The sequence below is a fragment of the Molothrus ater genome, chromosome 1, assembly GCF_012460135.2.
Source record: "Molothrus ater isolate BHLD 08-10-18 breed brown headed cowbird chromosome 1, BPBGC_Mater_1.1, whole genome shotgun sequence".
Lineage (NCBI taxonomy): Eukaryota > Metazoa > Chordata > Aves > Passeriformes > Icteridae > Molothrus > Molothrus ater.
In genome coordinates this window covers 47,496,337-47,640,515 of record NC_050478.2, presented here as the reverse complement: position 1 = coordinate 47,640,515, position 144,179 = coordinate 47,496,337, and the positions used below count along the sequence as shown (strand labels likewise).

General features: G+C 40.8%; 1 protein-coding gene across 1 annotated transcript; it reads right to left on the bottom strand.

Moving 5' to 3' along the window:
• Positions 1–52,305: 52,305 nt before the first annotated feature.
• On the bottom strand, positions 52,306–116,433 carry SEPTIN7 (septin 7). The gene is made up of 15 exons (XM_054514424.1): positions 116,412–116,433; positions 116,093–116,133; positions 113,407–113,509; positions 79,143–79,249; positions 73,074–73,174; positions 72,338–72,472; positions 69,279–69,396; positions 67,521–67,613; positions 66,163–66,259; positions 64,086–64,137; positions 63,056–63,181; positions 58,988–59,008; positions 56,589–56,724; positions 53,845–53,984; positions 52,306–53,324 (listed from the first exon to the last, which is right to left on the bottom strand). Exons 1-15 carry the CDS (start codon positions 116,431–116,433, stop codon positions 53,285–53,287), a joined length of 1,332 nt encoding a protein of 443 aa, XP_054370399.1. The 3' UTR covers positions 52,306–53,284.
• Between the last annotated feature and the right edge of the window lie 27,746 nt (positions 116,434–144,179).

Below are 144,179 nucleotides of genomic sequence, written 5' to 3'. Positions count from 1 at the left end.
ACTTTTTCAAAGTTTGAAGAGACGTGAGAAAAAATAGCTGTCACCATGTTACACAAGCTTTTGCATTATGTCAGAGCACGAGCTCCCCACGCTCTGCAGGCCGCTCATTCCTGCTCACCTGGTGTGTGCTCACCACCATGACTCACCACAAAAACAACTCAGCACATCTTGGTTGGCCGTCATTTCCATGCAAACACTCTTCTGGGTATTGTGGGATGTCTGTTTTTCCTGTGGATGGATTCTCAGACTTTGCTGTGGTTTGGGAATGGCTCCAGCACCTCCTGCTTCAAAAGTAATCTCACCAGGTATCCTGAAATCAGGTTCTAATCCTTCTCCCAAGTGTCCCAAAGCATGCAGTTGATTAATTCTGATTTCACACCACATATAGCCATGTCACACACACGCATTCTTGCCAGCCAGTAAATGAGCCACATTCTTCCTGCGTTACTCATGGAGCATGTCTCCTTTAACCTGTGCACTTGCAACTATGGCATGTGGGGTGCTCCTCCCATGACTCAGGGGATGTTCTTGTCACCTGACACTGCAAGGTGCTGGGCATTCCTGTCCTGATACCTACCAAGTGACATCAGGGAATGCTGGTAACCCACCAGCATCACTCCTAAGACAGGACAGAAGGAAGACAGGACACTCAGTGGGGTCAAGCTCAGAGAAATGCTTGGATGAATGACTCACTTAAGCTGACTAAGGCCCATCCCAAAAGTGCATGTTGCTGACTCTGACTGTTTCTGACTGTGCGTGCACACATGCAAACTGTGGCAATCAAACACCTTTGGGAAGACAGCTGCTACTCCTTCAGTTTATGTACCATATTGCCATCCCAAACTGGATGAGAACTCACTCCACACTTAGGATTGACACTTAGGGCTGTCTGCAAGGTGGTGTTCCATGGGCTAGTATCTTGGGCTTCAGAGTGTCAGGTACCTAGTTTGGATGTGCCGGTTCCCTTGGTCAGCCTGACATCCAGCATTGCCTTGGCAAAGTCACGAGGCTGTCCACACACAGTTCACCACTTAGACCATTAGATTTGCCAGGTATGACTTACCTTAACCAAGCAAGCAATTGTTACATGCACTGTCACCTCCATACTGCACAGGGATGGGGAGACTAATTTTCACCAAACCAAGTCATCACTCCTACTATTTATTTTTTTCACCTGCAATTTTCTTTCATGGTGTTTCACTGCTTGCCATTGTTACTCCTACTAGTATAGGACAGAAGGGTTTTAGAAAGGTGGGTTAAAAGAGAACCAACAGGGGTCTCCATGTATTTAGAGAACTTCAATACAGTAATTATCCATCACACCAATTGGAGTTTGCAGGTTTCTAATGGCTGCTGGTGAAGCTCTGTGAGGTCTTTGGATCTGAGCCTGCCATTTCCACACTGTGCACGAGGATCTGCCATCTGCACTGCCCTTGTTGAGTCCAGCCCTCTCTAGTGTGATGGTGACTAGCTGGAGAGTGGGGGATTGCCCACTGTGAGAAAGGGTATCAGCATGTGGCCTTCACAGGGGCTGTTTGGGACAGGCAGCCATGCACACTAAGAGCTGGCAAGGACACTGAACTGCATTCGCATCAGTCAATCTTGACACCACCTGCTTCTGAAAGGGCTAATTCTTCCAAAGACAAACACTCGAGGCTTCTCACCACCTTTGCCATAGGTTGAAAAGAAATGGGGAAGGAGTTTTGCTCTGCCTGTATTCTCTTTTCTCGATACTTTTAGATAAGGTGACACAAACTTACAGATTCCCTTTCGATTCAAGCTAGTCATTGTTTAAGGCACAATGATAACTCTGTATCACAAGAAACAAGTCATGAAAGAAACATTGTCAGAGAAGAAATCCTTCGAGTCAGAAAGGCACTGTGTTTTGTCCTTCATTAAGCTCTGAATTTCATTTGGTTTTGCTGGGTGGAGGCTGTGGCAGGGACAGTGTTGGGTGCACTGCCCAGCAAAAACATTCCACCAACTCACTGCAGGATCATAAGTCGAAGTGGATACCAGAGACAAATTCTCTGCAGTGTTTGCAAGTCCCTCAGCAGTGGCAGGGACATTCTTCCCCTTGGATTTCAGGAAGGGTTAGAGATTCCCAAGAGATCAGGCCAGGCATGATGCAAGAAAACAAATAGGCAAGACAAGAATTTGTGTCAGCATAAACCAAATGGGGGAAAAACACAACAACAACAAAAAAAACCAAACAACAAACAAAAAACCCCACCCAAACAGAAAACTGTAAAAACCATCTGTTTATATAAAGGTCCAGACAGGTTTCTTTCACATGATTCAGGAATTTCACAGTGCTTCCTCTAACTCATATTTTTAAATGAAAATGTTCAAAACATTGCATCAAGAAGTTTCAAATTCCAGAGCTGAAACATGCAATAAATAGTCAACTATAATCTTGGTTTTAAATGTTAAAATAAGCTTTAAAACAAACAAACAAACAAGCAAACAAATTAGAAAATTGGAATATCCCAACAAAAATTCCGTTATTAGCATAATTGCTCTTGCTCCAAGTTTTGGATGTTTGTGATGTCAAACAATTGCTCTAAGCTCATTGTTAAAAACAGCCCCCAGACTTTTAAGGATTTTTTTTTTCAAAACAGCATGAAAAACCTGTAATATTTGACTGATTTACGTTGTTAAAGGAATCATCTGTAAGGGTCTTCATTCATTATAGTGTGTCACTTTGTATGGTCAGATATTTAATGCTGACATATTTTAATCTCTGGACAAAGTACAGAGACTGCTCACAGATAAGATATCCAACACTCTCCAGAATGTCTTCCCAGCTGCCTCTGACTTCATTTCACAGCTCCTTGACTCATATGGTGTCACCACAAGAGACTTATACTCAGGTCCATTTAATATCAAGGAACAAATTATCCAGGAGAAACCATTTGCTTTGCTTCCCACCTTCTGTGCCACCAACTCACCTTTCCCTTGGCATCCACCCCTGATCCTCAGAGTTATTTATGCCCTGGAGCTAGCAGTGGCAGAGGAGCAGCAGCAAAGCCTGAGCTGGATGAGGAAGCATGGGATGGCACAATGATTTCTCTGGGCACGCCAGCATGCTCCACTTTTATCTCCTCTTCACAGCTCTGCTCAAAGGCTGTGCCAGCTGACTGCTGTGGCGTTTTTTGCTCTCCCTGTCAGGGAAGAGACTCCTGCCTATGCCTCTGAAGCATTAAAGCTGTGTTGGGATTCAAATTCAGTGCTCAGATTGCTGAGATGGAGGAGAGTCCCTTATGCCTGGATGCAAGAGGAGAAAATCCATTACTGCTAACCATGACCTGGCTATTAAGAGTAATAGAATTAATTTTAACAGCATTAAACTCCTGAAATATCTTAAATTTCAGCAGAAAATTCTGAGTGATCTTTCCCCTGTACATATGCCCATAGCAGTGGTGCAGCCCAAGGGCAGGAGTCCAGAGAACCTGAGGAATCACCATTCTTGGAGATATCTGAAGCACAGCTCTTTGTGGTTTCCAGTAACTTTGACCACTAGGTCGACTAGATGATCTCCCTTTTGACCTAAATTATTCTGCAGCTTTGTAGAAAATGGTGGTCTTGGACTTGCTGGCATGATAAATAGGAGCTCGGGGAGGATTTGGTAAGCTGTAGAGAGCACAGATATTGAGAGAGAGAAAAGGGAATAGATCAGGGGTTGTATGGCATTGATAGTTTCATATCCATTCTTTGCAGATCCATGGGGATAATCATCCCATTTTAAACAATAAAGTGGCTTACAGCTGTATGGTTTGGGGTCTTTTTAGTTAAAGAAGATATGCGATCTAAGCTGGATCAAAAAAAAAAGAAACAAGCAGAAAATCCTCATCCATCTGTTCTCAAATAATTAAGATTTGTTTCTGATTCTGATTCTGCAGGAAGGGATATAGTGGTTTGTTAATACTGTAAGAATAAAATCCACACGTTCTGAACCAAAGCTCTGTTGAAATAGTCCAGAAGAGAGACTCCCTAGTCAAGGGAGTCACCTTCTGTGGGAGGAGAGGTACCTTCTCTGAAAAAGGAGAAACAAGGCAGCTTGCAACCAGCAACATCACAGAGCTCTTATTCTGCTCTCACTCTGCATGTTATATGGGGTTAATTTTAAGAGAGAGGAAAAAAAACTGCAGGGCTTCCTTAGCCAAACAGGGAGAAGTTCGATCTCTTCAGAACAATGGAAGCAAAGAGAACTCAAGGGAATTATTCATCTTGTAAATGGAATTTGATTTTCTAATGCGAAGAGCAGGCTTTAATTACAGCAAATTGAAACAATAGAACATTTCCTTACTAAAAAGTTGGAGGGCTTTTTGTTGCTATGATTACTATGTGAAGGGCGTGTTTGTGCTTAGAAGCCCCAGCAATTATAGAAAGGTTTAACTTCAGCCAACTACTTTGTAGAAGTTACCATAATTGACAATGGGAGTGTTTTCCCGTAACTTACTGCTCTTACAGACCAAACACCAATACCATGATGTGTGATGTACTACATTGGAACAGAAGGGGACAGATACCTCTGGGATTGGGAAAGAAACACTTTCTTCATTGGAGAGCATGGCCCCAAAGAGAAGCAACACAAAAGGAACTCCATCTGCTACAGCAAATGGAATTTCCCATCCCTCAGAAGAAATATATCAAACACTTAAGTCACATTATAGTTCTACCCAGTACTACATGAAACATCCTTGCTAGCTCATGGTCATTATACTTGTTAGCACCTAAAAAAGAAAAAAAATCTATTTTATTGTATTTTTATGACTAGTTGCATTACTAGGATAGCCCAGGGCTCAGTAGATATGATATGATAGACATGATATGATATGATATGATGATATGATATGATATGATATGATATGATATGATATGATATGATGATATATGATTGATACATAACACTCTGGTCAGGTGTTCAGGTTTAAAATGTTTATTTTAAAGTTTATTCCATAGCCACACTCCCATCATGTGCTGGGGCCACATGTACTGGTTGCTGGCATCACTTTTGGAAACAGAGGTTCCAAAACTTGAGGAAACTGAAGGAAAAGAAGAAATTCCCACACTACTGTGAGACTTTCTGAGTATGACAAAAATTCATGCTGTGTTTCTTAGAGGCTGCAGTCAAATTAGAGCTTAATTACATTAACATTTAATGCTTAAAAATGTCAGGAAAGGACTAGGGGGGAAAAATAAATCAGAACTCAGAGACAGATGAGATGCATACAAGTTTAAATACTGGATTTGGATTCTCAATGAGGAACTGTTACCATTATTTTTGCCTCATGCCAAACTGTAAACAAAAACTTAGTGCATTTAATCTTAAAATGCCCCCACCTACTCCTTGCTAAAGTAGTTGAAGCTAACCAAATTGAACTACCACTTCAAAATGATTTTGTTCCCTGAAATGTTGTTTCATAATGAAAATTGTGATGGGGATAAAACAGATCATGCTCTTCTGTGGTCTCAGGGCTATCAGCCACGCTCCATTTAGCCTTAGCAGTCATCTGAGCAGGAGCTTCAGTCTCTTTTACAGGGAGTAGATGTGCTCAGAGCTGACTTGGCAACTGATGCTGCGCCTGCATAACAAGGAGTGAGTCTAGAAGGCTGCTGCTCATGCTCAGCATCTTGTTTCTTGAGCCATGTAGCTCAGAACCTTGTGACTTTGGGAGACTGGTGCCTGTCAGGCTGAGGGGAGACTGAGCATACAGCCAGTGCATCCAGCTGAGAGAATACAGAATCTCTACATGGGGACAGTCCCTGCTAATGGAAGAGGATCTATGCTGCCATTCTTTTAGTCACGAGATTTCTCGTCACCATGGTATTTTCTGAAAAATCCTCTTTGCCCAGGATTTTCTCCTGGGAAGCTGAGAGGCCTCAGAAAAGAATGAAAACAATAATTATCTGATTGCTTGGGAATGTGGTCTGGAGATCATTTACCAACAGGTGCATCTTTGATTGGTTTCATGTAAATTTTTAAAATTAATTAATGACCAATCACCATCAGCTGTGTTGGACTCTGAGGAGTCAGTCACGAGCTTTCATGATCATTCTTGTTTAGCCTTCTGATGTATCCTTTCTCTTTCTTTAGTATAGTTTTAGTATATCATTTCTAGAATAGAATAGAATAGAATAGAATAGAATAGAATAGAATAGAATAGAATAGAATAGAATAATAAATCAGCCTTCTGAGAACATGGAGTCAAATTCTCATCTCTCATCTCATCCTGGGGATCTCACAACACCACAATTTCTCCTATCAGTAGCTGTACAGAAGACTGATCCTGGTTATCTACTTCATAAAAGCCAGATGGAGTATTTTTCAGGCTCTTATTGAGGAATAACTTGGGATTTTTTGTTTTTTGTTATTGTTTCAGTTTTTTAAATTATCATCCCCTCAAATATTAGTGAGGATTCCTACAAAGTATAAGTTGTGCAGTCCTAGAAAGTCCAGTAAAAGCCTGTGCTTTGTGTTATTTGCTGAATGATTCTCCAGTGGGATCACATTGCCAAGAACTTGGGATTTCATAGCAAAGTGAAATTACACATTAGAAGAAAATGCTCATAAAATATGTTAATTTTTAATGACATTTAAGACATTAAAATACCACTCAGAGCTTTGTCTCCTCACTTCTGTGCCCAGTCTAGTGCTACTGTAATGATCCCAAGGCTGGGAACCTGAAGAAGAGAGAGGCCTCAGTGTCTCTCTGTTAGTGAGATTTCAGGGTTTTGATCTCTTCATTTAAGAAATTACTTTACAGTAATGGATAATAATGAAAGTAAAGTGTCTGAAAGATTTGAGCATAAATGTTTTTGAGTGGGGCCAAGGACTGTATGGCTCATGAGCCTTCTCACCATACATAAAACACTAAGAAGGTTCTCTCTCAGACTGTGGCAAGCAGGGCAGTGGCCTGAGGTCTGAGGCAAACGAAGCAAAGGATCATGAACCTCTGAATATAGCCAGAGGGGTTGTAAAGCATCACACAGAGCATTTAATCTCTCCTCTCTTCTAACAGCAAGGTTCAGTCATAATATGTGGGTATCCTGTGTGTCCAGGATAGGACATGCAGGGAGAAACCCTTTAGGAAACTACCAGTGAAGGTATTTTCCTGGAGGTTTCTGATGATCTCAAGCCACATTAACAAACTGCTCAGAGGCACTTGCTCTGCCTGATCCAAAAGGAGCAGGTCTGAAAAATGAAAAACTAACCATATGGGATTGGAAATCATTTGCTGAGGTCCTTTCCCCAATCTTTCTAATCTACGTGCTTAAAGAACATCACAGAAATCTTTCCTCATAGCACCTTTGTCACAATGAAAGTGCCATTAAGCTCTTTTTACCACTGAAAAACTGGAGAATAAAATAAAATGCCTGAAGTCTCAGAGCTTGATCTGTCCCAGGCTTTCCCCTTGCCCCTGGAACAAATGCAACATACAGACAACACTGTGTAGTCAAGCTGGGAAGGATAGAAAATTGGAACAGCAATTTGTTTTGAGAAACACCATTCGGGCACTGCATTTATCCTGCATGAGTCAAAGCAAATATTTTCCTCCTTCAGTACCCTCTCCTGCCAGCTCACCAATTTTTCAAGACAATATCCATAGAAAGGTATTTCTGTATGCACATGAAAATTAAATGTCATTGTACTGTAATGGCTTGTGGCATGGACATATATTGCATTTAAATCCTTGCTCATGATGGTTTTATTTCTGGACTGTGAAATCTTGGCCACCTGACTCTTAGATTAATATATTAACAAGATAAAATTATATACCACAAGGCTTCTTAGATAAAAGCTTAGCTATGCAAGGGCTTCTTATCCCTTTTATCCTTTGCTGTGTCAGAATGAATTATAGCATCTAACTTCAGCTAAACCCCCTATTCAATACTTAATGCTCAACAGATAGGATAACATTTATTTTGTTTCGGAGTTTAACTAGATGAGGTGACATGTAACAGAATGGAGCACAGACACTGCAAAACAGTCTCCTGCAGTGTGACAAATTACAGAGTATAAAGGAGTAGTGCAGAGGCAATTAAAAATGGAATATACCCCTGGAAGCTGGCATGCTGCAAACCCATGATTAACCCATGATTAAAACTCAGCCAAGCTGAGTCTTCAGCAATGTTTGTGCTCACATCTAACCATACAGCAGGACGTGATGGGAAGTCCAAAGAAGGAGAACTTGGTCTGGTTCTGTGGCAGTGGTTATTTTTCTGTAGAAGAAAAAGGGTCACCCTATACATCACCCTTCCCTTCCTGTGTCATTATTCATGCAGTCATTCAAAATCATGCAGTGTAGCTGAGTAAGCTGGAAGATCTTGTTTGTGCTGAGACCTCCTTCTCCATGCAATAAAGTTTGCAAGCAGCTGCTCATTTTGCAGAGTATGCATAACCCCACTGGCTTTAGTGGCCTGATGGTCCTGCATGCATGCTTGTGTTTCTTTAGCTGGAAAAGGGCCTCTTCACATGTCCCATTTGCCTGGCTTCTAAGAGACTGCTTGACCTCAGGAACATGACCTACAGACTTGCAGGAGCTGGGATTGTCAGCAGTGTCCTTTAAGCCTAGCAATGCATTCAGCAGTTGGCCCTGTCCTCTGGAAAAGATGATCTATACTGCAGCTACAAAAGGCAGCTGGAGCAGTGGGACAGGTGGATTGAAATATATAAATTAAAACTTTAAAATGGACATGATAATAGAGCAGGAAAAATGTTATTCCTTCTCCTAGCTTAGACTGGAGGGTAGCAAAGACACTTGGCAAAGTCCACTTAAAAAACATGCTAAGACAAAGAGTTAAGATGGGCCTAACTCCGAGTTTCACATCTATTACCAAGGCATTGTATAGTCTTGTTCAGCAACTAAGTTATCACATCAAGGCACTGAAATTAGTGCACACAACAGAACACTGTAATTCACACTGTCAAGGCTATTTTTATTCACTTGGAGCTGTTTTTATAGACTGACATAATTGGACAACAGGTATGACAAGCCTTTACTGTGATCTTATCTTTACCAAGCCTATTTTGTTGTCTTCACCTTATCTTCACCAAAATTTCTATTTTATTGTAGGAGAGGTTGAAACACAGGGCTCTGACAAACAACCCAGCACAAAGGAAGTCTACCTACCTCATTCATGGAAATCAGGGGCCACATTTTTCTTTCTCTGAAGCTAACACCAGTCCCACCAGAGCTACCTTATTGTTAAGACAAGAACTGTAGTGATGTTTCATACTGGACTGAAAACCAGTTACAAACACAAGACATGAACAATAGGGAAGAAGAAAGAGGAGAAGAAAAAAAAAGAAGAGAAAAAAGAATACAATATCTTTTTTATCTAAATATTCACCTTTCTGCAAGCTCTTGACCCAGGCAGCTGGCTTTTGTTTCCACTTTCACCTTCAAAGTCCATCTGCAGACCTGACCACACACAGCCACAGATCTTTAGAGCACGTCATGTCAGCACAATAGGATTTGTTAATTTCTTAACCTTACCCCTTGCATGAGGTTGGCCAGAGAAGTTGTGGATGCCCCAACCCTGGCACTGTTCAAGGCCAGGTTGGATGGGATTTTTGAGCAACCTGGTCTAGTGAAAAGTGGCCCTGCCCTTAGCAAGGGACTGGAATTAGATGATCTTTTAGGTCCCTTCCAACCCAAACCATTCTCTGATTCTATGTTAGCCCACACAGCTCATCTTTACTGAGTCAAGCAATACCCCAAAAGAGCAGGAATTTGTCTGGACTTCATCATTAATAGTATGCTTAAATGGCAACTTTTTCACAGTGCTTCCCAACTTGCAGACAGATTGACTTCTCTCGTTGGCCTCATCATGGAAATCGTTAAGATTTAGCCTCATTTCACTCAATGAGCAATTCTAGCAGAGAAATTAAGTGAGAGTTCTGCAGCCACACAAGGCCACAAACACTGCTGCTTGGCACAATAGACTGTGCCTCAGCAAAGCTGCACCTACAGGGGCATAAAGTCACCAAAATGAAATGAAAGATTTACTGCCTCCTGATTTCAGCCTGGTCTGAAAAAGCAGAAAAGGAAACCTTTGCAAACCATTCCCAGATTTGCTCTGAGAGGTTCTGCTCAAAAGCAGCTGGCAGCCTGAGGCTTAAAACCCACATTGATTACAGCTGACCTGTGCTGCGTTAGAAAACCTGATGCTTAAAAAAGGCAGCAAGTAGCTGCATTCCATGTCATTAGGAGATGTTTTCTCTACAGAGCGCTAATGAGCTGGCGCAGCTTTGGCCTTCACTGGGAGCTCCTCGTCTTCCTGAGACTGCCTGACAAACTTCCCCAGGCACAGGCTACTTCTTTGTCATCCTTCCTACGGTGTTTAGCCCTGGCCAGGAATAATACAGGCTGCTAAAACATGAATAAGGAAAAAAGCATATCCCACTGTGCTGCTGACACCGGCAGAGCTCGCTGCCTTGTGGCGAACGAGGCGATAATAATTCTACCAGTCCTGATGGGGATCACCGAAATGTCAAGGCTGATAGCTGCCCTTTCCCTTCTGACATGATCATTAGGAAATAAATTACCGAGCCACTTAACACCTCATTAGGAGTTAAAACTATGTATTCAGCATCTCCAAGTCGAGTTTTAAAGCAGCTTGGGTGTTTAACAGCCAGCTGTTAAGTTAGCTCTGAAAGTATACAGCAGGGAAGCTTTTCCTTTAAATGTCTCCAAATCCCAGGCAAACTATGTTTTCCATTCTCCCGGCTTAACTGTACTGGTTTGGGATGTATAGTCTGTCTGTATTTATAAATAACCCACTTTGTTTACCAATTCTTTTAAGTATTTTCAGGAAAGGAAGGGAAGGAAGAAAGCTAGGAATATTGCAATTGCCAGTCTGCCCTCATTAACCCAGTAATTATTGCACTGTAATTCAATTATTTCTTGTACTCAGTTCCAGATAAGAAGACTGCAAAGGCAATAATAGCTTCAGAAGTTTCCTCTTCTCTTTTTGTTCTTTTTTGCTTTATTCTCTAAGGCTGTTTTTCTCTGCCTCTGCATCATTCCATGCTTCTCGTTATGATATACAGGGAGCTTGCTGCTGTGCATTGAATCAGAGCTAAAAATAATTATCTTCCTTTCCTTTTGTAGCTTTAGATTGTTTTAAAACCAAGATCTGTTGGCATTTGCATGGTGCATACACTCTGAAAGCTAAATAAGTTTTATCTTAATTTGTGCAAATTAATAAAATTGGCAAACATGTTGTGACCTATTACTGGCAACTATGATGCTTTAATACCCAAATCTGTGATGACTCAAGACAGTGTCAGAGCAAATGCTTTGAAGTATAAACCAGCTTTTGATGCTCTTTGCTGTAGCAATGGAGGTAGGGGGCACAAACACAGAGTTCCCATGTATGGAACTCTTCCTACCAGAAGTATGAATGGTGCAAAATGGTCAGGTAAGGATGGAGTTTCTAGGTGGGACCAGCTTCCTTCTGCCTGGGGCAAAAATCACCTGTCAGTCTGGGCTGCTCTGTGGAGGTGCAGTGTTTTGGGCTCAACATCACCTCTCATCTTCATGGGTTTGTTGTGACCAGAGGTGCAACCACAGCGGCATCTCTGAGGGTGAGGGCACAGAGCTCTTCCTCCCTGTGGTTTCACTGCAGTGTCACATTTTCCCTCTCCTGTAACCCCAAGGCTATGGCTTGGTTATGAAAACACAGCTGTCATCTACCACAGGGTGTTTTTCTGTCACCCACAGCATTCCCTGGCTCAAAAGTGTGTCATTTGTTCTCCATTCAGCTTCACATGCAAGTTGGATCATATCCAAAGGCTGCCACCCAATTCATTTGCTAAGGGGTCTTCTTTTGCTGACAGATCCGAGAACAGATTTGAGTTGAAGAAAAGTGACTCTAACCTGCTACTAGGAAGGGGGGTGAGGATGTGATGTTTAAGTACAGCTCCTCCTTTTTAAAAAAAGCAAGCCTCAGGCTTAACTTGGTTGATGTAATTTCCTCAGTCAGTGTATGTTGGACCAAACTGCTTTAGAATTGTATCTTGAGCCCAGCTGTAAAGCAAAAATTATTAATCCTTCCACTGCTTTACAGAGAACTGCATTTCAGAGCTTAAGAGCTTTCCTTACTTGAGTGGTATATTCCTCCTCCTGACACACACACTCCCACATAGCTCATCAGAGCCACTGAGGAGCTGCTGCACCAAAATCCTACTTTATAGACCAAATGGCAGCTACCATCCTTCCTCTGCTTGGTGTTCGAGTCTGTGTCCCTTAGATTTGGGAAGCTCCAGTGTGTGTGCCAGATACCACCACAACAGCCAGGTGCTGAGACTGGACCTGTGAAGGGCCATGCACCAGAGCAGATGAAGCATCATGCTCCACAGATCAGCTCCAAAAATGGGGAAAATATCTCTGGTTTCACCCAGAGGAGCTGCATGTAATCTCAATGCATTTATCTTGTTCATAAGCTGGCCTCTTCTCAGGGAAGCCAGGATGTTTTGGGACCTGCATGAGAAGGGGGAACTTCCTACCTGATCTCACTGATGTCTCTGTAATGGGAACAAAGTGCATTTGGATAGCGCAGCAGGGCTTTTTGGTCAGCCAAATGGCTACTGCCTTATCTCTTGTGAGCACTCCAGATCCAAATGGATGGAGGAAGAAGAAAATGAAGAAAAAGATTTTTTATTTTTTCCAAAAATAAGCCTGGGAGAACTCTCCAACTCCCAAGAGTGATTAAGAACTGGTTTATAACAACTGTTTTCAAAGCCAAATCTTCCATTAGCCTACCTCTCCCCAGAGGCTTTTCTGGGGGATTATTTTTGAGTCCCACCACAGCTACAAACGGATAACCCAAGTCCTTGCAAGCAGTGTTACCTGCCCCAGCAAGAGCATTTGGGGGAAGCATAACCCAGAAGAAGAAGAAGGGGTGGTAGATTCTGCTGGGCTTGACTTAAGTCAGGCTGAGTCACCAGAAGGGATGACAAAAAGCGGATGGAAATGTCTTCTTCAGAAAGTTTTTGGAAGCTACCAAGGTCTTCTGAGACAGCCTCAGGCCTAACTCTGTGTCTGAATTCAACATCAAAGTCTGTTTCAGGCAGTGCACATCTTTGGGTGCAATGTGAAGTTCTCCTCAGTGCCATGTTTTTTCTCAAGGGACACACAGGACCATGTTAGCATACTAATAAATGTCTTTTAGCATTGTGTTTCCAGAAGGTTTTAACACCCAGCATCAGGAATGGGAATGGCTTATCTTGCAAAGGAACAAGAGGGACGGATGCCTGCTGCTGTCCTTGGGGCGAGGGGGAGTCTGTTCCACTCCTTGCCTTCAGTCCTGCCTTGGCAACAGTGAAGGAAATTATTCTTCATGTTCTGAAACTGCAGACATTGACTTACTTTGCAGATTTTCCTTCATGCTTGGCAGCAAGCACCAAGGACTGGTGTGAAGAAGAGAAACTAGGTCTGGTGACAGCAGCCTGAGCCTTTTAAGTGGTGAGAGCTGCTTTTCCCAGAAAGTCACTGGTGACTTTCTAAATGACCTTGGCATGCAGTGGTGTGACAACCCAGCTGACTGGTTTGCTACAGCAATGTTATTTCCAGGTTTACTGCAAGGAAATCAGAGAAGTCCAACACCACATTCTTCCCAGAGAGGGGATGGCCAAACAGGACTCCTGCTGATTTTCCTGTGCATGGTGGACTGTCACCATTTAATACACCCCAGCTCTCTTATCAGTCCTGCAAGTGTGTCTGTAGCATTTGCAGTACATCCAGCAATGCTGTAGAGCAGCAGGATTATCCTGTAGGGATGGGTGAATTTCTCTGACCGCATTTCAGATCTCCTCAGGTATTATGGATTGGAAAGTTTGTCTTAGATTCATGCATTTCTAGGGGTGGAATTAAAAAACAGTAAACAGGAAGAAAATAATGCAGGGAGGGAATGGTAGCCAGCCTTTGAAGCCAGCAATATAAAAATTATTATGAAATTAGAAGCTGAGATGGGAAAGAGAAAGTTTAGTAAGTCCCTAGCAGGCTGTGCCTTGTAGAAAATACATTGGCTCTCGAAGGAAGAGGGAAGATTACTTCATCTTTGGATCATTATCTGCTCCCTAGCTAGAGCACACTTTCAGTCTAGATTAATGGATCACCCTAGAAACCTGAATGTAACATTTTGAAAGGTGGGTAGATTTGCAAACCTCTTCAAAAAGCAGAGCAGTTTGTAAAGCTCTGTGTTCCTCAATATCTACTCTCGGTACCAGAATTTTGGGAAACTGCAGCAAATGACACCAGGCTTTCACCATAGAAGACTCACTCCTTTTTTTCCTTTTATTAATGTTATTTTTAGAGTAGTTCTGAGACTATTGCTTATCAATATCTGCAGTCCTGGGCCAGCTTGCTCCCTCAAGGTGTGCTGACCCATGGCAGTGCTGCCTGCCTACTGCTCTAAAGTCACATGTACTTTCTGGGCACTCCTTCACCCTGACAGGGGAATGCAAAACTCAGGCAGATAGGTTTTTCAGGTGGAAAACTGAGTTGTGGGGAACTGAAACATCTTGCTTTAGGATATTCAGCTAGTCAGGGGCAGAAGTGGATGTCAAATCCCAGGCTTTTCAAGACCAGGTCAGTGTTTTCTGCTCCGAAATGGAACTTGCTTCAGGAGAGCCAGATGTACTCATTCCTCTGCTTGGGACCCTTCAGCAGCACAGCCCTTCCCATCTCACACCAATCCTGGGGCCACACAGGATGGAGAGGGACCTCAGACCTGCTTCTTTCTCCCAGTCTCTCCTCTGGTGAGTCCCTGGCCCAAAACCCTTCTCATCTACCAAAAAAAGAAAAATGCTATTTTATGTTCCTGGAAAGCAGGAAATGAGCATGCTGCCAAAATCACTGCTATGGTACAGCACCATCCCAGGAGGCAGCCAGCTCCTGTCAGGGGAAGTGCTCTGCAGACACAGAGGGATGTGCTGCCCAGGATTGCATGGTGGCTTTTGGCAAGGCTGCCAATGATGGGCTTTCCAAAATGATTTCCCAAAACTCCTCCTCCGAGGAGTGAACTGAGAAATAAACTCTCATTCTGTTCAAAGACATCCATTAAATTCCCATTTAAAAATGTTTTTGGATGTAATTCAGCATTAACTGTAAACATGGATTCTTGACTATGTGAATATTTTATTATTTCCATTAGTCATCTATATTTTTAGAAATAGAGGGCATAAAAGATTGAAGCAATTTTGCTTCAGTTCTTCCATGCCAGAGATATTTTTCTCCAAAATATATTTTGTTAGAGCCTTGTGTTTCTGATGAAAGAAATTGAAGTTAAAAGGGAGATCTGTGCTCTAACACCTGCCTGAAATATGGGCCTACCTGGGCAGATGGCAGTGTGTAAAGTTTCATTTAGGCAGGTAGGAAATTCTCCTCTCCAGATCTCTTCCCAGCACTGACTGTTTTAAATTCCTCCCTTATCACACAGTCATATCCCTAGGGCTTACCCCTTCCTAGATAAAAGCATACCTTTTAATTTTAAGCCACACAACATTTGTGCTCCACTATATTTAAAGACCTACGGTGTCTTTTCTAATGACCCATGGTGCTCTGATGGCTAAATCCTGCAGAAAGCCATATCCTTATGCAGGCCCAAGGGCTCCTGATGCTGCTTTAGCCCCAAGGATCCTAGTCAAATACCATTTATCATGTTATAAAATATTCTAATTTACAGACAGTTATAAAATTTGGTGCCTTTTTGCCATCAGTGATCTGCTCAGTGGGATTTTTAAATTCCTTTACCCCCCCACCCCAGAGCTATTCCCCTGTAACTAGGTTTTGGTAATGTATGACTGTACATTTTCAGTACATCCTGCTAATTTCCAGCTGGTCCCTGGGTTATAGATGAAATTTTGGAGCTGCTGTAATTCATACCATAGCTGTTCAAAAGCATGGTGCCACCACAGGCAGGCTGGAACCCATTAGGCCAGTTTTTTTCCCATATAATATTATTTCTCACAGCTGCTGGGGGAGCACACGTATTCTGACTTCTAAATATAGAGAGCTGGGTATCTTCCACCTCACTCCCATTTTTCCACAGCTTGTTTTATATCTTCCAGACATGCATTCTTCTTTAAGCTTTACATGAGTTTCTGAACTCAACTGAAAGAGCCAGCAGGTCCTTGATGGAAAGTCACCACTTCTTAAGCTCAGCATGTGCAAGGTAATGGAAGACTCAAACTATTGCCAGTTATTTCCCTGCAGTGCTCCTATTCTTTTTGTTTGGCACTGGTAGTCCAGTGAAAGTGGCTGAAAGGGAAAATGTTTAACATAGGGACAACAGGGAATTAAATCTTTGGAGGCAGATTCTCTCCTTTTTTAAGCTCTTTACAGCATACACTGTTTTAAAGAGAACCTGATCAACAAACTGTGGAATCACAGACCTTAACCTCAGGGTGCAGCATGAGGGGATGAAAGACAGCCCAGAGCTATTGCATTGGTCAAGATTTCCAACCATGTATTTCTCCCTCCTGCAACTCCAAGAACCAGACTCAGAAATGTGCCAAAAGGTGGAAACCTCTACACTGCTCATGTCCTTACAGCCCTTGTTTCTATGAAGCCACATCAAGTGACCTCTCAAGGCAGATATTGGTCCCTTTGTACTACTAGGAGCCAGACAAGAAAGGGGAAAGTTATTTGGTCATTAATGTCAACACTGTGGAACAGATACCGTGGGACCAATCTCACAGCCCTGGGTGCCTATTTCAACTCTCTTCCTGCTCTCTCCCATGCACATTTTTGTAGTCACAAGGGATACAGGACATGAAAGCTACTCTAATTTTTTTTAAATTTTATTTTTAATGTCCTGAGTACTTCCCCATGTATCTGTGAACTAGATTTTAAAAATTCCCTTACATCTGACTGAAACTACAAAAAAATATTCCAGTGCTTAATGAGATGCCTGAATGCTGCTTTGACATCAGAACTGAAAAGTACCTGCTGGCTTTGCTGCACTGAAGTTTACTCCCCTAACTGGTGCACAAAGTCTAGTTTCAAGCCATTTAGGTTAGCTGGTCAAAGTCACAGGGTCAGTTCTTACAGCCTTTGTCACTCCAAATCTCTGCCAAGAAAGGTCAGTTTGATAACAGGGTTTCTCCATGTTGTCCTTCTTTTCATCATTGTTTTGCTTTATCATGCTTCATGATGCTTGCATCATTTGTGACCCAAAACATGTCAGCTTTGAATTAGAAAGAAAACACCACCAAAAATATCACACACACCAAAACAAACAAAACTGAGGGGCAGCCTCAGGGAAGAATTACACTAAGGGCTCATCTGTCTGAGTAAGTTTTGGCACTTCTATTAAATATGCTTAAACTCAATGATAGACATTTTACTCCTATTCCTGTGAAAGAACACTTTATGTGTTTCAGAACAGCCCATTGTTTATGGGCTATCCCCTTTGGGCCAATGGAGTGATCCTTCTCCCCAGAAATTTTACTCCTTAAAACACTCTTCCTAAATTACTGGTGACCAAGTTAAAGGACCAAGCCTGTGACATGGCAAACTGCTGCTGTTGTGAGGCTGAAAACTCAAAGCTTTTTTCCTCCAAATCTGTTCATTGGAATATTTTTGTGTATGCTGGATATGTCCCATGCCCAGAGCCCCCATGTACTGCATGGGATCCTGTGTCCTATCTGGCATGAGGCTCAGGAGGGAGCAGTAAGCTCTGCAACATTTGGCCCAGGGTTGTATTTTCCAGGTGCAAGAGGTCCCTTATGTGCCTGTGGGACTGTCCTTAATCTTACCCTTTCTTTCAACGTCTCAGAAATCTGCACAATGGAAGCAAGAAGAACCCAACAGAGCTGTAGCTGCTTTGCTGGCCCCACTAAAATAATTCAGAGGATCCTGATCAAAATTCATTGCCTTGTTCTGCTTAAAAGGAGAAAGTATCAGGGAAAACACCTGTTCCCAATTCCTACGTCTGCTCCACGACCTTAGCAAAGGCATTTCAGCTTTTACTGCCTTAGTGTCCACATCTGTGAAGATAAATTGTGAAGAAACACATGGCATATGAGCAGGGAGAGCTGTAGGAAACTGAAATATCCCATATCCAAGCACTAGGGATATCAATCAGCAAATGAAGGCTGAACAAGAACTGACTGTCTCTGCAGACTGCTATATTTTGCAATCCTACTATGTTATTTTTCTTCTCTTTTCCCTGCATTTTCTCTCCCAGGCAGTTCCACTTCTACAAGGGAAGTTTGCAGCTCTCCCCTCTCCTCCCCTTCCCCAGAGAGAAATTACAGATCTCCTGCCCAGAGCTGCAATGGGCAGGATGCTCGTATTTCACTCTGTGCCTCTGTGACCTTTAAAAATATAACCTGCCAGTGATAAGAAAAAGGTAAAGCAGGAATGTGTCCAGCTTGAAGCACAGGTTTTCACAGCAGTACAGCCTTGTGGGGCACACCTGCATGGAGGGGCTACCAAGGCAAGTGATGAGAGCAGCTGTGCTGCGTGCCCAGAGCTGGAGAGACACCCTGGCACAGACTCTGCAGGTGCAGAGTGAAGAACCCTCACTGCATTCCCCACCCTGCAGCTCCCTGGCCACATCTGCTGTGACTGACAGCCCAGTACAAAAGAGGATCAGCAAAGGGTGGGGTGGCATTAGGCAGAAATTCCTGAGCGGGAACAGGGAACATTCAATCATGTACTGAAGTGGAGCCAGCCTGGGGACTGAGATTTACAGTTAATAACACCATATACTATTAATCCCCCGGTTGCATGGGACAGAAATCCACCATGCTGCAGGATTTTCATCCAATGCAGCCTTCTCTGTTTTCAGCAGCAGAGGATAAAAATAGGAAGGAGGTGTAAGAGATAATTAACACTGTTAACTTCAGCTAAAATCAATTAGGATGAGCAACAACTGCTTTATTCACTTGAAACAGTTTTTAGGAAAAGAACTCAAAGTCTGCCCAAGAAGGGAAAACAGAAGGAAAAGCAGATCACAATGCTTCTGATGTCCTCCAAGCCACACTCAGGGAATTGGAATAAACAGCCATGTGGCCCAATGCACAATTCCAGTGGTATCATCTATTTCAGTAAAAGAAGTTATAATACTTTTGAGAATCCCAGCAGCCACTGGGGTTTTTTGGTGATCCTCAAACCTCAGAGAAGCTGTCCTACAATCACAGGCTCCTGGTTTTCTATTGTCACCGTTGGGTGCCATAGGAATTAATTTGGGGAAGTATGTGCCTGGACAATGCTCAAGCTGCAAAGAGTAAGGCAGCTGGATTGGCAATTTTATCCCAATGCATCACAGGAGATAGATGTTAAAAAAAAATTAGTTCCATTTTGATCTGGCTCAGTATGTACCCATTTATACAGAAATGCTGGAGAAGTTTATTTCAAGAAGAGCAACGTTTTCCACATAACACAAAAATCCAATTTCACACTACAGGAAAAATTTTGGAAGAAAACTTAAAACAACTTGAGCATTTTCACAAATTATTTTGAGGGTTTTGATTTGAAAGGAGACATTTTTAAGAAGAAAGACATGTGTGAAAATTCAAATCGCCTGTAATTGAATCCAGCAGTGGACTGATATAAAACCCTGGAAAGAGCTTGCCAAATACATGTATCCCATTATTTCTTTCCAGTTTATTGCTAGCACATTTAAGAAATGGAAAGCAAGCAATTACAATGGTTGTATTTGACAAACAACACTTGTAAAATGTAAATTAACAATGCCTGTTTCTGGGATTCTGCCTCCTTCTCATGCCATTTTATAATGGAGGGGAAGTGCTGCTTGTGCAGTGCTGGCAATAAAATATTAAGATGCACCCAGCAGATAATCGACTTGGTTCATCTTTCAGCTTTGGCTTAGACTCTACCAAGAGAAGCTAATTTTCTCATCAGGGCCAGCCTGGAGAGCAAAACTTGGTCACTGACAGCAGAAGAAAGCATTGCTTTGAAACCTGTTGAGCCACAGGACCCTTGCAGCCCCTTTGCTACCTTTTACTTTTTGGATATTAAGTGAAGGTGGCAGGTTTAAAATGAAGAAAAAGAAGCAACCCTTTATGCAAAGCCTCATCAAGCTGTGTCACCTCATGGTACCAACCCCATCAGTTCACAAGGACTGCAAGGATGGCAAGATAGCCTAGAAGACAGAGTACCTGAGGGCCAGGAAGTACCCAGAAAACACCAGTGAGTACCCCATCCTTATACCTGTTGGCAGGCACTCACATGAGGGTAGGGCGGCACAAAAATGGGGACCACGCTGGTAGCCAGCCACTGGTTTGGGCACAAGGAGAGCAAGGCAAGCCCATCCCCAAAATGAACACAGCAAGGTGTAAAGAGTTAATCATATGCTGAAAACAATGTGCAGATCAGTTCTGAGCTTATCAGAGGACAAGGGCTGCCAGGCTGTTGTGGCTCCAGGGTCTGTCCGGGCCTCAGTGACACTGGCCGAAAAAACACTTGATTGAATTTTGCCTTGCTGACCTGATTACCTGGCTGCAGCCCAGCTTTTGACATCAGTCTTTCAAGCCAGAAGGGAAATGCTGACCCATGGCCAAAAAAAAAAAACCAAACCAAACAGGGGACAGATTGAGTTGGACAGGCATTAAAAACATTTTTTAGAAAATACATTAAAAGTCCTAAAGTACAGGATTAGAGAGACTAGGGTCTTTCATATTTATTTGAAACTCTTATATATTTTCTTGTGATAAACAGGCAGCTGCTGGGTCAGGAGTACCTTGTGATTTCCAGTCTAATTTCAATGTTTTACTGCTGCCTTCAGCTGGTAAAGAGATAAAGGCATCAGCCAAGCATTGGGCTCCTTTTCTATAGAAGTGGGCATTGAATCAGAACTCAAGTTGGTAAGAAAACAGAACAAAACAAAAGGTCTTCAATCTGAGTGTTTCTTTATAAAGAAAGAAAGCTGACAAAGCAAAAACAATGCATTTTTTTGTGCAAACCCCACTGCAAATGATACCTCTGCCTCCATACTGATTTCCCTCTCTGTAGGGGATCTTGATGTGGGGCATGCCCTGAGCCCCAGTTCTTGCTTCAGGCACTGCTGTGAAACCATTTGCCCAGAACCAAGAATCCACCAAGTCTCCAAGACACATAATTTCTACTCCAGAAAGCAGTACTTGAAGAAAACTTCGGGAAAAATTTTCCATTTCCTATAGCATTTACTCTGCACTCACTGGAATTAAACTTCTCAGGGCATTCATAGCTCTCTGCAGGTGACATTGCATATACCAATCAATTTTTATCCCCAGATAAGATCTTGATATAAGGTACAAGCCATCTTTCTTTTCTGCTTGCTGAGGGCCCTGGCACAGTTCCCACATCCTACTGTGACACATGCAATAAATAGTAAATCTTTGAATTTTTAAGGGGTAATTTAGTACTGGCTTGGGAGTTTCCTCAGATCCTATGAAAGGACTCAAATCCTACTGAATTGGCAGCTGTTTGATTATGAATGGATGTCAGCTGCAGTGTAGCATGCCCATCCCATGAGGGATGCCTTTGCCTCTACTATAGGGCTCTCTGCAAAGTGTTGGGGTGTTGGGGCTCCTTGTTTCACCTTTTTCTAACATAACTCCTTGTCAGCAAACACCAGAGAATATCTGAAAAGTGTGTTCAGCCTGGCTAGCACTTCCTTTTTTGCTATTTACCCCCTGCCCAATTATTTTAATTTCTCTAGTTCAAGGGTACTAGGGATGCTCAGGTGAACAAGGTGTGCTGCCAGAGAACAGACTTCAGCAGGGAAGACTAAAATAATGCCCAGCTAATGTCCCAACAGGTCCTTTCCTCACAAAGTGGTCATTGCAATTAGAAACCTCATAATGTCCAGAGTTAAAAAGAGTTGCAAGTGTCAAGTTTCCTCCAGCACATGCCCTGGAGGACACCATTTACCTCTCTTTCTATACAATTCACTTCACTTAACATACATTACATTTTGCCTCCTGATTTTTGCAGACCTTATGCAGACTCAAAATAAGAGTCTATTTAGAGAACAGTGGATCTGTTGTGCTGGGTTTGTAGATCAGTACTGATACGAGCAGTGAAGAGTACCAAATTCAGAAGTCAATTGTTCTTAGATGATGCACACACACACAGAGCTATATTTTGCTCAAATAATTTATAAACTCCTAAGAGACATTTTTATCTGTGTGCATCTGCAGGTGTGCCTATATGTAGTTCTGTGCATATATTTGTATACTTGGCACCTCTATTAGCCTCACCTTAGAAGCATGGTATGCAGCTCCATCTTCCCCATTTATTTTCTTTGTTTATCCTCCTACTCACATCTCCTTCCCTTTTACTTCACCTGCTTATCCTCATTCCCCAGTTTCTCTCATTCCTGTCCTCCCTGCCTAGACACCTCTCATACCCCTCTGAATACAACTCCCAGGGGTGCTATGTGTCCCAAAGCAGCTCTCTACACCTGTGGCACAGGCAGCAGCCACAAAAGAAAGGGAAAATAAAGATTTATCCTCCTGCCAGCTCACTGCAGCAGCTAACCCACTTCTCACTGCTAGGAGCAAAACACAGGCTCTTCCACCTGGTTCAGAACCCTTAGGGAAAACTACATTTTGTTATTATTTTTTCTCCCTATCTACAAAGCATGTATTCACAGGATGGCCAACAAAAGCAGACCAGGCAAGCAAGAAATTACTAAGCCAAGCCAAAAATACGGTTGAGCCAAATAAACTCCCAAATATAACAACAACAACATAAGGAACAGTTTTTTTTATTTTGTTTTTCAATCATTATAAGTTCGAAGTGCCTTCCATAAAGTTTTAATAAAAAACACAGATCAACCTGCGTGGGTGAAGTAAAGGGAAAGAACATGTCTATTATTGGCAGACAGTTTGACTTCAGCTATAGAAGAGCTTGTATCTTTTAACATCTCCCAAAAAAGTCACTGAGAGTACAGAGAAGGGGGGAGGGCAGTGAAACAGCTCTGGATTAACTTCCTCATGACTCACTTGCCACTGAATTTCCCCCCTCCCTCTCCTGCACCAGTGCTGTGGGGATACACGGTCTCCCCTTCTGCCATGGGTTCCCTGTGATCCTCTTGAGACACTCAAAAAGCCACAAGCCAGGAAGAAGCAGGCTGTGTAGGAGGACACCACAGCTTCAGCCTTTGCTTCTAAAACTAAAACTTGGCAACTAAAACTTTAAATGTAACAGGCCCTTGCTAGCAGAGAGCAGCCAGAGCCAGCTGTGTGCTAGGATGAAGTCCTGGCACTTGATGGTAACAGATACGGCTAAAACTTCTCAGCAGCTCGCTGGGAGGCCAGCATAGCTCAGCAGGCCAGGGGGAAAGGTCTGCCTCCTGGCTATAATTAGCAATCATTCAGCATGCTAGGAATGGATCAGTGGACCAAAGCAGCTGGCGCCCTTGCGCTATAAGCAGTTCAAAGGTTTTATTTCAGAGGGTCTGGTCCCCCCAACAGGGTCTCTGTCACAAGGTCTTGGAATTGGTCTGGGCCACCCCAGATGGAGCCAGACCAGTTTTGATGTGCACATGAAGGCAGCTTCTGGTTTGGCTTCCTTCCCAGGCACCTGGGTCAAATAAGCCAAAGTACCCTGCAGGTGCATGCAGCCCTCACATCCCAGCACACAACTGTTCCAGGTGAGTGGGAGGCCAGCAGGCACAGACTCAGACTCTCAGACTTGCATCTCTGTGCTGGAGGAAAAGGAGGGTTGAGTACAAAGACAGCCGGCCTGGCTCTGTACTGTTGCTAATATGCAGCTTGGGCAGATAATGGTTCCTGCAGGCTTGGATCTGTCCTCTCCCAGGAGCTGGTCCCTCAGTCCCATTATCTCCCAGTTAGAGTAGGGCTTGTTGGGATGGTTCTGCAGCTCCTTGCATTGCCTGAGACCAGCTGGTATCACTGGTATAGAGATGGGGGTTGCTACAGACCATCATATCTTTAAACAGAAATGGGAAAAGGAAAAAGGAAAAGCAAGCAAATTTCACATCATGCTACAAACTGAGGACTTGCTATTGACTTCTACCAGGGAAATGTCATAGCTTTGGATAGCCTCACACCCGAGGTGATAAATGGACACATTCATCACAGCTTGTGGCATTGCTTGACCTTTGGGGGAGGCTTCAAGGAATTTTCTTTCCTTTTTTTTCCTTCTTGCTTGGGAAGCAAGCTATCTGCATGAGAGGGTTTTAATTAGCTCAAAAATGTCATTAAGAAATAAAGCAGGCCAAGTTTGTGAAGGGAGTAAGTCTCATGAAGTCAGCCATATTGTACTCTAGGGGGTCAGTGTTCTTTCTGCATATTTTGTAACTGTGTTATGAAATATTCAAGGAAACAAATAGATCTTTTGACTGGAAATAGATTTCTCCAAAGAAGCATTTCCCCATTTTCACACGCATTTCACCTAGGACTAAGCCAGCAGCAGTTGGGGCTCCTCATCAGCTGCAGAGCAAATTCTGATAGCAGTTTGCATAGCTGAGGCCCCAGACGGCCACTGCCATCCGTGGGCTATTAATAAGGACTGTTTTGGAACAAATTATCATTTCACAAGCAACCAGTCTATTTATTAGCCTTATTATCATTACTGCCAGCTGCAAGGTGTTTCAACTCTGTCATGCGTTGCAGATGTGGCCTGACCAAAAGACACGATGGTGCCAGCACAGGTGACAAGCTGGCCTCTGTGTGCAGCTTTGGGACCTGTCTGCCTGCTTGGTTCTTTACAGTAATGATGTGCAGCAGCCAGTCCTTGTTGCTAGAAGCAAAAGAGATGGTGCTGTTCAAATTATCTGGGTTAGTCCCCTCAGGTATTGCTCCTTCCTGGCACACACTCTGCAAACAGAGCTTGATAACTCAGAGTGGCAGAGCTGCTCCCAGCTGAGTCAAGGCTCCAACTTACTTGTTGCTTTTTATAGACTGAGCTCTCCAAAATAATGTATTCTGCATGTTGAAGAATAAAACCACATGAAGCTATTAAAAAAGAAGGGAAAGCAGGAATGTATGATGAAGCAGCATCAGCCCAACACAGTACCTCAAGGGGATCCCTGCTTGGAACCCATCTTGAAACTTTTATTCTTTCAAATTCCTATCACATGAAAAGGCAGCAATGGATTGGGTGGGGGTTTTTGCTATATGATTTTGGTTAAATGCTAATGCTGTTTTTAACTTTTATTCCCCATTAAGTGTCTTCTACAAAAGGCTCTTTTGTCCCACCTGCCTCTCAATCCTCTTCACCAGCATTAGGAGGACAAAGGTAGGACAAAAAGGTTTGCTAGGACAAAGCCCAGTTTTCAGACAAGTGTTCCTGCCATCATGGTTCTGCACAGCGAGGGCTGTAATGTGGGACAGATAAAGCCCACCCTTCATTGCAGTGACAATAAACCCTTTCCAAGCCAAGGTGGCCAACAGCAGCTGGCACAACAGCATCCCCATTCCAGGGGGCACCAGGAAAGCACGCACCAGGGAGTGATGCTCCCAATACCTGGGCTGCTCCAGACACCCTCATTCAAAATTTTCTGGAGAAAGCAAAGCAACTCCCTTATATCTACCCCTTCATCCTAAAGGCTTCCTACCTATGGATTTTGTCTCCTTATATGAAGCCTTTCATAGTCTGGGGGAGAAGCCAGAAAGCAGACCTATAATAGAAACTCAACCGCAGCCTTTGGCATAGTTTGGCAGCTCTAATCCTGTAATAAACTCAAAGCACACGTGAGCCTGAAAAACAGCGTGGTGAATTCTCTATTCCTGTCCTCAGTATTTTTAGCAACCAGGGTAATTTTTAGCCTGTGCTTTTCTGTTGGTTTTTTTCCCCCTCCCTTTTGGTGTAAAGATGTTGTCAAAATACAGGCATTGCTCGCAGTGCAAGCTGCAGTCAGTTGATTCAGACAGACACGCCTGACATTTCAAAACACAAAATGCTCAGCAACCAAATTCCTGGCATGCTATGAAATGCAAAAATGTGAAACTGTTACCTATGGCAAACATTTCTCCATTTAATGTTTCACAGGACAGTGGTGAGGAAATCAATGGAGAAAAGAGAAAAAGTCAGAGTTTATGTTTTGCAGATAGCTTAAGGGAAAGGAATCCTAAATCTTGAGCAAATGTTTGGTTTTGCACTGTGGCAAAAATGTTTGTTTCCTTAACGTGGGGTGACTACAATGCAATCTGCATTTTTGTTTAAAAATACTTCTCCTGCTGTCTGGGCTGCAGTGTAAACAGGATGCACTGAAATGTCAGCCCATCTGTGGGCTCTGCTCTGGCAGACACACACAGAGATCCAGCACACTCTCACTCAAATCTGACCTGCTTCCCCAAAATAGATCTTCAACACCTTTACAGAGCCATCATTGTCTAATTACAGATCCCCAGGCATGGAAGAACATGGGGATGGGTAACTTGGTGGTTGTAGTTAGTGTGGCCTGAGGGAAAGGCTGGGGAATGAGGTAGGAGACACATCCATAGCCAAGCTGTGCAGGAGGGGCTCCTCAGCAAGGAGCCCAAACCTCACTGTCCATGCTACCTCCTCTCATCATGCCATTGGAATAAATCCATCCTGGCTGGCTACTAACAGTTGCCCACCCCTGCAGGGTTAGCTGATATGGGGCTGGATTTGCTCCTTGAACTCCCCACCACAAATGTCAGGAAGAGATCAAGATGTCTGACTGTTTTTCACATTGGTAGAAACTTAAGAAATATAAACTTGTTTGTAAATTAAAAAAAACAACAAAAAAAACCAAAGAAAGTAAGACATGGATCCTGCAAACCCCTCACAGGTCATGTCTTTGCCAGCCTCTAGGCAAAGCCAAGTTAAAGCACTAATAATTTGCTAGAATCGTGGACATTAAAATCTGTACAGAGAAATGCTGCTAATGCTGGAACCAGCCTTTCTATTCTGCTCTCTCCTCCACTGAAAGTTGCTCAAATCTAATCTTCTTTAAAAGACAGATATGTGAGATCAATAGGAAGCCTCAGCTAATAGACAAATCAATATAGAACAGACTGCCTGTGACAAGGTGGCACCAGTGCTTGGCCTGCAAGAAATAACTTGCCATAATCATGATTTTCATACAACACATATTTCTCAGTGAAAGCAGCTTCCCCACAACAGCTCCTGCAATGGTCTTCAGTGATAAAAATTTCCTTTGTGTTTTCCTGAGCCCTGATCCAAGGCTACAGTTCAACACAAGGCTACCTTTAAGAATGCCTCTGATTGAGAGACTGTAACCAAGAGGACTGCAAGTGGCCTCCCTGTGAAAGGGACTCTGGGTTTCCAAAGCTCCATAATCTGGTTTCTTAGAAATAAATGTTTCTTGGAGCCTGGACTCTAAACACAACCTTACATATCTTGACTAATAAGACTTGGGTCTATGAGTATGCTCAAGTGCTTCAGTACTCCAAGACCTTATTCAGTGCAGGAATTACACTCAGGTTGAAAAACCTCAAATATTTTCCTACATCTCAAAGTTCTGACAAGAATAGCAGTAGGTAGTTCTGATGGGTGCAACCATGTTAAACTGACTCTATCCCACAAGCTCAAGTCTGTAGAGATTCTTAAAACCACAATGACCAAACTTCTGGTCACCAGCAGTGGTGTCCAACCAAACTAAAGCTGGAAAAAAGGATTTGGAAAAACCCATTTCACTCAACTGCCATCTCTTCCCGAAACAAAATTCCCAGAAGACCAGCTGAGTTTTTATGGAAAAGCCACTTGCAATTTCCTTGACTGTGGAAAAATATTTGTCAGCATATCACAACTACAAGGGGTAAGGATGAAACTAATTGCTTAGAAAATTACTTCACAAAATTAAATAAAGGCATTTGTTTCAACTCAGTGAGCACAAACTGCCTCTTGAATGAACCATCTTCTGTTTTCTTCTTTCTGGTTAATGACTGACCAAATTAGGCTTGTTTTTCAGTATGCAGTCAACAGCTGTAATCATCATGGTCTCTTGAACCAAGTCTTTGCTCTCTGTATTTCAGCCCAGAAATCAATGACAAATGTAAGGCTATCACCTGATTTGCAGGTGGCTGCAAATCCTTTGACAAGAGATTTGTCACTGAGATATTCTTGGTCTCTCTCTAAAGCTGCCTTGGACTCTAATGGTACAAGGGTCTGCTCAACAGATTATTGTGTGCTGCTTGGTTCCATATGCAAAAGTGGTTTGTAACATGCAAATGCATCTGCTAAAATACAGCACACATTGAAGAAGGTGAAAAGATCCACACAGAAACAGTTATAACATCAAAGAAAGTTTTACAAGTGCAAGTGGGACACATTCCTTTTGGAAGCTGAGAGCCCTCCTGACTTGTCTTTGCTGGCAGGGAGTGGGAAGGGCTGATGACAGGCACTGTTAACAACCCTGTGCTGGGGTCACAAATTTGACCATCCACGTCTCTTCCAAATGGGGAGTGTTGCAATGCTAGACTGTTCCTGGAATTACCAAGAAACCCCTTTTCTCCCAGTGGCCAACATGGGTTTAGGGGTTTTTCCTAATAATTTTAAGGTGTGCACAGATGACCCATATAGACATAGACACCTTGTCATCAATAGAAAAAGACTTATCTGATCCAGTAAGCACTGTGTGAAGGTTGAGGAAAGCCGACTGGATGGCTAGGATGTTTTGGGTGGGCTGGCAAGTCAGGAAGTGCACTTGGACCTCTGCTGACAGATTTTGGCTGAGCTGACAGGTGTTAGCAACATAAGATGAGGAGGTGGCAGCAGTCAGGAACAGTTGATCAAGCAGTGTTTACTGCTTAGAAACAAAACACAATAGGGTAGGGTAGGCCTAAACACTTGAAAACCCAATCCTCTTCTCTTTAACTTTCGTTGAGAACAAAGACAAATTTTAATGTAAAAACAAACCCACAACCCAGTCAGAACTTGTGTTGGTGTTACTAACACGGAAGTGAGGCCACATTTCTCCCACTCAATCCCTGCTTGGAGTACATCTATACATGACAGGTGTTTTACCATGCCAGATTTTGAGTTGGGGTCATCCAAACCCAAAACATCCACACAAAGTGTGAGGGATCTGGACACTGATGGAATACATACTGCCTGAAATTTCTGCTGCCTCCACAGCTGACAGGCAGCATCCTAGCAGTGGCAGCTCAGTCCCCATGACTACTGTGGGAGGGCATCAGTTCTCACTCATCAGCCCTGCATTTCTGGCCCACCTGCTTGCAGAGCAGTGCTTGAAAACTTGCTCTTACCCTCTCCCCAAAAAGAGCCAGGCATTTAGTATCGCTTTCTTGCTGAGGAGGTGAGGATGTTTTTATGGAGTAACAACAACTCATAGTTTCAGGCAAAGGATGGGCTGCCTCACGACTTTGAACTCCGGGAGCTGGCAAGGTGGCGAGGGTGAGGAAGCTGGCAGCTAACTCTGAGAAATCAGGCTGCCTTTTTCCCTCCTCCCCTCCCACTCATTCCCTGCACCAGATGTCAACTGCTACATGCTGAAATGCTTGCCATCCTCCCAACTGCCTGCCTGCTGCCTTATGGCACAGCCTTCCCAGCTTCCCAGCACTACCTGCCAGCAGGTCTTCTCCAGAGACAGCACTCGGTGCATGCTGAAAAGGCATCTGTGCTCGTTCCTCTCCATCCTCCTCCTCTACCTGCCTGTTATATATTGCAGAGGTGACTTTCAGATGTGATAGCAGATATGCAAAGAGTGCATTAAAAACATGCTAAATGAAAATCCTGACAGGGAGGAAGAGCCCCAGAGGAGCTATAGCAACAAGGGACTATTAATCATTTCCAATTAAATAAAGCCAGTGAAAGCCCACCTTCCTTGCAAAGCAGCAGGGCTTCCCCTTTTCTCCTTCCTGCTTTAAACATTGCACAGTTGGGTGGCTTCCCTACCAATTGAAGTGCCATGCTCAAGGACACCTTCAAATCATCCCCAGCCCCATGAAGATGGGCATGTTCAGCAATTTTATAGAGCAACCCATGACAGCCTGATGTTAATTAAAAAGATTCCAGCCAAACAGCAAGTCTTCCATGCTCTTTTGGACACAGAGAGCCTCAGCAGCAGTTTTGGGCTTTCAGAGCCCATTCAGCCTCACCAGCCTTGCAGCATCCCAGCTGAGCTCATGCCATGCTTCATGGAGAGGAGCACATAACCCACCAGCCTCAAGCATTCCTGTACCATGGGGACCACAGGTTCCTCACTGCTCTTAGACTGGGAAGGCTTGAAGGATTTTCCATGATGAACAGAGATGCCCACAACTGAAACAGTTTTAAAGGAGTGGGATTTTTCCAAACTGCTGGGCACTGGCCTAGCACTGTCTCCAGAAATGTCGGCTGGAGTTAGACACCTGACTCTGGTGGAGCCTGCCGATGGTTTGTGCTTTCCAAACTCTTTCTCTGAGGTTAGAAACATGCTATCCTCCTGCCTTAACACTCCAAAAATGGGGAACTCTGCACAGCATGGCACTCAGAGGATGGGATTTATTCCCTCCCTCCAAGGCAGGGAGAAGTTTAACTGCTGAATTCCTCTGGGACCAAAGCCTAGATTGAAGCTTTGGCTTGTGAACCAGCCCAAACCAGTCTAGAAATACCAGCAAGGGAAAAGCTGAGTTTGACAGACACTATCCATGATCTGTGGCTGAGGAACTTCAGTTCCTTTGTCCTTTTGTCTTAAGGGAACAAGCCAGACTTAGTGCACAGCTCTGAAGGGACAAGGGAAGAAAGGAACCTGAGCATGCTTCATGACAGTGTTCTTCACACGGGGAGTGCAAAAAAAACCCCAGCAAGCAGAGCAGGGAGAGAAAGTCCATCTCTGATCTTACCTGTGATGGGGGTTCTGCTAAGGCACTTCTCAGCATTTTGTCTAGGTTTCCTACTCACTCTGAATTAAGTTGGAAGTCCAAGCCTGGATAGCAACACAGAATGAAGAAATAGCTTCCCCACCAGATGTCAGAGGGTGACAGAATTGCAGAGAAAGTCCAGCACTTTCTCTCCAGCTGTCATTACTTAAAAACAAAACTTCTCTGCACTCTACAAACAGCTTTCAAAGTTTACTGCCATAAAACCTGTATCTCCACCTACAGCTTCTTCAGCCTTTCTTGCCAAGCAGTTTTATACCAAGGCAATGATTTAATCATTCTTGTTAGAGATTGGTTTTAATCATTATATTTATTAAAGATTATAATTTCTGAAGAGGAAATAGACCAGATTGTGATTTTGAGCAGGAATCATGTTCAGTTTGAACATTTCTCCATCAGCTACTGAAGTCACCTCAGTATACCCTGTACCTGAAGGCAACCTGAGACAAAAACATTTGTCTGGAAAATGCTTGCACAGAATGAGGAGCAGCTCAATTCACTCACACATCTAAGGGGTCAAGATCTGCCAGCCACAAAACACCACCACAAGGAAAGAATATCATATGTACTGCTGGTTATCTAAATCCCTCACAAGGGGAAAATAACAGAGAGGGAGGGAGGGAGAAGGCCTCTCTGTGTTTTGCCATTCTGCCCAGAAAGAGGTAGCACAGCCTTGCTGGGGTTGCTTTTCCCCACAAACAGCAACCTAAGGGCTCTGCAGCACCTTGTGCCCAGCAAAAGCCCAGTTCTATCCATGCTGGGATAGGGTGCAGGGGTGTGGGACAGGGACATGAAGCATGGACAGAAAGGCCTTGCATTGCACAGCTCTTCCTTTTGCCAGGAGCAAATTGTCACTTCAGAGAGTCACTCTGAGCAAGGACAAAATATGAAATGGATCCCATCCAATTCTGCCTGCCTCCAGCCCATCCTGCAGAAGCTGCTGGAGAAGAGCAAGGAGAAAGTGGGAGAAGCAGAGGGGCTCTGGAGGAAGGCTGGTACTGGTTACTGTGCCTGCTGTCTCTGCCAACCACCACAGATTGGCCTTCATGTTTCAAAGCTGTGATTTAAGATGATGCCATTTTGAGGGGTGCCCAGCATAAACACTGCAAAAAGATCAAAGTTTCAGGGGGTTCTTAATGTTTTGAGAAAGCCTCCAGATGGCTGCCCAAATGAGAAACTGCAGTGTTTTCTCTTTTCTTACTTCATCTTCACTCCTGGCTACCCAGAAGATCATGCAAGGAACAGATGCACAGAAAAATGAAAAACAGTTGGGAAAACACATATAAAAATAGCAGCGGTGTCCATTTTGCAATGCAGAGGGCACAGCTATGTGAGGAATACGTTTTGATGCCAGCAAAGAAACTCAGACAATCCTCTTAATTAAGAAACATCAATACCCAACTCCATTCTCTTGCTCCCATGACAGGCAACAGCTGTTCTGGCTCTAGAGCAGCAGCCAGCAGAGGAGCCCACCCAGTGGAGCAGAGAGACACAGGAAAGATGAGTTTAGTGGCCCTTGAGCACCAGCACTGCTGCCTGCTTCAGCTTTCCCACCTGTGAGATGCTCCTCTGTGCTGCAGCACCTCTGAGCTCAGCTGCTGCACAGCTACACACAGCTAGTAACTCTGGAGGATCACTGTAGTAGCAGCAACCATACAGGCAGGTCTGGTGAGTTCCTAGCTTATTTCTGGGACAGCATACATTTTTTGAAATAAGGACTCCTGAAACACAATGTTGCTAAACCTTGCCACAGGCACCTGTCTCCTCTCACAGCTTTAAGTCAGCTCAGAAGGGCCTTTGCTTCCCTGCATCATGTTTGTAAATCCAGTATCTCACTGCTTCTGATCCAGTCTGTTGGGAAGCACAAGCTGTCCCAGCTCTGCCAGCTGTGCTCAGAAAGAAACCTCCTACAGGCAAAGCCAGCAGCTCTGCCTTTTGGGTCTTGCTGTCTCTGCACTTTTGGTAATGCCAGTCATGCACCACCTTGTGCAGGGCTGAGCTTCCCCTGCATAAATGGTAAATAATGCTCTGGCCAGTCACCAAATGGCACATTTATCTCCCTAACAGCTCATTCATCAGCTGCAGCTGAACACTGGCAATGCTCCAGACCAAGGAAAACAACCTCCCTGCAAGATGTACTGCAAGAGCACCAGTTCTCTGTAGGGTACCTCAAGTGTGGGTATGTAGGAGACAGGAAGCACATCCCTGGCAAGCCCTGGGATGCTCATGATGGCCTGAGCAACCATCTCCATGCTCCCTGCCTCAGCCATTGATGGGGAACAAGGCCCAACACCTGGAGAGAGGGGACAGCATAGGCTGGCTTTTGCTGCTGTCTCTGCAGGAGCCAGACTCCCCAGATGAATCATTGCACTTAACTTCTTTTATTATTCTCTTAAAATCATGCAAGTTTTTCCTCTCTGAAGCAGCACTTTGGGATGCTGTTCCCTTTCCTACTCTGCAGAAGTAGTAAACCACACCATGGTGCTGGCTGGACACGAGCAGCTCTGCTCATGAAGAGAGATTGGAATACTCCCTTGAGAAATGCCTCATTCCTCTTCCCAAATCACATCATAGCTTGGGTTTGCCATATCCTTACACACAGGAAAATGTGAAGGATGAAATAACAGTTCATTTCACCACCATAGCCAAGGAGCTGACAAGGGCAGCAGGTGAAAGCAGAAAAAGCAAGTTTTCCTCAGGACAGCAAGCCTGGTGATGGCTGCTACTAAACCCCACACAATCAAAGCAGCCTTGCTAACAGCCCTGCCAGAGCATTGCCCCACACTCCCTGCCAGGACTGCCTGGGGGGGTGGGCATGTCCCTGAGTGGGGCTGGAGGTAGACAGGTGCACTCCAGCTCCCTCTCTCCTTTCCTAGAAAGGTTTTTAGAAGCCCTCAAATTCAGTTTTTTCTGGAATGATTGAGGGTATGATGTAAGTCAACGTGAGTGAAACAAGTAAATGAGACTTGTCAAGGAAAAGACAAGCTGGGATAATAGGAACAAAGGTCTTGGTGGGAATAAAGAGAAAGCCTCAGATCAAGCAATAAATTGGTAAATGAGGCACAAAGGACAAGGGAGAACAACAACTAGCCTATTGCTGCTAATCCAGCCATAGTTTTCAAAGCAGGATCATGAGTCACCAGCCCCATCTAGGCTGGAACAGAAACCCCAGCTTACCACATGCAAGAGCAGAACATCCTTTCTTTGGCAAAGCCAAGGGTACCTCAAGTGTGGTCCTGTTCTTGGCATGTGGGAGGCTGAAGGTCTGGAGTCAAGTGCTGCAGGTACATGCATATGCTCTGGAGACAGCAGGAAGGCTGGCTGGACTAACTTGCATGGAGGGATGCTCTGGGGGATAGGGGCTCCCCTGTCAGTTCAGTGCTGGGCAATGTGCCAGGCTGGGGCTGTGCTATGCTTGTTAGGGTTTCAGTCTTGCTAGAAAAAAATCCGGGGCTTTTTCTGGGGTTTCAATGAGGTGAGTGTTCACGTCGCTTCCTTCTTGCCCCAGCAAGACCCAGCACAGCCTGAGCTCCCACCCAGCCAGTGGTTTGGACTCTTTCCACAGCCCCAAGTCATGCTGGAGGCTCTGATCCTGCCACTGGTGGCATGGGGAGATCTGTACCACCCCAGCTCTGTCAAGGCCAGCCCACGGGAGCCAGCAACACCTCCTAAATTCTTCTTTGCCCATCACAGGCATCTTACAGGTACTTCCAGGGACCAAAGGGAGTGCAGTTTCTACCCTGTTTTTACACATCCTTAAGGAAGTTTTGCCCCTGCTTTTGTGTTGCACCATGTGAAAAACCTAAAACCACATAGGCCATACCACTGCAGATGGTACAAAGAGGTGCCTGCAAAGATGTTGCCATTCCACTGCTTCATGAACCCAAAAGGAAGCTGTGAGCAGACTGTTGGCCAGGCAGGAGGGCTGTACAGGCTTTGGGTTTGTTTCTCCCCTGCTGTGCACTGCACATTTTGGGTGGGAGCAGGACAGGGGAGCAGTGCTACCTGGCACAGTGCAAAGCAGAAATTTCGGCTTGCTCCAACAAAAGCCAGAGGTCTGGCTCCAGGCCTCAAGATCTCAGGCTGCTAGGGTGCTCGCTGTTGCAGCAGATGCATTCGTGTGCACGTGGAAGTGTAGGCGTCTGAGAAAGCAGCCACCACAAGGAAATGAAACCTTAGAGATGCACTGAAGATAATTTTGGGAAGCCCAACATCTCTTGTCACGCGAATCAGTTGGGCAGCCTGGCAGTGGTCAGGGCAGGCAGTCTCTCACTTTTCAGCCATGGAGCACAACTCCCAATTTGGGCTCTGCAGTGTGGCTGGAGCGCACAGGGGCTGCCAACCTGGCAAACACCTCTTGTCAGCCACCAAGCTGTACTGCACCAGCAAAGCTGTGGGGATGGCTGCCCAGCAGAGCCTGCCAGTTTCAGGTGGATCTCTTTTATTTTAAGCCCAGAAGTCATCATCATCAGGGCTCTGCTGGTTAGAAACTGGAAGCAAAGAGAAGTCTTGACTATGTTCTCTGAGAGATGCCTTTGTGCTCTTTTTGGGGTGAAGCAGTAGGACACCTCACCAGTCCTAAAGCTGCCTGACCTCTAGGAAGTAGTAAGAGTTCTCAGCAACATTTTACATCTATAAAGAGTGAACACCCATGCGTTGGACATTTCCATTGCATGGATAAAGATGTTTCATTTGGTCTCTCACCCTGTGTCTCAGAAAAAGCCCTGACCTGAGTATCCCTACATACCTGGCAGACATTTTATTTCTGTCCTGGAAGATGGGATAAGAGATACTTCCTCCAGATTTTAAAGGCTGCTGAGTGAGACAAGGAGAGCCACAAGACCAAGAAGGAATCAGTCTCAGCTAGGGAACATGGAGAGAGATCCTCCAGTCGTGGTTCTGGCACAAGCCTCTCTGCCTGCAAGTTCCCAATGGTGCTGTTTGTCACAGCATCTCTAAAGCTTTATTTAGGATAAAAGCACCCAACTGTTACAGAGCCTCTGGAGACAGGGCACCACCACAAAACCATGTCCTTCCCTGGCACCCCAGGGCCAAACTCTGCCCTATTGCAGCAGGGCGTGCATGGAGGCACAGCTCCTGATGCCTGGGGAATGGGCAGGACAGAGAGACCAGCTTTCTTTTTAGAAGTCACCCCGTATGTCAGGAGAGATACAGGGTTCATTGACTCATTAAACAGGGTGAAGCTAAGCCCATCTTGCATCACCCACAGCTGGCCAATACCCTGTGGAGGCAAGAGTGGGGAGACTGGTGTTTATTCTCCAGCCCCGCAGCTATTCAGCTTGGAACAAATGACCCCTCTGAGCGACAAGGCAGTAAATTGCTTAAACAAATGCAAAGTTCAGATAGTTGCAAGGAACTCGTCCAGTTACCAAAAAAATTACAAAACACCAGTGTTTTCTGAAAAGCAAGGCTGTGCAGCTCGCTCGTGAGAGAGGCAACAAGATGCCAGGAGCCAGTGGGCAGGGTAGATGTGGAAGGACTCTGGTTCTTTCCCAGACAAGACCTTTTGGAGCGGGGGCTGATTTTGCTGTTATTGCTCCTAAGAACAGGTGCAAGGTCCCCTGGAGCTCTTCACGTGTTTGTAGGGAGCAGGGCAGCAGAAGTCCTGTGGGCATAGCAGGTGAGGCAATGTTTGATCAGAGTATTCCTGAGCGGATTTGAAGGCAGCTCATTTCATCACCCTCTCAAGTTAGGAAGTGACTCACCTCAGCACAGGGGTGAGGTGACTTTCAAAGTCCCTTATCCTCAAATCAGTAACGACTTTCCATACAGTGATCCCAAACCACTTGAAGGAAAGGGCCAGTAACCTGGCCAGCATCTCCAAACTATGAAACAACCTGTATGTGCCCTTGTTCCCCATGGGCAGGCACATGGGCATTGCCTACTGCAGCACCAAGCTTTGCCATGGCAATGTTTGAATAGAGAAACTGCTGCTCCCTTTTCTTTCCATGAAGACTGGACTTTTCCCCCCCTCTGCACAACACCTCAAGCAGCTGGTAGCTGTTGGTGCTCCAAAAGCAGCTTAAAACCATCACCCCAAGCCAGAGTCTAGGAGCTGTGCTGTGCACAAGCCTAGTAAGCAAAAACTTCAGTAGTCAGAGAGTCACAGCCATCAACTTCAGCACAACTGCTTGTATTCAAAGGCTCAAACCAGTAAGAGATTTGCACCCCAAAATCTCACCCACCCTTCACCATTCAAACTGTTATGCTGGAAGGTGTTCTTTTGCTGGTTTAAAGTGAGGAAAGAAACAAAGAAGGGAATAAGTCTCCAGAGGCCAGAAGGCCACCAAGAGTTTGCACAGCTGCAAACTGAATCAGCTGGGCCAGATTCAGGTGAAGTGGTGGCTTCCTGATTTCAGCTGCACAGAATTAAGAATCCAGGTGCACAGCTCTTACACACCCCTCACTCAGGGGTGCTGCACTCTTCAAGTGCTCCTCCAGTCAAACTGCATTCCTAGGGTTCCATAAGTCTCCCAAGGCTGTTTTCTGAAAAGTTATTTTCAGCCCCTTTTGCATGCAGAAAATTGTCACCCTTTACATCTTTCTGAAATGATTTCCAGGTGAGCCACAAAGCATCTCATCACATTATCCTGCACTCCCTCCCAGTATCTGCCCAGACAAACTGTTCTAAGCCATGTGCCAGCTCACCCACAGCAGAGGAGACTTAAAACCTCACTGCTTCATTTTTCCACCAGATTTCATAATCTTCTTCTTTTTGGGTTTCCACTGCAGCAATAACAACCCAAGGCATATTTAGAAGGTAAAGCATGCTGTGAGAGGAGTTCTAACACAACAGCTTACAGCCTAAATCTTTCACAAATAAGCACTTACAGTAAGAGCATGAGCACCTAAAATTTTAGGGTTTAATCTATAGGAAATAAAAATGGCAAACAACATGCTTTGTTTAAAACCTTACTTTTCTTTCTTCTCTGGAGCCTGACTTACCTGCCATCCCTGCTCTCAGAAGCTGAAATGGCTTCTGAGATCCCTGGTACAACAGCACGTGGAACAGACCAGAAACACATCCACAGCAACAAAAACAACCTCAAACTCCTTACCTGGGAAAGGGCTGTCAGGTCTCTATATAACTTGGCCCCATAACTGGCAGCTGAAGGATATCAGCAGTAACTCACTATTACTACTCCAGGAAGGGGCTGGGATCTCTGTGCCAGGAGAGGATGGATGCACTGAGCCAGAAGGCAGCAGGAGAACACCCTGGCCCCACCAGGATGGAATAGGGCTGGGTCTCTCTGTGCCCTAAGTCTGTCTATTCCCTCTGTAGTCCCCAGAGCAAAGCCCACCAGGAGGCAAGGTCAGCCTGTGATACCTGATCAGTAAAACCAGGTAGATGGTAAAAGGGCAAATCATGACTGACATCATATTCTGGAAGATCTGTGGGCTAGGCTGGGAGCCTGGCTGCCCTACTGCTGCTCTCATGGGATGAGAAGGGATTTGAATGTCCTGTAGTGCCAGGGATGGGTGTGCATGGGTTTTCTAAGCCCTGCCAGAAAGGGAGAGGGGACGCAGAAAGGGCTGGTAGGGGAGGAAGGCAAGGCTTGCTATTGCCTGGCAGTGTAGGGAAAGCAGGAACATCATCCTGCTGCCTGGTGTGCTCCCTGCCAGCTCTTGGGTGTAAAGGCTTTGTGGAGCCTAGAAAAGGTGATGTGCAAGGCTTGTGAATGCCATCCCTTTCCCACTGCTGAGCAGGTGGGCTAATTAAACAGGCTGTGCTGCTAAATGGTACTGAAGTTGCACAATCTGGATCAGCATGACAGACACCCAGCAGGGCCCAACACATCATAAAATTGTGATTGCTTTTCCACTTCTGCCTGGAAACAGCATCTTCATGGAGCATCCCCTGCAGCCACCTGCCACCACTGACTGAGGGCCAGCGCACGAGCAGCTCCTGCCACCAGCACTGCTTTGACCCACTCCCTCTTACAGGCAGGTGGGGATGGAGATTTGGGAACATTTACAGTTCCAGAGGGATGATTTGAACTCTCAGCAACATTTGACTTGAGGAAAGCATCACCAAGGATTAAGCTATTCAGGCTAAGCATGGGCACATAAAAGATGGAAGCATCCCACACCAGTAACCATGGCAGATCCCCTCATCCCACATCTCCCCACGGCCAGGAAGGGCTTGTTGATTGCTTTGCATCTGTTGTAGGTCACGCTGACTGAAGCTGTAACACCACTGAGAAGGAAATCAACAGGAACACAGAGGAAACACGAGGAAATTCCCGTAAACACCACTGATACTGCTGCTAAAAATAGATGGGAAGGGTGCTGGTTCCTGATTTACTATTCCTTCCTGTGACTTCTCATCCACCAGGCTCATTCCTGCACTGTGAGAGCTGGGATGGACAACTTTCCATAGCAGCTGTTCCAGGCCAGCAGCCAGCTGACATTGCACAGCCTGTAGATGGATGTTTTGAAAGCCATTTGGCTTCCCCTGTACATGCATGCTAGTTAGGATAACCAGGGTGAGCACTGCTGAGAAACTTCATATCTAAGTACAGAGCAAGGCTGTGGTGCTCTCAGCCATGATGGTATCTCAGCTGTCTCCACTGGGCAAAGAGACCTTTTTCCCTGCATGAGGAGCAGGAAGCTGGGCTCCCAACAAGGTGATGGAGAGTAAAAGCAGCACTGCTGGGAGCTGGACACTCTGCAGCAGTGTCCCCAGCTCACTGGAAGGGGAGCTGTGCACCTGCTGGGTGAGGATGAGCAGTGGAGAGCAGTTCTGGTACTCAGCCCAAAGCTGCATCTTGCTTCACCCGATGACTATCTAGCAACTGGTTTTCAAATACATTTTTCACAGGCTGTTTCCTCCCTGAGGTAGCAACTCAGCATTCAGAGTTGCCAAGAAAATGGCATTCACCACATTATTCCTTTGGCTGCAGCCCTGCTGGCTGGGGAGAGGGACACACTCCTCTTCCAGGAGTTGATGAGAAGCTGCCTACTAATAGCTCAACCTTCCAAGACTTCTCACTGCTCTGTGCTGCCTGTCAAGCCTGGGAAGTGACCACAGCAGGACTTCAACAGCCATCACTGGTGTGGGGCAGCACTGTCAAGAGGCACCTCTTGCCCATGTCCCAGCCACTGGGGTCTCAGCACAACCCAGCTTCTTCAGGGCTTATTTGGCTGCACACCTACCAAATCTGCTTGCATTTATACTGTGGGGAAGCCCAGCTGCAGGGCTCTGAGCAGCCACAGGCAGGGTCTGCAGGGCTGTGGAGAAAATCCCCAGCTTTTCCCCCATTATGTTATGTCCTTGAGAATTCCCTTTGCTACATGCATGGGGCAAATCTGTTCAGCCCATGTTTAACCATTGCAATGCCTTTTCTCCTATGATGTTCCAAACCAGTATGGGATGGTCCAGCCCTGCCTCTGTTCTGCTCCAGCTAGCCTTATGATTTCAGGGCATCAGTTTTTTGGCCATGGAAGTCTTCTGTCAGAGTGTATTAAGGCAAAAGAAAGTTGGGAAAAGGCTGCTCCACCCATGCATCCTCCAGCATGCAACCCCAGGGCAGCACTGCTTTCTCCAACCCTAATCCCCCACACCTCCATTTTGGTGCAAAGCCAGGAGGAAGACTAATTGCTGACTGCATTGCCAAGAAACCCAACATGTCCACAACCATTGTGCTGTTTTTAGCATCCTCCATCCAGGAATCTCGCAAGCATGTGACTGAGGAGGTATTTTTACCTTCCTCCCTCAGCATTCCAGGCAGGACAGCTGGTGCCTCTGCAGTGTGAGCCAGTCACTGGTGGCTGCTGTGAGCCACGACCAGCAGCTGGGCCCACTGCCAGGATTGCCATCTTCCAGCTCCCAGCAGCCTGGGACCCCACAGCTGAAACAACCACCCCATTTCCCCATGGGGTTTAGTCTTTGGGGTCAGAGGCACGGCAGAGTGCTTGAAATCCTCCCCCAGTGCTTCTGTAAACAACCCCAGAGAAGATTAGGAGGAATAGCAAATGTGAATTAAGGACAAAAACAGTGCAAAATCGTGTGGGGTTTTTTTTCAGATAAACAGCAGATGAAGGCTGGGCACAGCTCTCCTGCATGCAGAGCCCTTTCCCATACATGCCTGAGCTCCTGTACCCAGAGCTGGGCTCTTATGGACCCCTCCAGATGCAGAGCTGGCCAATAAAACAGCAAATGAGAGGTAGGGGGTCAGACCTCAACTGGCACTCAGCACCCCAAATCCTCCAAATCCAGCCTCCCTGTCCCCATGCTGCTGCTCTTGGTGTGACAGAGAAAGCCATGTATTACAAGGGTCCCTGCAAGGCTCATTCCTCACAGAAAAATAGAAATGGTGAGGCTGGCAGGACCAGGGCAGTGACCACGGCCTGTACTCGGCACCAGTGAGGCCTCACCTTGAGCGCTGTGTCCATGTCTGCGCCTTGCACTTTACAAAGGACATTGAGGGGCTGGAGAGTGTCCAGTGAGGGCAACAAGGCTCTGAAAGGTTTAGAAAACATGTCTGTAAGAAATAGCTGAGCCAGCTGGGCTTCTTTAGTCTCAAGAAGAGGAGGCTCAGGGGGCTCCTCATTGCTCTCTACAAGCGCCTGAAAGGAGGCTGTGGCCAGGTGGGGCCTGTCTCTTCTACCGGGTCTGCAGTGAGAGGGCGAGAGGAAAGGGGCTTAGGATGAGACAGTGGAGATTCAGACCAGAAAAAAAAAAAATCACTGTTGGGGTGGTCAGGCTTTTGACTACACCACCTCCCCCTGCCCAGGAAGGTGGTGGAGTCACCATCCCTGGGGTGTTTACAGGGCACCTGGATATGGCTCTAGGTGATGTGGGTTAGGTGTTACAATGGCAGTGCTGGGTGGACACCTGGACTGGATGATCTTAAAGGTCTCTACCAACCTTGAAGATGATTCTGTAATCATCATCATTCTGGGAGAGTCTCTCTGCACACCTATTCCTTGGTAGGTACTGCCCAGCCCACGCTAGTTCATTCAAACTGATAGGTGGGGGAAAAGAGGGGTGTAACTCATTGGCTTTCTTGAGAGGCATCAAAATTAAGCCAAGGTCTGTGAAAACCCCTGGGGTTTCAATCAGCCCAAACCCTTCTTTGACAAAGTGATGATCCAGAGGAAAAGGATGCAGTCTCCTGACTCTCATTTGGACAAAGCCAAAGGCCAGCAAGGAAGGACGGGCTTCTTTCTTTCCTTAAGGCAGGAAGGATGATGCTTGATGCAAGGGTGACTACATATTTTGCTGGAGAACAAGAACCTTTTCCCTCTTTGGGATATATTAATAAGGATATCTCTATTTTTAAGACATCACCGAGAGCCACTTGAAGCACTCAGCTTGAAGCAGCAGGGAGTTAATATCCCTGACAGAAATCCCTCCTCTGGGAAATCAGCCTTCAATGAAAACCCAGCACGCCATCCATCCTTTCACGGCGCGCAGCAAATCGGCTCAGGGCGCTGGAAACCACGGCGTGTGCCATCCTCCGGCGCTCCTCCGGGCCGGGCACGGCTGCCCGCGCAGCCGGGATGCTGCCGGCGGCACATACCAGGGCTCAACATTCCGGTGCCCCGGGACAAAGTGCCCTGCAGGGACCTGAACCTGCGGTGATTGCTCCTGCTCTGGCAGCTGCTGCTCCGGGAAGCTGGGAGATGTGGCAGGAAGGGCAGGCGCCAGCGCCCAGATGCCGAATTAGGTCAATGGAGTTGAAACATCTGGCCCCGTAGCTGCCTCTCTGCGGGGATTAGGCACAGGCGCCACGCAGGCACTGCGACATAAATACCCCGAGATGCAGCCGGCGGGGGTCTGACATCTGTGCTCTCCCTGTGGCCGAGGGGCTCGGGGCTCCCTCCCAGCAGGGACACTGCGTTCCCCTGTCCCATGGTGCTGTCCCAGCCAGGCTGCTCGGAAGAACTGCCCTCCCCCGGGCCGGCAGCTGGGTCAGTCACCTGTGAGCCACTGCAGCACCATGGGAGGAGTCGCAAACGTGAGCAAACATTCCCGGGAAACCGGGGAGAAACGGCCAGAAAAAAGGGATTGTCCAAAAGAGCTCCCCAGGAATTCAGGAAACCCGGCTTAGTCATGGGACAAGGCCATGGGCAGGGGGGACACCAGCTGCTGAGGGACATTCCCATTCACCATGCAAAACCAGGGCCAACTTTTTACATCCCGTATATAAACACAGTGTCTCTATATAAACTCACATAAATAAAGACATACAGGACATTGCCCTTGATTAGCATTTTAAGCAGCTCAAATTTCCTTGTTTCTCAGTCATGAGAAGGCAATTAGGTTTTCTGTGTGGTTTTGGGTTTTTTCTTTGGATTTTTTTTGTTTGTTTGTTTGGTTTTTTTGGTTTTTTTGTTTGTTTGGTTGTTTTTTGTTTGTTTTTTTGTTTGTTTGGGTTGTTTTTTTCTTGACTGCAGAGCAGCAGCAAGCAACACTGCCAGGTGGTCCCTTCTTGATATTCTGCAATGCTGTTGCCAGCTTGGGCTGCTCTGTGAGGCTGTGGATTTCAGGCCAGTTTAGTTCAGGCTTTTGCCTTTGCCACTTCCATTAGAGCAACCTGAGGGACACAGAGTAAGACAGGCTGAAGGATCATGATTGTATTTCAATGCCCTGCTCAAAGCTCAGAGCAGGGTACTCGGGATGCTCTATCCAGCGGGGCTGTAAAACCTCCAGGGATGGAGTCCTCCCAGCCTCCCAGCCCTCCTAACCTCCTGGGCACCTGCACAGCCACCGTGGGGCCTCCCTGAACTCGCTGCAGTTCATTAACATCCATCAGGTATCAGGAGGAATGTGAAATGTGGCATCCACATGTGGTCTAACAAAGGGCCAAGTGGAGGCAGAGAACCCCTTCCCTCGACCTACGGCCGCGTTTCTGCCCTCAGGGGTGGGACGTGCCGCTCTCCATCGCTGCCAGGGCACGCTGGGAGCTCACACTCAGCTCCTGTCCCACCCCCACGACTTTCCGCAGCGCTGCTCCCTGGCCAGTCCCACCCCCAGGTGTGCTCTCAGGAGCGAGTCCTTCCCCCTCGCTGCAAGTAGCAAAGGAGCAGGTTTAGCACTTGCTCCTGCCTTTTCTGAATGTGAAAATTAAATTTCTAAGTACACAAGACCACTTTTTTGGCATGCTTTCTCCATGCAACTGCATTTCTCTAGCTTCATGTGGCTAGGGATTGTTCCTGAAAATAGGACAGGAAGACACATAAACCTGGAATTTAGGAAGAACAATGGTTAGAGGAGGTTTCAAAAAGGAAAAGTTTAAGGCAAATGGAAAAGAGCAGTATGAATCACACACCAGAAATACAACCAAACAAGAACCGAAGGTGAAATAGAAAGTGGAAGCAGGTCTATTGCCAATGCCGATAGCAATCCTCACTGCTTACAGTCACTTTGAGACTTCATAAGCTGGCCTCCTCACCCAGATCAAATGAAATCCCCTGAGCTTCCAGGCATTTATTGTTGATCATCTGTCTTTACAGACAGAAATATTTTAGTATCTCTTAAATCAGTGTCATGTGTGTCTCTTCAGCAATTTCTAGGAATTTCTGGGCTGCCTTTACTGTCTACACAGTTACAGACATAATCTTTGTTGTACCACAATCTTCTGATCTGACATAATTTTCTGGCTGCTTCTTTTTCCATAATAGACTCACTTAATTTGTTAGCTCTTCTGTGTTTAAAACAATATATAACCTTACCTCTGGCCCTCAAGATTCTCGGTCAATGAGTTTGAGAGCAGAGACCAAGTATGCTTCATAAGAACACAGCTGTAGGATGAAGACAGCACATAGAAGAAATTACTGAAGTTGTCTTTGATTCATTAGAAATCATACAATTAAATCGCTTGGTCTGGACTCTGGGCCCTCCTACACCAGGAATATAATAATTTTAGGCTTCTTCAAGCAGCTTTCATTTAAAAATTAGCCTTTTCCATTTAAAGATAAACCCCAAATGTCTTCCCCCATCCCACCAGACTGAGCAAGGTGGTGAATAAAGCACACAGAAACAAACAGTGAATTGGGTCAGTGGGTCTACAGAAGCTTTTTTGAGAAGCTGAGGTTCAAAGATGCCTGAGTTAGGCTGTGGACTATTTACGAGTTGGTGGTTCCAAGGACTGCAATAAAGCCACCATATCTCAGGCCTAACCACTGTGATATCAGAGTGGTGCCAGGATATTTCAAGTTAAGGCTTGAATTCATATTTACAAGTGTTTTGTTTGTGGCCCACTATGGCCCACACAAGGCTTCAGGAGCATACTGAGATTTAGCAGTGGGGGCAGAAAGAATAGCAGCAGCAACACCCTTTAAACAAGAGACTTGATGCTTCATTAAAGGCAGTATGAACAAGGCACACAGAGTCATGCTTTAAAACATTATCCAGGATGGGTGCCCAGCTTGCAATCAGGTGCATCCCAAACACATGGGACTACAGCTCTGCTACCTCCCATCTCAGCTTCAGGACACCTCTCCCTACAGGCCAGAGCCAGCCTTGGGACAGCTGAGCAGTCCCTGTGCCCAGCAGCGAGAAAAAGAAGGTGGAGAGCTGGAGTGCATGAGGAGCTGTGAACAGGAGCACAGGAGGGCTGAGCGCTGCTTGCCCAGCACAGCAGTCCATTCCCAAGTGGCTTTCCCTCATTATCCCCTTGCTCACTGGAGCAACAAACCCCTCAGTACAAGGAGCTCTTGCAGGCACAGTGTGGAGAGGAAAGATGAGGTAATGGCAGGAGAGGGCAGTGGGGAGGTGGAGGAGAGGAGCAGGATGTGTGGGGAGGAGGCAGCTCAGTGGGGTCTTTTTCCACAGACACATCAGTCACTGTAGGAGCAGCAGAAGAAGAGGCTGGGGCAGGAGAATCAGGGCATGACCACAGGGAAGGCAGCAGGAGGCTGAGGAAACAAGGGCAGAATGAGGAAAGTCCGGGGGCTCATGAAGCTGCTCTGCAGGGAAAGGCTGGGAAAAGGAAAACAGATGTTTTTCTCAATAGCTGATTTGAGAAGCCACTAAAGCATACATCTGCTCACATCCTTGTATTTAGGGAATTTTTTTTTTTTTTTTGCATCTTTCCCAAACCAACCAACTAAAGCCAGCATGTAGGCAAAGCATTTGTCAGTACACATGGAGGCAGTCCTCTGTGCTCTTGCACGCATCACTGATTGACTGCAGGTTACGCTCAGTGAAGACCATTCAACCCACAGGGGAAGAAACACCCTCTCCAAACAGGAACTAGAGCACAAAAGTCGAGACACTTTCCTACTATGCTTCTGCAGACCTTTCTTTGGAGGTACTGGCAAGGTGCTCCCAAGAAAGGCAGAGGCTGCAAACAGCCTGAGGTTTCTCTTGTTCCAAAAGAAGGAAAAAGAAACCCTTCACAAAAACCTAAGATGAATTTCATCAGGCAGAGGATGTTGCCACCTGCTGCTTAAATAAGGACAGACTATTTAAGTTCCTTATGGTTTGGGTCATTCCTGGGATTTGAATTTTTGTGCATGAATTTTTGTGCAGGGACTAATGGGTTATTTCTTTTCTGCTCATAACACATGTGCTCACTGTACTGCTGGCAAACACAAGCAGACCACAAAACACACCTTTCTCTGCACTATTCACTGTAATCAGGTTTGCACATCAGGTGGGCTACCACAGCAAGCAAACATCTGAACCTGAAAAGCCTTCAGATGAGCCCAGCTGTTTACTTAGCTGCCACTTTTTCCCTAGTGTCAACCTAGCGTGAGGTGCACACCTTTGGAGAGAGCCAAATCTTGAGCACCCAAAAGCAAATTAAAGACAGAAGGGACTTAAAATTATTTTCAAAGAACTGTTAAAAAGTCTATGACCTACACACACTAGGAATAGGAGTGAAACCACTGCTATTTGCAATTCAAAGAATTAGGTTGCAACGTTGAGAATTAGAGCATACATTCTTTGTGCAGGATTAAATAAAAATGCTGATGTTTCTGTGAGACAGTAGCTTGGCAGACAATGAGAATTGAAATAAAATGAGCCTGGGCTGCTCTGCAGTCAGAGCTGATGAAACAGCAGCACTGAATTTCTATTCCCCCGGGGAAAATGCCTCTGGGGAAAAATCTATTAATCACAACCATCTGGAAGGGAGCCTCAGCTGCAGATGCAGATGGGATACTGGGAACAGTGGCTTTGGCCAGGAAGGAACAGCAGGGACTATGCTACACCATCTGTGGGGACAGGGGAGAAACCCCACCAGGGTCCGGTGCACAGGAAAGGAAATGCAAAGCCTTGGGAATCCCACTGATTTAATCTGAATTTAATTTCTGTAAGGTTTCCAGGCATGATGAAATTACTCTGCAACTGGTTCATTTTCTGGGGGCTCAACCAGTTCCATGCAGGGTCTAAAATCACCAACACAGCAGCAGAAAGGGAAGGGAGCTCATGCCATGCCAGGTGGCAGGACACTCATTCACTGGAGCTGGCCAAATTAGCTTCGTCTACTTTGCCAAGACCCACTGCCCTGCTTACATCTCCTGCAAGTAAAGAAAACTTTTCTTCTGCAGGGAGGCACAAATCTCTGTTTCCAGAGGGAAAACTGAGGAAAACAACAATTTTAGGTGACCTTTCAAAGTTCTCAGAGGCCATTACTAGTCATATGAAGGCCTGAATGCTGTCAACACAGTTCTCAGGCATGTCACATACAAAGCAAGCTTTCCTCTTCACCAGGAACCACAGAATGATTTGGGTTGGAAGAAAATTTAAAGCCCATCTAGCTGCACTCCCCTTCCACAAGAAGGGCCACCTTCCACTAGGCCAAGTTGCTCAGAGCCCCATCCAGCCTGGCCTTGAGCACTTCCAGAGATGCAGTACCAACTCAATTCTCTGAGCAACCTGTTCCAGTGCCTCACCACCCTCACAGCAAAGAATTTCTTCCTAAAACCTAATCTAAATTTACTCTCTGTCAGTTAAAAACCATTATTCTCCCTTCTCCTGTCACTCCATGCCCTTGTTAAAAGCCCCTCTCCATCTCTCTTGTAGGGCACATATGGGTGCTGGAAGGTGCTCTAAGATCTCCTTGGAACCTTCTCCAGGCTGAGCATCCCAAACTCCCTCAGCCTGTCTTGACAGGAGAGGTGCTCTATCTTTGTGGCATCCTCTGGACTTCCTCCAGCAGGTCCATTTCCTTCCTGTGCATCCCAGAGCTGGATGCAGCACTGCAGGTGGGGTCTCACCAGAGCAAAGGGTCAGAATCCTCTCCCTCTGCCTGCTGGCCACGCTGCTTTGGATGCAGTCCAGGAAACGTTTGTTTTCTGGATTGCAAAAGCACATTGCTGGATCACACCCAGCTTCTCACCCATCAGCACCCCCAAATCCTTCTCCTTAGGGCTGCTCCTCTGCCTAGCCCATATTTTGCTTGGGACTGCCACCACACATGCAGGACCTCAGATGAGTCAAGTCAGGGGAGAAGTAATTCAGCAGCTCCCCAAGGAGAGAAGGAAATTCTTAATGTTTCCACATGAGAAAGTCGTGAGAGCAGAAAAAGGATTCCTCTTTGCCTCTCTGTAATCTTGCTACACTACAAAAATCTGGTCACTGTGACATGACTGCTTTTTCCATTTCCCTTCATGGTGAAAGGCAGACTGGGGCAGGGGGTATCTGAGAAGCAGAGGAATTATATTCCCTTAGTAAAGCAAAAGCACAAGTTTTATCTCAACCTATGTGGTCGAGCTGTCCCAGGGCAAGCTGAAATATGATCGCCTTCATTAAAAAACTGCCCAGTCTGCACAAAGCAAACATCTTGGCTGCCTCATAAACCTCTCCAGATGACAGTGCAGAAGTGATATGTTACAGAACCAGAGCTGCTTTTTCAACCAGGAGGGGAATGGATAAAAATTTTGACTTGCTTTCCTGTCAGTCAGCAGTTCCTTATGATACTGCTCAAAAATCTGTTCCACTGGTCATCCCCTTTTAATAGTGCAAGGGAAGAGAACAGGGTGCAGCATGCAAGAATTATTTGCAGCTGCAGCCACCACAGCAGCACTGCCTGGCACCCCAGGCCACTTGCAGGTCCCCACCTGTAGTTTCAGATGCCCTCCTGCATCCCCTCCTGCTCCTGCAGAGACACCCCATGTAGCTGTGGGTACCCAGTGAACGGGTCAAACCCTCCAGGCTCACGGCTATATACTCCTGGGACCACAGCAAGGGAAGGCCTTCTGTTCATTGGGCTTCCCCACTGCTGCCGAGAGCCAAAGACAGCCAATAACCTTCATCAAGCCAATAGGATGGGAACAGTGTTTTTTTCCAGCACCAGCAGGCATTTAGATCTGGGTGTGGGGGAGGAATCCCACTGGCACCCCATGAAGGTGACCTGTGCCATTTTTACCAGGATGTAACACACACTTCTAACAAGGAACACTTGTGACTAGTTAGAAGCAAGGGAAGCTGCCAAGAAGAACAAGCTGAGTAGTTCCTGGGAGAAGTAACCATGTGGCAACAGGAAGGCAGACTGGGCAAACCCCCAGCATGGAGCAAAGCTCCAGAAGTGCTCCATTCCTGAAGGTGCTGGGAGGGCAGCCCATTTTCAGAAAGAGTAGCACAGCAGAACCTGGTATGAAGAGCAGGCTATCCTGATGGCTGGCCACCAAACCCACCAGGCACCCAGCAGAACAGGATACTCACCAGAATGTGGGATGAGGCAGGTGTGGCTTGTGGGGAAGAGAGCGACTGCCTTTGCTGAGCCTTGAACAGCTTAATGTCAGGAAACAGAGATGTTGGCAGTGGAGAAACATCAACTGCATTGAGAGAGGCTTGGAGACCCAAGAACTGTGTGCAAAAACAACCTCATCAGGTAGTCTGCAGGGAAAAGTACATCCTTTCCTTGGGCACTAACACAGCCTGCCCTCACCACCCACAGACAAATCGGCCTGACAATGCTGCACAGACAGGAAAATGAACCCTCCATGTATTGGCCTGCTCCACAACTTCAGCTACACTTTCTGCTTATTGTCAAAGCATGAACCAGTGATCAGCCCAACTCTTGACACCTATATTGATTTATCTGTATTGAAACCTTTGAAAGCATTATTTTAAGCCATTTATATTTAAATCACATTGAGGGGTTGCTTGAATTAATGAAGACAAAAGCAATCCTCTAACAATTAAGAATCTCTTATGCTTACTGTGGAAATTATGAAGGGGAAATGTAGATTTGCCTCATTCCCTGAGGTGCCCAATTGAGGAATGGTTTTGGCGGCCTGACCACAAGAGTACTCTGGTGTCACCTGAACCAAAGAGGTCCAACGTGGCCTTTCAAGGAGTCAGGGCATCAGCAGCTCACTGCCTATCAAATGGGAAAACTGCAGTGAAAGCCAAAAGAACTACATCATTCCCTCAAAACTTTGTACTTCATGCTGGAAGCAGCAATTTCAGCATCATGAGTATCAGGATGCTGAACCTCCTTTGCAGTCAACCAGATAAGGTACCCAATGTGGGAATGTATTTTATATCAGAAGAAAAATCCCAAATTTGCAGTCTTTACTCCCTTCTTCATATATAAAAATATAAATGCATATTCATACCTATATTTATGTAAAATGGAATATACCTACCCCCCATATTTAAGTGCAATTGCACATTCAACAGGGCTGTTTGCAGTGCCACATTTGGCAGGAGCAGGATTATTTTCTCTCCCCTCACTACCTCTTTCACAGAACATACACTAAGCTGAACAGAGATCTTCATTCTCACAAGAAAGCAGCAAAATTTCCAGCCCCACAACTACATGGGCCTGTGTTATTGGAGTAACTCCTGATACAGAAACGCCCAACAGATGCACAGAACTGCTCCTTAACAGCTCTTGTCCTGTGCCTCTGCAGAGCAGGGGGTGTTTCCTGCACACTTTAAAAGAAACAGGAGACAAGTCCAGTATTATCCAGTGGGCACCTGGATACAGCAGGTTTCTGGCTGATCCTCATACACACCACAAAACCTCTGCTGCATGTGCTCAGAGTTCCGACACTAATTCAGGGAAATTTTAGTACCCAAATATTAGCAAGTAAAATGAGTTTTGGCTTTGCAGAAATAACACATTTAAATTACATTTTATTCAGTAGAGGAAAAAAACCCCACAAACCTGGGCTGTCTCATGGTGCTGCTTTAGCTTACAAATTTTGTACTGGCCACACAGCTACTGTATTGCAGAGGTTCAGACATCATTCTCAGTTTTACTTTTTTAATACAAAAGCCCTAGTGCAGTGCCAAACTCACCATGAAAAGCTAAAGCATTTAAAAAAAAGCTGAGGTGACAGAAGTCTTCCCCAAAAGGGTAATGCTCTATTTCAGAAGAAACTCCAAACACATGCTCTGCATTTCCATTCAAATACAAATGCCATGTAACAGATTACATTGCCTAGAGAAGCTCTGGATGCTCCATTCCTGGCAGTGTTCAAGGCCAGGCTGGATGGGGCTTTGAGCAACATGGTATGGTGGAAAGTGTCCCTATCCATGATGTGGGAGCTGGAACTAAACTTACAGAACCTTTTGAACCCAAACCATTCATGATTCTATGATTAATACAGAAGATCCAATGAGCTTATACAAGTTTCTGATCACCATGAGTGAGTGTGAGAGGCTAGAGTGTAACAGTGAGGAGAATGAAGACAAGCATAATGAAACCAAGTTTCCTGATTAAAGACATCTCTACTTCAGAGCAAATGGGGATGCTAAAGATCCAGCGTATACCCACACAGAGTGCATCCTCAGTTTTGGTGAGTCCAAAAAGCAGTTCAGAATTCTGTCCTAGATGGTAACTGTTGTCTGGTTATTAAATTATTCCATTTACTGAATTAAAATGAAACTTGAGGGGCAGATGCAGGCAGTGTACATCCTCTGAGACTCATCACAGACTAGATTTTGGAATTCTATTTACTTTCAAGGGAAAGAAATGTCCACTTACTGATACTCAGTTGTCTTCTCTGAAAGAGATAGGCGGAATATCTGAAATGAGTTACAAGGAGGCCTTTATGCAGGCTACTGAAAATGCAATTTCTTTGAGAAGCTAGCTGAATAAATCATATTCCTGTAATCATAATTCATGTAAAAGAAAAATGAGAAACAGAGTGATAACAGAGATAATACAGGGAACATGTGCAAAAAAATGAGATATTCTATATTATTCAAATAGACATAAGAAATCCCCATTGATTTTTAACAACTTACAAATGTGTTGTTTCCCACCCATCCACCAGATCCTCCTAAAAGCTTGCAGAAGGCAGTAAGAGCAGCAGGAAAAGCAGGACTGCCAGAAGGGGAGCTGGTGGGACACAGCACAGGGCGTGCAGGCACTTGGTGCCCTCTCCTGGGCACGACAGAAAGATCCTTGTTTAGCCAACAGAGCATGGCCATGGAAAATGGGGTCTTCTACATCCTAAACTGATTCCTCAGGTGAAATAAAAGGCACAGGTCAATCAGAGAGAAAGTTCACACATTTCCAGAGACGTACTCAGCTGTTCAACTCCATTACAATTCCTGACACAGCAACGTGTTACATCACAACATTGTTTATTATGTAACTTTTTACAATACAAACAAAAATACAGAAATGCAGTATATGAATACAGCTAAATGCAAAATGGTGATGTTTTTCTCGAGGCCATATTCCCATTTCTAGTAAAATAAAGAAAGACTGCACACAGGTAGAAACAGGTTGGTAGTTAACTCCACAATTTTGCCTAGAAATGACCTATAAATGCGTTTTCCTGCTACTTACCATAAAATGTAAAAAGGGAGTTAAAGGAAAGTTTTACTCACTGGTTCCTACCATATGAAAGAAGCTATATTCTATTTAGGAGGGACAATATATGGAAAAATATCTAAATTAAATGTTATTACAAAAAATGAAGCAGTAATGAGATCCTTCTGGCTAAAGAAGTTACTAAATGAGAATAGCATATATTTAAAGAATCCAAAACATAAAAGGGTTGTTATAAAAAGCTTAGGTGCACTGTAAGCTTACAACTTTTGTTTTTCCATGTGTCCTTTTAAACAATGGAAGTGTCAAAAATAGGGTCAACTGTGTTAGACTAAATTACATTATTGTATATGCTGCACTGAATGGATTTTTTATTATAATAATAGAGAAGCATTGTTTGCATCATATTATGGCAATTTATCCTCACTAAAAACCGTCTAGAGTCCTGCATTTTTTGATATCCTGTAAACCGTTAAACCACCAGAACATGATTGTACAACAGTAAAATGTTTTCTTTTGCATTAAAATGACACCTGTTTTAAAAAAAAGACTGAACAAAGGTACTTAGAGCTGTTATTTTTCCAAGTACACAACACCCTAGACAATTCAAGGCATCTCATTCTCCATCAAAATTAACAAAAATTTGTCATGCTGTTAAATCCATTACTATGGATACGACTGGTGCAAAATTGGTCAAACGGATCCAACAAACACTGATGTCCAGGCTGGCATATTGGCAACTAATACATAACTGGTGGTCAAAATGATGCATTTAAAATATCTTCCCTTTCTTCTTATTCTTTTCCAAGGTTCTAAAATGACATTAAAAAAAAGGTTTGTTAAATAATGCATACATGTTCTGATTAAAAAAAATTATATATCTTTTAAAAACAGGCATTTTAATAAAGCTTTTACTGGTTACAACACAATGGATGAAACTGAGTACACAGTACTTGTACTGTGTGAATCAAGCAGTGCAGTTATCACCAGATTTCTACTCCCAAGGACTGGGGGAATTAAACATTTTAATTCTCAGAACTTTAATTCTTCATCCCTCAGAAGTCTTGTTGCAATCTATCAATATAAACTTTTTTTTTAACACAGATACATTTATGTGTGGTATCAGGTTTTTGCAGGCTAAAACCTGCTTTAGAAGCTAATAATTTTCCCACTATTGCTGAAATATGGTCATTTATAACTAAAAGCAGTTCAAGATTTTTCTTGGCTTTTAAGTGACATCTCCATAGTGGTCAACAACCATGGATGGACCATTACTGTCTCAGAAAGCTACAGAAGTTTTACCACGAACTGCAGAACAAGACTCCAATTTACCTGGAAGAGTTCTGTTGTTCCAAAATACGTTGTTGAGCCTCCCAGTTCGCTTTCTCATCCTCAAACTGACGACGCTTTTCCTCCAATTCTTTGTGTTGTGCCTCCAAATTCTTTTTCATTTGCTCATGGCGTCGCTGCAGCTGTAGAAGATTATGAACAGAGTCAGTAGGTGCAGAAAACACAGCAGCTTTTGGAACTGTACTAACAAACATCAGTAACTAAACTTACTAATGCAACAAAATTATGTGTTGTATTTTTCTTCAGAGAAAGTAGCTCAGACTAAAATCTCTAAGGTGATAAATACTGCCAGTATCAGAAACCAAAAGGTTATTCATCCCCCAGCTTCATTTTACAGTTAACAGAAAATGCCCCAAATGCTACCCAGTTTACAAACAGAATTTGTAAGCAGCTACGTTTGGCAAATAAAAGGAAATTAAAAAATACTTTGGTATTTGACACAAACACTAAGCAGCAAATTGCAGAGCATTTGAGTATCACTAATGCATAAAAGAGCAACATCTTTGACTTTCTGTGGGGGGGAAAAAAGCCCCAAAATATTGATTTCATCCTATAGCACTATAGGATGAAACTATAGTGCACTATAGGATATAACTATATTGTGGATCTATTTGGAAAAAATATAAATTGGATTAATTTATTCACTAATTAAATGAATTAGTAATATCGAGAAAGTGAATTGTCTACATTCCAAAAGAGAATAAGAATTCTCTCCTGCAAGTTGATGGGACAGACTGATAATCAAATGTGTTGTATGTAAGGATGGAAATACTTGTCAGGAGACATGATTCCTTTCATGTGGTATAGTGCTTTTTTGAATTGAGTTAAGTCATAGAATGGTTTGGGTTGGAAAGGACCTTAAAGATAATTTAATTCCATCCCTCCTGCCAAGGGGCAGAGACCTGGCTTGGTCCTATCCAGCCTAGCCTTGAACACGTCCAGGGTTGGGGTTCCCACAACTTCTCTGGACAACCTGTCCAGTACCTCATCATTCTTATAATAAAGAACTTTCTCCTAATATCTGATCTAAACCTACTTTCTTTCCATTTAGAGCCATTCCCCTTGTCCTGTCACTCCACACCCCTGCAAATAGTCCCTCTCCATCTTTCTTGTTGGGTCCCTTCAATACTGGAAGGCCACAATTAGGCCACCATGAAGCCTCCTCTTTTCCAGGCTGAACAATCTCAATTCTCTTGGCCTTCACTCATGCAAGAGCTGCTCCATCCCTCTAATTGTCTTGGTGGCCTCCTCTGCACTCACTTCAACAGTTCCATGTCCTTCCTGTGCTGGGACCCCAGAGCTGATGCAGCCCTGCAGGTGGGGTCTCCCCACAGCGAAGTAGAGTCCCCTCCCTCGACCTGATGTCTACACTTCAGAGAAAGTGATATAAAACTCCCTCTTTCCTTACTCTCTTGCATAACCCTGTTTTACACAGCTCTTGAAAATCTATTTCCTTTTACACATTTTTACATGGCACCGTCTGTTGCTTACTTTTCTACATTTACATAAATACAACAGAAGTTTACAAAGCCATGAATGGTGAAGAAAAAAGAAGAATGAATTGTAATGAACATAACAGACTGGTATCACAGGATACACTCAGTCAAAAAGTCATGAGATAGTACATGAAAACCAGAAGTATTTTTGTACTTCACATAACAAGGAAAATATGGACACCAGAAGTATTAAAGGGTTCAAAAAGATTCAAGACAGAAATTGAAAAAAGGATAAATCAAGTGGCTACAAAAACCATGATCCAGATAGAACATATAGCTTTAAAATCATCAAAATGCTGACTGGCATATCTTACTACTTACTATTCATATCCCTATCCAGTCAGTTCTCAAAAAAAAAAAAAATCTAGATTAATTTTTTTCCTTTGATCCAGTATGCCTTGGCACCTTACAGAGCCTAGGCTGCCCAGCATTTCAATTACCCTTCCAAGTTTCCTCATTTTTCCTCAAATTTGGAGACAAACTTTCTTAAGGAGCTTTGACAGTTCTGAACTTCTCTATTAGGCTTCTTGTGAGAAACTGCTTTCCCAAAACTTAAAAAATTACTTAATTTTTTACTTTTACTTCAGAAGTTCTAATAGATCATTTTCAGAGCCCCTTGAAGCCTGTAAAAAACTGGTTTCACTGTGAGGACTTCACCTGGAGATGACAGAAATTAGAGTTAGGTATCCATAAAATTTGTTCGAATGGTACCAGAACACTGACAAAAACAAATCCCTGACTCTTCCTTAGTCTAGTAATTCCCATTTAGGTGAGATCCCTAGAGGCATTGTCTCCAATTCCTGAAATGCTTTTTTAATAAACACAACAAATGATCATTATTGCATGAGCTTATGTAAGCCATAAAAGTCTTTTGAACTTTTATGTTCAAAAAGAGAACATAAAAGAAGAAGAACTTTTTAAATCACATGGAAGAATAAGCACAAAATATTCCAAAGAAAAGGGAGAAGAAGAGGGTAAGGAAGTTAAGGAGTATTTTAACATGCTATGACTGAAAATAAAAATAGAATGCATGTGAACATTAAATTCCATTTTAAGTTTAGATTTATACCATTTCAGCAAAGGCAACAAGCTGAGGAAGAACAAAGGTGTTGTCTTTACACATATAAACCAACTATGGAATCAATTATGTTGCAAAATCTTGGCAAAAAAGTCCCATCTCTACACTTGTTCAGCCTCAAGTTATATTGGTGTTTAAAACATTTTGGTTACCTCAGCTTCAGAGTCCTTCAGTTTCTGAACTTTTTCTTTGACTTTCATCTCAAACACCTGTTCCATTTCCATTTCCATTTTCTTCATTTTGGCTACATGCTCCCTCCTTTCCTCCTCCATCTGTGCCAACGGGCTCCTGCCATAAATCCAGAAGAAGCAGTTAGCTAGTAAGAACTTTTTTCCCTGTCTGTTACATTAGGACATCTGGAAAAAGCAAGATAAAAATGCTGAAGCAGTAACATAAACACACTGCTGTAGGCACTGCTAGCTTAAATTCAATTTACATCATTATATTAACTGTTTAGATAAGCTTTACTCAAAAAGATATTTTATACAATATCTTTTCCTCCTCCACAATTGATTTATACTACATTTAAGTTAACAGAAACTCTTGACTTTCTATATGTAGAACCACCTGGTCATGGGAAGAGAGGAAATGTTAAAACAAGAAAAAGAAAATTAGCATCTTCCAAGTGATCTTCAGCCATCTTTTTCTTCCCCATAATTCAAATATATAAAAAAATTAATGGACATAATAAGAAAATTAGGAGCACTACAGACTAAAGTTCTATTTTCTCTCTAAATCTTCATTGTCCCCAGGTGAGCCCAAGAGACAACACTGCAACTGTGTTGAATGCTCTGGCCATAGTTTTAAAGAGAGATCAGATTTGAAAAAAAGGTCTGGGCAACTGAACATCAATATTTCAAAGTGTTAGTTGGAAGGTTTTCCTTTAGAAAGCTATTAATAAATGTAATGTACAAAATTAATGTACATTATTTTTATTTTTTCCATATACTTTATGGTATACTTTCCTGGATTGTTCTGAATTTTTAAAGCTGTATAAGCCTGCTATCCATGTTATGGTGATATGGGTTTTAAATAGTAAGTTTCACTGAAAACATATAATAAAACAGGATGATTGAGATCTAGTGATGATTGCTACAGAGTTTTGTTAAGACTCTGCTGTTCCACAAAGAGCAATCAAACCAAATCACTGGCCTCTTATTTCAGTTTTGAGTATCTATGGCTTAAAAGGCCAAAATTTAAACTATTGCGTTGGAGAAAATGAACTGATTATATTTGGAATTGTTACAATCAGCAGATGACATCTAATCTATATATTAAACTGAATCTGAATTGATAGCTGCAATGCTTGGACTTGTGAGTAAAATACTGTATAATATACAGAACTGAAATTGATCTTCAGTTTAATTTTTACTTTAGTCCTTCAAAAGGCCAACTGCTAGCAATCTTTTACAAGGAAAAAATTAATGGTTAAACACAGGTGAGGTAAAATAATGCAGAAAATACTAAGGAAATTAAAGAAAAGGTGAGTAGCAGTACTTGTGGAAGCTAAGCAGCTGTCAAAACTATACTATTTTCTTCTAGAGATGTAAAGTTCTCAAATGCATCTGCTCTTCAAAAGTTTATCTACAAAGTAGAATAAATACTGAGGAATCATTGCTTCAGTTTTAACTTGAAAGGGGTGCAGAACTGTTCTTTGATTGAAAACTTAGTAAATCCAATGGGGATGCCATGCAAGCTGTATTTGAGAAAGTGATAAAAATCAGTCTGCACAGAAAATTTGATTAACTGACAAATGAGCATTTACAGCTGAGAGCTTTACAACATAGGTCACAACTGGTTTTATTAGGTCCTAAGTATGTGACATGGGTAAAAGCACATCACTCTGTATTTTAGGACAAAATGATACAAGGGATTTAAACAAAAACAAACAAACAAAAAATCAGACACAAACACACACACACAAAAAAAAAGAGCTGAAGGGAAAAAAACCCCACAAATCACTAAACAAAGATGTAAAACATTTAACTGATTTCAGAGGACATGTGGTCTAATAACAGTCCTCTAAGTTATTCTGCAAAAATTAAAAATTATTCTAGATATGTGCAAAGTAGAATCTCTGCAAGCAGGTAATGAGATAAAATCATGGTCAGAAATTATTAAAGTTACTAAATGCCCAATTCAATGAAGAATTGTAAATTTACAGGTAAGGATAAAAATTCGACTAATTCTTTATAAACATCTATATAAAGATGATTCAGCCATGGATAGAAACTGGGGGAATTCCATAATTTTGCACTTCTACTAATTTTTGAAATTTGACCAAATTTGACTTGAATCTTAGCCAAAAGGTTTCTAAAGAGGATTGGTTTTTACAGTGGTATTTGTCACTGTAAGCATTTCTAAATGCCTAAAATTTACAGTAGCACAGCTTTAGGAAAAAAAACCAAATGAACTGCTAGTGGAAAAAACAATGCCAAGAGCAGGATACCAGGAAACTGTTTTAAATTTGAAACATCAAACAGTGAAATCCTTTTTGTGTTTATAGAATTTTTGTCTTAAGTTTTTTGGAAAAATTTAAATCACCACTTACATGCCTTCAACTGTGTCAAATCTAAAAAACAAAAAATACAGAGGCTTAGCTTAGCATGCTTAAATAAAACCACAAAACCAAAAAGCAATAATTTAAAAAAGTAAATTCAATATTATTAGATTCCTAAAGCTAATTATGTGCTCCCCCAAAAGCAAATTTTTCATACTAAAAGGAAGAAATTGTTAGCTAAAGCTTGTTATATTTATTTCAAATTCAGTTAGTTGATCACTACATCATGTCAATATTAACGCAGGTTTGATGCGCAGATGCTTTCAGGAACAATTTTCCTACAACATCTATGCTTTTAAAAAGATTTAAAATATTTTAGTGACACCAACCACCACTTGCTCCATACAAGTTTTCGGAAACCAATGCCACCTGGAGGCTTATTCTCCTCGGTTAGAATTTGTCAGCTAGCAGAGAGCCGTGTATGGAACAGCCGGGAATGTTCTGATACTGTAGGAAGAGCACTTGGCTCCCATGGCCACCAGGGGTCTCAGCGGCTGCAGCGTCACCTCCCCCGGGCACCGGGATGCTGCAGCCAGCGCGCCCCGGCTCAGCGGAAAAGGGGCTGAAAACAGGCTCTGATCTCACCATCCTCTCACATGGGCTCCAGGGCATTGGGGCTGTTTCACAGAACCCGCCAAGAGTACAGGCAAGAGCAGTCACAGGGACTCGAGCACTGTGCATTTTGTTACCCTGGATAAGACCCATCTTTACAACGTACAATATGACTTGCAATAAAAATAAGATTTTACTTTTTAAATTCACTAAAGATAGCAGCTTCATACAGCAAACCAAAAAGATTTCCCTAATTACATCATTGAAATTTCAGAGCAAATTTTCCCACATGTCACATAGTACACATGTGAAACAATTACCACATGATTTAGAGATAAGTTATCTACATATCTGAAGACTACCTTGACATTTTTATTTTTTTAATGGTTAGGATGATATTGAAAATTTGACAAATCAGACTAAATCTAAAATACAAAAAAACCCCTCCATAACCATGGAAAATACTTGCTTTGGATTGCTCCTAAGTTAACAGGTTACTTACAGAACAGGCAAGTTTCACCAAATCAGAGTTACGATTATTAACTGGACAGAAAAATGCTTCAATTAATCTGCACAGTATTATTAAAACTTGTAGCACATACTTCTATTTGTTTTCACATGAGCATTTTTGTCTAAAGAAATATGTCAACAGCTGCATGAAAAACTGAGATCTGCTAGGATCATAAAAATACAGCTGTTTTAAAGCTACAAAAGGTCAGTCCAACAGCTCCAACAGCTGCCAGCAGGAGATACTTTTGGAAAAGTACAAGCACCACTGTATGTCTCCTGGTATGTCTGCCCCCCCAGTCTCTCAAAAACCAGCAGCTTAGGAGTTTCCAGAGCCAGGGGGTGTTTCTGTGTTTAACCATATGCTTTAATACCACCAGACAGCATCAGAGCATGTCTCCATTCTCACACAGATACAGGATCTGTCTCCCATGCAAGAATCAATATTGCCCCAATTTGAGACACAGACACTTCTTTCAAAAGGCCAGCAGGCAAGCATAAAATTCCTAAGGGGAGGCACAGATAAACTGTTAATATCTGTTCCTCCCCCTCAGTTTCCAGGAGGCACATGGTTATTAGGAAGATTCCTTCTATGCTGCTTCAACTATACTAGATTAAAAAACCAAAAGCTACAAAAATACACTGAAGTCAAAAATGCATGTTAAAGCATAAAAAAACACCCAAAAAACTGCAACTCAACATATGGTTAAGGTAAAAACAGAAAAACAGCATCAGCTGCTTCATAACCAGCACAGGCATTCAAGAATTTCATGTATTTACTTATTACGTCACCCTGTGTTCTGGGGAACAAACTCTTACAAAATGTTCAAAATAGTCTTTATAAGTTTGCAATAGACTTTGCCATCTTTCAGATGGCTAAATCGAACTGCAATTATTTACTCATTCTCTTGAATAAAAAGACCCTGATAGCAAAGAGCATCAATTGTATTTATTCATCTCTGAGCTGCAGTACTGCAGTGCTCCAAGCAACAGATTTCTAAAGGAGAAAATAGTTCCAGAAGGCACATTCACCTGGAAATAGTCTGGTGGGACAGCACAGTGATGTGAAGTGACAGGAGAGGCAAAGTGAGCGTGCTTCAGAAAGCAAAGTAACTCCAGACCCTGGTAGTGTATGTAGGTTCTGGCTCAAAAAGAAGTATCAGGAATGCTATCAGAAACTGAGTGGGGTGGAGGGGTGAATGAAGGTCACAATGCGTTTTGAAACCTACTCATAGATGTATTTTTGTATAAACTAACATCTTATTGTGTCTGCAATATGGGAACAAAAAATAATTTTAAATAGTGACTCTGTTGTTATTTTTAAGAATGCAGAATAACCAGTCTTCTTACATGGATGAGGTAACAGACTGAGTTTGTAGGTGGAGACTAACACAAATCTAAGCAGACACAAAACAAAAATGGTAAAAGTACTGTCACTAAAGTTCAGATTTTCCAAAATTTAAGAAAAACATACTAAGATTTTGAAAGGTATATAAGAAACCCCAGTATTTACCAACACACCCAGGAAAATGTTAACAGCTTCCTTTGATATCCCAAATAACAATGGGGGGGGGGAAAAAGTTTCACTTTTCAGTACAGTAATAGCAAATAATAATACAGTAAAAAGCACAGTAATAGCAAGTTAGAAGTCCTGGAGAAAATGCAGAATTTTCTCTTCTGCACTCTTATTACTACATGTTCATCTGACATACTTGCTATGTGCACTCAGAAGCCTTGAGCTACGAGTCAGGAATAACATGATGGCAGAAACATGACAGTGAGAAGAAACCACAGTGTGATGGACACATATATTTGAAAACTAGTATTTAAGACTTGACCTCATTAGAAACGCTACTTAAGTGCAAGTACACTTCTGAACAGTTGCTATAACTGACATAAACTATTACATTTTTTGTCAGTGCCATGCAGGGAAGTCTCATGTAGACTCACACTAGATGAAACTAAATCATGTCCACTTAAATCATTCCCTCACAATTTTTAAAGCATTAAGAGAGTGTAGAATAAACATTTCTTTAGTGAAAAATGGCTTTGTAGCTGTCATATGGATGCAAATAGCAGGTATTTCCAACTATTTTCAAGGATCTTTTTCAGGAAGAACAGCTGTAACTTTGCATACCATTAGCTGAAAAGAACAGTACCCTATATTTTGATTGAGAAATATGTACTTAAATATAGTACAAAATAAGAGCACCATTCATTAATAATTATTTCATCACTAATTACTGTTGATGCAGTTACTACACGCAGAGCAGAACATTTGAGTGTAGTTATTCTCAAATAGCAATTCAGTATACAGTAGAGCCTACTTTTAAATCTTTGACTAACTTCATCTGGTTGGCAAATAACTTCTTGTCAGAGGTAATAAAAATGAGTTTGAAAAAACAGCTACAAAAGCCCCCAAACACTGCATTGCAACTCCCTTCTCACAAAAGATAATGATGTTGCAATAATTCCCCTGCCATGATGAGCAGCCATATGAATTGCCAGAGCAGCATTTCAAAGATGACAGTAGCAGGTCTGCTTTTTCAGAGTTTCTAAATAAATATTAACCCATTCTTCTCAAAAACATCCCTGACACAATCGTATTGATCATTCACACAGAAGAACCAAAAATTCCACAAGTAACATATAAACCAAAATAGAAACTAATGCACAAGAACTTTGCAGTATCAGTGAAATAAAACTCTGAGTAAATGTAACAGTTCTCTTCAAAACTGAATCTACTATTTAGCATGTTCAGTGAAACTAGTGTCAATCTTAGTGAAAGAGGGAAAAAAACCCCAAATTACAAGTAAACAAGAGGCTGTCTCTTTTCAGACACACTAAAGAGAACTGACTGAAGGCTATATATACATACAAACCCACCAGCACCCCTCCCTAAGAAACCCAAAACACCACCACACATTCACAAAATCAGCCAACCAAAAAAAAAAGAAAGTAAAATGATTAAAGTGCAATTCAGCCTTAACAGGAACTTACTTTGTTAGCTGCCCTTTATTTTTGTTGTTGTCAACACCGTTGTATGTAACAGCTGCCAGTTTTCTGCTTCTGTAGTTCTCATAGTGTACATTGTTAGTAACATCCTTCAGGTCCTGCATATGAGTTCTGTCAATAAGTGTAATTTATCAGCTTAGTGCACAAATACAAAATACTATCTGAAAAATCAGTCCCTGTTCATTTTGCAGATTGACTTGAATTAAATTATACCCCTCCATTAATGTCCCATTTCCCACAAAGTTTTTGCTCTACCATTTAAATTGAAGCTCTCAAGACAGCAGAGGCACAGATATAGCAGCTTATTTTGCACCAAACTATCTGAAGCTTGCAATATCCCAAACACTAACTTACAGGACCAGTCTTTGGAAAGTTTGAGCTCTGTGGATAAACTTGCAGGTATTTGATAGGCAGATAAGAAAAGTGTATATTACTACTGCAGTAGGTGAGAAAAAGCATGTCAGGCAAGAAGCAACAAGCCAAAACTTCCTAGTTTCTATATTTTAATTCTGCAAAAGCTAAATGTTAAATTCAAGACTAAGCTCAAAGAATTCACTTCTTTTCATAATTTTCCATTGTCAGCCAGGAGAAAAGCAAAGCTTAGGAATCAGACTAACAGTTTTTACAGCAGATGTCACCTAGTGGACTGCTGGGAGCACAGGACTCAGCACCTAACCTAACAAAGCACAGGCTTTGTTTGTTGTAGGTTTTCAGTGCTAAGGTTTTTAGAAAATGCCTACAACTACATACACATCAGCACTAAGAGAAAACTCAGGCTCCTCTGGACTAGTAACAAGTAACAGAAAAAGTAATCACAAAAAATTCACTACCAACACCACTGCTTGCTAAGTATGTGGTTAAACAAGTTATCATAAAATGTACGGTAACTGTTTACAATTAAAAAAATATGAGAATTCATATGAACTCACAATCTCAAATTCCTTTTTCTCCCATATATGACTTTCCAATCTCACAGATATACCAGAAAACTTAATGTTACCTATCAGTTACTCACCTTATCAACATGTTCCTCAGAATTGTGAAGTCACAGTGTTCACCATTTTCAACTGCAAGAAGAAGTAAGCTTTTGTTGAGATGTCAGCCAAAATCTGTGCTTTACACAGAGGTAAAATGTCACTCGTCTACGTTCATTCCAACAACAAATTACTCCCACAGCCTTTCCTTACTCAAACAACATGTGTGTTAGCAGAAGGAAAGTATTAACATAACTATAATAATGTGTCTTACTAGCAGAGTTCCTATGCTCCCCTAAGCCTTACTGGCAAACTGTTCTGAGTCAGTGCAGCAGAATAAGCTACCACAACAGAAGCAGTTTTGCCAGTTTAACTGTTTCATCCTTTGGCTGCCTCACAGCACAGTTGTGTAAGGATCAGACACTAAGGGAAGACTTCAGTCTAGATCCAGCTATATCCAAAAACCTTTAAAAGACAGACTCAACCTGTTTGTCCCTGCCCAATAAGTTGCAGAAGTCTCCATTTTAATTTTAAGATGGATTTAGTTCTTCATTACTGAAGCAAAGGTTGTGTACTGAATTTGATGCACCAACCTACAGATCAAGAGTGAGCTGGCAGCTGTCATTATGATGTCATTACAGATGCCACCTATTCCACTGCGCCCATCACCCCACTGAAGTAGAAGAGGCTGGTGCTGTGAGTGGCATTTCCCTGAGAGATCATGAAATGACACTGGAGGAAAATGCACATTCCAGAACTCTCTGATGTGCAGACAGAGAAGGCAACAGACAAAGCTCTTAGCACACACAAAAGAAAGGCATAGGGCAGCTTCCAATGTGCCTCTGAAGTAAAGACAGACATTATCATGGCAAGGAGGGAAAAAACCAAGATGAAAGAATTAAAATAGCCCAAGTAAATTCAGTGAATCCTACAGAAAAATGCCGAACATTGCCACTTTCTGTGTTCATTCTTGCATCTGCACTCCTGCATTATTTTATTCCATGGTTTTACACAGACTGGTAAATTCTGCTCAGATGGTACATGAAGTCATACTCCCAAAAAAGCATCATCTCTGTCCTGACAGACTGAAAGCCACTCCAAGAGGCTCCTTTTAGTTAGGCTAGCTCTTCCTTTCCAAAAGTCATACCACTGCGAACATGAAACCTTTCAGAAATTAGTTTTAAAATAAAGAAAAGCAGCACAATTTTGCACATCTCCAAATGCCAACAGAAGAGCCTGAAATAAAGCTTGATCTTCTCTGATGCAGCTGGTTTTTACTTTCTGCCAAACCTCATTTCCTGCCAGACATGCACTTCAAAGTGCTGCAGCATTCCTTTTTAAATATTGGTCCATACACTGCTTGTTGGCTGGGGTTTTTTTGTCTGTTTTACACTGCATCCAATTTATAGTCCATTGCCCTTGGAAGGCAGAAATAATGAGAGAAAAAAAATTTCTCTTTATTCAATACATGCACACCAAAGGAAAAAACTCAATGATCATGGAAAAACAGTCTAATAGTGATTGCTTTACTACAAAGTGTGGTGCAAGTCATGCCATGTGGCATTTGAAATATATGAACAGCATTAAAGCACAAGAAATGGCTGCCAGAAGAACATGCAATTATCTTCAAGTCTCTATAGCAGTAGAAAGTAAGTTTCAAACAAACTTTAAAAAAAAAGTACTCTATTTATTACCAGGTAACTTCCTGTTGCTACACCCCAGTACTTAAGACTCAGATGTTTTGGGAAAAATTTTATTTATAGCAATTGAACTGATCAAATTAATATTTATAATGTGAATGCTCTAGAAAGAAGAATTTAATACACAGGTTTTAGATGAAGATAATTAAGGTAAAAAAGCTAGAAAACAACCATAATTTAAGTCACATCATCACCTGCAATAAATTACTACAGGTTTTACAATTTCTCACTGAGGCTTCAAGAGAAATCTGCTAGCAAAGTTACATGTTGTTGAAACCTTTACCTTGTTCCAATATTGTCAAAATAACAAAATGGTATATTCAAAAGATCATTGAAATTAAGCATTTCAAACATTTCAAATACAGACTCATGTCTAGTAAGTTTTAAATGGATTAAAAAAATCACAAGAAAGCCTTACCTTCTGCAACACCCCATGGGTACTGCCTTCCTCTAACTCTCTTGCCATTGACTTCAATGATCGTATTACTACCTACCACAGCAAGAGGTAAACGGTCCTACAAGATAAAGTATGACTTTAAAAATCAAAATCTGCTGCCAGAAGATACTGAAAGCATGCCCATGTATCAACTTAACATAAGCTAGGTCAGTGCTGTAACACTGCAATGCAGCTAACCCCAAAGTGAGAGAATAGTGATGTTTATTGACCTCTGCCCAGCTTAATGACTTATATATACACACACTCCTTCTGAATTCCCTATGCTGCTGCATTCTGTAAATCTAGTTAAGGAACAGACACTACTGTTACTTAGTAAGCTATGCAAGAGGCAAACCAATTCCTATTTTTTCAACTGCACAATTATTTACCAAGTCATATACCCACTGGCTACAAGGGCTGTTACTTTGACTGGATCTTGTACCCAGTTTTCAAAGGTTTGGCAAAGAACTACGTCAAGTTCTTGTTTTCAGCTGAACTGAGAATGCCTCCAGTGTAACAAGCAACAAAGGAGCCAAGAGCAGCTTCCAGGGGCAGAAAGGGACAGAGTACTAAGCTCAGTATTTTGCACTTTTGTCTTTGCTTTTATTCTGCTCTTCTCTAGGCTTAGTCCCAGAATATCTTCCATTTTTTGTCCTGTTTGTGTTTATCTATCCTAGGAGATTTCCCCAGTAACAAAAAAATTTAAAAGCTCTTACAAGCTGTTACAGCTACTGAACAAACAGAAGCAAGGCTCAAGAAACATACACAAGATGGACTCCAACATGAAAGAACAAACTGAAAACATGAGTAAACTAAGAAAAGGCCTTTCAACAGCCTGACAGTCCTTTTGATTTTCTTTAGTCATTTATCTCCATTAAAGTCTCAGTGTATCAATCAGCCAGAGAGCTATTAGCTGTAATGCACACACTTTATGCCACTGCACACCTCTGTCTGAAAGAAAACCCATGCCTCCTTCAAAGCTCAGAACCAAAAAAAAAGTGGAAAGCTGTGGAGGGTGGATAGAAGTCAAATAAGGATGAATTTTAAAAAGTGATCTTTAAGAGTTCATTATATCTATCACTATATCTATCTTTAAGAGTTCATTAATAAACATGCGATCTAGTGCTCTCATTCTGAATTTTAGCCATTGAAGGACTTAGATGACTTAATAATGTCATTCATTGCTTCTGATAAGGAACACTGACCCTTAGGACAGCTTTACATCTGATTTCTATATTCTAAACACGCTGGTGGGCTCTTCATTAATGACAGAATGCTTTTCAAACTCAGCTCCCCCCTTGCCCCTCCATAAGCACTTTTTCAAAAGAAAATTAGTTTACCTTTATCTTTTTAACAATCTTATTTTCTTCTTCATCATCTGTTTCTGGAAATTCATATATTTTAATTTTGTGTTCTTGGATTTCTTTCATTATCTAGAAACAAAATTATTATATGCTTGAGGATTTCATACTTTATAACAGCCTGATTCTCCTCCTTTTGTTAGATACATAAAATCCTTTAGATTACCCTGACTTAAATTACAACATCACTTGTACATTTAACACCCTCAGGTGACCTCAGGTTAATAGTGTGATCATCCCTCCTTAGCCAAGAGAAGACAATCAGAGCTAGAGCTCCCAGCTACCAGAATATTATCCACCAACACAAGACAGCAAAAATTAATACCAGTTTTCTATAACAGGACAAACAAGAGGTTTACTCTAAAGGAAATTCTACCTGCATAGAGTTAGGTGGAAAACCTAATACAACAAACTTTCAGACCAGTTTTGCAATTGGGTTCTTTAAAAACCAGATACTTGAATAGATAATTGCAGGCACACTTTATCCCTTTGAGTTCCCACAACAGCTACTGCTGTCACTCCTATTCTTTTCAGTTTTCATCATACCTGAGCAGCACTTGCTTGAAGCAGGATCACCTGCCTATTTTAATAGAGCTTGTGACTGATGGACTAACTCTAGCAGTTAGTACTGCTGAAAAACATTCACAAGCAATAATAAAGTGACTGTCCTGTTTTGATGCTATATTTGTCTGAAGGGTATTTTTAAAAACAAGCTGATTAGTTTTGCAGAATTTTAGGATGGAAAAATATTAGACCATTTAGCCGACAGCTGCACTGCAGAGCCCTGGGGAATATTTCTAGCTCATGGGTTTGCAGCCTTAGGAGAAGTTAAGTTTCCAAATCATGCAAGGACTTATTTTCAAAGTTTGGTTTAGGAAAGTCCCCCCTGTTTAACACCCACTCATTCATAAAGCTACTTATATATTTAGAAATATTCTGTGCTCTACCATTTTTTCCTTTCTGTCACCTAATTTTTAATCTTATCTATTTAAATCAAGAGTATTAAACACAACACCGCTTAATGCCACCTTCTTTTCAGAACTCTGCTTTCTTCTAAACTGGGACTGGACAGAGTTCAATAAAAAAAAACTTTATGTCTTGTCTTGTTCTGGGTCCTCCTTGTCCTCTTCATACAATACTACAAAGCTTAACTGTTCTACTCTGATAATGTAGCTGAAAATAAAACATAAACCACTTGTAGACACTCACAGCAAATACATTCTACAAATACAAAGACATTGTATCAGTTGTATCAATGCTAGAATTATCTCACCATCTTTAAAATGCATTACCACACCCAAGAGTAAACAAGTTTACTGATTCTTATATAATACCTGAGGTATCTTTAATAATTACAGTGCATCAACATAGAAGTGGATACCTCAATGCAATCAGTAAAACTAAGATACTGTTGAATACCTTATTTTTTTTAACACACTTCTGTTAGGCACCTAAATCCTGAAAGCTTCTTTCCTCCCTTACTGATTTTTATCTCAGCAGTGAATTATTTTACTTGCCAAGAAACATACTAGACTTGAAACCTCTTCCCCTGAGGACAGAAACAAGATTATTTCACTAAGAATTATAATTAAATCTAGAGATATAAATTACTTAGGTTTGCTGTCTCAAGTTATTGCTTCAGGGTTTAAACTCTGCTTGTAAGTTAAATCTCACCATTTCCATAGGGACCAACTTACTAAATTATCCTGTGTTGTAAATATTAATTTTTCAACTCACCTGTTTTTTAAATTGTTGGCATTCCTCGGGTGTAAGTGTGTCTGCTTTGGCAATAAGTGGAATAATATTCACTTTTTCATGCAGGCGCTTCATAAACTCTATATCCAAAGGCTTAAGTCTGAAATAGAGCATTAGAGCTTTGCAATTTATATCAATTAAACAAGACTGTACAAATGATGAGATTTGTCCTGACAACTACTCTTAAGACACTGATTTATGAGTGACAGATGACTGAAAATGAAAAGGTTACCTGCAATTATTAGAGCAAATCCCCTAACTTGTATAATACAAGAGGAATAAGTGGTAAGTTAATATTACTAGCAGTCATGAGTCTTCTGCTAGCTGAAAGTACACTCATTTAAGCAAGATGTAAGAACTCTATTAAGGTAGTAAAGTTTGTGTTATTAGCTGGAAGATAATCCCACTTAAAGCCTGACTGATAAGAGCTCACAGTTGTGAATTTTGCTCTGTTTACACATACAGCTGCAGGTTCTGAAAGTCTCAGTACGCTTCCTCTTGAGAGTGGGCTAGGAGACATTTTATTTTAAGACCTTAAGATTGCTGAAGATGGTAACCCCCGTAGCCTATGTACAAATGAATTAGACATATCTCACCTCTAAATTGGTATGTAAAACAAAAAGACATTTATGAAAGTGGATGACAGTGATAAAAACTAAACCATCATATGGGTATAGAGTGGCTGTGCGGTTGTATATTCACCGTCTATGTGGATCAAAGTGGCCAGTATTTCCTGTTTCCTGAAGTAAAACTAGAGAGGTTTTGATGCATTAATGACAGCAAGTTTAGTCAGGCTTAAAGGATTCACTTAGAGGATTTAACAAGATTATTTTTCATCCTAAAAAAATTAGTATTAGGAACATTAAAACCAGATTAATTTGGTACTGAAATTTCTGAAAACCATACATAAAAGAATGAAGAAAATGTTCAAGAACTCATATTTAACTTCATTTTAACATTTTCTACCTGTCACTGATTTCACCAGTTCTCAACATGTGCCCATTAAATAGCTAATATTAAAGCACATCTACATTATAAGCACTCTTTTGGTTATCCATTCACCTTAATATGCTCTCCCTCTGCTTGCTTCAAAAAGCTACCTAAGGCAGCAACACTGGGTTGAAGCGCAGCTGCCAAAGCAGAGTTGTCCAAAAGGTCTGCTCATCTAAGGACTTGAGTGTTTACAAAGGAGACTGAAGGAGGAAAGCTTTTATAGAAAGATTCCAAAGTTGCAGAAAGATTGCAAATTCCATCATCACCCCATTCACTTACCTGGAAAGCTCCTCCTGTCCCTCCACTCTCTCCCCCTGCTTCCACAGAAACCAATTCAATCATTTCAGGAGTTTATGGGAATACTAGCTAAAAACGGTGGGATGTATTAAATGGAAGGACTTTAACTGTTGTTTTTTTATAATATCTAAAGCAGGCTTTTACAGATGTATTAAAATGACAAGTAGAAGCAAGCTCACCCACAAATGCTTTAATTCAACGTAAATATAACCATGCATTAAGAGTAAAGAGGACACTACTTGGTGGGTTAGATGTGCTGCTGTCTGCAGAGGGAACAGGAGTAAAGACTGCATCACCACAAAAACCAGGTAGGAAGTGAGCTCTGTCCTTTCAGAGAGGGCAGCATCTTAAAAGAGGAAACGAATGCTAAAAGCAGCACCAATTTTCTTCATTAACTTCCTTACTGAGATGACAATTTTAAGCATTTATTCCAAGAATTGAAAAACAGTGTGAAAACGTAGCATAATTGTACACCTTTTTCTCCCCTAAAAATAATATGAAATACCTGTACAAGGAATATACTTTTATGGCTTTTAGCCTCACAAATTTAGTGACCAAATTTTAATCCATTGGAAACATTACTTTTCTTTTTCCTTAAGAACAACTTGTACCTCCCACTGATTTAGGAAGTTCTAACAGACATGGGGGTGTGCAGGGAAGACATGCTTTTTGAAAATTAGCTCAGAAATAACTGACTAACACAAGGAATCATCTTCCCATTATTTAAATTACATTTTGGATTTTGCACACTAGTAAATCAGCATGTCAAGAATTCAAGTGTTTGCATTTAAAACTGACATGCATGTTGAGCAAAACTGGCATTACAAACATGCCTGTTGAACAACAACAAAATGCTTAATAAAGGCAAGTCTGCATAAAAAAACCTCCACCCTCTGGCATTTCTTTCCATATTTGGAAGTATCTGTACAGTTCAAAATTATTAGACCCATTCCAATGTTAGCTACAGAAGCTAAGTATAATAGCTGTCAGTTTTTACTGCCTGAGGAATACTCTTTAAATTCTTTCATCACTCCCTTCAACAAGTTTTACTACTTTTGACCGACACAATAGAATAGGCGTAAACTTATCTTTGTCTCCTTCTGGTTTTGGAGGTATAACTTAAGAGTCTGACAAATTCAATCATGATACCATGATAAAAAGATACACAACCAGTTTCAGATAGTTAATCTGTACCTAATACACCTTGGAAATGCAGTTCTCCCTGTCTACCACTAGATAGGAGTCTGATCTAGTAAAAACTATGCAGGGGTGGAAGATCACATAATAACTGAAAAATAATCTGCAATGCCTATACTGGAATTGCCACTAGACAAAATACTACACACCAAGTGAATTACTGGTATGCTTACAAGGATGTATGAAACTTTCCATCTTCAATTTACACTAATGGGAGGGAGGAAGAATGGACAGGAAAAATCCTTTTGCTTTACATGAGAACCACTTTCTCCTAATGTGATCTAAGGACATACAGATCACAAACAGACCTGGCACCTGTGACCGTCTTTGTATTTTTCATTGCTAGAATTCTATCTCTCTTGTTATGCCATTAATATGCAATTGTATTTTCTGGTGTTTGGCTTGCTAATGTTTGACAAGCCAAAGTAAACTCATCTTTGAAATTAAGCATGATCTGCAGGCCATTGAGAAAATCCAATTTGGAACTCAGATTGACAAATTTAGATATTTATCTGAGATAAGAGAATGAAAACATAAAATACACTAATACAAACCCATGTCCTGAAGGAGCAATGAAGTATAAACAACACTGCACTCTATTATCTGGCATCTGGCGTCTGTTCACTCGAGATTCTGCATTCAGGTAGTCCTCAAATTTACTGTCAATGTAGTCAATAACTGGCTGCCAGCTGCAGAGATTACATGAATAAAAATCTGTAAGTTACATTATTTACATAAAGAAACCTCTTTTTGCTAAGAAATAGATGTTCGCAATTTCCCCATAGCTTGGGATGGGTATTTTTGCTTTTCATTTGCTTTTTTTTAATTAGGGTACTTCAACACTGCAACTGATCAACTCCTCAACCTAAAATTGAGTTACATAGTTCTGAAGATACAATGTGTGTGTCCACTTAAAAAAACCTTTCAAACACAATCACCTTCACTGTAGAAGCATTAAAGAGAACACTTAAGAACTGTAGCTAAAGTAATATGTTTCACTGATTGCATCTTGTGACAGCACAGAAGATAGTTCTGCACACTGCATGTGTGGATAAAGAGCCAAATGCACCATTCAGTTTAAGGGGAAAGGCTGACAGCACTTCAGTCAAGTTATAAAGACACTTGGAGTTACAGCAGTTAGAAGTTTTCAGCTAAATGAAAAGTTTAGAAGTGTTAATATTTTAACTGAATATTGAAGTCTGCATTTTACAATATGTCACAAGGTATTCTCACACACACACAACACACAGTGCAGAATTATCATGGGAGAACATACAAAGAATCTCTTACCAATTACTATTATCCACAGCATCTCCAAATCCTGGTGTGTCAACTATTGTAAGTAGTAACTGAACACCACCCTCTTTGATTAAAACTTTTGACTGCTCAACCTGTAAAACGAATACAATAAGATTAGATTTTTAGCAGTTTAGTCAACTATCTTAAACATTGGGAAAAGCATTCAATGAATAAGAAGCCTGACAAAGAATTGCTAACTTTTCTGCTTCAGAGGTACGCTGTGTCTGTGTTCTGCTTATAAAATCCCAATAATTTTACAATAATGATTTTTTTAAAAGAAAAATATCATTATTTAAATAAAGTCAGTGATAAAAGAACTCTCTAAGTATATGGGATATCTTAATATTTAAGTTCCTGATAAACGGGAAAAATCTTAACCAGGCATTAAACTTGATAAAACTTGCAAACTTGGTCACTTCAAGGAAAATGACACTTTTCAAAACTAATCCTCCCCACAAGCACCTTAGATACTTCTAGTCGTGTTCATGTATTTTTAAGAATACATTTATTTTTCAGCTAGCATAATGGCTGGGAACCATCTCAAAGTGATGGTTTCCTATTACAAACAGAATTATACTGGAAAGTAATACAATCTGTCTGCAATCTGCTGAGTTAGACCTCATGCGACTAATGGATTGGGTTCCTATTAGCTCAAGTCACTGATGGAAACCCGCCTCAGAAGGCAACTGTATCAGCACAAGGAATGATGCAAGACTGGGGCGTGGGAGTTCATGCCTCCAGTTGTGACCACCCATCTACAGCACAGCTCAGGCAGCTTGCACTGAACACGTCACCCTACAGATTAGGCATGTCATGACAGAGAAGAACTAGGCTAAGCAGCACATGAACTGCTACCCTCTTCTTCCTACTAATATTTCAGTAATCATTGATACTGCCAATGTCAGGCCCATCTGCCTGAGAAAGTGCTGTACGCCACTGTACTATCAGTGAGATGCACCGCAGTATGAAATGACAAACCCATGCTGGCTTCTTTCCAATTGCTCAGACATTTAATCATTGTTTTTTTTCCCCCCGATATTAAAACAATTCCTATTAAATCACGAGTTACACCATTTTCTAGATATGGATTCAAGAAATCAGCCATGTAAGCCATTTATCCAGAAGCACATGAGAGCCAGAAGACTCAAGGTAATGCCATCTTGTTGCTCATTGCTTAACATTCCTTAAGCTTCACAAACCCTAAGTGGGGAGAGAAAGTTCTATTTATAATAAACCATATCTGGATGGTCTCTTGACCAGTTCACGAGTTGAGAAATATCATACTAATGCTTCTTAAGTGCTTGCACATCTCTGATTGTTATGCAAGTGAAGCAGACTCTCACAGCCACACCTGAACATTGTTGCAAATGCTCTGCAATCACTGCTTATGTGATGCAGTATAAGCCCACAAGATAAACTAACACTGCAGGAAGTCGAACTAAATCCCTCTTGCATGAGCATAACACTGATTCCAATTCAGAAGAGAATATCCAGAATCACAGAAAACCATAACTACCTACAAAGAAAGCTTCATATTTAAATCTCTGAGTATGCAGGATTTTATCTACTCATCAGTAGGGATCCTACCCAAGTTGGATCAGTCCCTTTCACTGCTAGTTCTCAAACAGTTAACGACTACCAGGATACTGGTTACAGAAGTATCCAGGTTGCGCTGGACTTCAAGACCACCCAATTCAAACTCCAACATGAACAGGCCTTACTGCAAGGTTAGGAAGGTGTAAAAAAACAACAGGAATTAAAACCAACCAAACAAAACTACATGCACCAGCCTAAGCCACCACCAAGTTACTCTTTGACAAACTATACAGCTCTTGTCCTTCCAAAAGCATGTAGCTGAAAGCCATGAGAACCGAGGAATACATGCACTGCTTTAGAAACACACATTTTAATTATGGCGAGTCTATTTCCCCCATCCTCTAGAGTTCTATCAAGAAATTTTATTGTACACAATTGATACCAGAACTCAAGACAGTAATCCCCTGACACAGTCAACTCAGCCAAGAGTTTACTACTCTCAAGCTTTAGCACACAAGAGATTAACTTCTGATTCCTTGCATTCTTTTGCCTATCTTACATATAGTAACCACACAGCCTTCCTATTACCAAGCTCTCTGCAAGTATACAAAACCCACAACACTTGCAAAATACTAGAGATGATAATGTTAAGAGATGTACTCTTGCCAAGAGCTACAAGGTATCAGTGTTATTCTCCAGCACAAAAATTCCCAGCAAGAACCATTAAATTATTATGGGCTCACAGTGGAATGCCTTTACAAAGAAGCAATTAATAAAACATTATCTTGAACATATGTTTATAACAAAGGAAAAGAAAGGTCAGGAGATCTCAGAAATGTCACGCCAAGCATTTTCCCTGATTGTGCATGCTTGTAAAATCTAAGTGTGACTGAATTTGTGGCTGAAGTCACCTTCTGACAAATGGTCTGCAGCGACTTAATCTCTGCAGACAGTGCTAATACATTACTGGGTTGTGAGGATTTAAATTTTTTTCTTACTTTTCATAAATTCATGTAGGTATCTCGCTATCAGAGTGGGATTTTCATAAACCTACAGAACAAGAGATATTAGCTGATGAATTAAAAGTCCTATGCTTGTGCTATGGACAATCAGACCACATTTAGGATATATGGTAAGCAGTGGATTCTACAGGTAGGAAACAGAAGACAAAGACCCTGCCACAAAGCCTCCACAAAGTTGTATTTTTCTAACCTAAATGGATGTCTCCATACATGGTCAAAGTCACAGAAAGTAGCAACATCTGGAAAAGATCCAGAAAATCACTCTAAACTAGTGTCATTCACAGTTAAGCATCCAACTGCATCCCATCATCTGATTTACAAGTATTCCCAAGGGATTCATGGAAAGCATTAGTTCAAGTCTTGGAATTTAAGACTTTTTAAGAAAAGTCTCCTCCAAAGAGCCATTTTCCCATGCACTCCAGTCAGCTGGGTCACACAGGTCTCCTTGGCAGTAACTACACAGCGTTCATCACTTGGTGCTTGTTACAGCTTGACTGCTTTTTATTGGATGAAACATGCCTTTGCCATCCTGCATCTAAGGCAGTCAGATAATGATCAGAGAAAACACATTTAATATCCTCTCATTTCTCAGTGTCTTTCCTTTGAATTCATCTGACACCAAATCACTTACTCTTAAATGTTTTTCTGCATTTTCTATGAGATTAATGCCAAGGAGCTGCCAACAACTCCAAACTGCAATGGTTTTCAAGCCCAAACCACAGTTTGTGTTTATCTATGTGACAGCCTCATACACAATTCCTGATCAGTAAGTTGTTCCCACCATATAAGAACAGGTGATTGTTACAACCAAGATCTGAGGATGCTCAAGTGAGGTGGTTTCTCTCATCCCTACCCTGCAAAACCCTTTTATCAATCCTCAACTTACAAAGGTTTTCACTGGCAGAGTACAAATCCAGTGGATCCAAACAGCAACTCCCACTGCTTATTCTTTAATATTTGACAGGAAACACCTCCACATCATACACATTGCTACCACACACGATTTTCAAGCTTGTAGGGGGAAACAATTTTATCCTCACTTACACTGACAATGAAATAAGATAGTTTCAGTTTCTTTCTTATAATGCTACACTGACTTTTCATTCATCCCAAGAAACTGAAAGAAAAGCTGCATTGTAAGTATATTTAAAAAAAAAAATACTTTATTAGATAAAGTCAAAATTAGTTTCTGGAGGGGAAGACTGTCTTTAAATCTATTTCATTCCCACCATATTATTTTTTAAGTCATGTCAGACTCCAATTCACTATTGAAAATAACTTGGGCAAGCTCTTGCCCTCAAGCTTTAGCCCACATAGTGGAAGTAAGAAGAAAATGCAATGACTTTTCAGCCTGAGCTCTGCTCAAACCTTTTTCTTCCCCTCTCCAGCTTTACATACATACAAAAAAAAATCATTAAGTTAGGCTTTATGGAAAGTATGTGTCTTTTACTTAAACCAGTAAATCAATACAAATCAAACCACCCTGATGGTCAGAATGAACAACAGATCACCTAATCTTGCCCCCTAACAGATGAAAGTACTTAACTCAAATTCCAGAAATTCCACACAGATTGTCATATTTTTTTCTTACACTGATGCACATTTAACTAGGAGGGGAGTGAGTTCTCTGGAAGATGTCTTGGTTTCGGTTTTTTTGTTAGCTTAAGTACAAATTCTTCCAAAGATTTTTCCCAACTGAAAAAAACAAAAATCTTCCAATAACAGGGAACCCATCCCACAGTTACTTAAACTAAAATTCAATGAACATAACCTGAATTGGTTTAGCTTCTGCTAAACTAAGATGTAATCATCAGTAATGAAATCATGCTACATCTCTCTTCCAATAAAAAAGTCACCCATCTATTTGGTTTTCCAACAGTCACTGATTGGCTCAGTAATAAGTATATTATATGAGAGTTTAACACTCTGCACACCTCTGCCATCCCACTTAACATCTCTTTGAAACAAGTAAGCTGTTTCAAGACCTTATTCAAATAATGGTCTGATGGCCCCTGATAACAAGCTTTCAAGTCCATTTTGTCAGTCACTATGGTTTTACATTAAACTGATAAAGCAGCATAACAGATATGAACAAAGCTAAGAAACTAATATATTGGTAATCAAGCTCTGGATGTTCAAAAGCTTTTCTCAAATAAGAAAAAATTATATTCTGCAGTGAATTCATTTTGTAATAGTATTCAAGCTTTAATGTTGAGCTAACTGATAAGCAATGCAATTTAAACTTCTCGATATGGACATAATAACTAACTTTATCCTTCTACTGTGGTAATGATTCTGTGTTCTGATATTGGATTAAAAAATGTCTTACCCAAAGCCCCAAAGAAAAAAAATCCCGAGGTCCCACAAAGCAGTAAGGACTGTGGTTCATGACACTGGAGCCTAATTACTTGATTCCAATGAGTAAAAAAGCACTCTATTTTACAGCTTCTGTTTAGCACCTTGCATACCCTCCTAACACAACAAAGGGCTTAATCACTTTATGACAACTCTACAATTGCCCAGTCCCTTCAGCCACAGTTGAATTTTGCAGCTGGAGGAACTCTGTTGAACAACAGCAGCAATGGTGAGCATCCATGGTTCTCACCTGAATAAAAGTTAGATTATCACATGCTATCTTTACCAAAGTCTTAAGCAAGTGTACATCAAGAGAGGTAAGCAGAGCTCATGCATCCTTATTCAGCTGCTCAGCTGTGGAGGCAGAAAGTACCTCACAAACACAATGATTCCTAAACTACCCATAGCATTACTATTTCTTAGCATTAGGTAACTTATTTTTAGTAATCTTTTTATAAGACAGAAAACATGCTCATTTTCTTAAGGGAAAGTAGCAAGTAGCAAGTTATTACACAAAAAAATGGATCAGCTTCAGTTTCCCAGTCTTTAGCTTAATATTTTATGTCGATCATGCACTTGCAGCAACATCATCTTTGCCTAGGTCTAGTGCTTAAAGTCAGGCAGGTTCACCCTAGTCCCTGATGTTTTAGTGTAACAACTTGTCACAGGTAAACAAACAAGGTACCACTAAATACCACTAAAGATAGAGTCTGCAGAAGACTCACAGATACTTTTATACCCAGGTCCCTGCCCTTCTGTCAAATCATTTACTATTTGGTCTCTAAAAGCCTGCCTTTAACAGACAAGTTTTACTGCTAATCTATGTATTTCTACAGATTTCCTCACTACTTTAATTGATAATAAAAAATATATTTTCAAAAAATTCTGTACATACATGTGCTTTTTAATCTACAGGCAAAACACAAAACACTTCAGGGCTCCCATATTTCTACAGGCTACAGGTTCGAGAACCTGTAAGTTTTGCTGTTCAGAGACACTGAAAGACACACTGAATATTTCTTAGTGGTTCATATCATGACTAAATGTATCTTGAAACTCGGGTGCTTGTGTGACAGCTTACATCACCTTACATTACTAAATTGCAAGTTACAAAATTCAGGCTGTACCTTTTTTCCCCCAGACATACCTGTACGGTCTTTTTAATTCTGTGTGAAGGACCTGGATACTCTGGGGAATACAATTCTGTTAAGAATAATGAGTTGATTAATGTTGATTTTCCCAGTCCAGATTCACCTAGAAGAAAACAGAACAGTTTCAGTAAAACCAGGAGTATCATGTCAAATATAAACATTTAGATCCACATTTCAAACGCTCTTTAAACATAGTACCTGAAAACATGCACTACACTCTAAGACTTTAAGAATCTGTATTTTCCAATTTCAAGGAAAACCTTTCAAATCCAACTGCCACTGTTGGGCTCTACAGACATTAATTTTTCTGATCATATTAAGAATTGAGTGCATTCAGCACTTTTGTCTATTTCTCCCATTACAAGACACAGAGATGATATTACATTGAATTTTATACACAAGCTATCTTCCTGGTATAACTCATCATAATGCCAAAGCAGATTAAGTTGTCTCCTTTATTTCAAATATTATTTATTTGAGAGTCTTTATTATCAGGGTGAGGGTGGGAGTAGGGGTGGAGGGAGAAAGACTGAGATCAGCTGGCTATAACTATTAAAGCCACAAGAGATAAAATGAAGTTTCAAACTACATGGTTTGCCTGGGAATTTTGTTGTTGTTGGGGTACAGAAGGGGGGCTGGATTTTATTAGGCTTTTTTTGATAATTTCTTCATGACCAACAGTAAATCAGCCTTACTAAACAATGAACTGCCATGACAATCCAAGCAAATACAGCTAAAGACACCACAGCAAAGGTTATCCTCCATTTACAGCTCTACAGAGACAAGGGCAGGAATTTCAGATCAACTATTTATTATTCTAAAAGAAAAGTTTTGCTTAGGTTTTTTTTTTTGTTAAGAAACTACTTCAACACAACAATTCACACTGGCATTAGAGCTAAGGAGAAAGGTATAAAAAATGGTTTTTTTTCTGTTTAAATTTCATATGCAGTCTGTCAGTTCATTGACCTAAACAGAAACAGACACAGAGAAATTTGCTTTCAAGCTAACAAATTTGAGGGCAAACCATGTACTTTCACTACAGTAAAAGAGAGAGGAAAATTAGCTGACCTGGGCCCATAATTGAAAAGTCATACTTCACTAAAGCACTAATCACTCCAGCCCCAATAAACATTGTGTTGATTTAGAGACTGAATTGAGAAAACTTCCAACCCTGTCTTGAGATAAATGTTCTGGGTTAATGCAAGAGAGTTATGTAACAGGAAGTAGTCAGGAGCTGTCTCCCTGTAATAGGTATCAGGGTTTCCTACAGGAGCTGGCTCACACACAGCAGCCATCTCGATTACAGCGGGGTAGCACAGAGCGTCTGCAGCACCGAGCAGAGCAATCTCATTAGCTACACTGTAAACGGATTAGCAGCTGATGAAACACTGCAACCAGAGCTCCTGCCGGCTGTCTGTGCTCTCAGCAGCGCTTGCTCCTCAAACCCCACCCTCTTGGACAGATGAGCTAACCCGTGCTGCGAGCAGCAGCTGCCCACAGCCAGGCTGATGGAAAGGGAGATAGGTACTCAAGGTATGGCTGTCAAAAGAGCAATGAACACTAACCCCCCCACCGGGACAGGTTTAGGCAAGCCAGCAGGGACGTGCTTGCTGACAAGATTTCATCACTGCCCTGCAGATTTTGCCTTTTTCCGTGGTCAGATGCATGAGACACCTACGAACTATGCCTCCGAGCCTGGTTTTGAAAAACACCGATTTGCTACTCTGCATCTGCAAGACTTAAAGGGCAGGGACAGCTGCAGCCGAGGGGCCTCCCCACCAATTCTGCAACAGAAAGAAGCTTCTGAAATGCCCAACTTTCCATTGTCATAGACGCATCCTGATTAAAAAGCTTAACCTCCATCTCTCAACCCTGCTCAAGAGATAGGCATCATTCCAGTTAAACTGAAGGTTTTTATGTACCCTACTGAAGCCCTCAAGAGGGTGGCTCTGGTTTTGAAATGTACAATTCATATCCTTTCCGTAACCTTTGCTTTTTAACTTGACAATAATCTTGTAAACGGCATCCTAGTACAGTATTGAAGATAGATTTTAGCATCAGATTCTACTTGAGTATACAAGGGCTGCTCCTTCTTTCTCCCTTCTATTAGGGTTACTGCCAATCTTAATATGCTGAAGAATTTCAGGTGAAAAACACTGACAACTACCACTTCTCCTGAAAATGAGTGCCTGTCAAGTTGTCATTGAAATTCAACATATGGAAATAACATTTTCAGCTTCAGAAGAGTGTAATGGAAAACCAGCAGCTTGCCCTAGATGGCTTGGGCAGCTGTGCCACTCCATACCAAGCAGTGTCTGAACTGCTGAAGCATTACACTCTGAGAGAGCTGAGGTTTGTTCCCCTCCTCACCCTTCATTGCCCTCACAGCTGCAAGGATGTGAAGACAATTTTGAGCTGAAATTAGTGAAAAGAAAGTATGCTAAAGATATTTATGCTCAATCTTGTTCCCAAAGGTGCCCAGCATCCTGGATATCCTTATCATCATGCTAACTTTAATCAGCCAGTGCAGATTATAACAGTTTAAACTGCTTAACTGCTAGCAGTAATTGAAGTATCACATGTAAGAGTCTGCATCAATGCACCAATCCTGGATGCAGTTGTGCCTTAGACCATGCAAGGGTCAACATCTGCAACAGCAGTAAGAGGCTATAACATCAAATAAAACAATTGCACTGAAACTGTAGGTAAAAACTCTAACTGAAATATTTAATATTATAGTATAGGAAGTCATGCTGCTTCCACTGTAATAAAACTAGAGTTTCTCTGATGACTACAGTGAAAGCAGAATTAGAGAGATCAACTGTAAGTGAACATTCTATCAGCCTTTCTGGACACACTAAAATATTCTAATTTTCATTAGAAATACAGTAAGAAGTAAAAACAAAACAAAACAAACAAAAACCCCACAAAAAACCAACCAAACAAAAAAAACCCAAAAAACCCCAAAAATTTCAAACCCCAATGAAAACAAACCCCCCGGATTCCCCAAACACACACACAAAACACCCCAGCCAAACAAAAGCCTCTGTCCTTCCCAAAATTACCTAAAAGGATTGCTTACTGGAAAGGCTGAGAAATCAGCTTCCACGGATGCAATAGGCTTTGAATACGACTAACAAAACCGCAAGGGAGAAGGGAAAACAAGAAATTTAATTTGCCTTTACAGAAACAAAATGATACATCCCAAATAAAATGCATCTTCCCACTTTCAGTGGGCATGTCTGATGAGATTTTTCCCTTTGACCACTGCATGAACTGGCAAAATGATGCAATGTAATAGAAACTTTTCAACAGCAATAACTTCCAATCACTTAATGAATTATGATGTGGTTAGACCTAGGTGCCTAATTTAGAGTGAGCAATTTTTAGAAATTTGTTTTAAAAAGAAGCAAAAAAGGAAAACATTTATTTTGCAGGGTAATCCTGAATCCACAATGTTAATTATTTCTGGTATCCAGGTACTGCTTTAACCTTGCCTTCATTCTCCCACTAAATATTTCACATAAGAACAATATTCAGAAGAATTTGAAGCCTTTTCTTCATTATTTTGTGTCCCATATTTATGAACAACTTAGTGTTTCCAAATGTTAACATTTTATCAAGCTGTTTTTATAGTCACATTCAAACACATGAAGCTGGCCACTCTTGTTGGCAGAAATAAGCACATACTTTTACTAACATACTTTTGTGAGGGAATACCTTTTGTGAGCCCTTACAGGACTAGCAGAAGTTCCAACTCTTCTCAAGTCCATGGATTTCTAAATGGCTGTACAAATAGAGTGGAACTCTTCTTATACACTTGCGTTAACGATTACCTCTTGACCATTACCATATTTGTAAATATGGCTCATAGCACATCACTTTAAACTAACCCTGGATAGCAAAATTTTTTCTTCTGTGAACAAAACACTGACCAAGTACCTTCCTTTTTCCTACACAGATAAGACTAGCTGTTAACATGAGAAAACAGACCAAGGAAAAAACCCAAAAACCAACACATTCAGTCTCCTCTTTTATATCTGAAGCATATAGATCTCAAACATACTGCTGGGGATCAGAGAAGACCACTAGGAAACCACTGGGATGGTTTGCAAACCATGTAAATAGTCTCCAGAATAGTACTAAAGCAAGTTAGCAAAGGAAATGAACAACTAAAATACTGGAACAATGGTGTACAATCCATGTGAATAGAGGAAAGCATTGCTCAGGTAAAAAAATAAGTAACTAGCTCAACTGAACTACATCAATCTTTCACCTTCATTTCCAAATCCCTCCTCATAAATGAACCAGAAACCCTAATCTGTGACAATCAGCTAGAAAATCTACTCACAGCTAACTCGTTTCCATCAATTCTTGCTATGACTTCATTACTACAAAAAGCCTCAAATTGCCAGCACCTGGTCCCTGTGATAACAGAAGTGAATTGTTACGCTTAATGATGCTTTTTTCACTGTTCATTGCTGTGGCACATTGAGCATGTAGCATATTTCCAACCTCCTCCAACTTTCTAGCCTGTGCCATTCACACTCAAATATCTATGAGAAAAATGGACAAGAAGTCCAACCTAGGTTTCTTTCTTCCAGCTTTATTTGTAACCTCTGGTGAAGACCAGTTTTCTCATTCATATATTGCCCCTCTCAATAATGCATCACACTACATCTTCTAGATACCACATCATTCTAAAAATCCAGGATCAGTTTTCTTCTATATTTTTAGGATCTTGTTTTCTAAAACTCAAACCCCAAAAATAGCACAACTTGCATTCTTAGATTTATGACCTCACATGAGAGCTCATTAAACATATCAAGTGATCAAGGCGAGTAGCCAATCTTGAACATTCTCAGCGTTCTCTCTGCATGACTTCCTACCTCTTCATTTTAAGTTACTCTTGCAGAAATAACCAGCAGTTTTCTACTCTTCACTAACAATTACTTGGCTATCTACCACTGAAACAGTATTTCAAGCTTATGACCTGTGACAGTCAACTGCACCACTGGGAACATGACCACAAGTGCTACGTGTATTTAGGAATTTCAAGTTGCTTTCCCAAGCTCCAGGTGGGACTACAAGACTGCCAAGGAACCACCCAGCAGCAAGAAAAATCTTTTGCAGCATTAGATGCTGAGAGTTCAGTTAAACTGCTCAAAGTGATTTGCTTCATATATCACCACCAAGAAGATGGCCCAGTCTCTCTGTCACTGTCTCTATTAACCAGACACAGCAAGAACTGCAAACTGAAAAGAAGCATTAACTGCTAGTTCTGATGGCTGAGAGAAGGTAACTCATCTCAGTGGGACTTGTAGCTCATTAGAGAAAAACTGCCAGTAAGTCCCATGGTAACCAGGTTTCTAAAATTGCACAGGGTTTTTGGAATCTTCCACAGCATTTTAAGTAGACATCTGTATTTCGAGTTCCTTGATACAGTCAAGCATAAGCTGCAGTTGCTTCACTGCTTTTTCAGAATGAAGATATTCAACAACACATTTCTTCTGTGATGAAGTGCATTTGATAGCACATTTGATAGCCACAAAGAGTTATCAAAAGGGGATCAAATTCAACAGAAAAATGCTGTACTTCTCCACAACCTACTTACACAGAATGTTTACATCAAAGCATATTTTAGTTTTAGCTAGTGAGCAAGTTTTTTCATGGAATTTTTCAATTTTATAAATTCTAATTATTGTGACGGGTTTTGCTAAAAATATAATCCCATTAGTTTGATGCTGGTGACTCAAAGAAGGGCAAAAAGCTTGTCAGAAGGCATAAAAAATGCATTTCATCTTCTTTCATCCTTGTACAATTCACAGTTTATGTGCACGACAGCACCTGCAGCTTTATGCAAATGTGCAATGGCTTTGATGGCACTGTAACATGCAGGCTTTTGCTTTCATACAGAAGGGAAGCTAAAGGAATAATCAGAGAGCCTGAACTACAGCAAGTGGTATGACAGAACTGTCCTCTTGCCAGGGGGAAATGATGCTCTGCCATGCCATTATAGACAACCACAAAAATGGAGACTACAAGATGCTTTTTATTTCAAGTCTGATTTTAGAAGCTTTCGTAAAGGCTAGTTCCTGCCTTCAGTGCAATACAAAATACAACCAACAGTCCAATAAACATGTAAGAAAATCCAAATGAAACTTGTCAGGAGGAAGATGGGAGCAGGACCATGCTGCTACCACATATCTGCTTTTCCATGTAGGATGGTGTCATGTGAAATCTTGCAAATTATCAACTCTGTCTTTTACAGACATTTATAAGGGGAAGAAAGTCAAAGCTCCACCATTTAACAACTTGAATGTGAAGCATAAATTATGGAAGCAACATATGTTAGAGCCACAAAGATGCTTCTAGCAAAACAGAAGAACAAGGAAGTCTAGCAGCAATAAATCCATTTCTGCCTGTCAGCAACTGCATCAACAGCAGCATAATTTCAGCATTTAGGATACAGCAAGACAATTTAATCAATTTTCTTAGAGCCAAATTTAAAGTGCAATAACTGAGGGCAGACTCTTAGTATATCATTCTTGTTAGAGATGACATTTAAATAACTCAGAAAAGCCATTAGTGGGAAATACCTCAGAAGAATATTGCAACAGATCCTACACAGCATTTTCCAAGTACTATTGTTTCCTCTCAAAGCAGAAGCAGGTCTAGCATTCTACAACTGACAGATTAAACCTGCCATGAAACAGTGGTTTAATTTCACAGGTGAAATTTTGGCTACTGCCAAGAAAAATGGTCCCCTACTCCCAGTCCAACTCTTGCACTAGAATTCACAATGGAGCATGGGAAGCAAAAAGCAATCCAGCAAACTAGGGCACACAGGGCTTCAGTATGGAAAAATGAAGGGGAGATGACACCAGCTAGATGAGCTAAGTCAAATACTCTCCTCTCTTTTTGGAAACAAGGATAAGTGTAAAAATCTGCATTTAAAACTAGACCTCTTCTCTGTCACAAAAGAATCATCAACAATTCACAAGTCAAAGAATTTGTGGCACTTCCTGAAGAAAGTCTTATTTCCTCTAATTGCATATACAGGCTTTGCTCCTGATAAACAGTGTGTCTGTCAAGTAGCCATTTAAAATAGGACATGTTACCTAATTTAACATGAGGCATGGAAAGAAATCTTTCAGCATCTTGGACAAAAATTTGCAGCCCAGTAAAAACCAAGGAACCAAAACCACAAGTTTCTCTTCACTTCCAGTTCTTCAACATTACTGCAGATGACAAAAACACTGCATGGCATTGGTCCCCTCTTACCTAGTACCTAGAACAGCTGAAATGTAACAATCTGAGCTTCAGAGTTACAAGCCCACCATTAGCAGCTGCAGTCCAGGCTCACCAAAGCTTACCTTTGTTTTCAGTTTTAGGTGAAATAAAACTCCTATGTCTGATTAAGCTGTAGTCATACTGCAATGCAGCTTTAGAGACCTTACAAGCAGCAAGAAGTTGTAAAAACTGACCTACATGGGCAATCTCAATGCACAAGCTCTCTGTGAAATAACTGGGTTAAAGAATTCAATTGGAAATGACAGAAGCTGAAGAGTTTCGGGACAAATCTTCTGTGGTGAACAACAGACAGAACAAGAGGACACAGTCTCAAGCTGTGCCAAGGGAGATACAGGCTAGAATTAAGGAGGAAGTTTTTCACAGAAAGAGTGGTCAAATACTGGAATCATCTACCCAGGGAGGTGGTGGAGTCACCATCCCTTGATGTGTTTAAAAAAAGACTGGATGTGGCACTTGGTGCCATGATCTAGCTGAGGTGTTAGAACACGGGTTGGAGTCGATGATCTTGAAGGTCTCTTCCAACCTAGAAATTCTGTGATTCTGTGAAATCTCACAACCAGGATATACCTTCAATTTTCACAGGCTTTGACAAAGCAAAAGTAAAGAGCCTTCACAAGAGAAGAAAAAAAACCTTATTGCTTCAAAAATCAAATCAAGAGGAACAGAAACTGTTGTGAAAAATGATAAAGCAGGATGCTCTGTTTAAAGCAAGAGTGTAAATATTTGAGACCACCACTGCTGCAGAGCTGGACTTATTCTCTGGAGGCAAATACAGGGATAAATAGAATTGAATTCCCTGATTATACAAATTATTAATAAAAAAAAAAGAGGGGAAGATTATAGGAACATGAGATTTATCATCTCCACATTACTGCTGCCAACCAATTGTACAGCATTTCCAGTATATAACTGCTAACATTTGCTGACTAAGGAATAAAAAGTATATTAATGAACAGAGATTGCAGATTAGTCACATTAGGCTCTTTCTATACCTGGACAGAAACAAAACTGACATGGCCATCAAAATGCTAATGAAGAAATAAAAAAGACTGATGGGGTTTACTTAATCATTACGATTAAAACACTTGGTACAGATACAGGGTCAACATCTGAATGTGACATGCATGCAACTCAAGAACAAGACACTCTAGACATCAACCTGAGCAAAAGGAGAGAAAGGTGAAGCACTTTAGGCAGCATCTATTGTGCTGTGTCTATAAGTTGGACTGTTCTGTTCCCCCCTAACATGTAATGGTTCTACCCTGGTTCTCCTTCCCTCCCTTGTGCTGCCAGTTATCCCAACTCCTCCCCAGTTGCCTTGGAGATCAATGTACCCTTTCTCAAATCCCTCAGCAGTGCCCTGTCCGCACTCACACCCTTCTCTCTACAACTCTCTAGAACCTTCCAGCTAGCGCGTCGAGTGATTGGCTCAGAGGCCGGGGCTCCACCCTCCAGTTATCCCATGGGGGTTTTCCCTAAGTCAATATTTTGTATCCTACTCCACTCTGAAACCCTATTTGTCCAAGGACTGACTCCTCCCCTGTGTCCCTCCCTCCTTATAAGCTGTTGCAACCCCTCCCTCACTCTCTTCAGTTGTCGGTTTCCCCTGGGACCCAATAGACCTGGATTCACCACAGCTGGAGAGCGCTCTCTTGTTATTTCTGCTGACTGTAGCCATAAGCCAAGCCACGTCCTACCACAAGGACGTGCTGCTGCCATAGCACAGAGCGTTTGCCTTAGGTGCTGTCCCAAACCATGGAGATTGGGATAGTGCCCCCATACTGCTAGTGGTGCTGGATAGCTAGCTGGGATGTCCAAAAAGGACAATCTTTCTCCAGCTGGACTGCTTCAAGCATCCTCCTCAAAACACCATCAAACTGATACATCTATGGCATAAGTATCACAGAAAATTTCAGAAGGACAAAAACCAAAATTGTTTTTACTTACATGGAACCTAATAAGTCTCTACAGAACAGTACAAAGAGCACTTATACTGACTTCCTCAAATCTTTATCATAGCTTCCCTTGAAAATTTACACTATAACAGAATAAAAGCTACTGGAAGTATATTGAGTGCTCTCAAAATATCCCAGAAGGGACACTCTGCTATTAAGCAAATGCACCAAACTTTGTCAGAGGACTTAGAATATTTCTTGTGGTAGGAACATTTTCTTTCAATACCTTATACCCTCCCTCTTGCTGCCTTCTCTCTTTAATATCCTTGGAAGCACTTTTTATAACAGGAAACTATGTTATGACAAACCCCTTAACTGGCACAAGTGGCAAGAGGAAGATACAGACAGCTAGACAGAATTCTGAAAATGCACCCTTAGTGATATGATTCCTGTGGCAATAAGGAACAGGAAATTAGGGCAATGTTGCTTGCAAATTAGGATAATTCTGCTTCTTTGGTCTGGTGTTAGCCAACCAAGGAGCAAGAGGATCACAGAGATGTACTCTCCTGGATACACTGCTGCCACTTCTAAGCAACCTTGGCAAAACGTGCTTTTGTTTCCCTAAGACAGCCTCCGCTGGAATTGTAAAAATGGGAATTTTAGCTCTAAAAAAGGATGTGGAATAAGCTTGTGTTGCCAAGGCTATACCCTTTTTAATATGGTAACAACTGTTCTGCTCAAGTGCTAAGCCATTATTTCCAAACTGCTGCCACCACTGTTCAATTTTCTAGTAATGACTTAGAAGAAAACTGAGCTGCTTTTGTAGCCAACAGAAGCATCCATTTACAAAGTGCAAGGGAAAACAGACAGGTCTGAGGAGGTCACATCCTAAGACCTGTCTAGAATGCTTGCTATGTTTTGCAGTGGATAAGTCTGAAGGACAGACATGGGGAGGTGGACCAGGAATCCTTCTGGAATTCCTGCCAGCTACAGAGGACGCAGCCCAGAGCCAAGGATGCTGAATCTGCTAAGTGATAGGCTTGTCCTTTACAGAAGGTGAGAATGATACTCTCTTTTGAGTTTAGTCAAAAGAGATACAAATCATAATTCTTAAAATATTTTTCACATAAATTCTTACATAAATCACATAAATTCTTAAATCATTCAGTCAAATAAAATGCAAAAAAACCCCTAACATGTAAGTAAGTAAAAATATGACATACTCTTTTCTGTCTCAATGCCTTCTGAGTTGCAGCTATTGTTTTCTGCTCTGCCTGGCACTGATGTAGCAGAAAAATGGTGAACAAATACTTGTCAATACCCATTTTCCTTTAAGTTAGCGACTTCATATATATTCCACACTTTTGCCAGCAGTGTATATCTCTAAGACTTCAAAAATAAAGAAATCTTGCAATTTCTTCTCCATGACAATGTAATGGTATCCCTCTAAATTAACCTTTTTAATACAAAACATCAGTTTCACCTCATTTTTTTTTTCAATATTTATGCTACCCTAAGGCTGAGTTGGACTGTGGATTTCCAAGTTATTTGCCTCTGTAGGGCCAGAAGGACATGAAACAGCCTCATAATTTCTATATTCCATAAATTAGAATACAACAATACCACCTTTGCAGCACTATCTATTTTTGTTTTATCCAGACTTCAAAATCTGAATTGAAGAAGTCCAATGTTGCTCTCCCATAGCAAAAATCTTCCCATACCTCATGTGCCATTCTTAAAAATTCATTTCTGCAATTATCATATTCCTATTCAAGTTTGTTGTCCAGAATGATATATCAGATACACATTTCTCCTGAAATAGTCATTTTAGTAATAAGACTTTAAAAAATAAAGGAAAGTAAATTAAACTTCAGTGAGGCATGGAAGTCCAAGTGAGATAGACCTGATTAACATGTAGTTACTTATTTATAGTTTATATGTGAAAGCTCCCCATTTGGGGAGCCATTTGAAAATGCATATTACTAAGATTTCCATATTCCACAAATGTTTCATTTGGAAACAGACATCCTGATTTGGAAACATGCAACTAATTTAAAGCCAAGACTGCACTATGCTAAAGGATGTGTCATTTACAAACATTTAAGTTGTACTTTTAAAACCAAGAACAAATATTTGCCTTCATCCTACACCACACCGAGCAGCAGCTGCAACAACCAGTGCTTAAAGGAAGTGTGAACTCAAAAGGATGTTGCCAAAGTTATGTACATCCACTAATATCAGCTGATCTGATGTGTGATTTAAGCTGAACAGTGCTACAGTTTATGCTCTTCCCCTGAGCTCTCAAAAATTTCACGTGCATACAGAATTCAAAAAATACAATTTCTAAACATTTATCTAGTAATATTTTCCAATTCCACCCTACAAGACTGATTTCTGCATAGCCTCATTTAGTACTTTTAGTAGAAAGTTATCCATAGGATACAGTGCTCTTCCAATTAGAGAAGTCAAAACTGTTCAAGGAAAAAATCTCAGACATAAACACAGATCCTTCGTTACAACCACAACATTACATAATGCTCAAGATTTTTCGTCAAAACATTAGTTCAATGCAACCAAGGCTCAGTTTGACAACTTTCTGAAACAAATGCCTCAAATGACTGTCATATCAACCAGTACTGACACTGAAAAAAAATTAAATCCCAGCCTCCAAGCCATTCCTCCTTTGTGCTGACACAAGATTTTCCTTTGCTGTGTTGTAAGCAGACTGAAGACTAACGTTCCTTGCAGCTCCCAGAAAACACTCCAGCTGGATTTGCACACTAATCCAATTCAGGCCAAGTGCTATTAGTTCTTTTAGCAGCAGCACAGACTTAGGCCAGGTTAAAATCTGAACTTCAGCCTAGAGGAACACCTGCTATCGCTGGATCACAGCTTTTCTAATTAAACCAGGAGGACACTTTATAAATGCCACTGAGGATGTTATGATTTTTCCAGTACTTAAAAATTATGAAGAATCATTTCCATTCTCTTACTCATGCCACTGACACCCTCTACATCAACTAAATTTTCCCATCCAAGTATCTTTAAACACTTGTCCACTGCATTAATAAATAGCATAAAAAGAGAATTCCAGCATCTGTAAAAAAAATCAGAGACTTGAAAAAAAAAAAAAAAAAGCTCTACAGAAGAACTAGTCAAAAGGAAGCTGACCACATATGGAATGCATAGTATAATTTTTTCCCCCTTCACTTTGTTCTGTTTTTCATTAAACAAGCAAACCTTTTATGTTTTGGGGTGGTTTTATGTGGGTTTGTTTTTGTTTTGTGTGTTTGTATTTTTTTGTCGTTTTGTTTTGGTTTTGTAGTTCTTTGGCAAGGAAAGTACACAAGTCTCATTTTCCTCAAAGCCACCATAATGTGGTCTAGAAAAAGCAGCTGACAAGCACACGATACTTAAAATATGCATTCAGGTTTTATAGTTTTTAAAGACATACAATTATTGAAAAGCTAGAAGAAAATGAGAAGAACACAGACCTTGAAATAAACAAGTCTAATAGTGAGCCCAGTGCCATAATCAAAAAGTAGTTTTCTTCACAGTGTTTTATCCATTAACATCTGTGATGCTCATCATCCTTGCCATGTTCTGATGGGAAACCTCTCAAAGGACCCAGCAGTCTTGAAGACAGCAGCTCTGGTTATTTTATTTTCCAGTGGTAACTTTATGCTGGTCACATTACAGATCTACCAACATTGAAGTGATTGAGGGAAGCCTAGAGAAAGACAGTTTGCCACCATCCCATGAGTCGGTGGAAAAAACAGCCATGTCAAAGAAATCCACAGGTACTGATACTAAAAAGAAAAAAGCAGCCAGATGGCACAAAGAACTCCAAAACAGATTTGTACCTAAAGCATTGACTGACAAGGACTTTCTGCTGAATTTAAAACTTTTGAAAAGAAAGATCCAGTTCTGAGGTTTTCCTAGCCACTTCTAAATGCTATCAACTAGTAGTATAACAGCCTTATAAAAAGAGTGGGGAATAGGAAGGCTTTTACAATTTCAGTAACATCAGCTATTGTTCAAATTTACTATGATGAAAAAAACAGCGTGGTTTTTTGTACTTGAATACCTATAGTGCTATTGGGAATTCTGTTCTCCAAAGTACAGGCAAAACAACAGCCAAGTCAGCATCACAAAAATGAAAATGTAACTAAGCACTCTAAAGGATAGGGAATTAAAAAGATGAAGCTAGCAGATTCAGTCATTATGCTGCACTGTAAGGTGTCTCAAACATAAATACCCATCCAAAGGTAAACCAGCATGCAGGCAAATACCAGAATCAACAGAAAACCTGGGGCTGGAATGAGGAGAACAGTGAGAAGAGAATGTTGCTAAGTGTTCAAAAAGTACAAGACAGTTTGAATAACACTGAAAAATAAACTGCTAACTATATCTGAAAACAGTAGTTACACATAGGCAGCCCAAATCTATCTGCTACTGAACGAGACTTCTCAACAGTGAAGCATCTAAGTCATGCACAGTGGTCAGAGAAAAGACATGGACAGAGTCCCAAATCAAATATAATACTGGGAGATCAGCATCAGTCACCCCAGCATCCAGTTATATGCTGCAGTGAGACAGTCCTGTAGAAAAATCAATTGGAAATCTATGGAAAATGGTTTTAGGCAAGATTCAAACTTCAGCAAAAATATGTTGTGCTGAGCTGTGTACATCAGTGTGCATCAATAAGCCCTCTGCTTCCAATACCATTCTTTCCAAAAATAAACTCACATTAAACAACCTCAACAAACTTCCTCTTTCTATAATGTGTTTCAGGTTGACTACTTTTTACAGTTTGAACGTAATTCTTCTAGTCTGTAAAATAAAGACCAAGGTTGGCACTGTCACCCCTGCAAAACATAATATTTTCTTCCAAGTTTCCATTAGGATTTATTTTTTCCTCCCCACTCATCTGTAATAATGCTTCATTTGAATTATAGGCCTAAATTGCTCCAGAAGTAATTCAGGTACTGAAGTGACCGACAGAAGTTTCTTGTAATTGGACTCAACTTGCTACTTGTACACCGGAGTTACATTTCACAAAACGTTCTACCCCCTCAATTAGAGATGCAGGGCTGCAATCTCTATCAGGATGCTGCATTTTTTCTTTCAACCACACCAGTTAACTCAAAAAGAAGTAAAAATTATCCTTCTTTGTTAGTTGACTGCCCAATTACTGGAAAAGGAGTATCCAGGGGGTCCCTAGCTCGCTACAAAAACAATATGAGATGTATATTCCTGTCCTCCCCATCATGACCACAAGCTGTGCCTTTGCTGCTTGAATCAATCCTGAAGGACGGGATGCAATGCTGGCATATTCCTGCATCAAAATTTTTCCTAAAACTAACCCAGCTCTGATTCTGAAAGGAACCATTTAAAAGATAAACAATGAAGATTTAAACGGAAATGTTTCTTGAAAAATAAAGTACTTCAACTACCACTCCTGAAGTCCTTGTACCAAGTGTACTAAAGGTACTCCAACAAAATACATTTTCCCAGGTTGGGTATATTTTGGGTTTGTTTTTTCTTGGTGAGAGGGGCCCACAGTGTTTTTTAACTTGAAAAGCTTTATTTCAATGATTAAAAGAGATAATTACCATGACTGGGGGAAACCACCAAGTAACCTTTCAGTCCCAAAGTATGTCTTTTTTAAACTTCTTATTTAAGTATAAATAGCCCACAATAAGCTACATTAAGATGTCTAATGTGATAAACAACAGTGATGTCTGCAGCACAGGAAAAAATGGAAAAGCCATTTTCTGCTATAGTGACTCTGATACAAGATACTCTTTTAGCATTAAATTTGTTATTTCAAATCAGATCAGATCTGCTCCAAGCTACATTCATTTCACAGCATTTGTACAGTAGCACAAAGTAAACTGGTCTTATTTTTAATACCAACTAGATTTTTAAGAGCTTTTTACTGGCTTTTTTTTCTGTCAGAATCAATTTCCTTATCTTAAAGATCATTATGACTATACAAATATTACTTAACAAATATTTGTAACCTCCTCAAGCCTACTACAGACACATCACACCTATGTTCTTGCATCCGTCTTCATGCTTACTCAACAGTCCTGAAACGTCACAAATGGGAACAACCTGGGATTGGGGCAATCATTAAAATCCCACCATCCATCTGAGAGACTATCAGCTGATTTCCTCACTAGGAAAACCAAATGCAGCAAACCCATAGCAAACGTTGAAGTGTTAACCTGTTTTATGCTAAGCACCTTGACATTTATTGAAATAAGATGAACAAGCTTGAAGCTTTTACCACTGAGAGGTTTGCAACACTTGACAAAGTAATCTATTAATAAAATGCAGTCAGAACTGCATTGGCTAATTCAATCTAACTTGAAATGTTCAAGTTATAGCTTACACCCTGCATGTTAAACATGTCACGTGCTTTTATGGTTTCTCAGAGTTTTTACACATAAAAATCCCCCAGACTTCTAAAGCTTGTACTAGACATCTTATTTCCTTATATCCTTTCAAAGAAATCACCCTCACCTAACAGAAAATACAAACTACTTCCTACAAACAAGAAAAGCCAAACAGTGCAAAATTTGCATAAAAAGTTGTACTACAGGAACTAAGACTTTACTACACCTAAGGCCACATTTACACTTTTACTGGAAACAGCTATGCCCAGAAAAATTGCCCTCATTTGTAAGCACTTATTTTGGGCTTAACTGCAAATATAGACTTATGAAAATGTTTATAAATTCTATTATTGCCCATGTTATTCCTCAACTGACAAAACCAAGTTTGGTTTTCTAGACACCAGTGGCCATCCCTTCCTCCCAGGCAATTAGCACAGGTTCCTCTTTTATCCCTCTTGACTCTTTTCTGGATGAAAGCCTCAAGGCAGATGGACTGAACTCTAATCAGCAAACTGACCCCATTGCCTGTAATCCTTGACAGGGCCTTCTGATTTAATATTTTTTTCTGAAAAGAAATTGAGTTCACATGCTGCCAGGCTTCCCCATGATATGAATGAAATCCCAGTAAATGGGAACAACTGGGAGAGCTACTTGAAAGATAAATTTACATCTTAGATAAAAATTAATTGCATGCATTGCAACCATCTAGCACACAAGTGAGACTTGCTAGCCCATTACACTTGTGCTAATTGTCCAACTAACATCAAGTGTAGAATAGAAAAAGCTTATTTATATTCTCTCCCGGGAAGAGAAAGTCACACAATTCTACCAAAAAAATGTGCAGGAACAGCATCTATGTAATTATCTGACATTTCTAATCTTCAGCACCTTTTTAAATACTCTGAGAGTATTTAAATATTTTAAATATTTAAGTATTTCAAGTGTTTAAGTATTTTAAATACTCTGAGAGTCATCAAGAGGCAGCAGAATAGAAGGGATTTGAGAACAGGCAGCTTGACCACTGTGACTTCCACCCACAAGGAATAAGGAGTAACATAATAATAACAAGTATTCTGGTACCAGATAAAAGGTACGGGGGAAAACAGCTCCAATACTTCATACAAACGTCTATAATCCTGAATTAGGCGATCAAAGCAGTAATTTTAAAACCTGAATGCAGAATGCTTTCCCAGTCTTAAGGAGCTGTTTTGCATGACCACTGTTGCTGGCCTTAGTTATCCCAAAGTTTTTTCACAGACAAAGTGTCTAATTATAGGGGCATAATTTATATACAATCCAGAAAGGAAACAAACCTCCCTTATCCCCTCTTCCTCAAAACTTTAGGGTCTGTCTTCCCACACCCAGAATTGGGAGTGAGGAAGTTAGCTTTATTCAACCAAACAGGAACACACCCAAAACAGTTTTTTCCTTATATTCTATTTCATATATATCTGTATTAATGCTTTTGACTCCAGCTTCCTTGCATGGAGCCTTGCTGTTGCTGTTTGCTTCTTTTCCCTACAGGTGCAGAAGCATTGTTTAATCTAAAGCAGAACAGCACTTTTTAGTCCTCAACCCCTCAGACAGCCTAAAGCAGCCACCAGTGAGTCAAAAGATACTTTACTGACCCCATCAAAACCAGTGCTGGTTTGCCAACCAAAGCAGCAGCATTCCCACAAAATAGCAGAGATACTCTCCCTTCCAGAGCCAAAGCTGAGAACTCTAATATTAGTGCCTTGGAATATAATTACTGGGAGCAACCCGTTGACTCTGCAATTAGGGAGGGATGAGAAATTAGTTCTATTCTATTCTATTAATGAATCCCACTCAAGAAAATAAACCTGAAAGAGTCTACATAAAATTATGCAATTTTTGCAACAACACTTCTACCCTCAGAGATTTCATAGCCCACTGAATACATTTTATTTACGATTCAAACATTGGTCCATTGACCCAGGCAGCAATATGCTGCAGAATATGGTTAGGCTATTTTCACTAGTATTTTGGCAAATATACATGAATGTCTTAAAAGAAACTGAATTTAGTACCTCTGGATCTTAAAATTCTGAAAAAGAAGGGTAACAGAGTATATAGCAAACATACTCCTACATGAAATGCGTCATTATATAACAGATCTCATGAAACTTCATAACAAACAACACGTTTGAGCACCCTTTTGCATACAAGTTTTATATAAAGTAAATATATCAGTACTACTGAAAAAAGAAAAAAATCCCACAACAGTGCAGCTTTTAAGTAATCTATCTATCTTTTTCACTTGCTTCTTTCCATAATCACTGTTGGACTTAGAGCATAGGAGAAACACTGTTTTACAACTTCAGTGCATTTAACTGAGAAGGATCAACATTAAACAACTAATACATTTGGTATATCCTCAAACAAGAAGTGCCAAGAAAAACATGCCTGTAACAAGGCAGAAAGCTCTTTTACTTCATCCTGTTTAGAGCATACACAATAGTGCTTAGTTTAGATTTATGGTCAACACTGACTACTAATTAGCAGGATTAGAACAGAGATATTAAAAAGCCTGTTCTGAAAGGCAAACTAGAGTAGTTTCGACAAGCTTGAGTAGATAAATTATCAACATAGTACAAGTCATAGTCATTATGCATAAACTCAAATATGCCCAAGAGCAAATGGAGACATGCTGAAAAAAATCCTAAAAACCACCCAAAAACAGCATTACACAACAACTTATATAAGTTAAGTAAAAAAGGAAAGATTTTACTGCATTTTAGCAAAACTTTATATTAAAAAGGTTACCAACAAAGTATTTAAAATTTTCTTTGCTACTTTGTTACTCTTAAAAAACAGCCAAAACACAGAACCATAATTTCCATATCCAGGTTTGTTTATTAAAAAAAATACAAAATCCAGATCCTGCTCTCAGGGACTTTATAAATAAATGAGATTGGGATTACACATGTCAAGAGAGCTAATGAGGGTAAACAGTTTCAGAATAGCTTTTATACATTCTTCTGCATTCTTTTCAGCCATCTGTAGTTTTAGACAGACTTCAGATCCAGGCACCCTTTGAAAGCAGTAAACTGAACCAACTTCTGAGTGAGTTACAAGGCAAAAAGTGAGAAAACCCTTCAGAACAGCAGCAGCCAACACATCCATAGAATGACCATGAGCGAATGGATCACTACATCTGTGCAAGAAACAATTCTGCACTTAACCTTTTACAGTGCCTGTCTTTGTGAGACGTGAATCCCATGAGTCAGATGAAGAGTTACCCCGAGGATTACTGAGTGGATTTAGTGGTACTTGATGACAGAAAGGGCAGGACCAAAACTCATCTAAGGCTTCAACAGCAAATACCCACCAGCTCACATGTAACAAAAGCAGCAAAAAAAGCTTCTGATGAAAGGGGTAGAGAGAATTCATGCTTTCAAAAATTCCCCATGATACAATATTCAGAGCACTTCCAAAAAGCTCAAGTAGAATATAGGGAATTGCATTAATTCTGAACAGTGTCTGTGCACAATGTCCCAGGCACATATGACTGAAGACAGGTCATGAGCCTCCCCTTACAAATCTGCTTTGTAACAACCTGTGAAGTGGCAACTCATTTATCCTAATCTTTTAGGGAAACATGGAACATACCACCCTCTATTTCACACAATTCTGTGATTCCAAAATCAAAGTTTGATGAAAAAATGCTGTGGTATTCAGCAGATTCAAGATAAGAGAAATCCTTGTGGGGCATGGGGTACCATCTGACAACCTCTTTTGGCAAATTGCCAGAGGCTGAACAGAAATTCCTGTTAGCAGATTCAGCCAAGGAAGAAGGTTCTCCATGAGCCACAGCTCTCTGCTGCTCCTGCCCACCTTATCACCAGCCAGTCACATGGTTTCCAGGTCTTCAGCAGCACCCAGTGCTAAATTTGAATCACAGGATTCAAAACAAGAGAGCAGCACACAGCAGGTATATCTGTCCCAGTCACATTCTTCTACCTTTTTATCCATGGAAATTCAATTAGTAATTATTTTTGCAAATCAAAATTTACATCTCAAGAACAATACAAAAAGTTTCCTATGTCTCCTGTTTTCACCTTCCCCTTCGGTACTTTCCTGCCTTCACACCCAGCATATAACATCCTCACTTTCTCCAATAATAGCTCAAAGAACCACAGCTTTTGCTTGCTGCTAGAAGCAGATAGCTCTGAAGCTATACATGTGTTTTGACATATGCAGTCACTTTGTCAGAATATGTGGAAAAAGCTAAAAATGGTTTTTGAACAGTAAGTAATAAAAAGCCTTCTGGAAAAAGTTCAAAGTGCATCAACAAAAAAGCTGCAGCCAGAAACATCAGAAACAAGAGCACTACAATTTATTTGGCATGAAAAAATGCTAAATACACTCAACAGTACTGCTATGACACAGCAGCTTGAACTAAACAGGTAGAAAGGCACACAAGAGACAGCCCTTGATCTTCCATTCTCAGAAGCATAAACATATTCAAGATACAATTTAACCAAGAAGTCACATGTGAATATCTACAAAAAACAAAAACTGTCTCTATAGTTATCTTAGTCTTAGCTGAAAAATAAAAATTACTGCATTTTTTAAGTTTATTTTTAATAATTATTTCAATGACACTTCATTTAAAAGCTTCTCACTGTATCAAGAAAACCCATCTGAGTTTACATCTTTTTGCACCTCCACATAGCAGAATTTACCATAGAACTTAATCTACAAAGAGGCTTTATACAAAAGCCAAAAAAGGCCAATCAGCAAATTGAGGCTACAGATTATTACAAGCAAGAGAAACTGCACGTATATGCCTCTCTGTAATAAATAGGTAACATTAACTGAGATGTCCATGTCACTCAGATAATACTATTCATATAGTAATGAATAGCATTATGACAGTAATATCTGACATGGAAAAACCCAGGTGTTTTAACAGGATAGATACTTTATGGGGAAATATGCAGCAATTACTGCCAATCTAAATTGGGCATATACACCCACTTCTCTAAAAGACATCTCAATCTGCAGTAATTCTGTGTCAAAGTTTATCTTTTTTCTTTCAGTTGAGTTAAAAGTGCTGAGAGGCTCTCTCTTCTTACCCAGAGAGCCAGCCTCAAGCTTCATCTGAAGTGCATGGATAGTAGGTTTGTTAGAACAGTACATTTGGGTTTTTTCGTATGAACAAAACCAAGCAGCTTAAGATGTGAATTCTCTAGGATGTGACTCTTCTACTTTACTTGCAGAGGTATAGTTCCCAGCAGCTGAAGAATTAGGAAGCAGTATCCAGCTCCATATTAAAAACCTACAAATAACAACATGAAAAAAGCAAAGAAAAAAAAGAATCCCATCACTTTATTAATGTTTGGATATGGGCGCTTTCTCAAGAAGGAGCACAATCCATAAGTGTTCTGTAAGGCACAAATATGAAGAGCACATAGAAGTTAAGAAAAGTCTCCCCAAAACCACTGAATGCAGTAAGAAAATAATCATCTTTACTTAGGCTAGAGATTGAACCTGAGCGCTTATTTTTGCATTTGGCAAATTGAGGATATCCTGACCTAAATGTGATATATCTACATCAAACCACTAAGAAATATGCAAACAAGTAAAATCTTACTAGTAACAGGGAAGCCTTTGTCTCCCTGCTTTTCAGCAACACAAAAAAAAAAAAAAAATCCAAGAAAAGATGCAACAACATGTCAGTTTTAAGATATTAGAAGAATAAGATAATCAACTATAGATTTGCTCACTAACTGCATTATCTTTTCTGTAGCAGTTTATTAAAAAGACAAACACCAAGAAAGATCTTCACAATCTGCATATTCAAATTAGTGTAATTCAAATAAGAATTGTCAGTTGATGCCATTTAATCAAATGCTAATTTCTATTAATTTTCATCTATTTTGAGGCAATTCAGTTTCATCTTTGGGTAAAAAAATCTACATTTGGGTAAAATATTTTCACTTTCTCATTAACACAATACTTTGAGTGGCCTAACTTCACCTGATTAGCAACTACAAAGCATGTCAGGACACAAATTTAACCACAGACCAATTCTAAAAGATATTAGATCCACAAAGTCTTCAGAGTCCTATCAACCTATCAACATCTTCCATCTTCCTGAGCTCTGCTTCTGTTTGAAACGGTATAAAAACATTTTTGCAGTTTAGCCTTTTTTGAGCCAAAACAAACCACCTCAATGGTTAAATGACAAAGCTGAATGGCAAAGATACCTCTGCAGCATCTCATCCACATGATGAATTTCTACATGACAATGCTGTCTCTGGAAAGGCTTGGACTACTGAGTCCTTAAACTGATTTGACAGAAACATTTGTCAAGTAGTTTAATTATCAGACTAGAGAGCCTACATTTCACCACAAGTTCAAGAAGGCAACAAACACCAGACCACTATCATCAAGTGTGACTCCAAAATGGGACTGTGCTTATTTTATCCAATCCAGCATCCTCCTCCTGAGAAAGGACAACAGGAGATGCTCAAGAGAAACCACATGAAAGTGCCTTGAACAGTGGTTGGACCAGATGACTTTTGAGAGATTCCATCCAAACAAATTATTCCATGATTCTGTAAAAAGGCATGCAAGCAAACAGTGGTGCTTCCTTGAAATATCTCTTACCTCCCAAAGTTTATGGTGCTAGTTGACAGTAATCTTTATTTTGACCTCTTCACAACATGTGTTTTTGAGAAGTTATATATAGTAAACAAGAAACTATCAACCAGGCCCACACACCATTAAACTCAAAATTTGTTTCTCAAAAACCAAAGGCACGGACTTCAGCAAGGCACAAACTTCAAGCACAAAATGGCTGCTTACCATTTATTTGCAGGAGGGCTATTTTGAAACCTTTTAAAAGAGCTCTATAGATAAGAGTCAAGAAACTGCAGGAGGCATGAAACTGGAGACTTCTTCATCCATCTCTACAGAGAGCTGTTTTCTCCAAATTAGTACCATGACATGATTTCAGCTACTGTCATTATGATGATCCTCCTTCTGATTTCCTACTTATCCTGCTGACTCTTTGCCTGGTCTTAGTCAGCCACTCAACACCATTTAATAGGCACTAGAAATACAATTATAGCACTCTACACTGTGCCCTAAAAGCAAATTACTTCTTATAAATGAAATTTATTTATAGAAAAACGACCAAATAGAAAACTTCATATGAGTGCCAAAATAGGGAATAAGAATGAATACATATATATACACACACACAATGCCTAGAAGTTTGTCTGTTGATTACATAGCACAGCTGCTGCCTTGAATGGTAGGTCTCAACTCCTTTCTAATTAGACAGGTATATAAAAATGTTATGCAACTAGCTGTAGAATAAATGCATTTACTGTTACTTAAAGCAGAAGCTGTTTTTGAGTGGAACCTCAAACCGTCCAAGTATCTGCAAAGCTCATAAAATACTTCCTCTGAGTCACTTTTATTTTATTCAGCTATCTGAATGCTTGCCATTTGACATAAATCAACCACAGCAGATAAATTCACAGTCAAAAATCTGGACACTGTCCTCAGCTCAAACCACAGCCAAACAGTATGTAAAAATCACATTCTTTTACTTATTGTAGACTGAAATAACTGTGATAATTCAAGCCAAACTTTTTCAATTTGACAAATATTTAAAGGTAAAATGTGACCCAACCATCCAAGTATTAACTAATTTCTCTGCATTCAGCCATTAAAAAGTATCTGATTATAGAATGACTTCACTATTAAACAACAGTAGCTAAAAGGATCAAATTGAACAGACCAAGAACAGTATTTCAGAAACACAGCATGTTTTTCTTCTTAAGAATGTGGATTCAGTTTTTTAACCACTAGACAGTGTTAGTCTATTAAGTGGATTAGTAAGCACCATGCATTATTGGATTATGGTCTACCTGCATTGAAGCAGAAGTGGGTATTGCAAAATCATTGACAGAAGACATTGCCCTGCAATGGTAATTGGTTTAGTTTTTTAGTTTCAGTTACTCAGAAATAGGAGACAATATACATCCTTGAAATAATAATTCAGATAAAAATTTACTTACTTTAAGATAGTAATAGAATAAAAATTGAACAATTCCAGCACAACTTTACAAAATAAGCAAATGTAAAATGCTATTTTTATTGATACAGTAAACTACATATAGGAGCAGTTTTGACAGAGCAACTAAGATCATGCTCTTCAAGGTCTGACTTGGCTGGAGTTTCACTCAAGTTAACCAATGCATCACAAATGCTGCCATGGAACATAGGTGGGGTGTGGGACAAATGGCTTCTTTTGTCCTGCTCAAACAGCGTCAGCACCAGTTCCCTCACAGGCTTCAGAGCACATGGAAACAAGGTGGCTATGATTTTGTTTAAAGCTAGTTTTTTCTGCACCGGAAGATTCATACTAACAAGGTTACCTCTGGTTTTTTCAGAGCTGGGAGTGTCATACACTGCATCTATATAAAGAGATTATATGATTTCTTTTCACAACTACCATTGCTGAGAGCAGTGAAGAATGGTTAGTCATAAACCAGTGCAAACATCAAAAATGCTTTTACATTCCCCAAAGTTTTGGCCAGAAGTCTGGAGATAAAAGGTTAGAATCTGGTGACCAAAATGTTCAGAAGGGACATCCCCTTAAAAAAAATTACAATAAACTTGAACACTACTTGATGTTGCTAACCTATCAAGCAAAGCACCATCACACTTCATCCAAGAGCCAAGAAAACTCATCTTCAGGTCCTTAAAAATCCCCTTGTGTTATTTTTGTTATTCAGTCCTACATGAATAGAGGGTATTTTTACTGCAGGGTATTACATTAATTGCTCAAAGGCTTTTATGACAGACTGTGCTAACGTCATGTAAGGCATTTTCTTGGACGACAAAAAGAAAACAAACCAAATAATCTTCATCAATGTCAGATGAAAATAGCTAATAAGGAAAACAGCAGAGCAAAAAATAACCGGAAACTGACAATAAACTGTCTCCATCCATCAAACCAAGGAAGAACAGATGGTAAAAAGAGAATTGCCTACTTTTGAGACAAAGAAGTTGCCTCTCAGAAAACCTACAGCTCCCTTTAAACTCTGCAGCGTGGGACAGAAACTTCAACAATATCTTGTCATCAGAAAAGTCATGTAGATGTGAAGGCAAATTAATGGATCACAGTTTAACACAGAGAGAAAGTAAATGTTTTACATATTTACATCACAGGATCCAAGGAGATAGTTATAGATGAAATAACAACTGGCTCTTTACCAGATTATTACATCCTAGGTGAACCACTCATATCTTTCATGAGCCAAACTTGGAATATTCCTGAGATTCCTCCCTATCATACTTGTGGATACAACACATAATATTTCTATCTTGAAAGACAGACGACACAGGCAATGTGCATGAAGGCAAGAACAACCGATGGAAGTGTGCAGTGTTACTCCATGTCATTTGTACTCCATGTCATTTGATCTGATCAAGCATCAGCAACTGCTTATCTGATAATTATATACTTTAGCAGTGGTGTGCTTCACAGTTGTTCAGTTTAACACAATGCTCATGATCCTATACTGAAAAGTGTTCCACAATCATCCAACAACTTCTTTCCACTTCAGACCACTGAATTACTATTTTTTCACTATCTGAGCAACAGAAAATGGACCCATAATTCTGGATTTGCCCATAAATTCAAAATTCAACATATAATGACCTCAGACTGTTATTTTAAAAGGCACTGCTGCTTGCAGTTTGAGATTCCACCTGGGAATGCTCCAGATTCTTTTCAAAAACACAAGCTGTCACCTTATACAGAAAGCAACACCACAAATCCCAAGCAGTAAAACAGCGTAGCCAGATGCTGTTAGAACTGACACTTGATGTTTTCATCCAGCCCACATTTATCTCTGTCCTTCCATCGCATTGCTTCTCACTCCACAGAAGGCTGAGTTTAATCCCCTCGAATCACAGACCATTTTTGCCCTTCTGAGGAAGCCTTTGCCCCATGAAACACATTTGTTTAGCCTTCAAAGGAGAAGCTTCATGAGAAGAACCAGAATTATGCACTTTGCATTAACTTTGACAGACACATGGATCCAGTCTGAAGATCAGCACAATTCTGGCATAAGGTTCCATCTATGACCAAAACCAAACTTTCACTGATAAAAAGCTAGAAATAACTGTGAAATTAGGAAACCAAGACCCTCAGAAAAAACTTTCACTTCAAGTTTAACAGAGGGAAGGAACTATATCAAATGCCATTACAAACTTAACATAGCTTATAACAACATGGACATAAAATTAGCACTATTCCAAGATAGAGTGTAAGAGTTCTCAAATTTGTGCTCTCGGTAAGTTACCTACAGAGAAAAATCAGGATGAAAGTAAAGGATGACAAGAACTCAAACAGAAAAAAGTAATTCGATTAAACAGTCAGCTACAGCAGCCTTTCTTCCCTCCAGCCACTGATAAATCTAAACAGTCTGCTTAAAGTATTGCATTATGGTAAAAATTACTGGAAAATACCGTCAGATACACCATAAGAAGTGAGAAAAAAAATATTAGAAGATGCTCATTCTCTTTAATAAGAGAAATTCAAGACAAGAATATGGTATAAACTCTTAATTTATCAGTAAATGTGCTCAGAACTTCAACAGAAAAATATCCAAACCCCAAAATGAAACAGTTGCATATAACAGCCATACTATATAAAGAAAAAAAAACTGGAAAGGAAGAAAAACTAACTGTTTCAAATGGATTGACAAGGAAGATCTGAACTGACTGTTGCAAAATCAGCCAGAGGGAAAACAATCACACTGAATCACATTTAATGGGTCACATAGGCTTTACTAGAACTGGATATTTAGACCACAAATACTCCATCCAAGAATATCAGTTTGGTTACAAAATGAACCTATTTCTTGAAAAAGTTGTCAGCATTTCCTGATACAGCAGGAAAGACTTACATTTTCAGCCAACAAGAAACAAGAATGAGAACCAGTTTTAAATTCATACTGCATATTTATCTGTACAAAAAACTGGCTCCTACTTTGAATCTCACTCTGGGCTTGTAGCAATGATGGCTTCAAAAACCAGTGCTGCAGTATAGTGTCACCTGATTATCCCAGGCTAAGGAACTGGAAACAGTATTAATGTGACTTCTAACAGGTCACTGCTTACAAGATGTGCAACATTTAGTTCACACCCTGCTCATGCATGTGACAGCTCAGGACAATCTGTTGAGTAGCATCAAAATAAGTGTTGGCCACCTGATAATCAATTTAAGAAATAAAACATTCTATTTGTTTGGTACATTCTCTAAGATGTGTTCAAGTTCACACATTAATAATTATACTTATTCTAATATCAAAATGCCAGACGCTTTCATTGCAGCTAAATTGTGATCTACAAACTTGTCACCAACAGCAACAAGGACCAGGTTCAAATGCTGATCTCACCAAAATGAACAAACTTACTACAAGAAACTAATTATCAACAGAGTAACTGTGGGTTTGTGCGCACACAGCTGGATGTGTAAAATCAGCAAGCACATTTTTATTTAGAAATAAAACAAAAAAGGTAAGGTAGGAGAAGAAAAAAAAAACTGAAAAAAATATTTATGCAGTGAGGAATACAGCAAAGATGGCCTGAAGACAGGTAGTACTGAGTACTGTGACAGGATTGATTATGAAGAGAATCACCAAAAAAATCCACAAAGCTTCAAAAGTGAAAATGACACCTACACAATGCAGAGCATAATCTCTCATTAGATGTTTTCTGTGAAATTTCCTGAATTCATCTATTAGAGATCCAGTAAAATAATTCACAGCATTTGTTATGAGACTGACAGAAAAACAATTTATGGAATAGAAAAAAAATGGTTTGCAACAGAATCCTCACTTTTTTTAAAATAAAAGCCATTTAGATTACAGGCAGATTTTTGCCAAATTATGGGTTCACATCCACACACTTGGAAATACAGGTCACTTCCAATAAAAAACTTTGCCAGTAAACAAAGAATTTTAATAGATAAATTAAGATCTGACCAAAATACTGCCACATGAGAAACTTACAATCACCAATGCTTTACAAACACATTTTCCTTGTTCTTCCAAGTAATGTTTTAATATACTAAAGGTACTTGGTACTTAAGGTTAGTTGTCAGAAATTGAGTCATGTAACAGCAAGCATCCAATAAAAAGTACCTTACTGTAGTTGGCTTTCATATAATCTACTCAAGAAGCTTTGCATCCAAACACTTAATAAGAAAACAAAAATCCAAAGGCTCTTTAGAAGTTATCCAGTAAGCACTACAATTCCAATTAATGTTGTAATTGCAAACAATTAAAAAATGAGAATTGAAGACCAATCCTATTAAATGCCAACTTTAGTTCTGTTCATTAGAACCTTTAAGCTACTGCACAGAGAGGAAAATGTTTAAAATGAGCTTAACAAAAATTAAGATTTTTTTTTTCCTATTGAGCAATTAAAAGCCACTATGCTACAAGCAATCTGTGAAAGTATTTGAAGCTATTTGATAAGCTCAAATAGGTCAGTTGGCTGAATTTCCCTGGCAATAGGTTTCAACAACAACCCACTGTAAAAAGTTTCTCTTTTCCATTGGGTTATATATACTTTGTGCAGGTTTCTTTTCCCAGCCATAGAAAACAAACAGCAAAACACCAAAAAATAGGCGAAAGCAGTAAGTATGGTGCCAGCTGTAGTTCACAAGAAAGAGGAGGGGTAAAAAAAGAAAAAATCTATCCATAAACCAACAAAAAATTATGAGAGAAGATTTTCTAACTGAAGCTGAGTACTCACATGAATATGTACTTCAAGATCCCACCTGAAAGTAACTCACTGGAAAATCATGCAGGCCAGTAAACACACTGTTAAGTTGCTGATCTTTCACATCTTGGAGAGACACTTATTTCTTCATTAAAGATTTTCAGAATTCATCTATTCTGCCCTCTCAAAAATATGTTTATCAACCTCTTTCCACAAAAAGGAGTAACAGGTGACTGATGAGGCATTATTCCAAAACAGAGATTACTCCAGAGGAGCATGTCATCTGTGGGCATACACTGGCTCCATTCTAAATTCCACCAATTTCCTTGTGTTTTACCTCTGCCAATTCTCCTACGTTCAACCTATTTTGCTTTGGCATCCCCATCAGGTACATGTTAACATATTCAGCCATCAACTTTTATACTTTCTAGGCATCATCAGTGGAATACAATAAATTACTTCTTTAAAGAATTCAGTAACCTTAAAAACAACCTTTTCTATATGAATACTTCAGGGAAACCTCATAATCCTGTGAATAGAATCTCTGCAACTTCATTTTATTTATTAGCTAGTTTTCTAAAGGATCTATTTCTGTTATAGCACAACACTCGAACCCAGCCTTCAACATCTCATTATAGAAAAAGTCCCCTGAGAACTGGAAGAGTGCTGTCTAACCCAGCCCTAGCCCATTGGCACAGCTGTACCATCCAGGCAGTTGCCATGCAAGTAGCCCAAAAGGGGCTGCAGACAAGCATGTCCAATGGCACACAGGGCAGTTTTCAGAGGATGAGAGAACTAGGGGAATTCAGGTATTCTGAAGAAAGGAACTTACAGGGGAATGGAGGATACCTGCAAGAAATCTTGCTAGTTCTTTTCCATCACATGCTTCTATTTTGTAAAAACAAGAGGAATCTACTCCAGTCCTGCACTCCCCTGACCGTATGCACAAGGCACTGCACACTCAGCAATGGCAGTGCAGGATCCTCACCAGCCAGGTAATGAAGGTCACACCAAAGGCCAAACACCTACTCAGATACTGTGGTAGAGACACGACTGAAACCTTAACCAGGAGCATTTCAAATCACAGTAGATGAACAAGAACTGGCAACATCGCAAAACTCTTCCTACTTAGTTGTACTGCCCACACACAGGTTACTTTTCATTTAATTATTCTTCCTATCCTGTGATAAATGGTTTTGTTCTTGGCATTAAAATTGACAGCAAGTAAAGAATAAATATCTGTGAGTAGCTGAGTGTCTTAGTACTACTGGTTGGTTTGATAAATAAATTGCTTTAGAATTACCCCCTTCACTTGCTCCCTTTCTGATCAGAACATGACCCATCACCAGAAGATGCAAGTATTAAATCTGTCTAAGCTTTCTTCAGTGAACAATAAAAGCATTTTAAAATCAGGGTGTGCTGCTTCTTTAATGCAACTTCAAGTCTTGCAAAATACAGTCCTTTTCTTTGCATACATGCCAAAAAACCATGTTTAAACCAAACCCCTTGAGTGTACATATAATTACAAATGAAGCACTCCAACAATACTGCATGGCATTTTCATTCCAGCTGTAATCTACAGGTGATCTACAAGGCTAAAGGAACAATTTGGAAACAAAACAGGCAATTCACTATGGGAGAGGTTTCAAAACAGCTTTCAAAGTCACAGCTACCAAACAGTTGCTCAAGAAGTAGGAACTGCGTAGAAAGGTCCTGTGAAAACCACTCAACTCTAAGTGTTCTGACTTCGGAAATCAGATGACTTTAAAAAAACCCCAAACTTGAAAATTCAACTTCTAATGCAACTCATGAAGCCTGAACACTTTGAAATACACAGCTCTAGGAAAAGTCACCAAAAATACATGTTCTTAAGTACATAAGGTCTATTGGAGAAATGAATTTTTAAGAATTATGACTTTTTATCTACTTGGGTGTTGGTTCAAATCCCATTTCCAGTGTCATTTCAATACAAAAACAAAAGAGGGATTTCCTGACTCAGTGTTTAGAAGGAAGATACACTGAAAAATAACTATTTGTTCCACACCTCATATACACTAAAGCAAAAACACACACCCACTACTTAAGCAACTGTAATTATATTAACAAACAGACAGAACCACAATTCCACAATTAAGACTTTCTTTAATTGTGAGTTACTAACCACAGTGATATTACTTCTGGAAATTTTGTTTTCTTAAGCATCTGACTCAAACATGTACTTTCCTCCAAAAAACCCATACAGCAGAGAAATACAGAGAATACTCTTTGGATTTCAGACAGACTAAATATTTATGTCAGGTTCTCAAGTGTTTCAACAAATGTCTTATATTTGAAGAGATTACACAAGATTATGAAGGAAGCAGGCTACCAAGGCAAACTTGACATTTTTTCCACTACTGAGCTTTAGTGCTTCAGATGTAGAATCAGTTGCTTTAAACCACTACTTAAATATCTTACTTTGAAAGCATCAAGAATGGAGCTCAGTTAAATGTATATTTCTGCTCACTCTATGTCATATCCTGAGAGGAGGCGCTTGTGAGTTTTTATTCTGCAAAACCAACTTGTTCCAGAAGCAGCATGACAAAAACTACTGCTTAGCCTTTGAGAATATAACTAATATGAAATTATCTCAGAAGATGACAGACAAATCAATGAAAACTGATTAATAAGGAAAACAAAGGGCTATCTCAGTCTTCAGTTTCTCAAGAAAAGTTTAAACACTAACAAAAGAATCAATACAATTTAGAGAAAAGAAAAAGATATAGAAATGTCAAAATGTTTATTATGGCTAAATATTAAATATTACTCTTTAATATTAAATATTAAAGAGTAACACCAATTTCTATTAAGTTTCTATTATTCTATTTACTTTTCAATAATTCCTAAAACATTTGATATAAAGAAGGTATTTTAACATCCTCTTTTTATACTTGTATGTGTGTAGTTCATAATCACTTCACCCATTAGTTATATTTAATGTAAACACCATAACACCTGGAAATCAGCAACTATGCTTTACAGAAAAAGAGCTCACTAACATTACAAGCCCCAGATACATCAATCCTACCAAGTCCTGATTAAAAGAGCAAGTTACAGACAGAAAACTGTCCACAAGAGCCCAAAGTAATGCCACCAACCAACTTAGCTCAGGAGGAGAAAACTTGCTCCAGAAACCATTCTCTAGGCTTTCCAACAACTACTAGGCCTTATGCATGCCCACTTTTAAAAGCCCACTGTCCAACTTCCCTGGCACAAAGAAGAGCAGGAAGCCACCACACACTGCTATGGGCAGCTCCATCATTCCAGGGCAATAACTGGGGAAATATGCATTTTATGTACTCACATTCATGCTTTAGGCACAGGAAATGTTCTGCAAAATTAATCTACTTCCCTGCAAAAATTCTTACTGGAAACAACAGATCTGTTTGATGCTGTACTTACTACTTGCTCAGTCACAGAAATCTTACACTGTTAAACTGAAAACAGAATTGTTTCTACAGCAGTAGAAACACACACAATAGTACAACCGTACTGGCAAATTCCTCCCAAACACTGCTCTGGTCAATTTTCATACTACACATTCCAAAGACCAAAAAGTCAGATATACCACTATGCACACCTTTTAAGTTTAACTGATAATTCCAGACTAGATGTACAACAGGAAAACAGTTTCTATACAAATGCATTAGCTGCAATATCAAACCTCATGGACACCTGAAAATAGCTGGATACAGATCCCAGATCCCAAATATGATTTGTTTTCTCTGTTGTACCTGTTTACCAACAGCAAGCATTGTTTTTCTCTTTTTGCCTCTCAGAACAAATGGGTAACACACTGACTACCTCCACATAGAGCAGAGCCAGCAGACCAGTAGCTGTGCTATCTGTAGTAAAAGGTAGCCACGCACACACAACTCTTAGTAGTAGAAAGACAAAGAGGAAATTTTAGATAATCTCCAAGAGGAAATACATCCAGTATTCTTATTTTCCCAGCACTGACCATACACAGATAAACACCTTTTAAACTTAATCAAGCAGATTATAGATAATTCCATTTGCTATTACAGATTTGTATCATTATGTCAGCTAAAGACTCAAACCAAATTAAGAGTACACCACCTCACAGGATGAATACAGCAACAAATAATTACAATCCTAACAATCTACTTGCAGATTACATTACAGTGTTTACCAGCGTAAGTGATCAGTAATACACAAACTAGTTCATCTTCATATTTAAAAACAAACACATTTTTTCAGGGCATACTATTATCAGGCACTTAACTTTGAAACAAAATAATTTCCCTACCCCACCTCTCCCCAAATGTCCCCAGAGGACTAAAAGATCAGCTACCATTTTGTTTAAATGTTCACTTTCAAGTATCTGATTTCTATACTTGGGGGTCAAAAGAAGAGAATTAGTGGCATTTTTAATTCAGGAAAATACTGCCACCTCTCCAGTAAGCTTCCAGACAGTGGCATAAATCTCCATGCAAACAAATGAAGTCTTAGCAATAAGCACAAAAATAGTAAAACTAGTCAACATCTCATTTTCAATCTAATTTTGGAACAATTTTTCTTCTTCCATCTTCTACAACTTTCCTAAATGTAATTGCTTTAAACTATACTACATGGAAACAAGAGAATATTGAGGTAATTTTGCAGATTATCACAGGTGTATCACATCCCTACATCAACCACTTATGAGGACAGTTTCATCCCTTCCTCCTTTTTATTACCTGTAGACAGCAGAAAACCAAAATTTACTTTAGACTTAACAGTTTTATTCTAAATAATTATGTACCTGGATGCTAGACTATGAAGGAACTCATCATTAAGTTCCAAAATAAAAAAGCAACCCTCAAATATTAAAATTCTAGCTCACTTTTGTAATCAAAAGAAAAATATACATGACCTATACAACGAGTTTGCACCAATTAGCCCTTGATATCTAAGTGTCAATAGTACTGTTATGTTACAGGCTACATGCACATAAAGCCTGCACAAGAAATCCATTGTGTTGATGACAAAACAAAGCGCTATCAAGCTAGCCAAATTACAAAAGATAAAACTAGATAACAAAGTGACAGATGGCTATTATAAAACACTTTCTAAACTATTATTATTATTTTGCTGATTAGCATGCCAAAACAAGGTCACATATCCAGTAGCATCAGTTACACGTGAATGTACCCAACTTTACTAAGTCTATTATCATAAAAGTACTCAAAAGAGCAAGAAAAGAGAAAGAAATGAGATTCCTTAGCAGGAAAGATGACCCAAATTTGGGTCATCACTGAAGCCTAAATGAACTGTTCTGAATGGCATTATTTCATTCAAACTAACAATAATTTCCCATTTACTGTAGTCCATAGGGAACAAACTGTTTACATTTGGTTTTCTTTGCAACCATACAAACTAGAAAGGTTTGTTTTAATTAAAGCTTTGATTTTGCAGCATAGTTTTGTGGCCACAGAAGTGCAGGATAGACAGGATCCTACTGCCTGGTTATATACAAGGTTTGCCTTGTTGCACTCAACCATAAAAATTTCTTTTTTATTTAAATGACAATCAAGTTCAAATTACATCAGTGATACTTACAAGTAGCCTTTTAAACCAGATCCACACTGAACTGTTTTCCTAACACAATATGAATTACATAGTTCTTATCATTTATTTGTCTCCTCATTAACTTGTGGACCAGACCATGTTCTTTTTAACCAACCTAAATTTATCAGTCCAGCAGGGGAAGATCCATGTTTTCTCCTGAGATCATACAAAACACACTTACATCATCATCACAGATTTTAAGAACTATGTCAAAATACTTCTAACTATCAACACTCAAAACAAAGAAAGAAACTTACCTACTACCATGAGCGTGAACTCAAATCCTCTCTTCACAGACTTTCGGTAAACTTGATTTGGAAGATTTGCAAACCCCACATATCCTTCAAGGTTCTTCTGTTGCTAAAGCAAGAGATATTTAGGAAGAAAAAAAAGTTAAAAAAAAGGCAAGTAATTTCTTAATTGGCTAGTACTGTTAGTTATTGAAATGTTCACTTCATTTTCACATTTGTAGAAAAGTGATATCTACCCAACCTTTCAACAGCCCAAGCTGTCTACATTCAAGACAATATAATGAATTGCAGCAAAAAATACCAAAATTTTTTTTTTTTACTGGATGGTCAAAAAACTGGCACAGAAACTCAGGTATACTCAGGTATATAGGAAATTGCATTTGGGCAAATGCAATTGCCATATTATGCCTGCACAGTGAGCATGTACAAACAAATTAAAACATAATCAACTTGGTACCAATGCCCATTTGACACATAGACCAGCAGTATGAATGCACCTTTCCTATACTTCCAAGTCATGGTGGTACTGCCTCAACATGATGGGAATCAACTTGACACCTCTGCTTTTGTGTCATTCAACTGGAGGCCTTCATGTTAAACCCAGACTTACACTAATGCAGCATGCCTTGCGTAAACTCTCCATACAGGCAAAACTTCAGTTGCCTTGTACTCCGAAAAATTTACCCAAAATAGTGCCTACTGTGAAACAAGAGAAGAATTCTGGATGTTAGCCATTACTTCTTCTCACCACATTAATGAAAATGCTGGAGGTACTTAAAATGCCTCCTCCTCACTGTACTAGACCCAGCAGTCTTTCAAAGCTCAACTGTGCTACCTTTACACCACTCTTCCAGCACAATCCTACAACTGTTTGTTTATTAACACAGCAGCTCTGAGGATTGTCTTATGAGACTGGGCAATTTAGATATTTTACAGAGATTCTGAAAACATTTTCTTGAGACAACTGTCTACTAAAAGCAACACAAGGCACTGCTTGTCATGGAGCAATGATTTCAGCCTTTAGGCGTTATGTCCATGCAAAGTTGAGAGGATGTCATGTGATAGTGGTACTGACTCAGTTTCAGAGTTTGAGAGCTGTACATACCCACACAGCTGAAGTGCTGTCTACAAGTTCAAATTCCACTGCCTAAAATTATCTTTATGAGAACAGAGGAATTCTAAAAAATAATTTGTAAAAGAATTTTCTCCTGCAGGCACTCTTGGCTCAGAACTTCTCTGTATGGGATACAGTTTGGTTAATTCAAGTTTGGTATGTGGTTGAGTCATTTATTTTGAAATTCTTTCTCTCTAAAACTGACAGAATAAGTTCAAGGCAGTAATAAACTCAGAATTTTTAAATTAAAAATATTTCTTTAATTAAAGCGAGGATATAAAACCACTATCACCTTTAAAGTATTGAATTCAAGAACTAACCTCTTGGCAATCCAACAGCACTAGTCAATAAATGGACTCTGTGTTTTAAGTCACCTAACTGATTTCTCCATTTGGCAAATAAACTATTAATAATCTCAAACAAAACTACACCATTGCAAAGACTAAGTTAGAGGCTCCCGTTTAAATACTCACAATGCAACAAATGTTATTACTTCCCTAAATGTAGGAATCTTTGTGTTGTGTCATCAAGGAACTTCTTTAAAGAAGCTTTTTGTTTCAATATAGCCTTTGGTGCAACTGTAATCTCATCTGAAAGGTTTTAAAGTATTTTAAAAATCAGCCAGGAATTTAAAATCCAAATGTTTGTTTTAATTGTCCAATCTATTACTGCATGTAAGGAATGGAATTTATCACAATCTGGAACCCTGAGCTGGAGCCAATGCTTTAGAGATATTACATGACATGCAGGTCAGTGCTGTTAAAGATATTAAAGGGTTCCTTAGCAGTGCAGGTCCTTAATAACCATTAAGGATGTGGAACTCCTATTCATCCTACCAGATATGAAATATCTAATCACAGTCACACACTCCTAATAGTTCTACTTGTCAGTCACCTGCATTTTTTAATATCTACATACCTTTTAATGTGTGTCATGTTTACCAGAAACAACTCAACCCCTCATTAGCTAATTCTTTTGCTTAAAAGAATGGGTTTCCATATAATTTTTGTTTTGAACTAATGTTTTTTCTCTTCCCCTTTATAAAGAGCTCCACACTTCAGATAGCTTTACCCCTATGAACTTCTAAATCACTGAGTATGAAATGCTAAAAAAGAATAGATGGCAAATTTTGGGTTGTTTGCTTTATTAAGTGGGTCTACATTAATTACACCCACAATTTTAGATAATGAAATAAAAATGGTAGTAACCAGAAAGATGAAGATGTACGAAACGCTACACTGGGCATTAATGCTGTGTTTAATGTGAGCATTTGTCCTCAGTAGGAAAAAGCCTTTTAAAAACTTGCAGCTGGATGCCAGATTCAGATTTCTGGTACACCAGTTAAAACTGAAGATTTCAACATACTGGTTTTTAAATGGTTGCCTTTGTTCATAATTTGCCACTTCTAAAGAGACCAAAACAAATTAGGAATTGAGTTTCTTTAATTCCTGCAACAGCTTTTAAAAGAACCTAGTACTTTTTTTGGTAAAAGAGTTGACTTCCATTGTCTTGAACATGGTGCCCAATGAGATCTCATGTTTCTAATACTTACAATACTTACCCTTAATACTTACTTACCCTTAATTTTTCCCCCTTCCTGATTTTCAACCAGCTGCTACCTAAGCTCAATTTTAGTTCATCTACTTAAAACCTAATGCTGCTTCTATTCCTACATTAGCTGTAAAACATCTGCATCAAGGTAATACTTACAGCTACTTTGTAAACAACACGTTTCCATCATTTTCATGATTGAAGATATCAAGAGAATGCATCCAGAAATAGTCCAGTAAAATGATGAATTTGAACCATTGCAGCAACAAGTCCATGCAGGTGCAGTCACAATCCAGAGAGAGTAACAGGGGCAGTGTGAGAAAGAAAAGAAGAAAACGTTACTTACATTTGATCAAAGTAACTCCCATCATCCCACAACAGTATTTTCCATCTACTATGCTTAGCATGCAGCATTTTAAGCAGAATCACAGAATGGTTTGGGATGGAAGGGGTATGGAGGAACATCTACTTCTAAACCTCCTGTCATGGGCATGCACACCTTCCACTAGGTCAGTCTGCTCTAATCCCCATCGAACCTGACCTTGAACACTTCCAGGGATGGGGCATCCACAACCTCTCTGAACAATTGGTTCCTCACCACCCTCACAATAAAGAATTTCTTCCTAATAGCTAATCTGAACATATCATCTGTCAGTTGAAGGCTATTTCCCCTTGTCCTCTCACTTCATACCCTTGTTAAAAATCCCTCTTCACCTTTCTTGCAGGCCGCCTTAATTGACTTTGTTAGTAACCTTAATTTAGTTTGGATTACACATAAAACAACCTAATTTCATGGTAATATTCCACCTGAACTCCAGCCCTTTAATGATCAATACAGGTAGCTATACAATAGCTCTTTTTACTTCAGTTATTCAACATGATTTTGTTTGCCATATGCTACCTGAACCTGTAATGGGTTCAGGGTGTTTCTTCTTCTGAGGTGTTCACTAGAATATGCAATCTCATTTCACCACACTACTGCATAGCATCTTTATTTTAGGGTGGAAAAGGTAGAAAGACTAAAGCCATCATCTCTGCAAATGTCTCCCAGGATTCTGTACTTCTAAGTACTTGACACATTCAGTGAACAGTGTCAATTCAGTTCATTTGCAACACTGAGCATTAGAGCACTGCTGCAACCTTGGGAACAAGTGTCATGGTTCAACAGCCAGAAAATAAAGAACAAAGCAGGGAACACAAGCTAAGTATCTGTTCAACAACATCTAACTCTGTGTGTGACAAGAGGTCTACAACAGTTCTCCAACACACCACTTACAATACCTTAACTAAAAGCTGTATCACGAAGATCCTGTTTGTCACTAAACATCTTCCCAGGCTTGAGTATTTCAATACATAGATACTAAAAAATTAAGTAAAAAACCCCATCTTAATAGCAAATTCTAGGCCAGCAGTTAAGATGCTTCTGCATCTTAATGCCTAATTTTTAATCAATCCCATAGTTCCAGAGTATGAATTTATTTTTAGAAACTCTACACTGTGATGGAAACTGCACTTCAAAGTGGAACTGAAGTCTCCTTCTGCTTCTCTACCTAATGCAATATAAGCTTTCTGTTTCTACAGCCCCCCTTCATGGTCTATCAGCACCCAGAGCCATACCAGCTCAGCACATTGGGTACACTGCTGCTGTACTCTTCTGAAAGGACAAAAAAGCAAAGCACTGCTGATCAATGCCAGTCCTTCTCTGTGCCTCGCAGAAAGGTGGCATAAGATGCTCTGGGAGGAAGCTCCCTCTGTTTTGGGAGGAAGACAGGTGTATATGCAGCAGAACTGGAGCGCGCGGTACAGGCTGGAACATAACTAATACTGCAGATCCCACAGCAGTCTCAGTACTCCAAGATTTTAATATCAACCACCTTAAGTACTACATCACTATCAGGTATCATGTAGCACATCACTACTTTCAACTGTGAAAGAAGGTAACATCATCAAGCACTAGTTCACTGAGTGCACACAGGGGCCTCCTTCCCTGGACAAAAACAGTACTATTTGAAATCCTATCATCCAGCAAGAACAGCCAAATGGGTCACACCAAAGTTCCTGCCTTCACTAGTGGCCAAAAACATACATCTAAGGTAGCACACACAGCAGAATAAACAGAGTAGTGTTTCTCTTAACACCTCCACAGTCAACAAAGATCCACCTTGCAAGCATTTAGGATGGACTATTTCTTCACTTAAACAGCATTTGACCAATTTCTCTTCCACGCACACTCTTATCACAAAAACAGCATCCACCAAAGTCCCTGTAGCAAGAACTCCCTCTGTACATTGTTAAAAGGATGACTTTATAATTTTAAAATTACCTCCTGCTAGCACAGTAGTATCTTCATTGGAAAACAGCCCTAATCATCTAACATACTGCACTCAAAAGAAGCCATTTCATATCTCTGATTGCTCCTGCTGCTCTTACATAACTCTACTCTAGCTCTGTACTCTTCTGAGGAAGCCAGGGCAAGAGCTACACACAGTATCCAAGAGGCAAACACAGATCCAATGTCTGATCATGTGCTATCTCTTACTCTCTCAGCCTTTTATCAATTCCCAATGTAACTTATTTGAATCCTTCCAAGCACTGAGCTGATGACACTGTGAACTGTACACAAGACCTCACTCCTGAGCTCTAAAAAATGTTCACAGCTTGTCACTGAGCATACAACACAGCAGAACACGTGTATCACTTTACATTCATCCATGATGCATTCCAGCTAACATTGTATATCAAGTCTTCTAATATTTTAATCTTCTTGTAGTTGTCAGCTATCTCCAATCTAACTCAGCACAAATGAAGGCAAGCCATACAATTATAAACTTGGCCTTAGATGACTTTTAGTGCATTCACTCCATGTACTCAATGTTGCTTTAATGTACATCTCCCTCAAGCAAAATGTCACAGCCCACATAAACTAGCTGCAGAGCTGGTGTTTTTGGATCCATCATCTGAATCAATGAATTAATAGCCAGTAGCAAACTGCTCTAACTATGCAAATGAGTGAAAAGAGAAACAAGGCATCAGTGGCTTCCCAAGCAGTTCTAAAGAAGATCCCTGATATTAAAAAAAAAAAAGTAGTTTCTTTTTAAATAAGTCTGTCATCTTCGTTATTGCCCAGACACTATAATTTACCTTTCTCCTTTATTCTGGAATGACTGTATTCAGGAATGATAAATTTAAAGTCATTCTTCAGATATTACCATCTGGGCCAAAAGATGAGAGCCTCTGGCCTAAGGTCCAGTGCCTGACAAAAGAGCACACCTTATCTCTCTCCAACTAAAAGGAGACAGAAGTCCAAGGTGAGCTAAAGCCATTTTTTACCTCTATGATGTGCAACCTGAGAGTTCAGCTCACACTCAACACGGGTAAGTGCAGCTTCTGTGCACTGGTAGCAACCAACAGCCTGTAATATGATGTTATAAAAACTCTTTGAGGATTTATGACATAGCCAAACTAGCAGCAAATATTAATGAAGACAGCTGGAGAGAAAATAGAAGACCAAACAGAAAAGCAGTGTGACAACAGGGAGTCACTGTCCTTTCTAATCAAAGTTGGCTTTAAGTGCTTCTCAATCAAACTTACTCTAAGAGAAAGAAATACTTATTTTTCTTCTAGTCACCTCCTAGGAAATACTGCTTTTAAAAGTACCCAGGAATATCACAGAACACCCAAAAATTGTTGAAATCTGACCATAACACAAAGTGATATTATAAAGGGCAGATATGCTCTGCATTTGGCATATGATAACAATGTTTGTTGTTATCAACAATGAAAAGCTGATCATTCTTCATGTATTTCACACAGCTGGAACCAGGAGCATCCTCTGAACACTATTTTATCTTACAATTTACATTTGCTATGGTGTCTATTTTGGTAAGGTAACTAAATGTAGGGCAAGTTTTCTTTATATACCATTTACTTTACTCAGTGCTGCTAAAATACAGGAATTTGCACCTGCTCTAACAATGATTTGAAGAATTAAAATAGTATTTTTAGAACTTCTAGCTGAATTTCTGCAAATCCTTTAGCCACAGTATTTCTATGCAATATCCTACCACTGTGCTGTGAGTATGACCAGTTTGACAGTATCTGGTTCTATGCATAACAACTGGTCTGTAAGCATTGCTTACTTCTATTTCCTCCATTATCCCTGACATGGTAACTTTTTATTTTCTTCTTTCTAACGCTACTAGTTATTTGAAGTCTCCACATCAATACAGAGAAGTCTCCAAAACTTGCAAGAAGGCCTTACCAACTTCTTCAAAACCCCTTTAAATTTTCTACAGTTTATCTAATGTTGCATTTTTTCAACTTGTCAATATAGAGGCAAAACAAGTAAGACATCTCCCCATCTTGTCCTCCCACATCTCAGAGACACAACTGCACATCTTGCAACTTAAGAGTTTTTGTTACTGCATTTTTAAAATAGAGGCTTCAGGTAGCAGTATTTAATGTAATAATGCTTCTATAATCCATGAGCACTTGTTAAGATAATATGTAGTACATCAGCATTGACTTTTTTCTCTGCAAAAACACTTAAGATAAACACAATCCATATTAAAAAAAAACAACTAACAGAAAAAAATCCAAAGAACAAAGTATGGAAATAACAATATAAAAGGGAAACTCATCAGACCTATTTGCAAAGTTAAACTTAAGCTGAGCATCTATGAACATGTTTGTCCTTTCACTATTCTAAGTAAAGTAAAAATATTTGCTGGGTCAGTAACATCTGCTGTAATCTGCATGGCAGAAGTCTAGCACTGGTGGAAAGGAAATGAGCACTTCTATTCCCTCAAACAGACATCAGCTGCAGCTTTTCTTCGCAAGACAACCACTTGATTTCCAAGTGTGAACTGAGGGTATGGCCTACATTAGATAAAACAAAAAATATTTCCATAAAGGATTGAAAAATAGAAAATCCTTTCAATGCATAACCACAATTAAGAAATGAGGATGTTTTTTGGTCTCTAGTAGCAAGTTGAAGAAGTCAATAAACACTAATTTCAAGCACTAATCCACTGAATGCACTAATTCAACTGTTCCTCAAAATCACACTGGGCATAGTGAGTGAGCAGGTGAAGAATGAGCTTTAGGCTTCCTTCTTTTTCCCATACCAGACACCATCATCTGGCTAATTAAAAATAGTGCTGAAATACATGTGATGTCTACAAGCCAAAGGACTCTGCACTAGAAAGATCAGACAGCATAATCTGTCTGTTGAGCTACAGGCAGCATGTCCAGGAGGAAAGCAGAAAACTCCAAAGAAAAACAAACAGGATGTTGTAGGCACACTACTGAAGCTTAAGTTCTCTAGTAAAAAGAAATATGAGAGACTTCAGAGCCAGGGTGCAATAAATATGCACAGCAGCTATAGCCAACACAGCCAGTGCTGCACTTATTTGAGCAGTCAAAGTGCAAGAAAGCTGACAACTACAGGAAAATGAAGCCAGTCAAGCAGTAACTAATCATAGTTATAGAAAGGGCAGAGAGGGAGGAAAGTTGTCAAACTATAAAAGCAGGCCTGTATAACTAAAACATACAATATTAAAAAGTTCTACTCATGATGACTCTACTGAGTAATTCAGGCCAGCCACACATGCTGACAATTTTTTGTAATAGTTCAACCTCCACTACAACTAGCTAGGCAACTAATTCCTTGAAAATAAAGAAAACCTTTTTTTTGCATTTTAGATGAAATTTTAAAGTACAAAAATACTATTTTAAAGCTGCTTGAGTGTGCATTTTCCCTTTTATTCTGGCTTTAAAAAACTCCTTAATCTGCCTGCAGAGAGGAGCACATAAACCACCATCACACTTGCATCCAACTGAAATGACTGACTAGAAATCACATTTGACAGTGAAGTGACCGATTATCTTCCACTCTATAAAGTCAGGGTCGAAATGAAATGGCAGCTGGGGACCTCATGTCAGGAACAGCATCAAGCACACATCACTTGGTGCATCAATCACCACCATTAACCTCCCTAACTCTTCTTCCTCAGTTTTGCTGCCCTTGAATGTTTATTGCAATACAAACACTGAACCAAGGTCTGAAGATGAAAGATACAAAAGAAAAAAAAAATTAAAAAACGACCAAAAAAACCCAACCCAAGTATGGAAGATCCCTGGATACAAAGCCTCGAAGGGAAAAAAAACCACTGAACACAAACAAACAACTCCAACAGAAATGAAAACAAACTATCTGCTATTCAACTTCATATTTAACATGCCTCATGTCTACTTAGCTTGTGGATATTTCCCAAAAGACATATAAATAAAAGATTTTAAAATAATTTTAAAGCCCCCCAAAAAACCCTACCAACCAATACCAAAATGGTGGCATCTTTCAGACAGTTTTATCTCGCACTACTTTCATCTCCTATGACATCAACTAAACTATGGCTTTGAAAAGAGCCATTTTTAAGGAAAAGGATCTTCTCCCCCAAGTAGGTCAGTGCCTCTACATGGAGTCCATTTCGAGAGTCTCACTTAGCACTGAAAACACAGAAGGAAAAAAGCACAGTAAGTATTGAGAAACAAACTAACAGGCATTGCCACAATGTATCATTTAGTTCCTTTGTCATATCCTTTTTCAGTTCCTTCATGTTCACCCTAACATTGCATTTTCCTTCAAAATTTGCATACAGATGGATCAGTTAACTGAAAGATTCAGCAGGGGATGATAAAAAAAATCCCCAAAATTAAAAAAAAAAAAAAAACAAGAACCCCAAAAAAACCCCAAGAACAAACCCAAACCAACTGATTCCCACACCAAATCTCTGGGTGAAGCAGCAGCAACAGCACAGGTCTCTCGTATAAGCCCAAGCACAGAAGTCAGCTTCTCAGGAAAAGTAGATTGCTGCAATCCAGCTGGCAGTATTTCAACCAAGGGACTCTGAAAAAGGCATTTGCAGGTGTGCACTGTGCACTTGCTTTTGTTCCATGCCTGGAATCCCCACAGAAGTGAACTCCTCAGCAGCACATCCCATCCTGCCTCCTCATGAAGCAGCTGCAAGGATGGCAGGACAAGAAATAGCATTATTACAGTTCTAGCCCAAAGGGTTACTATCAGATCTAGTAAAATTTCTTGAACATGTAGGTGCAGAAATGCTAATGAGAGGTGAATCATTCATGCAAAAATACTCAAGCACATTCAATATAGTCTAAATGAAGTGTCTTCCCCTTAAAGAGAGAAATTACACTATTTCATCCTGATTCTTCTGTTAACATGCACAATTCTCCTTTGAGAAGTAACAAGGGTGAAGGGCTTTTATCATACATTTCTGTACAGTGGATGCAAATCATTCCAATATGGAAGTCATCTGGTTTTCTGTATATTCATATTTTCCTACAGTAGTTTCTATACTGAACTCCTTATCCTCTGTCATAGAGAAGCTTTCAAAAGTCCTGCTGGTTTCACCATGGCAGATATTTTGAGCTAAAATTCTAAGGCACATGTCCCTGTTCCCCTTATAACAGCGTGTTTTAATGATACCAAAACACAGAATTTCGGCTTTTTAATTACAATTTTAATGATATGCTGAAATCATATTTTTTTTCAATTCTTCTACTACAAGGTTCATCAAACCTTGAGAGGAGTCCATAGGGATATTATTACATTACTAATACTTGGAGAATTTTACCTTTTAACTATTTCCACACTGAGTTCTCTATTTAGAATATAAAGAATTCTAATGAGACCAAAATGATTTTAAAAAGACCCAGGTGTTATTTCAAAGGATTATGCCAAGTCAAGTATTAAAAACCACTTCATGTGTTAAATTTAGATGTTATGAAACACAGCTGGCTGGATGCATTGTTTTTAATTATCTTTATTTTTAAGCTAGAGAGATACCACAGAAAGATAGCTCCCATTATAATTACTGTGCAAGGAAGATAGTAAGTAAAAGTTAAGATTGTTTCCCTGTGAGTTGCAATGGCAACTGATACAAAGAATGGTCCATATCTACAGTAAAATTTACCACCCACATTTAATAAGACTATTACAATATATAGTTGATAAAACTACCATTCATCTGTAAAATAGTTTGGCATTTTGAAATCCTAAAGATTTATTTCATTTATTCTACATCAAAGATTTAATTTTTAACTTGGTGTTTACTGCACATGTTTTTCAAAGAAGAAGGCAACACATCTGAGAGCAACCAAATCACCAGTAGTCAAACTGCTTTGGACGACAAAACTAAAGAGGAGTAAGGAGTGAAGCCGCAGCTGGATTGTAAACCATCCCAGTGATTAACAGCACCAAAGCTGTTGGTTTCTCAACTTCCCAAATCCTTTTGTTTTTGGCTTTAGGGAGGAAGCTGGCTGTGAAGACATGGTCCAACATGTACACCAGCTGAGCAGCTATCCTACATGATTAGCCCTGCCAAATTTTCAAGTGGGAGTTAAATCCTCTCCACACCTTGCTGACACACCAGAGTACTCAGCAGGCAAGATGCACAGCCAGAAACACAACTCAAAGCACAGGAAACCCAGGATCTTTCCTGATGCCCACAGCCACAAAGAACTGAACATACAGAAAAACAGTCACATTTACCTAGGGGGACACTGGATGCCTGGCAGGCAGATCACAAGGCCAGGGCAAGTGAAAATCATTCAGCAACCAGGTTAGAGGCCATCCATTAATACTCTTTTGCAGAAGCTGTGTCTTAATCACTATCAAAGTCTTCTTCAAATTAACTCTTGCATGTGTTTGGACAAACAACACATCAGTGACCCTTCATTACTAAGGTATATTGTATATAACAGTGTATATTACATTTGACTGTCAGTATATTACTAATATACTGACATTCAAATAACTTAACTTGGTCTGCACAAAATACTGAGCATTAATATGATTTTGACTTCCCCTGCTGAAAATTTCAACTGTTCAAGAATTCTGAACAGAATAAACCTCAAAACACCTTTTATAGAATCCCTCTTATTAAAGACATGAAAAGGAACACCACCACCCAGCTCAAAAATTAACTTGCTAATTTTGAAACTGCTGGTAAGGAAAAAACTCCCTGCCGAAATTCCCAGCTTTCCTTGCCAAATTTTTATGGGGGGGGGGGGGGGGGGGGAAGCTCATTACCCCTGCCTTCTCCTCTCTTCAAGCATCTAGTCTTCAGCATTGTTGTGAACTTGCAACATTTAGCCATTTTTTCTTTAACTGATTGAAAAGGAGATATTTTTTTTAATTCACAATCCTCAACTGTACAACAACCACATATTATGGTTTTTGCCCCAGTCTCTTTAAGGTCTTGTTCCTCATTGTTTCAGTCTCTCAGATAGAAACTGCAGGTTCTTTCCACTGCTCTGAGAACTTACTGGTTTGCAGAGGCCCACAGAATTGCAAATAAGAGCACTGAAGGTCAATATTTGGCACAGCTGAACAGTAGGAGGTGACTGCAAACTTCAGTACCATACTGCAGCAGTTTGCAGTCTATTCTCCTCTAAGTTCTCCCTCAACTAAGGGCTACAAAAATAAAGAACACAGAAGGCAACAGGATGGCTTCCTTCCCTTTACCCATCATCAAGGGATTACTCAGACCTTGATTTCACACCATCTGGCAAAGCCTCCCAAGAAGAAACTAAGATAATCTTGAATCTCTTGGTTTGTTAATACACCTTTACTAACTACAATAAGGACATGTTTGCTCCCAGAAGCAAGGGATGGGGAGAAACAAGAGGATGGGTTTCTTGGCATCAGTCTATTTTGGAAATTTTCACTGTCCCAAATGTGAAAGCATTAAATTACATTTAATCCAGCATCTGGAATTTTACTACAGTGCATATTGGTAAGATCACACATTCAGAAAAGCCTCTGCTGTCAGAAAGCTTACAGAGAATTACATTTCTCCAGCAACAGCTTTTAATGCCTCAAAACTGGTTTTTTTTTCCCTTTTCTTTTTTTTTTTTTCTCCTTTTATAACAGGAAGTCAGCTAAAACTCTGATACCACCACAATCAGGATCTGGTCATGACTACAAGACCCTCTACACTGTGAGATTTCTGCAGCCATCACTAATGAGGGCCTTAGTTTTGCAAATCACTCTAGAAAAGTCCTAATGCTAATATAATATTACCATAAATGTCATAGGCAATGATTCAACAGCCTGTAATAAAAAGCCTCACCTCACCCATTCAGTGATCAAGGACTGAGCGACAGGAGCTGAAACCAAAGCCATTAAACTTTGCCCACTTGTGTTTATCCTCGGGTAAGTCACCAGCTCTCACCAAGGGGAGAGTACTACTCTCAACCACTAGCACTAATTCCTCCAACAGGATACAGTCTTCCTCCTTCCCTATCTCAATCACTAGCAGAGTGGAAATAAACAAGTTGTACAACAAGATCAACTACCACATGTCTCTGCTGCGTTGGGCACACCAACACAGCAACTGCCAGCCTATGTTAGGATTCAGTGTTTGGGTGGGAACAGCATATGAAGCTCTCTTCTCTTTGCAGCAGTGCCGTGTCACACCAGCCTAAAGCACGCACTAAACCAAGGCTGCACACAGCTCTCTACTGCCCAAGTCGTCAGCTCAAGTTCCAGCTCTTGCCTCAACCCCACTTACATTTCTTTTTCCATGCCAACACTTCTGTGATCACATAGTATAAAAGGTTCAGGGAGCTCAACTAATAGAAAGAAAAATCATTTTGAGGAAGAAAAACAGGCAGACCCTGTGAGCTGAGCTCCATGAATTGACTCACTATTGGGCTGAAGAGGCAGCAGGGTGGGCAGACCAGCAGAACCGCCTCCTTTCAAGCAGCTGGCCTAGATTCACCCAGGAACTGCTCCACCAGGGTGAGCTCAGGCTGCCCTCCTATCAGTTCTGATAAGTGCACATCCAACAAGTGAGATTAGCTCACACACCCAGCTGAAAACTACTCTACTGTAAGGTTAACTTTCCATTACATCAGCAAGCTCATCTAATCACACCACCATATGAACACACAAGTTTTCATACACTGTGCATAGAAAACACATACAAGCAAGACAAGATTTTTCAACTGCAGTGCAGTTACATATCAGTCTAGGCTATAAAATCATATGGTAAGGCTCTTACAAAAGAACAAAAAAGAAAGCAGAGGACACTGCTGGGCACACTAGAATTTCCCGCACACTGTAACAGAATTACACATAAATGAAATTCAAATACTGCAACTGGCCAACACTGGAAAGGGTTTGATTTAAGCGTTATGTTAATGTTAACTTAAGTATTCTTGGCAATTTGAACACCTCACTAGGTCAAGTTTCATTTTATTTAAAGTTCAGTATGAATTATTACATGAATGGTCTTTTAAATGTACAAGATATAAAGCCAGGCAATATTTAATGCATTATTCTTCTAAGAATCTACCTGCTCATAATTCAGTGACAATCACTGGTAGCAGTACCAACCTTCATGCCATCTTACATTTTTCTCAGCATCAACTCCAATGACCTACAAGGCTTTCTCAGACAAATGTCACTCCAGAAATTCTGCCATCAAGGACTTCAATTGCCTTTCTGAAAGGTTTATTTGTAATAACATCACTGTATGATAGGCTGATTTCTGCATATATTGAGACTGCTTTGATTAGAATTTGATAAACTACTACTTCATAGTTCAACATTCACCAACAACGCTGAAGAACACACCTCATATACCTAGTTTGTATTTCTATTTTTCTGGTCATTCTCCTGTCATGCTTTACCTCACGGCACTAGAAAAAAGCCTCATAAGGGGTATTTTCTACTTTAAGAGCACACTTCTACAGACCACTGTCATCCTCTGATCTTTTTCATCACACAAAAGAGCAGTTTAAGTAATTTTTCTTTTCTTCAGGTCTCACATCTTTTGTGAGCATGATGCAATCTTCCCATTTAAAAAGCTCTGTTCTAAAAATGTCAGACCAAAACTTTGTGCTGTATCTTAATATTGATCTCCCTTGAGCTACAATGGGTCACGGGAGGAAGCAACTACCTAACACTTTAATCAATCCTCCCCCTGGTTGTAAGTCAATATCTTAAGTATTCAGATTAAAAAATAAGAAGCACACAACTATTAATAGTTTTAAGTAATAAGAGCAATAATAGTAATAAGCAAAAAAGAAAATAAAGGCAATTAAGAAAAGCTGTATCTGGAGATGCTATTTTCAATGTTGACCAAAAAAAATTTCTTAATCTTCTGCGCCACTAAGAAATAATTCAGTTCTATTTTAGTTTAAGTGCTTCTGAATGTAACACCCAGAGTGATATTGTTCAGCAATACTGCTTCCAAAATTATTTTTAAATGCATACTGAGCTATCACTGTGTTAAATGACAGAAATGTGGCGTGAAAACAGCCACACAAAGAGCCATTTGAAAATAAGATACAGAAGTATTCTGTTCCCCATGAGTGGCTTTAAGAAGGGCTGCTGGGCAGTGACTGTGAGCAGCAGCCCTGCCAGCCCCTGAGACCAGCAGGCTCCTGTAAGGCACATCTGAAGCATGGAATTGCACTGATGCACAAAAAGCAGAAGATTAAGTGGCTTTTGGGGGAAGGAAGTCCAGGACATACATCAGAGCAAGGTTTAGTCAGGCGTGTGTTTTACATTGCTCTAACTCAAACTCTGTCAAAAGGGAAGTGGATACATATTGGCTTCTGAAGTGCTTGTGAACCTACTGGCTACTTTTTGATTTTTAATGTAAAGTAAGGAGGCCATGGCTTACAGGAGTTTCACAGCCACATCCACACAATGAAGCCACTACCTGGTTTCACAGGGCTGCTGCATTAAACTAAAGTTTTGAAAGTAAATACTGACCTGATTGTTTCCTATTTAAAACCCCCACATAATAGAAAGGAGCCACTTTTACTGATAACATTACAGAGTTATCAGTATGCAGCCACTAAACCAGGGCTGAAAAAAAAATTGACTCATCCCTAACATACAGGAAACTCACTCTGGCAAGGTGAACAGGAAATCACTGGTGTCTGTGAACTGAGTTCCTGGCCTCTGCAGTTGAGAAATGCCTTCACCTCCTTGTGCCACCATCCCCACCTCTGCAAGACATCTACTCCACAAACATCAGCTCCAGACGTTCAAACCCTCCCAGGGAATAGTTTGTGACTGCCTACAGTTTAACACTACCCCAAATTTGAATTACTAATTTAAACGAGGCTTAACTAAACTACTTAAATGGTGCCTAAATGCCATTCTAATTACAGAGCACACATGTGCAATTAACTAGCTCATTTCAAGAGCTGGAGCACCAACTTAGAGAAAACAGAACGTCACTCATACATACATACACATCTCTGGTCTAGACAGGTTAAGTGAACAGTCTGGCAGTAAACTGAAGCTAAAAATGTGTGTCATACTACAGTCCTCTCTCCTACACCTTCTCAGAGGCAAATTTTCCTTCACTGACTTTATGCTTAAAATGAGGTTTTGAAACTGCAGCCATTGTATTTGTAAATCTTTGTTGTCTTAATGGGTATTTTAAGGTAGTAATAAAAAAACCCACCACAGCAGCACTGAGTTACTAGAACTGAAGAAAATAAAGCACACGAAGTATGAGCCTGCCCCATGAAAGAGACCAAATACCACTAAGCTGACAGCCAGTTAAAGAAAAAAAATTCTGCTGCGCACGTTTAGACATTTCTATGCAAGAAAAAGCAAAACCTCTTGTATTTTAGCTTACAAAGCAGACAAAACTGATCTATAATTTCTGCACAAGATAAACAATCAAGTTTTTATCCATACACACAGAAACACACAGGCACTGAGTACCTATATGAAGCACTGTTTCAACTAAGACCAGTTACTTGTCCTTATGGGTAAGCAGAAGGAAATGCTGTGAATTATTATCAGTGCATGGATGAGATGCACAGTTCTTGTTACAATTGCTTCATTTTCAAAATGACTTAAGTAACAACCCTTTCTTCCATAGTAGCAAACACAGAACAGGTGACGTTCCTGGATTCCAATTCAGGTTTCAACAGACAAGGTAGTAATTAACTTTAAAGCAATGGCTTCTTGAAACCTACTCTCCTAAGATAAAAAATTTCTAGTTATTGATTTTTGCTATTCTCGAGTCAGCTTAAAAAAATGCAGCCATCCAAAGTCAGATTGAATTACTGCTCTTATGATCACAAATCAACAGCTAAAAATGCTAGTAATCTCACAAACTAAGCAGGTATCAACTGAAAGATGCTAAACACTACACAAAAATACATCTTCCCTTATTTCCTAGCATTTCAGCAGGTAAAAACTTTATTGTACGTATAGAATAATAAAGAAGAAATAATACTAGTTTGATACCTCAGTGAAAGTTTTAGACACAAATTAAATTATCATTTAGCACTGAGCAGCTATTACTACAAAAAAAAAAATCTCACTTCCATAAGAAGGTATGGTCTACCTTTTAAGCCCAGATACACAGCAGTGACCCATCTAACTTTCATGGAAACTAAACCTACATATTTTACATAAACTGACATTTTTTCGGTCAAGATATTAATACAGACCATAGGAATTTCTGCATATAAAAGCATTTCTTTCACTGAGCCCAACCTGAAACCACTGTCAGTCAGAGGGAGATTACAATGGCCAGGAAAAAACATTCAGTGAATGGTTAGTTCTGACAGTCTTCTGTTCAGCGATATTTCATCTGCAGGAGGCGGCACACAAACTGCACGCAGAAGATTCCTGAACGCTGTCTTTTCTTGGAATTACATTTGCACATAACTGGTTCAGCGTGAAGCCAACAACTTCATGCTAAAATAAGTTTAGCTGCTTTTCCTTAAGTCGCCCATTAAAACAATCTTCGTGCATAATCGCCCCTTTTCCCAGCAACCTTCCTGAAACACTAAGCACCCCTCCAATTTATTCTGCAAGACTGGTTCGCTAAGCGAGCGGATCAAACAGAAACTGCTCAAAAAGGCGTTTCATACAGACTCCCGGGGCAGCTGCTCGAAAATTGCAATTTCTACTTTCGCCTTTTTACGAACGACCGGCCGAGGAACCCTCCGGCTGCAGGGGCACGGGCTGGGCCGGCGGGGCAGCGCGGGCGGGCGCCAATAAAAGCCAGACCCAAGGGAGATACACCCCTCAAAAAACGCTCTAGAGAGGAAGAAAAAAAAAAAGGAAAAAAAAAAAAAAGAAAAAAAAAAGGGCAGGAGAAGGCAGCAAGCAGGCGGGCAGGCGGCTGGCGGGCTCCCGCTGCCACACACGCTCCCACCCGCGCACGGGCGCCCCCTTCCTTCCTTCCCCCTCCTCCCGCGATTCCAGTCCCACCCGCTCCTCTCCCGCATATTTGAAAGGCTGCTTTAATTCCTGCAGCAGCAAATTCCTCCCTCCCAAATTTGGGCGCAAAAGGAAAAAAAGGGGAGGAGGGACCGGGATGGAGGGGGAAGGGGAGAAAAGCTAGGGAGAAGAAATATCTCCGGCATTCTCGCCGCCCGGCTCCCCAAGCCCCGCGCAGGCATTATACAATTTCGGCGAGGCAGGAAGTGACTGGGGGGGTAGGGGGGAGAGGCGGCGGCGAGGGGGGCCGGAGCCGCATCTGAGGAGGAGGACGAGGAAGGTGGGGGGCGGCCAAAGGGACGGGAGGCCCCGCGGCGGGGCCGCCAGGATGGGAGCCTCGGCCGTGCCCGCTGTATCCCCCCGCTCCCCGCGCCGCCTCTCAGCCCACCCATCGCGGAGACCCCACGGCCGCAGGCTCGCACTGTCACGGCCCCACCGCCACGCCTCGGCCCCGGGCTGGAAACTCACCCATGGCGCTGGCCGGCGGCGGTGCGGCTGCCGCTGCTGACGCTGGGCTCCGGCTGGCTGCTCGTCCTCCCGCCCTGCCTCCCTCAGCCGCGGCGGCACCGAGCGGGCCGCCCCCTCCTCCCCGAGCGCCTCCCGCCAGCCAACCCGGCGGCGATTCTCCAACGCCCCCTACGCCGATTCCGCCGAGGGGCCGCGGCCCTTCCGCACACGGCGCCTACGCGCTCCGGCGGCCGGACGGACTTAGCGGCTCCGCTCCCGCCGCCGCCTCTGCCTGCTCCTCCTCCTTCTCCCCCGCCGCCTCCGCCCAGCTCCTCACACGCTCCCCGCCCGCCTCTCCAAGCACACAGCAGCTTCCGGCTCAGCCCCTCCGCCCGGCGCTATCCCCACGACTCTCCCCCGCCCCTCCCAGCCCGGGGTCGGTCACGCTGTTATTTCCTCCCGCGCCGCGCCGGAGAACAGAGGGAGCGCTCGGAGGCCATTTTGGAACCGGGCTCACGCTGCGGGAGCGCGCAGGCCGCACGGCGGACTCTGCCCGGACCAAAGATGTCCGCCGGGCTTGACGCGCGGGGCGAGGCGGTCGCGCCGCCCCCGCCTTGCGCCGGGGCCATGCTCGGAGCCGCGCCGCTCCGTGAGTGCCTGGCGGGGCCCGGGGCGGCCCAGGCCGGGGCCCCTGCGCCGCCCGCGGCCGCCCACACGGCGGCGTAGGGAAAGGCCGGCGGGAGAGCGGCACCGGGATGGGCAGAGCGAGCGAGGCCCTCAGCCGCGCTTAGCCCCAGGGAGCGTCGGGCTGCGGCACTGCGGCGATCGACTCGCTGCTCCCCCCACATAGTCACGATTGGGTGCCCAAGTCCCCCGTAATGAATGAGGACACAGTGAGAAAACACCAACCAAAACACAAGCAAACCATTTGAATGCAGCTGTTGGCAGGCGCTAGGTTACATTTTTCTGGGGGGCCGAAGGGATGCTTGGGTGCCCTGGGAATCCCAGTGCCAAGCCCTGCGCCTGGGCTGGTCTGTCCAGTACGTCCCTGAGAGCCTGCCTTGGCTCCTCGGAAATGCTGCTGCCAGCCGAGAGAAACGTCCACTGCAGTACAGAAGTGAAAACATGGATTCCAAGAGAGGCAGAAACATGCCTTTTGCCTTTCCTATTCCAATAGACCTCTCAACGTTGTATTTCTATTTTATGTTTTGGACAGGTATCTATCCAAAGGCTCCAAGAGCCTTTTAAAATCTGGGATATTTTATGCCCTAACTGGAATACTGGAGAGCTGTATTTATGATGTGCGATTTGAAAGTTAGCACACTTTCTTTTGTGTCAGGGATTTTCAAGTATGGTTCATTCCTGGCCTTTTCTTTCACATGAGGCACGGTGCACTTCTCTAATCAGGAAAGGTGGTTAGCAGAAAGGTAAAAATACATTAATTTACTGCTTATTATATAATTTGTGGCTGCCGTTATTAAAAGTACATCTTAACATCATGCCCTGGACTGGGAAGATGAAAATAGCAATTTTCATTTCAGCAGCAAAAGGAAATTTTTCAATAATGCAATATTTCTGTATGCACTCATTGCCAAGCAGGCAGGAGCAACAATGAAGACAAAAAGTTTGCCTTTGTTTCTCACAGAGTTCCATCCAATTCTTTCCTGTCTAGTGTATTTTATTTTTTTTTTTTGTGCATTTGATAAACAAATACTTTTTATGACAACAAGGAAAATGCATAGTCTTTTCAAAAAGGTATGCAGCCCTTCACAATGTGGTTCAGCACTCTTTAAGAACTGGAAATATTACAATATGCTGTGGTTCTTGGATGCCCAAGGGAAAGAGATTTTTATTATCGTTGGTCACAGGACTGCCAAATGTTATCTCGTAAATCCATGTCTTTCACAATGGATGAGGCAAGAAATAACCTTTTTTTCATTCTGGTTGGTTTAGGTGGTAATGTCCATGGGAATGAGATAGAGCTACATTGCTTTTGTGGTTATTCGAATACCAAAGAGGGACATTTTACACCACAGAAGTTGTTCACTGAATGCAAAATATGGTCCCCACAGCTCTCCCATAAAAATACATTGTGGGAAAACAAACAGTACGAATAAGACTTGTTTTCTCTCTTGTAGTAAGGGCTTCACATTCCTTAAAAATATTTATCTTGGTTTTCAGATGTGTAATGTTGAGAAAATAGCATGTAAGTGATGGGGATATCTTCAAGTAGGAAATAATGATTTTGGGGAATTCCCTTTTAAGTAAAAGATTACTTTGTGTATTGATTGTTGGAAAAACAAAAGTGAGCTTGCACCTTTGAAACCTTCTGCAAAACTGGCACAGGGTTAATGAGGAAGCAAGATGCAAGCCAGTGGGTTTTATGTGAGGTTAATGTCCCATTTTTCTGGGTTGTGAATAGCAGTGAGGGGGGTGTCTCTTTTCATACAGCAATTCACAGGCTTCGGGAGATTCTGCAAAATTGTGTTCATTTTAAGAAATAAAGCAAATGCAAATGGGTCCCTGAGGTTTGAAAAATATTGTGTTCTGTGTACAATGTAATAAAGCCAAACTTTTTCCATTCCTGTGGTGATCTGCTGCTCCTCTTCAAAAGCAAAGGCTTCATTAAATATGTCATTGAACTATAAAAAACTGATCTCTACAAGTAAATGTCAGGATTCTGTAGACTGTATTTATTTGATTCAAATATGGAAGGTACAATTTTGTGACTGCCTTTTGTGAAATTAATAAAAAAGCTTTGCTAAATTAAATGCAGGACACTACCTGCCATAACTCAACCCCCATCTCTGTCCCTCTTGTCCTCAGATACAGAAACAAAAACCACTCACCTTATTTAGAAAATCTACTAACTAGGGTTGCCTCCAGGTTGGTTCCCAACCAGCCTAGCCAGTTTCAGTCTCTCCTTGCCAGTGAGACATAGGAAGACTATTTTGTTTTTGTATTTCTCTTAATGCAAGCAGACGTGACTCACTAGGTGAATTTGCACACAGCATTAGCTCCAGCATGAGATGTGGTGGAATAACTGCACTTGTAGTTGGCTGACTTGCTCCTGCATGGCAACTCCAGTCCCTCCTGGGTTTGTAGGGCACATGGTGCATCTCCAGACTGAATCATGTTGCTCAGTCAGTCCAAAGTATGCAGCATCCTTTGGAGCTGCTATGCAAGTGTGACAGATCTTTGTGTACCAAGCAATGTCTTGCCTAAACAACAGTTTTTTTACAGCAACGGGGTAAAGTCCCAAATTCCTGCTCCTGTCTACAGTCCAACTCTTGCAAGGTAGGAGGCTGAGGATACTCAGTGGGGATTAATAAGCACAGCATCCTGTTTCAAGCCCATCCTTAAATTTCAGATTTGGAATAATGCCTACCAGCATCTTGACCACTCTTTGACCCCTACTTGTCATGTTGACCAGAAGTGTCTCTTGTCCTTGTACTGTGTTGCCTCTTGGACACCTGTTGCCCCTTACATTGGATGATCTCTTTGTAAATGCTACCATTTTGCTTTGTTCTCTAACACAAGAAACAGCAGTAATACAAATGCTAACAGTAATGTGAGGCATCAGGTGTCACATCTGTCTTGTCCCTCGACCCTGTCTTTTGGTGACATACCAAGTCAGTATGGTCATTTGCCTGAATAAATGTTTCCAGAGTCAGTCCTGTATTTATGGCACTTTTCTGTTCTCAGAGGAGGAGGGCTGTCATGAAACAACCCTTGCAAACTCACAAGCAGCACAGTAACCAGCTAGAGGGATGGAGCACCTCTCCTGCAAGGAAAGGCAGAGAGAACTGAGTTTTTCAGCCTAGAGAAGAGAAGGCTTCAGGGTGACCTGATTGTAGCCTTCTGTACCTGAAAGGAGCCTACAAGGAAGAAGATGCACTTTTCACTGGAGCATGGGGGAATGGCTTCAAACTGAAACTAGGTTTAGATTAGATATATGGAAAAAATTATTTTCTGTGAGAGTGGTGAGGTACTGGAACAGGCTGCCCAGGGGAATTGTGGTCGCCCCATCCCTGGAAGTGTTCAAAGCCAGATCGGATGAGGTTCTGAGCAACTCAGGCTAGTCGAAGATGTCCCTGCTCATGGCAGGCAGTTTAAACTAGATGACCTTTAAAAGCCTCTTCTAACCCAGGCCATTCTATTATTCTATCCTATCATTACTGCTGCATCATGACTGGCATCTTTGGCTGCCACCTACAAGATTATTCTGCAGATACGCAAATAAAGCAAGATAAAATGTTCACCTCTTGCCCCCCTTTTAAGTTTTCCCATTTGCTTTTTTTAAAAAGTGCTCTGCAGCAATAGGAAAGAGCCACATTCACCAGCAAGTGAATGCTGTAAAAGTTATGAACACAGGCTTCTATTGAACAATTGCTACAGGAAAAATACAGCATCTCTTGTTTTGTAGTGTGTTTACTGTATCGTCCTGGTATACATCCATTACTTCAATTATCTAAAGAAAGAGGCTTTGATAGATTACGACCCAATGATGTGATCCTTGTGAGAGGCACACACATGCACTTATTGTTTAAGGTAGAAAATGGTTGCTTTGTGCAGTTCTAGTGTGTAGCAGGGAATATAGCTCAGTAGAAGCAGGAAGGCAGCCTAACCCTTAGCCCCACACTCACACTAACTATTACTTCCTTAAGTGAGGTGAGATACAGCCTTCATGGCAGTTTCCTTCATCCATGCAAAAGACTCCTGTCTTGGGAGACATAGGAGGTTTCCAGTAGTGTTAAGCTATTTGAAAAATGCACCGTCTAATGCATTGTTTGTACGAGAGTCACAGATGCAAGCTGGTGAGCTGACAGATTGAAAAATACATTTCCTACTCCAGGGAATCAGAGCCTTGAGCAAAGGCCCCTCTCGCCCTTCCACCCCTCCGCTTGCAGGCAGCAGCAGCTGCTGCTGGTATGACCAACAGCAAGGCAATGGTGTGCGCCACGTGTCCTGTAATTCCTCTTCTCCCTTTGATTACTTGTTAATAAGTAAACCCCACTGGGGCTGGGCAGGTCTGGGTAGATCCTTGTGAGGCTTTCCCTGTAGCCAGCTGTGTAATTGTTCATGAGCAGCGCTGCAGCTGAGCAGGCTGAGGGGCCGCTGTGTCTGAGCAGGGCACTGAGGAGGGGCTGCTCACTGCTGCGAGAGCCAGGCCTTCGGGCAGCTGGGCTCGCTGCCTCTTTACATTAGCAAGTGCTTCCTAGCCTGGAATAAGGTACTGCTGTCACACTTTGCATATTAGATTAGGCGGAAAAAATACTTAGACATGCATGCAATGTGACATTTTATTGCCTTTTTTTTTTAATTTCAGGAAAGGAGTTATGCTTTCCCAAAGAAAAGTGTTTTTTCTTAAAATGAATTAATGAGCTAAAAATTAATTTCCTGCATAAACACTAGAGGGTGGTTTTTTTTCAAATTACAGAAGAAAAATATTAGATAATAAATATTACAGAATTAAAACATCAATTCTGTATGTACAGCAGTCAGCTATTTATTCTCTTTACTCATATCAGGACATTGTTTCTATAAAAAGTAAAGTGAATGACAGGTTTTGATGGGAAGGAAGTACTGTGTTCCCTGTGCCACTGTGGCCCCAGCAGTCTGGCTTTGTGTTGTCACCTTTTGATTAAAGGACACCTATATCAGCATAGGAGCATTGAATCAGGCTTTATCTTTGCACATACTAAAGCAGCAGTACATCTAGTACTTGACACTAGACTGGAGGTAGCAGTATGCACATCAAGGCCTTGGGTAGAAATGCTGGACAGCTGAAGCCAAATGTTGCAGATTGTGCCACTTACTGGCATTTTAATCACTTTGTCATTTCATTCTGTTTCCTTTACCTGTAAAAATGTGAATGTAGATTCTGTTATAGTTACTGGCATGCCTACAATCTGGAATCCTCTCCAAGTTCATTCTGAAGTGACGAGTCTCTCCCTTTGTGCCTCAAGCTGGACCAGCCTGGACTCTGCTCCCTCTGGGTAGGCAGGTCCTGAGTCCACCAGTGCACTTACCCTTGTGACACTGTGCTTACTTAGCACGTGATCTGGCTCCCAGATCTGGCCTTGGAGGCTGCACCTGGCACTTAAATGAATTGATTAAACAAAATTAATTGCTTGGCACGACCTTTAGGAGCGAAGGATTTCACACAGAGTAGGACTTGTACCACCACTCCTGTCTAATCTACCACACAAACATGTGTAATTTATCCAAGGTAGTCAGACCATCCTTCCTGGGTTTTCTGAGTAGCTGCTGTGTATGAAAAAATTTATTGGTGTCTCGGCACCAGAGCATCAACCCTACAAAACCTCCTGAAAGTCACTTTTCAGATACTCAGTTGCAAATTTCAGGTACTCCTTATGCATGTGATCTCTAGGTTCCAGCCTAAACCCAGCTGTTGAACCCCTGGGCTAGAATCAATGAACAGAAGCTTTTATAGTTCACTGCTTGGTTTTGTCTCCTGCTTTTGTCAGAGGATGACTTATTTGTACCTCTCTTTTGGGCTTTGCTGATAGTTTATTTAGTGACAGTCATTAAGCTGAACACACCTATGCATATAGCTCCAGTTAATCCAGTAGAACTAGTCACTTGTCTTTTGCAACAAAAGGTGGCATGAAATACTTAGCAGTAAGTAAAAAGTGAACTCTTTGTTATTTTTAACTTAAACCATGTGTGACAGTTGGCATCTGATTACACGTAGGTCTGACTGAATGCTACTGCCATTAGTGATAGTAGGAATTTTGCAATTTAAGGGTTATTCAATCTTGAACAGTCAAAGCTCACTATTAACAGAAAAAAATCTCAAAACTATATTTTGTAAGAAAACCACAAACTGATAAAATATGAATATAACATTATAGAAATACTCAAAATACATTATGGTTCAATCCACTTAGTTAAATTATTGGTGCATAATGTGGAAAAAAACAGAAAACAAAGAAACATAGAACAAGGAAAACGCTGCAACTTAATTCAGATTACTTCTTTGTGTTTATATTCTGAATTGCAACATTCTCAACTTCTGTTTTACATAAGGAGAAAAATACTTAGTGATTTTTCTATGATGACTGAGCAATACTAGAAATAGAGCACAGTTCTGAAAGAATCAGTTACATAGACATTTGGGATTCATAATGGGAGATAATGGTCCTTTGATGATGAATACACTATATAAGCCAAGAATATTTCAAGAGCTTGTTTCAAAGTAGATCCATTAGCATAACCCAAACTTGTCCTTATTCTTCCAGATAAGGAAAGTTCTTGTGTTGTTGCAATAACAGAAAGTTAGTGTGTTAGAGAGTTTTTGAAGAAATTATGTGCTTGTTACAGAGCCAGACTTCGGACATACTCCTTACAGTGTGTAAATTTTAATGCAAAACACATAATCTGCATGGAAGTGTGGAAAAATAAGGGTTGGGGTTATTTACATAATATTATAAATATATATTTTTGAAACAACTTCTGGGTCATGCGCTCATTAAGTGTCCTTCTTGGACAAACTGTCAGCATGGACTCTTCCTACACAGGATGTTTCTAAAATCCTTGCCAACACTTTTTTTTTTCTTTCCCATTAACAGCCGAATGTAATGCCCAAAGTTCTGTAAAAACTATGGTAAAAAAACTGGTCTAATATATGGGAAGCATATACTGTTTGGTTTTAAATTGATAGCACTTTTTGGTAGTTAATCTTGTGCTCCTGGAGTGCATGGGAATGCCTCTGTTTTATAATATACTAAATGAAAGATAGATAGATGGAGAGATGATAGATAGATAGATAGATAGATAGATAGATAGATAGATAGATAGATAGATAGACAGACCAGAAATGCTTAGATGTATGACTTCATGTTTTATTAATTTAGTAGTATTTATAATGGCCATGTCTGTCTTCAGATATTACTTACTTTGACCAAAGATACTGTGATAGAAATAGTCTATTGGACTGACACTTACATGCCAGCTCCTGTGTGTTCTTTATGTCCTTAAAATACCTAACTGGAAAATTGAATGTTATTGAAAGAGGGTTCAGTTGTGTAGGAAGCAGATACTTGTCCTCATTACCTTTCTTTAATAAGTGTTTTGCCTGCTTTATTGCAGAAAGAATGCAGTATTTCTCTACCTGTAGTGTATTATTGAGCAACTTGTGCAGTTACTGTTGAGTTGGCTAGCTGGTTCAAAAACGTAGTGTATTTCATTCCAGTTTGTGAGCCAGTGATCTCCTATTTTATATCAATTTATTTCTTGGTGGTTTTTCTAGTTTATTGTACTTATCTCAACTATTTAAAATGTCTGCAAATGTCCCCATGGTAATGGAATTCACTTGGCAGCATTATATAGTTATATGAATCATTACAAGACAGTAAATAAATTATTTAAGGCATAACTAAATACCAAATGGAAGTCGATAGGTTTGGAAACAGCAGAAAGAGTTTATTGTGAAGATACTTCAACACCATTAATATTTTTTTTCCTGAAAACCCCTACTTCTTGAAAGAGTTGGTTTGGACAGACTTGAATGTTTGATCCTGATGTTTTGGGGGATGTCCCCCAAAAGAAAAGCTTTCCCTGCAGATGGGTAGATTACCCCATAACTCTGTTGTGCCTGAGTCCAGACAGCACAGCTGGCTGTTGGAACCTGTATGAAAGAATGTGGATCACTTAATTTTGGTGTCATGCATCTATTAGTGCTATGGTCTGTCCATTGTGGAAAATGGAGAAGTAATCCTTCAGAAAGGTTCTCAGCTTGAGCCTGTGCCTCTGACAGAAAGCAGGCTAAAGCAGTGTTTACGGACTGTCAAGAGATGTAGTGTATGTACATGAACTTCCAATGAGTAAACAAATCACTATTTTTTTGTAATGGCATGTAATGGAATAAGATGGCTGCATTTTATGCAAGAGCATTTTTTGCAAGAGAACAGTATTCAATTTTCTTGGGCTATAACTGGCAAAGCAGCTTTTTTCAGAGTATTCATGATTACCACAGCTATGAAAAAATTGTCCCTTCAACTCAATGTCTTAGATGGACCCATTAGCTACTGTTGTCTTCTTGCATAAATGCAGTTGCAAAAGTGACAGGGTTTTAATGTAGGATGTCTTAATCCATTGTGATAGCTACATGGCTTCTTCTTTGAATATAAAGGAAGACCATGCAGTCAAGTGTATTTTAATTCCATGTCTAAAGTTCAGCAAATGAAGAGAGAACATTGAAAGCCTTAAATAAACCACAATGTGATAAATCATAACAAAGTATAAAATGCAAACATTCAGTTTATTTAGAGAATGTTCTCAAAGAATGGAATACATGGTCTTGAACCAAAGCATACATTTATGTAGTCCTGTTGTTATTTCACAGTTTATTTATAAAATGATTCCATTTTTGATAACATCTGTATATGGCAAGGTGCCTAACCTCTGGGGCACAATGGGGAGAAGTTATAAAGTTAGCATCCTCCTTCCTCTTGATGTACAAGCAGAGAAGCTGGAAGGAATCACAGTCTTACTCTGCTGACTGAACTCAGGCAGCAGCATCTGCTGGATCTTACTGACTTCCACTCATTGGAGAAAAGACAGAACTGCTCTAAAATGGAGGCAACAGGAAATCTTGGTAGGAGGCTCTCAGAACAGCCAGCCAAGGCAAGGTAGATCCAAGGCTGTAGATCTGTTGTGGTACAGAGTCAACACTGACTTCAGTCATGGTGCAAACTAGACAAAACCACACAAAGTTACAAAAATAAATTTGAAATTACCTACCTCCAGCTGTTTACACAAAGCACAAAACTCCTGGCATTTATAATTCTGCTTTTCTCTCTGGTTACTTGACTGAGAAGCTACTAAAACATAATTTCTATTTGAGCAAATTTTTGAAAGAGCAGTGAGTACTTTTGAATAATGCACCTATTAGGTAAAGTACTGATCTGGATGGAAACAAAGCTCCTAAAACACATCTTTGTGTACAGAAATTCCATTTGCTGTACATCACTGAAAAATTAAGTATGGCAGAAAAAATAAATATGATTCTCCATAAAAATGTTTCTTTCTGTAATAGTTGTGACCTAAAATGTATTTTTAATGTTGGAAAAAATAACATCTTGTTCATTTTGTCTGATGGATTTTACCACTTCCTGCCTGATTATTGAGGAATTCAGAATGTTTTGGCCAACAAGAAGTGTGTCCACACTAGGGAATTTCTTGCTCTCATTTCAGGAAGCACAGCTACATTACTGCTATTAATGCAGGCTTTCTCACCACCATTTATCTCATGCTGTCTGGCCTCTGTCATTTTTCTAGATCCCTCTTATCTGTTCCGCCGTGGGCCTCTATCCTGCCATTAATTCCACGTGGTGCAGAGGCTGGCAGTGCACTCCCAGCCATTAAATACCTGTGGTAAACACAGAGGAGATTGCAGTACCTGTGCTGGCAAATACCAAGGCAGCAACTTTCTCACATGTGTCTGGAGATCAGAGTGAGCTCCTTCAGACACAGTTACACAAAGTGACCATTCACCTCTAAGCTTGTCAGCCTTTGGAGCAGGCACCAAACCCTTCCAGGCCAACAGGGACCCTGTCCTTGGTAGGGCAAGTAATTAGAAACAAGAAGATGAGACCTGGCTGGCCTGCTTTCCATTGCCTGCTCCCATCTTCTCTCAGCTTGAGCTCTCCACCCTCACTTGCTTGTTTCTTTTTTTTTTTTTTTTTTTAATGATGCTTAAATATTCTAACACAAACAAAACAATCTATTTAATAAGCAAAATACATTAGCAAATGGAAGGGTGTTTTAAAGACTTTTCTCCTCAGCAAACTGGCTTTCACTGAGCATTGAGATTTCATGTATCTCTGGTAAATAAATTAGAAGATAAATAGCATTAAACTCTTAAAACAATTGCTGTATTTTGCTGATGGTTGGCATCTCTGCAGTACAGCTGCTTCTCCCAGCCTCCTGGGAGTAGAAAAAGGGACAATAGTGAGCTATGCAGTGTGACTGACATCTCTTCCAATCTAAAGGCACACACACACATTACCATACTTTACCAATACTCACCATCAAATCAGAGTAATTTCTATAGGTTTGGTAGCATCTTGAAAGGCTTTCTGTCACCCAGCCAGGAGCCAGCAGCTGGTCAATGCAGGAGGTCACACAGGATGGTCTTAACAAACTCTTTTGCCCACACAATCCGTCACGGGTCAGACAATGCCTTTGTATCTCTCAGAACACATCTCTTTTCTTAGCATCTATTCTAGCAGGTGCAGCTCTGCGTGTCAGCCACCCCAAACAGCCAGCTGTGCTTGCAGTGAAACATTACAGTCTGCAGCCATCAGAGGAGAGGAGTCGTCACCAAAGGTTGTAAATAAAAGGGGAAGAATGTAGTGGCTTTGGGACTTCTGCCCAAGCAGATAAACTTTGACTGCTGTTATGCCTTTGCTTTCTTAACAAGCCCCAAGTCCTATTTCTGATCAGAGAAGAAAGAAATCTGCTGCCATGACCCTCATCAGGATCAGCTGTTCCAAGCTGGAGTCCACACTCCAGCATTGCCAGGACTGTGGCACTTGCTCAACTCCAAGTGCAATCCCCAAGTGCAATCCCCCATGCAATCCCCCATGTATTCCACATGGGTCCCCTGATTCCTCTTGTGGGTCCTATATGCTTCCACATCCTCTGCTGATTTATAAAAGTTTTTCATTAGTTCCCTGTTCCCCAGTGCCTGTGTCCAATGAGGAGTCCTCTACATTAAAGAAGGTGTTGAAAACACAGGAAGGGACAGGAGGGTTATAAGTAACTGGGTAATGGGTAATTCAGTTAGTCTTCCAGAGGCTAAGAGACAAGCAGACTTACTCTAAGGAGAAGTCACTCCTCAGGAAATCCTTATGGATCATTGTTTCTATGGAGCAGGAAAACAAGCCTCTCACAATAGAAAATATCTTCCCATCAGCAGCATTAGAAAATGATAGAGCAACCAAGCTCTGGTAGAGTGAGTCATCACTCAGCAATTTTTCTTCAGTGCTTTCCCACTGATTGCCAGCAAAGGTCATGGGTTGCTAAGCCGGAGTCTGGAGGCTGTGAGATGGGAAAGGCTATCAGGAAGCCCTGATGCTGACAAAGATATTTAGCTCTCAATTTCAGTCAAGCTCAGAATTAGAGTATCGGAGGAAGATCCATCTTCTTTCATCTAAATTCAAGATTTGCATTTAGCAAATCTGAGGGAAGTGTTGTGGTTGCTATGGATAAGATATATGCAGGGTTCAAAACTCAGATTTCATTCTTTTAGTAGACAGAGAGCAAAGAAGACAGGAGAAGTTAAAAGGGTGCAGTGCTGTCACATCCCCTGCTGAGACATCCAGTTCAGGGTTAGCTCCAGATTAT

What these genes read in the sequence shown, in the direction of transcription:
- SEPTIN7 (XM_054514424.1), bottom strand. Translation starts at nt 116,433, where the DNA reads ATGGGAGTTACTTTGATCAAAT. An exon ending in GGGAGTTACTTTGATCAAAT is followed by an intron (nt 116,134 to 116,411) that starts GTAAGTAACGTT and finishes AATTGAGCTTAG; the next exon opens with GTAGCAGCTGGTTGAAAATC. An exon ending in GTTCACGCTCATGGTAGTAG is followed by an intron (nt 79,250 to 113,406) that starts GTAAGTTTCTTT and finishes GTTTTCTTCTAG; the next exon opens with GTGAATCTGGACTGGGAAAA.